Source organism: Aristolochia californica, unplaced genomic scaffold (assembly GCF_029961685.1).
Source record: "Aristolochia californica isolate CCGP_79_NKW_82.1479 unplaced genomic scaffold, dmAriCali1.0.hap1 SCAF_12, whole genome shotgun sequence".
In the NCBI taxonomy this organism is placed as follows: Eukaryota; Viridiplantae; Streptophyta; class Magnoliopsida; order Piperales; family Aristolochiaceae; genus Aristolochia; species Aristolochia californica.
Window position 1 is genome coordinate 487,282 of NW_027181793.1, and position 144,179 is coordinate 631,460.

The 144,179-nt window shown below is 36.7% G+C and overlaps 8 protein-coding genes and 1 long non-coding RNA gene across 13 annotated transcripts; 4 read left to right on the forward strand and 5 right to left on the reverse strand.

The window, feature by feature from the left end:
* Positions 1-8,776: 8,776 nt before the first annotated feature.
* On the reverse strand, positions 8,777-24,667 carry LOC137945244 (protein transport protein SEC23 C-like). Its single transcript, XM_068791026.1, has 13 exons — positions 23,789-24,667; positions 22,956-23,129; positions 20,441-20,602; positions 19,601-19,743; positions 14,974-15,049; positions 14,713-14,888; positions 14,514-14,595; positions 11,031-11,108; positions 10,730-10,891; positions 10,348-10,611; positions 9,811-9,915; positions 9,517-9,663; positions 8,777-9,133 (listed from the first exon to the last, which is right to left on the reverse strand). The coding sequence occupies exons 1-12, from the start codon at positions 24,509-24,511 to the stop codon at positions 9,520-9,522; spliced, it is 2,289 nt and encodes a 762-aa protein (XP_068647127.1). The 5' UTR covers positions 24,512-24,667; the 3' UTR covers positions 8,777-9,133; positions 9,517-9,519.
* Positions 24,668-30,737: 6,070 nt separating this feature from the next.
* Positions 30,738-32,869, reverse strand: LOC137945957 (pentatricopeptide repeat-containing protein At1g10270-like). The gene has a single exon (XM_068792071.1). It carries the CDS (start codon positions 32,703-32,705, stop codon positions 30,930-30,932), a length of 1,776 nt encoding a protein of 591 aa, XP_068648172.1. The 5' UTR covers positions 32,706-32,869; the 3' UTR covers positions 30,738-30,929.
* Positions 32,870-44,076: 11,207 nt separating this feature from the next.
* Positions 44,077-54,806, forward strand: LOC137945431 (eukaryotic translation initiation factor 3 subunit I-like). The gene is made up of 8 exons (XM_068791324.1): positions 44,077-44,469; positions 45,281-45,496; positions 45,691-45,818; positions 53,705-53,824; positions 53,906-53,995; positions 54,156-54,242; positions 54,329-54,408; positions 54,492-54,806. Exons 1-8 carry the CDS (start codon positions 44,286-44,288, stop codon positions 54,565-54,567), a joined length of 981 nt encoding a protein of 326 aa, XP_068647425.1. The 5' UTR covers positions 44,077-44,285; the 3' UTR covers positions 54,568-54,806.
* Positions 54,807-68,523: 13,717 nt separating this feature from the next.
* Positions 68,524-71,403, reverse strand: LOC137946098 (uncharacterized). Its single transcript, XR_011111044.1, has 2 exons — positions 70,686-71,403; positions 68,524-69,000 (listed from the first exon to the last, which is right to left on the reverse strand). It is a non-coding gene; the product is annotated as an uncharacterized lncRNA (long non-coding RNA).
* Positions 71,404-74,211: 2,808 nt separating this feature from the next.
* On the forward strand, positions 74,212-81,655 carry LOC137946063 (uncharacterized). Of its 3 annotated transcripts, none has more exons than XM_068792242.1 (7): positions 74,212-74,422; positions 74,652-74,707; positions 78,720-78,771; positions 79,339-79,409; positions 80,320-80,363; positions 80,936-81,081; positions 81,171-81,655. In XM_068792242.1, exons 3-7 carry the CDS (start codon positions 78,752-78,754, stop codon positions 81,388-81,390), a joined length of 501 nt encoding a protein of 166 aa, XP_068648343.1. In that variant the 5' UTR covers positions 74,212-74,422; positions 74,652-74,707; positions 78,720-78,751; the 3' UTR covers positions 81,391-81,655. The 3 variants fall into 3 exon arrangements, with proteins under 3 accessions (XP_068648343.1, XP_068648342.1, XP_068648341.1); XM_068792241.1 differs by having other exon boundaries at positions 74,649-74,707; positions 80,320-80,369; positions 81,171-81,653; XM_068792240.1 differs by having other exon boundaries at positions 80,320-80,369; positions 81,171-81,653.
* Positions 81,656-85,247: 3,592 nt separating this feature from the next.
* LOC137946084 (probable uridine nucleosidase 2) lies at positions 85,248-104,683 on the reverse strand. 2 transcript variants are annotated; one of them, XM_068792260.1, is made up of 9 exons: positions 104,455-104,681; positions 103,560-103,675; positions 103,311-103,370; positions 102,785-102,970; positions 102,599-102,703; positions 86,603-86,699; positions 86,111-86,218; positions 85,893-86,028; positions 85,249-85,722 (listed from the first exon to the last, which is right to left on the reverse strand). In XM_068792260.1, the coding sequence occupies exons 1-9, from the start codon at positions 104,498-104,500 to the stop codon at positions 85,614-85,616; spliced, it is 963 nt and encodes a 320-aa protein (XP_068648361.1). In that variant the 5' UTR covers positions 104,501-104,681; the 3' UTR covers positions 85,249-85,613. The 2 variants fall into 2 exon arrangements, with proteins under 2 accessions (XP_068648362.1, XP_068648361.1); XM_068792261.1 differs by lacking the exon at positions 103,311-103,370 and having other exon boundaries at positions 85,248-85,722; positions 104,455-104,683.
* Positions 104,684-122,669: 17,986 nt separating this feature from the next.
* Positions 122,670-126,966, forward strand: LOC137945179 (glycosyltransferase BC10). 2 transcript variants are annotated; one of them, XM_068790953.1, is made up of 4 exons: positions 122,670-122,881; positions 123,026-123,093; positions 123,579-124,266; positions 126,039-126,966. In XM_068790953.1, exons 3-4 carry the CDS (start codon positions 123,739-123,741, stop codon positions 126,681-126,683), a joined length of 1,173 nt encoding a protein of 390 aa, XP_068647054.1. In that variant the 5' UTR covers positions 122,670-122,881; positions 123,026-123,093; positions 123,579-123,738; the 3' UTR covers positions 126,684-126,966. The 2 variants fall into 2 exon arrangements, with proteins under 2 accessions (XP_068647054.1, XP_068647053.1); XM_068790952.1 differs by having other exon boundaries at positions 122,670-123,093.
* On the reverse strand, positions 126,875-132,416 carry LOC137945178 (protein FAR1-RELATED SEQUENCE 11-like). The gene is made up of 4 exons (XM_068790951.1): positions 132,096-132,416; positions 129,298-130,277; positions 128,245-128,688; positions 126,875-128,138 (listed from the first exon to the last, which is right to left on the reverse strand). The coding sequence occupies exons 2-4, from the start codon at positions 130,252-130,254 to the stop codon at positions 127,518-127,520; spliced, it is 2,022 nt and encodes a 673-aa protein (XP_068647052.1). The 5' UTR covers positions 130,255-130,277; positions 132,096-132,416; the 3' UTR covers positions 126,875-127,517.
* A 162-nt stretch (positions 132,417-132,578) lies between these two features.
* LOC137945180 (uncharacterized) lies at positions 132,579-135,936 on the forward strand. The gene is made up of 2 exons (XM_068790954.1): positions 132,579-133,934; positions 135,521-135,936. Exons 1-2 carry the CDS (start codon positions 132,972-132,974, stop codon positions 135,653-135,655), a joined length of 1,098 nt encoding a protein of 365 aa, XP_068647055.1. The 5' UTR covers positions 132,579-132,971; the 3' UTR covers positions 135,656-135,936.
* Positions 135,937-144,179: the final 8,243 nt, after the last annotated feature.

Genomic DNA, 144,179 nt, shown 5'->3' on the forward strand with positions numbered 1-144,179 from the left:
ACGACCAGAATTACGAATAACAGAGACAACCAAAACTGTGGAGTTTAGAATAGTTAAGAGGAGTGTCAAAAAAGTTTGGCATATGGTGAAAGAAGATTAAGCATGGGAGTAGGTAGACAGTTGATGAGATAGACAACAGTGGAGAAGGCATACCCCTCCTTTGATCAAAATAGAGTGTCAAACATATGTGATTTTCGTTTGAGAAGATAAAACCAGATATACTTTGTAAAGTGATTGACAAAAATAACATAATATTTAAAATCATCAATATAATAAATAGGAGATATCCAAATATCTTAGAATATATTGTCAAGAGAGGAAGAAGAGACAAGGGTGGAGTGTGAGAATGGTAACTTGTGACTTTTATTGAATTGACAAGAATTGCAATTAAAATTAAAATTTAGAGGGTGCGATAAATCTAACTGAAAGGTGAACATGATATGCCTGAGAATTGTAGACGATGCATGACCTATGCAATGATGCCACACAAGCGAAGTGGTCTTAACATTAGAGAAAGCTATTATTGGTGAAGACTGGACTAAGGATGATGGTCATTCGTATACACCATCCTTAATTTGATCCCTACAAAAGTGTTGCCCTTGTAAAAAGATCCTTCGCATGAAAATAAGTAGGTAAGAATTCAATAGAAGTATTGTTAGATTTACAGAACTGAGAAATAAAAATAAAATTCTTTTGCATGGTAGGAACGCAAAGAACATTATTTAAGGAAAATTTGTGTGAGGGTGTAGAGAGAGATTTGTAACTAGTATGAGTAATAAGAAGACTCGTGCCATCACCAATCATAATGTCGTCATTATCATCAAAAGGGGTGTGAATAGATAAATTACTCAAGTCGGTGGTAATATGGTGCGATGCTCCACAGTCCAGAAGCCAAGTAGAACCAGTAGGAGAGTTGGAATTTGCAAGATGTGCTCATGGTTTCCATGATGCCGAAGGGCGAGGTAGCCAGTGAGGAGGTTGGCGAGGAGCCTCGGGCGGTAACAGGAGCGGTGGCATCTGACAAAAGACATGGCATTGTGGTACTGTGTGTCCTTTTCCCCAGCACTACTAACAATGTCCAAGGTAGGGTCGAGGCAGAGATCGACCATCCGAAGTCACGGTGTTGGTGAGACCTGAGGCAGTAGCCGGCTGTGGGTCGTAGGAAAGCGCCCCATGTTTTTGGTGAATATTACCTGACTTAGTGGGCTTGATGGATACGTAATGAGAGTTCCTTATTGATGAGTTTTTCCTTGTCATGACCATTGATAACATCATCAAGTGGTTTTTAATCATCGTCAATAGGATGTAAGTTTGACAAAATTGTGGATGTTGAGCACTGTAAGAGGTTTGGTTGGGTCATGGGCATTGAGAATAGTGGTTTGAGTCTCTTCAGGAGCCATGAGTACAAACTCAGTTAGGGTTTCAAGAAACATATTTTTTTTCTTATTGTCACACGTGTTAGAGTCACACGTGAATCACATTTCTTCTTCCTAAACTCCTCTTTAATAAAAAAATTCAAATTAAACTGAAGATCAACAGCATGAAAACAGGAAGAAGAAGAGGGAAGAAAAATACCAGGCACTGACGGTGGGACAGTCCTCTGTGGCACGGCTCTGGAGACGACAACTTTCAGAGGCTCCGCCGAAGTTGGGGTGGTGGTGAAGGGCCAAGTGTTGCAGATGAGGAATGATGAAAGCTCTTTCACGGACATGATTCTTCCTGGGTGCATGATTCGCTCGATGAATATTGGATGTCTTGCACGATGCATGGGAACAAAGGCAAGTTCGAGAAATCGGAGGTCATGGATTTGGCATTGGAGGCTCTGTTGGCACAAAGGGGAATATTCAAAGGGGGTTGGCAAACGCTACGATGAGGAGCAAGAGAGCTTCAATCGAGTCTTCAGCGACGAGAAGGGATAGTCAATCGAGAGTTCTGATACCATATAGAAGAAGAAGAACGAAGAATAATTTATTATATATTTTATTGAACAGGCATACAGTATTTATAGGTTTACAACAAGTATCGTAGCGTGATCTACAATAGAACCGTAGAGTTTACAATTTTTCAACTACGTGACGTAGTTGGATATAAGCTACAGATTGAGACTATCTCGAATTCTATCAGCCCTTATCTTTTATATCTACCATCCTCTTCTCCCTTCTCTCTCCTCTCTCCTCTCTCCTCTCTCTTCTCTCTACTATAGGGTCTGGGCCGAGAACAAATCTTCTAGCTAGATTTTCACTATTTTGAGCTACTATTGGCTCTTGAGAACATGTTTTCCTGGTCTCAGATTTACGATTTGAATTTATTCATCAGGTCCTAAAAAAGAAGATGTGTCTCGAGTCCTTCTAATGGCTTTTTCTTTCTTCTTCATTTTCCCCGTCCTCTTGTGGGCTACCTAAACTACTCTCTCCGAAAGAGACATCTTCCGTGAAGGCAGCTTTCTATTAAATCCACCTTACGTTCTTGTTATTTATTTGTTGCAAGCAACTTACCACAGTGATGGCATATCTGTGCGGCTGCACAAGAGGCCTACCAACACCACTTCCCGTGTCTAGCAAAAATGATGTAATAGAAAAAAAATTGTTGTTAGGCAGGTGGCAGGTGAACAAGTCTGATTGCCCACAAGTCATTTGTGAATTTTCCACTCCAATGTTGCCTTCCTTCCCCTGGTGGAAGGTTCTACTGGTAATTTTGTTTCCAGAGGCAGCAGAACTGGACCACATTCTCTTGTGGAGAAATTTTTGAAATATAGTGATTCTGGGTTGTCATTATTGACAATCTTTTTGGTATAAAATTGGTTGATCGGAAGGAGGAACAAATACCATAGTATGGGAAGAGTAGCCCAAGAGTCCCTCACTCTTTCTACATGAAAACTAGCTAGGAGTGTTTTAGTGTTTCCATTATATTCACACAAAAATATATCAAAAAGAAGAATTCAATACGAAATACAACAAGGAAGAAAGGGAGGGAGAAAGGGCATGTTTTAAGTTGGTTTGTGTTTCGAAGTTGTGGTGGTACCAGGGTTTGTTGTTTCCCTATTATTACGAGCTACTGTTATGCTGAGTTGCTGAGTTGTTGAACTGAGTTGTAAAGCGTGTTGCTGAGTTGTTGAACTGAGTTGTAAAGCGTGTTGTTGAGTTGTCTTGAGTTGTAAGTTGTAATGGGTTGTAATGAGTTAATGCTGAGTTGTATGTGTGTTAAGTTAGCGAGTTAGGCAGTGCGCCGACTCATTTTCATTTTCTGTATATACAACTTACAGAGGAGCTTTGTCTCCTGATTTGGGAATTTTCCAGAGCAATTTTATCATGGTATCAGAGCTAGAGAAGATCTCGTCTCCAGTTCGTCAAATGGATTCTTCAAATCCGTATTATCTTCATCACGACGACAATCCGGGGAATGTTCTCGTTACTCAACTTCTCACCGGTGAAAACTTCAACACCTGGCGTCGCTCAATGATAATGGCGTTAACCGCCAAGAACAAGGTATGTTTCGTTGATGGATCTCTTCCGTCTCCTTCTGAAACATCCTCTATGTTTCATTTGTGGATTCGTTGCAACAATATGGTGCTCTAGTGGATCTTGAATTCACTTTCGCAGGAGATAGCTGCCAGCATCATTTACACTGATTTAGCTCAAGCGATGTGGTCCGAACTCAATGAGAGATTTTCGCAAGGTAATGGACTTCGCATTTATCAATTGTAGAAGTCCATTGCATCTCTCCTTCAAGATGATCTTTCCGTAAGTTCTTATTTTACAAAAATGAAAGGTCTCTGGGATGAATTGATGAATTACCGTCCATTACTTGTTTGTTCCTGTGGCTCATTGAAGTCGTTGATGGAAATGCAGCAACAAGACTATGTTCTGCGATTTTTAATGGGACTAAATGACTCATTTTTGCACATTAGAGGTCAGATCCTCCTTAATGATCCACTACCTTCCATTAACAAGGTCTATTCTCTGATAATTCAAGAAGAACGTCAACGAGAAATTGGAACTATAATGTTACCTGCCATACCTACTGCTGCCATTGCTGATGCTCAACCTGTTCGTCAGAACAAGTCTAACCATCGTAAACCTATATGCTCTCATTGTTCCATACCAGGACATACAGTGGAGAAATATTTTAAATTGCATGGATATCCTCCAGGATATAAGTTTAAAGGCAAGTCCAATTCTTCTAACTCTTCCAATTTTTCTGCTAATCATTCTGCCTCTGCTAACAATGTTATAGCAGAATCATCAAATAGTTCTTCATTACCTTTAACTCCAGAGCGATGTCAACAATTGTTGGCTTTACTCAATACTCAATCCTCAAATTTTTTGTCACACAATGCGAATATGGTAACATCTCTAGTTGAACATTTATCTAGTAAGGGTGATTCTACATCTTCACATTCTGCTTTTTCGTTTAATACTATTAAATCTAGGTTGACTCATAATGATGAATGGATCATTGACACTGGTGCTACGGATCATATGGTTCATTCCATATCTTTTTTTTATTCATATAAGCCTATTCATAATTCATTTGTAAAATTTCCAAATGGTTTTTCTGTGCCAGTTACACATATTGGATCCATTCATTTGTTTCTTCAACTCACATTATACAATGTTTTGTGTGTTCCTTCCTTCAATTTTAATCTAATTTCTGTTTGCAAGCTTACTCAATCTTCATCATGTTGTAACACATTCTTTCATCATTTTTGTTTTCTTCAAGACCCCATCCATTGGAGCATGATTGGGAAGGGTAAAGCTTGTGAAGGGCTTTATATACTGCAAAAACTAGATCCACCTGTGACCTCTCATAAAATTGTGCTTTCAAATTCTGTTTCTAGTTTTCATTCCAGAATTTCTGTTTTTGACATTTGGCATAAGAGATTGGGTCATCCATCTCCATCTCGCATGAAATTGTTATCGTCTTTTGTTCCACAAATTGCTGGTTCTAATTCAATGGTTTGTGATGTATGTCCTCTTGCTAAACACAAGAGATTACCTTTTTCTTTACACAGTCAAACAAAAACATGTTGTTCTTTTGAACTCATACATTGCGATATATGGGGACCATTTCAATCCTCTTCCTTGGATGGTTTTAAATACTTTTTAACAATAGTTGATGATTATACTCGTAGTACTTGGGTTTACTTGTTGAAATCAAAATCTAATGCTCAGATTCTTTTACAACATTTCATAGTTCTGGTTGACACTCAATTTCATACTAAAATCAAGTATGTGACAATTGATAATGGTAGTGAATTTGCCATGCCTTTATTATTTGCTAGCAAAGGTATAATTCATCAACTCTCTTATGTAGCCACTCCACAACAGAATTCAGTTGTAGAAAGGAAACATCAACACATTTTAAATGTGGCTCGAGCACTCATGTTTCAATCTCATTTACCTTTGCATTTCTGGTCTGATTCAATTCTTACTGTTCTTTATTTGATAAATAGAATACCTTCTCCATATTTGCAAGGTAAAAGTCCTCATGAGTTGCTTTTCAATAAGCCTCCTGTTTATGATCATTTGAAGGTTTTTGGATCCTTGTGTTATGCTTCTACTTTATCACGTAACAGATCTGAGTATGCTCCTAGAGCTCGTAGATGTATATTTCTTAGATATCCTCTTGCCATCAAGGGTTACAAATTATATGATCTTGATGATCATATTTTTTTGTTTCCCGAGATGTTACATTTCATGAACATGTATTTCCTTTTAAATCAATATCTCAGCATTTGAATTCATCTATTCCAGTTGTTCTTCCAAAACCATTGGTTGATTTTTTTTTCTCAGCATTCTGATATTGCATCTCCTTCAATTGATCATTCATCTCATATACCTCTTGAATTTGAACCTTATTTTCAAAATCAGCATTCTGACATAGATCACACATTACCTATCTCTAATGATCCTCCTCAAAGAAGATCTTCTCGAGCTCACAGGTTACCTGGATATCTGCATGATTTTCATTGCCATATGGCTTCTTCAACAGCTTTACCTCCAACATATTCTAATACGATGGCTAGTTCTAAAACAGGTACTTTGTATCCACTTTCCAATTTTGTTTCTTATTCTCGTCTTACATCTAAACATACAGCCTTTGTTGTTGTTATTTCAACATGTTTTGAGCCTAAAACATTCACTCAAGCTGTCAAAATTCCTCATTGGAGGACTGCCATGGCTGAAGAAATTACAGCTTTGCAAAACAAACAAAACATTGGTTTTAACAACTCTTCCTCCTGGTAAGGCTACAATTGGTTGCAAATGGGTCTATAAGGTGAAGCTTCGTTCTGATGGGACACTTGAACGGTATAAGGCTCGGTTAGTTGCTAAGGGGTTTACACAAAAGGAGGGTATTGATTATTTTGACACTTTTTGTCCTGGTGCTAAGATGGTGACAGTTAAATATCTTCTTTCCATTGCTGCTATTAAAGGTTGGCATCTTATTCAATTAGATGTCAACAATGTCTTTCTTCATGGGGATTTGCTTGAGGAAGTGTATATGGATTTACCTCCTGGTTTTGGTGATCAAGGCGATAAAAGAGTATGTCGGCTAACTAAGTCTTTGTATGGCTTAAAGCAAGCTTCACGCCAATGGTTTGAAAAATTTTCTTCAACCATAGTTTCTCTTGGTTTCCAAAGTTGATTATTCTCTTTTTTACCAAAACTCAAGGTTCCAGTTTCATGGTTTTATTAACATATGTTGATGACATATTGATAGCCAGTAATGATATGGCATTTGTAGACACCTTCAAAGTTTTTCTTCATCAGCAGTTCAAGCTTAAAGATCTTGGACCCTTGAAGTATTTTTTGGGACTTGAAGAAGCCCGTAATCAATCTGGGATATCCCTTTTTCAGCGCAAATATGCCTTAGATCTTTGTCTGATACTGGTTTTCTAGCTTCTAAACCTGCCAAAACACCTATGGCACAACATCTTAAGCTTTCAAAATCTGAAGGTACTCTTCTTGAGGACCCTAAGCTTTATCGAAGATTAGTTGGGAGGTTGCTTTATTTGACTATTACTAGACCAGATTTAACTTTTGTTGTGCATCAACTAAGTCAGTTCATGGCTGCTCCTCGGATGCCTCATCTCCAAGCAGCTCATTGTGTGTTGCAGTATATTAAGAATTCCCCTGGACAAGGTCTTCATTTTTCATCTTCCTCCACACTTAACTTGACTGCCTTTACAGATTCTGATTGGGCTGGTTTTCCGGATACTTCACGGTCTATTACTGGTTTTTGTATATTTCTTGGTAGCTCGCTTATTTCATGGAAATCCAAGAAGCAAACTGTGGTTTCTAGATCTTCTACTGAGGCTGAATATCGCGCTCTTGCAAACACTGTTGCTGAGTTGCTTTGGCTCATTTCCTTGTTGAAGGATTTTCAAATTTCTCATATTCATCATGTGGCTGTTTATTGTGATAACAAATCTATTGTTCACATTACCACCAATCCAATGTTTCACGAGAGTACAAAACACATCGAGATTGATTGTCATTTTGTGCGTGACAGAGTTCAAGATGGGTTTATTAAACTCTTCCACATCACCGCTTCTCATCAACTTGCTGATTGTTTTACTAAACCACTTGGCTTGCCATTATTTTCTGCTTTTTTTTTCCAAGCTTGGCATGCTTGACATTCATGCTCCAGCTTGAGAAGGGGGTATTACGAGTTACTGTTATGCTGAGTTGTAAAGCATGTTGCTGAGTTGTCCTGAGTTGTAAGTTGTAATGGGTTGTAATGAGTTAATGCCGAGTTGTATGTGTGTTAAGTTAACGAGTTAAATAGTGCACCGACTCATTTTCATTTTTTGTATATACGACTTACAGAAGCTACTGTAAGTTACTCTGTTTTTTCCGAAATAACAGAGGAGCTTTGTCTCCTGATTTGGGGATTTTCCAGAGCAATTTTATCACCTCTATTCCTGCTTTTATTTCAAGGCCCAAATTTTAACTAGTGGACAATTGAAACTTCTTACAGGTGATCTTTCCGAAGAATAGCTGCTCAAATTTTATGTAAAAACAAGTTATTGCTCATAAGCTTTGCTCCCTGAAAACAAGCCTGATAGACATTTAGTTCAGTGTACAGTAAACTTAGATGCTTTTGTGGTTTCCTTTTTTTAATTACTCATCTGATAAAAAATAGAGCAGCAAATTAGAGTAATAAGTGATTGCTTCCACATAAGTTATTTTTGGATTAAAAAAATAATCAGATAACTATAATAATGTATTAGATTGATTAGTAATTTTCATGTATTTTCTTCGAAAATTCATTAAAGGTCTGTTGAGAAACCACAAAAGAAAATAAAAGAAAAAAGGGAAGAAAGTTATTTTCTGTTGTTTGGCAGCAGAGAAATCATTGAGAGAGAGAAAAATAAGAGAGAAAATCACTTTCAAATACTTGCAAATAGTATTGATATTGTTATCTAGTTCAATCTCACAGACAAGAAGCTTCTGGTTTTTTTCTAGCAAAACTTGATCTCACCCATGATTTTTTTTTCTAAGTCATCTACTGATCAGTTCTAGCATGCATATAATTTACAAATGCATCAACATTGGGAGAGAGAATGAGCCAAGATATAATGGTTTCTCACTGGTTTTTCATATTTCAAAAGGGAAGATACAAAGAACCCACAGATCAAAATTCACCAAAACATTCTTATACTACTGCAACACAACAATATTAACTAAGGAAAAGCATATAAAAATTAATGACAGATACAATATCTGAAGCATAGCCAGGACACTGATGAATAGGAACTCTGAACTTTCATTGATGAGAGAAACTGAGAACTTTCTCTTTATTTCTTAATTGATATGAAATCTCATATATTATAGCTAAAATTCCCTGATGATTCTGGAACTCAACATATTCAAAATCAACAAAATGCCATACGCTAAGCAACTGCAGGTGATTACACAGTATTAAAATGCTCAATTAACATGTAACCAAAACATTCTCCCAGGGCCATCATAATCTGTTCGAATGTCAATCCTAATAGTGAATAATGCATATAGCGTTCAAACACCTCATCTCCAGAATGTACCCCCAGGATATCAGATCTGATACCAAATGGCCTCGGCATCTCTGTCGGAACTGATAATGCAATCCATATCGAGTGAAAGTACATCACCTAGCAGTCATCAGTTTATCACAATTTTATTAGTTCACGACTGTTTGGGCGCAAAGATTCATACAAGCGTTTGATGAATTCACCAGCACATTGGTGCACCACACTAACCAACCCTTCTACATGGTTCTGTTTCAATGTTGAATATGGATGCAAAAAACACGCATTTGGTAAGGAGTTTTTCTATAATAGCCCATGAATCAAAATATCCCATAATTGAGAAAGTACCACAAGAACTTACATCAGAGTACACAATAAGGAAACCAGTCTAATACTATGTCAACTAGTTGCTTGAGTATGGAGTTACAAATGCAATTTTCCTTACTGTACAAAAAACAGAAAAGGCTCTGAAAAAGAAAATTATACAAAATTGGTGCAGTTCGTACCAGTTATTGAACTGCCAGCCTCTGCAGATGATCCAAGAAGACCTGGAAGCTCACATCATCTGTGAATATGATATCTCCTCCTGGCACTGCTGGAGAATCAGAGTTGTAGGTTGCAGATGGATTCAGTTTTGCCAATAGAAACCGTGCCTGCAACGAATATTACATCCTTAATCAAGTCAACTCCTTTCAAACATTAGAAAACTACATACAAATGAAAAGAATATTCCTGGATTCTGGGATTCCATATATATGGGTTTTAAAAAATCTCAACACTACAATAACGAAAATGAAAACCTGTGAGCCATGTTGGTCGCAAATGACTAATCGAGGAACAGGAAACCGCTCCTTGATTATCACATCAGCATCCTCTCGAGGAGCCTGCAGTAGCTGAGCAAAAACCTGCAAAAACCAAGGCATTTTTAGAAGTTCAACAGAAACATTTTTAGTTGGCATTATGCCAACACCAGCTGCTAACAGTACATAAATAAATAACAGTAAACCTCTACACTGAACAGAAAAACAAAAACAAAAACAAAAGCCTTGGTTAAGCTTATGCTCAAAATATGATGTTTTATTGACTACAAGTCTGCAAATCCTCAGACAGTATTCAGTTATACAGGTAGACAGCCTTGTCATGCCAGATGAACTTAGGATCAACCTTTATTGATCAAAGTAATAGGCCTTTCACGAAGACAGTCTTTCCAAACACAAATTCTGGAGGTTCAGGGTGATCATATCCTCTTTTTCAATGTAATCAGGTTTCCTTATTAAACCAAAAACTGTTAACAGCTGAAAGACACCATCTACAATTTATGATCAGTTTTTTTTCACCTCATGCTCCGCTTGATTTTGATAACCAGCAATGCGCCACTGAGCAATTGTAGCTCCATGAAATACCACAACTGTAAAGTAAGAGTCCAAAAGAAGAATCCTATCTGCAGCAATGGCAGCTACGTCTAAGAGGACTGGTTCTGGAGCTGAATGGAATGAATAAGATATCAATGAAGGCTGAATCATCACTACTGAATTAGCTACATTCTCTCTATTCAGGATCATTCTAAAATATGCAGTTTCGTCAGGGCTGTTGTTGAAAACCTGCATAATGAACAATGTAACAACAAGAAGTATAAGAAATCTATGATCAAACTTGAAGTTGAACAGAAATATTTTTACTCTGGATCATTGAAGTCCCACAAAGACTGCAAGATCATACCTGCACAAACTGAGATCGACGTAAATGAAATATGAACTGTGGAAAAATTGAAAAACGAGGTGATAAGCTGAAAGATGAGGGACTATCTTTCTGGTAGTCTCCAAAACGAGAACATAAGCGTATTAGGGACCTATCAAGCCATCTGATGGGATCAAACTCAGCCTGCATAACAACCATGTCTTTCAGTAACCTTTTCACCCACAATAGCCAATAGCTAACAATCACAACCATAATAAGCACAAAGCAAACCATAAGCATGTTTTGTTCTTTAAGTCTAGTATTCAAACAACAAAGAGTTTACCTCTGTTTCCATTTTAAAAGAAACTAAGCGTGCCATAACCACAGCTGCTGCTTCTTGATCAAAACCAGCTACCAAATCCTGCATAATGAAGGTAGCCATGAGAAAAAAATGAAATAAAACCAACATTAAAAAAAATGAAATAAAACCACAGTTCTCTTTTATGTCAACGAGGGAAAGATCCCACTGAGAAAGCTCTTAAAGGGAGAGGAGTACGAGAGAGAAAACAAAACAAAAAGAAAAAGAAGGAACATTGCTTCAAGCAAATGCTTGTATGCACTTGCATGTACATGAACAGGAAAAGCAACAAACAAGTTCATCAGACCTGACCAGGAAGTCATGCGATACAACAATGATTGCAAGAAAAGAAAAGAACAGAAAAGACTAATTTGCAACCCCAAATGAAAGAAGAAATCCCCCCTGGAAATGGGATGTTTTGAACATAAATAAAACAAATGACAATGGCAAGATGATGGATCAAGGGCATGAACATATTGTAGGAATTCTCAGGAAAAGCTAACCGGAATTATCTAGTTTTAATTTGGACTCACACATAAAAAAGTGCAAGATCCGCTAAGGATGAATTTGCCAGCTCATAGGATAGCTTCTTCAAAGATAAGACTACTCTCAAAATTATATTTTCAGAACTACAAAAGCAGCTTTACTCTTCTCCAAAACCAAGAGGACTTTCTCTTATTGAGATCTATTAAAACACTTTCCAGATAGCTCATTCAGCCAGCATTAGCCAAGATGGATTTTGACGACCTAAAAGGCTAAAACAGGAAAGTAGAAAACAATGCAATTCTTCATCACCAAGAACCACATTTTTTTTTGAGAGAAGAGAAATTTTATTCTAAGGAAAAGAAAATACAAACCAAGAGCTAGAGGGGCTCTCCCATTAGAACAAGGGATTGGAGAGAGGGGCCTCTCTTAGCAATAGAATCAGCAAGGGAATTGACAGAACGAAGCACATGAGCCCAATTACAGTTAAGAAAAAGGTAAAATATCTAGAATTTGGTTTCAAAATATCACCAAGAAGCACATTAATCAAATCAAAATCACACTATATACATTATGGGTCTCTAAATCAAGCATGCTAATTAACAGAAAAAAGGATAAAAATTTGAAGCATGTTTTAACTCCAAACAGCCAGATCTTTCCTGAGTGCCTTAGTCAGGAGATCTTCCAAATCCAAAGATCTTCTGCATCTAGTAACCAACTTCCCATCAATCAACTTGTGAAAAGTTTTCCATGGAAGCTTTCCGAAGACCAAGAAAAAGCTATGCAGCCAGGCTACAAAGAGCACTGAATTTGAATCATAATTCACTAGTTATAGCAATGGAAAGCCTTAGAGGACAAGTCTTTCCAGAGTAAGTTGACACTTTAATGACTTAAATGGACTTAAATTGCTAATGTTAAGCTTGTAACTTGAGCTTCAGTAAAAAAAACTGTGGAATTCTTGTACTCCCTTTGAGTTTAGCAACTCCTCGATGCTGAGGAGACCAAGAATTTACCATTGTCATCAAGCATCCATATCATTTTGTCTTGCACATGCCTTCGGTTCTAACAGATCTAATGTCGCCAATTAGGTGGCGAGCAGCAAGGGCCTCTCCTTCATTTAGACCACGCCAAAAGCGCGGTAATGTTCAATAGGGAGTTATAGGAATCTTTTAGTGGCCCAATCCCGCTCCACCAGTCACTCCAGAATTTTATTTTTGATCCAACACCAACATAATAGCAGATCAGCGTCTCAAAAGGTGGGAAGAGGAAAAGAGATCTCCAAAGCGGGGTAATTTTTTGCGCCAATCTCCATTAGTCCACCAAGCGTCCTCCCATTGTAATTTAGCAGCAACAATAGGTCTCCACATGTTTGATGAGGAGTTGAATTTCCAAAGCCATTTGAGCAGGAGAGCCCAGTTCATATCTCTAGTGAGTTGAATTCCTAATCCTCCAAGGGATTTTGGCTTACATACGTCATTCCAACCCACAAGATGGTATTTAAACTCACTTCCAGTACCTCGCCAGAGGAAACGTCTTTTAATGACTTCAATGAGGTGGCAGTTTGGTCTAGTAGTATTCTTCTTACATTAGGTGCGACAGGTCGCAAGTTCGAGTCGCTCCACGCCTCTCTCAAAAAAAAAATGAGGTGGCAGATGGAAGTAGGGGACGGTATGAATGACAAAATATAATTTTGAAGACCAAAAAATGCATGAATTGAGAAGAACAAGCCGACCTGCTTTAGAAAGCAAAAGCCCTCTCCAATTCGTAAGACGCCTTTCAAACTTTTCAATCATTGGTGTCCATAGATTCTTTTGAGGCCGGCAGTCAAACAAAGGGAGACCAAGCTAGGTGATGGAAGGGGAAGCCAGAGATCATCGCAAGTAATCAGCCATGGAGCAAAGTTCTTCAGTACCAATACGATATCCCATTAAAGTAGTCTTATGCTAGTTTATCTTCTGCCCAGATGTACGCTCAAGTATCTAAGGTAAAGCATGTCTTTTTTCTTTTTCTGTTTTTTTGTTTTTACTTGAAAAAATGAGACTCCAAGAATTCTGAGAAGACTAACGAGCAAATTGCCTGAAAATGATCAGAATTTTGTCTAATCTTCACAAGAAATGATTGTCAATTGTGAGGTACTGAACTAAAATATTAGCTATTGCAACCTCTTGATAACTACTGGAATGCTTCTCTTTGGGCCAAACAGAATAGAGGCAACCACACAAACCATTTGAACTATAACAATAGGCGCGCAGCAATTTTAACTAATTAACCATCTCCATAAAATGGATGATGACATAAAGAAATCACAAAGCAGATATATGAACCTTAATCCATCAAAGGCTCCAATTTTAGCCCTTTGTTTTCTAGAGCAAGTAGGAAGAGGCTTATATTATGGAGAAGAGAATGAAGGGGCATAGAAATTGAAACTATAGTAAATGGAAAATGAAGAAGATAAAAGCAAACATGAAGAAAAAGGAAGAGAAAAATGCAACAAAGCTCACTCCTCGGTAATGTGAGGTGGAAGCAAATCACCAACAACTAGATGTTGGTGAGTCCCCCGATCTCACTAGAGAGTCCTCTAAATGATGAGCATCATTAGAGGTTGGATTCATGTGATGTCAACCTGCAAAGCAATATCTATCAAATCAAAGAATCAATGGAAGACCCAGTGGACAGAGAAGTGGTCTGAGGTTACCCCAATGCGAGAGCCTACAAACCCTGCTAAAATCTCAACCCTAGAAGAAGAGCCCACATCTCAGACTCAAGTAGAATCAGTGATTCCATGGCTTAGATATCCCCAAGTGAGAAAAATAAAAAAGAAAAAGGTGCACAAGATTTTGTTGAAAGCTATGGTTTTATCAGTGTGATGTTTTTTTTTCCAGACACTGATTACCCACTCAACAAGACTTAAGACCAAAAAATTGCTAATGTGTGATTGTTCCAAATGTTGACATCATACTGACTGAAGAGTAATAAGAATCTTGCCTGCAAACTGCCTGGACCCGCCACCCATCTTCTAGACAGTGTAGTACAACGAAGCCTCATTTGACCATCATTGTGCTGATAACTGAATCACAATAGCATCAAGTAATCAGATACTAGCTTGCGTATGAGGCATCAGTCTACCACCCCAGACTTCTTTTTTTATCATTGCAATTGATCAGTAAAATATCAGAAACCATACTAAGTCAAAAACTGGAAGTAAAATTGATTGCTCGTGGGTTGACCAACAGCATCTGTAGTCTCTTTTTTTGCGACCTCAAATACCAAACATAAAGTTGTTGACTTGTCCAGGCCACACATCTTCCAGGCACTTGTTGCACCCTGGCCCACTACTATTTCCGAACACAAAGGACCTTTCTGTGTAGACCAAAAACCAGACTCCAGATCAGTATAAATATTTAACTAAAAATTCAAATCAATTAGAAAAATACTAACAGGTAACCTTTTCAAGAGATGCACATGGCCCAATAACACCCTGAACTTTGACATCCTTTGAGCAGTTAATTTCAAATATGCCACTGCAAAACAAGATCAATTAGATTTAGAAGAAGACAAACACCATACATTTCACTTCCTACACGCAGACCAACATCCGTAGCCATGTTATTTCTTAAACCCAGATCAACATCTATACATATTGGATAATAGACAGAAGAAGAAAGTTACTTCAGCTTGAGAAAATCAAAGGCACAAGACATAAAAATTACTACAATTAATACCAAATAATTAAAAAACACTTTTTTTCTTTGTTCTTTGGAAAAGTGAAAATATTTTTTGTTGAAATAAAATAAATTAAAATACAACATATGGGATTAACTAGAGGAAAGGAATCTCCCAAAACCAAATCCAATTGAGCAACCCCAGCATGAGCCAACTGGTCCGTCATAGAATTAGCACCCTTAGGGGTATGAAGCCAAGAGATCTGATAACAACTAGCAACGTCACAGGTCTCATCAATGAAACGTAATAAACACCAAGGTGGATGTCCATCAGAGATGAACCAACTAATAATCACGACTGAACCACCCTCTCACCCTATAAAATGATCTAAAAAGGACAATTGAAACGTTCTAAAACCACAAAGTAAAGCATCGAGCACAGCCTCAGTAGAGCAACAAAGCTCAAAAGAGGCAGGAAATACACCAATAACATTACCTAAATGAGCTCTTAAAACCCCTCCTCCCATGGAGCTTGGATTCCTCTTGGGCTTCCATCAAAATTTAATTTTAACCAACCCTCACAAGGGGGACTCCATTGGGATAAAAGAACGCACCCGAAGGAGGAGAAAAAAGCCACTCTCCAATCCCAAGTCAAGACTGCTGTCAAAATGCTGGAAGCAGGATAATCGGCTGACCTGAAATTGCTAGCCAGCCGAGTTCCACAAAACATTCCCTAACTTTGCAAAGGCCTAATAAAGTGGGAAAAAAAATGTGTAGCCAATTTTTTGCAAAAAGGTACCCAAACAGCAAAAGCAAAAGGGCAATGTAGAAAATTATGATCCTCAAATTCAACACATGAGCTACAAAATTTACAATTTGCATTCTCAACAATTTGACCTCAATGCATTAGCTGATCAGTAGTAAGAATCTGCTGATCAGTAGGAAGAATCTTACTCTTAGAAGTACACAGGTCAAAATGTTTAACTTTAGGAGGAGCAGGAATTGACCAAGTAATAGACGATACATGGTGATTCAATACATTCAAAATCTAAAAAATATGACTAAAAATAAGATACCAAAAACTCTCAGAGAAATCCATTTACCAAATTAATTGATCATCACCAGAGGGAATAAATAGCACTGCACAAGGATAAAAAGAAGTTAACCTCATCCAACTCATGATCCCCAAATAGCTCTTCAGAAATTCAAGTCCCAACTCCCACCACAAAAAGAACAATAAATTAGAAGGTGATCCCTGACAATACTAAAAAGCGAAGGGAACTCAAGAGAAAGGGGCAATCAGAAATCCATTCATCCAAACACAATCAAACAGATTAACCATTACAGACATGAAATCTGAAACTAGAAGAAAAAGAAGCTTTTAAACGATAAATTGACTTCCACAAACCAGAGGCAAATCTAGGAGGATCTGGGGGGATCCAGCAATCTAGAGTAAAGTCATACTTGATGAAAATGAGATTTTACCAAGAGTCTCCTTTTTTACCCAAATCTCCAAAGCCTCGCTAAAAGAACTTGGTTCATAATCCTGAGATACTAATTCCCAAAACACCTTTTTTCCATAGGCAGACACCTCTTTCAAGCTTACTAAGTAATATCTGATTCTGTTAGATGCACATTTCCAAAGAAAACTTCAAATGATTGCCTCATTTTCACAGACAAAAATACTGGACAAGAAAGGAAAGACAAGTAATAGTTAAAAATTCCCACTAAAGTTGCTTTTATCATTGTCCATTCGCCAGAAAGTGTTAAAAACTCAACCTTCCAAGAAGCTAACCTATTCAGCAATCTCTCGTGAATAGGAATCCACAGGGCTTGTTAAATGTAATGGAAGGGTATTTTGGTCATTTCACAATATTCAGATTGTATCTAGAAGAGGGTCATTAGTTTCAGGAAGTTTAAAAGCGCCAATGATCCAATTTTCATAAAAAAATGGACTTTTATAGAAGGAGATATAAGGTGTTAAAAACTCAAACCTTCCAAGAAGCTAACCTATTCTGCAATCTCTCGTCAATAGGAATCCAAAGGTCTTGTTAAATTTACTGGAAGGGTATTTTGGTCATTTCATAATATTCAGATTGTATCTAGAAGAGGGTCATTAGTTTCAGGAAGTTTAGAAGCGCCAATGATCCAATTTTCATAATTTTTGGACTTTTATAGATGGAGATATAAGGTGTGTTAAAAATTCAAACCTTCCAAGAAGATAACCTATTCTGCAATCTCTCGTCAATAGGAATCCAAAGGTCTTGTTAAATTTACTGGAAGGGTATTTTGGTCATTTCATAATATTCAGATTGTATCTAGAAGAGGGTCATTAGTTTCAGGAAGTTTAGAAGAGCCAATGATCCCATTTTCATAATTTTTGGACTTATTTATATAAGGTGTGTATAGTAAATGGGTAGAGGAGTCTTTACCTCTACAACTCACTTAAGTTAATATAAAAGGGTTAGGGGGGCTCATGCCTCACCCTAGTCTAGTGCGTAAGCCTTCTCCAAAAAGGCTATCGCCTCCTCTTCTCTTCTTCTCCTCTCTCTAAACCCTATTTCTCTCAATATTTCACAGGTCATAAGGGCGAACAAGAAAAAAAGGAAGGCCTAAATAAAGCATAGAAAGGGAAGAAATACAACCCAAAAGCTCAGCAAATTGTGATTGAACGAAGGAAGAAAGGTTTGTCTCCCACAACAGATGACTTATACCATTTTACTTTTTTGTCAAGAACTAATATCATAAATATTGAATAAAGCTTTGATATTCAAAACTTGATCTAAGGAACCTTCACAAACAGGAGAGTGTTAAAATGAACTAGAGGTTGAGAATGAGGATGAATCCAACCGAAAGATTGGCTAGAACTAAAAATGGCAGACAGACCCTCCCAACTACAGTAACGAATTAATTCCTTCTAGGAACTCTAAATTTCATGTAATCCAATTAATAATGCATTAGATTTCATTCCTTCAGTAAAAATTTTTAGCTCTCAAAGTGGAAAGACTTGCAAGAATAAAACGTTCCAAAGATATCAGGTTCACATGATCACACATAAAGACATCTAATTGTATATCAAGTGGTGAAAACAAGTCATGTACAAACACAGACTGTAAAGTCATAAACCTTAAACTTATATATCATCTCCCGACTCAAGACAAAACAAATTCTTAAACAATTTCCAGTTAAGACAAAGCAGCATCTACTGAGCTAAATCATCCTTTTCTAAACAGAACCAACTAAAATGACGCAGCCCTTCAAATTAGTAAGAATGGGGGAAGAGTCCACTAAATTGAGTTTTTTCCTAATGTTGATAGCACATGCACACTACACCCCTTTCCCCTGTGAGACTTGAATACAAGACCTCACAAAAGAAACCTCTCATGCGGCTACTGAATCAAAAGCCATACATGACTACTGAAGATAATAGGTCATTTCTCAATCATTAAGTCAGCATCTTCCAAGCCCAAGCAGATGGGGTCCTATTGCCCTACAAAAACACTTTTCATGCTGAAAAAGCTAACCTGGGAGATGGAGCATATACATTACAACGATGGGAACTGTTGGAAAATCAGTTCAAGGGTATTTTGGTCACATGATCAGTTATTTTATATTGCAGTGTATCTTATTCTGCATATTTGGTTTAGTATATGTACCAATTTTTATATTCATAGGAAGTATCGAATGGAAGATATAAGGGTACAAGTGATTTCATGTAGGTAGGGGCATTTTTGTAATTTATCAAATCCAACTCAATAACACAGCTCATCCAAGAGCTCCTCTTCTTCTCTCGTTCTCTCTTTCTCTCTCTTCAAGTTTTTCAACTTTTTAAATAGCATCAGAGCAGTAGATTCTATCCCCCTACACTCTCCCATATCAAGGCCTAAATAAACAAACTGGCCCACAATATCAAGAACTAATATACCAGCCACAGATAACACAGGCATTGGGCCATAGAACATAAACATAGACCACAAACTGGATTGGATTAGCTCTAGCACCATGTTGAATTGACACTGGTTCAACCCAAAATCACAATCAAAATTAAGCAGCAGTTACTTAACTCCATGTGAAACTATGCACTACAACAATATCTCACACTCCAACAGTCAGCCTGAGATGTGAAGCACCTGTGCAGGCATCAAAATAGTGAGATTTTTTACCACCAGCTAAGTCATCCAAGATATGGGAAGATGAATAGTGTGTTTTACTGCCTCTGCTAGGTGCCTTGCTTTCCCTTCTCTCCTTTTTACACTTCGTAACTAATACAACATTTCTACTAAAGATAGATATGAACTAGCTCTACATTTAAAAGGAAAGAAGAAAAAGTTATTTGATGACATTTTGCATCAATTCATGAAAAGGCATAAAACATTATCCTGACCAGCTTGAAGTCAAACAAAATCTTACTTGAAAGACAACCCAAGGTCGTAGTCACTGGACTGGAAAACATGTTTAAGTGAATCTTTGAAAACTGAGTGACCAAAACTTTCTGTCAGCACAACCAGGCCCCCACTCCTTTCAACTGCAACTTTAAGTTCTGCAACACCCACCTATAACATGCAATTACCATATCCAGAAAAAAAGTTAAACCTCAATTTTTCTTGTTTAAGGAATACAGGTAAAATAAGCAATTGAGAACTAAACTTTAGAGCCATGTGCAAGAAAACCAATAAGAATATTTGTTTCTCAAAGAGATCTACAAATAATGCCAACACGTACAAGTGTGAGAGTTGATAACCAAGATAAAAGGAACAAAAATATCAGCTCATTGTCCAAGTGTAACTAACTCAGAAAATTCCAGCTCAAAACTTTGAAATGGCTGAACATTTAATATTGAAAAGCACTACCTTAAGAAGAACAAGCCAGAAGATATTTTTGAAACTTCCAAAAGTATATCTATAATGTGCAATTTCCATATTAAAAAACAAATAACTTCCAATCTGTAACATTTCAGAATGAGCAAGAAATTTAATAAGTATGACGATCTTTATTAAGAATCTAACAAATAATGCCAAAATAGAGATGTGAAAATCAAAGTCGAAAAATTGGAGTCATAAACAATAGAAGGAAAAAACGTAGCTATCTTAAACTGGAAAAACTTGAGGAATATTCAGAAACAAGTTATCCAAAAAACAAAAGAACAGAAAAACTCTGAACTCCCATTGGAGCAGGCAAATAACTGAAGCTTCATCTTTACAGATGACACAAGCTAAAGGAACTAATAATAAAATTTTAATTGAGAGGAACCTGGTCAAGAGCACATGCAAATACATCAAGAACATGCCCCTGATTCACGAGCTGCTTGGAGAGACCTTCGTAGGACTTAACAGCTTTATGATAATGAGGAGCAGAATCTTTGTCGAGGTCCTTGTGAGACCGAATTGGTTCTGACAAATTCTTTGACACAATCTGAAGACATTTAAGTTTCAAAAGTACAATTTAGAAAAAAATGTGCAACTGACCGCAAAGTAACTACAGAAGTACAAGAGTTAAAGATTACGAAGTAACTGACCTCTTAAAGATGAAATCTAATGAATAGCAACAAGATAAACTACATGAATATTGAAACAGGGAGAAGGTCAAACTTGGTAAAAAAACACTCTCATCATCATCATGTCTATAATTTGTCCCAACCATGTTTTAGTTGTTGCAAGAACCCTTTCCTTTATTCTGATATATCATTTGCTAATTAGGTAAACCCCCTTCTTAATTAAGCGGCTGTAACACCATGTAGTTTAGCCACATGTGTAACATATTCTTCAGCAATAGATTTTGCAGCGTATGAGTGCTTTTGGGCACAAAAATGGGCATACTTGCTCAATCTATCCATAACAACCAGAATTGTCGCCTTTGGACAGTGGTAGCCCTTCGATGGAATCCATAGACACATCCTCCCATATTCGTTCTAGAATGAGCAAGGGTTGCATGAGTCTTCTTGCAATGGTGGCGTTGTATTTGATTCATTGACATATATCACAGTTTGCCACATAAATTTTGACATCAATCTTAAGCCCTGGCAAAAAAAAAAAAAAGTGTGAAGTTGGATCCAAGACCCATCCCAAAATGACTAGCCAACTTAGGAAGCCTCTTTCCTAACTAATAAACTCAAGATTTTTGTACTCACTAATCCATGTGTGACTATTCCTTAACACTCCCCCTCACGTGTAGGCCCTCTTTTTGTGGCTCTATAAGTGGATAATTTGGGTGGAGGCCCACATATGAGTACCTAGCTCTGATACTATGTGAAGTTGGATCCAAGGCCCATCCCAAAATGACTAGCCAACTTAGAAAGCCTCTTCCCCAACTAATAAACTCAAGATTTTTGTACTCACTAATTCATGTGGAACTATCCCTTAACAAAAAGTTTCTCACCCTATGGTAGGTTTTGAAGAAACCTTCATGTCCGGCTATGGGGGAGTTGTGCCTCTCCTTCAAAACGGCCTATATCAAATCTTTTTTTAGAACTAAAACCACCATCCTATTATTGAAGAAGAGTAAAGAATTGACTTCTTTGTAGTTGGTCATGAAGGTAGGATCTTGGCGGGCCTTGCGCAATATTTCTAACAGTTGCTCTTTAGTACTGTTTGTTGACTTGATATCCTGTAAAAATAAAGGAAGAGGTAAAGTATGAAACACAAGGAGAGTATGGTCATATTGCCTTAAGAGACTATCAACAGTATTGTTCTCGCTCCCTATTTGTGAATAATGTCAAAGTCATAACCCATCAACTTGACCAACCATCTTTGCTACATGGGGGTGGTAATCCACTATTGAAGCAAAAAATTAAGAGAAGAATGGTCAATTCGAACAGTAAATTGTCTTCCGACCAAGTAGGTCTTCAATGTTGAATTGCTTGTACTAAAGCAAAGACCTCTTTTTGGAAGGTGGACCAAGAAAGCATTCTCCCTTTGAGAAGTAGGTGGAAATAGGCAATCATTGTTCTTCTTGCATCAAGACCATCCTAATACCTGACCTTGAGGCATCACATTCAATAATGAAAGTTTCAAAAAAGTTTGATAAAGCCAGGACGGTGGTATACACATTTACTCTTTAAGATCCTAAAAGGCTATGGTTCTTCCTCATTCCATAAAAAAACATCTTTTTCAGGTAAAGAGGTTAAAGGCCAAGCAATCGAAGCATAGTCTTTGACAAACCTCCTATAGTACCCAGTTAGCCCTAAGGATTCTCTTAATTGTTTCAGAATGGCAAGTTGGAGTGATATATATATATATCAGTCAGTACGTTTATTATACTGGAGTTCGTATCACTTTTTTTTTGAATGTGGATCCCCTTACCCTAGTAAGACTCGAACCCAAGAACCATTGAGCCAAAGACCTACCCACTATATAAATTTTAGTCTATGTTTTGCCTATTTCAGCTAGGCAATATAATCTAAACAAAAACATAGGGCTCTGCAGTCCTACTTTCACATATCTAAATTAGTTTCATTGTATTACAAGCTAACATAGATAATTTAGTCACCCTTAAAGGTATATTATATCTCAAAAGCTGCGTTCTCTCCAAATATGATTAAAGACAACAACATGAAAGGTACAAACAACTAAACATACTTCATGAAAGATCAAAACCAACAAAGAGAATTGGTAGGTAAAGATAAGAATTCAAGATAAAAAAAAGTAACAATTGATAAAAACCATTACATTTTACATCATACGAAGCCAACCAAACAACCAAACTTTATGTCGTTTCCCAGCATAAGTGAAACAAGACATACACCTTAACAATACATTAAGAAACTTACAGTGCCAGGCCCTTCCGTTGATGGCCCACCAAGGAAGGCCATGATTCTTGCTCCGGAACCAGGAACACATACACCTAATAAACAAGCAGCAATACTTAGTGCAGTACTAGTGCATCTTGTAGCTCTCTGGTCAGCTGGGACAGCCCAAGGATCTTTCTGAAGCTCCTCTAGGACCTAACTTGCGTGCACAAGACAAAGTAAATTTTAGCGTTCAAATAAGGTTACATTGCACAGCTAGCAGTACAATAACAAATTATTCTTCTCAAATAAGCTGGATAAGTGATCTAGTACAAGCAAACGATATAATGCTTTCAGTCACCAAAGCTCACGGTAAATGATACAAGATATTAATTAAAAGTTATTATGACAAGAAAGGAGAAAAGTATCACACACTACATCTAGTTATTTCAAGGTTACTTGGTATAAGAAAGGAAAAACAGTCAAAAAATACTACAGCAACAGGTGAATAACCACCATCAGTACTCGTAACAACAGCTTCTCAGGTTTCTCACTCAGTGACTTTTCCAATAATCAAGAACTACGTTATGCAATATAGAATAGAAAGAAAACAAAAAGTACTTGAATGTCCATTATAGATAAGTTGGCTTAAGAAAATGTTATACATCTTCACTGGAGAACCCAGGAAGGACCAACCATTCTTACCCTTGAATAATAAACAAGATGATGTAAAGCTTCACTGTTAGTGATAGAATCCTAAATGAATTCACTATCTACAGTGCGTTCATTTCAACAGCACTTTAAATCTACTCAAGCGTATATTCGTGAACTTCCCTATGGCTAGTGGAAAATATTTTATTAAATGAAAAACTTACAGAGTTCAATACGAATCCACAGTCGGAAGCAGGTAGAAGGAACCTGGAGATACTCTCGGCCAAAAGCCCATCTCGGGCACCAGCAATCACACCAACAGGTGGCCTCGGCTTCTTAACAAAGAAATTCATTTGCTCCAAAATCTGGTCTTTAGAAATCTCTTTGGACCCCTTAAACACATAAGACTTGGGAATCTGGCCAAAGCCCAACTCATGGACTTGAACATACGTACCAAAGGTGATCAACCCCACGAGCGACCTATCCGGCAGCAAATCGATGGCCTGCGACAAAGCCGACTTCAAGTAACCCAATTCCTCCTCAATTATGCAAGTGTCAACGACAAAAAGAAAAACAGGGGGCACCGGGCTCTTCTCGGCGGGGGATTCGTACTCAACAGTAGTGAACTGTGGGAAAAGCTCTCCGGGAAGATTTTGCTCGGTGATAGAGGCGTAGTGGGGAGGGAAGTGGTTGCGTTGGAAACAGAAAGGGCAGATCCAGATCTTGTTCGTAAAATCGACGATGGAGAATGGGTTGAGCACGGATCGGCAGGTGCGGCAGCGGAGAGGAGAGTAAGGGAGGACGGGCATGTTAGGGAATGGTTTAAGAGGAGTGTAGAGAGCGGCGGGCGGGATGACGCAATCCGAGGACTCCTTCTTCGTGCCCGGGATGACGTTCCATGGCATCCGCACCCCATCCTGGGCTTCTAGGTCCAAGAATTCCGCCATTCTTCAGCCTCTTACTATTCGCTCTTGCTAAATCGAATTGAGATGAATGCTGGATGTTCAAATTTCTTATTCTATCAGCTCGCTTACGAAGAGGACGAGACGGAATTGGTGGCAGCGTTGAATCCAGAGCTGTTAATTCGTCGCAGGGAATAACACCTCATGTACGAGTAGACAACCAACATACTTTACAGTTACACCCCCTGGTATTTCTTCCTACTCCCGAGTCCCTTCCTACATCCCTCAGGTATCGAGTGATCGTGTCGGGACCCTGAATTCGGATACGATACCTGAATATATTGGATCCATTGAAAGTTTATCAGTCAAAAATTCCAAAAGCCTAGATTAGGTGAGCTTAAGTAAGGTCAAAATAAATCAAAATAAAGAAGAATTTTAGGGTTTAGGGTTTAGGAGTGTGCTTTTAATTCAATTCTTGTTTAAAAATAAATTCTAATTTAAATTTTTATATATAGTATAATTATTACCTTGTCCTAGGTAGACCTTTTGGGCATTGAGTTTCTATCTTCTTGAGAGCAAAACTTCTCCATTGTTGTAAATCTTAACTATATTCTACTATGAGTGCATCATCTTATGTTGATAACAACATCTGCTCTATTCCTTTCATATCTCCCACAGGAAACCGACAAAGAACATTTTTTCTAACAAAGAATGAGAAAATTTGCAAGTGAACATATATATTGGAATTATTTCAAGGCTTATGAACCAAGTGTAATACCCTCTTGCACAACTCAAATCTCTCTTAAAGAGATCTTCTTAGAACTAAGTTATCTTTCAACTATTCTTGAGCTTTCTAGTTTGGCTTTCCAAGCTTTGCTTACTCAAACTGACACTAAAGCATGTAGGTTTTGCATGCGGGCTACGTACTATCCATTTACGTATTGTGAGTATATGATGAAGTCTAACAAGAAAAATGTGATTAGTTTGATATGTATTTTCAATATAATGTGCTTAATATTTAAAAAATAACATGTTTAATCAAATTCACTATACCTTATCTTATAGACGTCTCAAGCTAGTGCTAAGTGGCAACAAGAACCATATGAAACATGGACTCCTCATGATAGGAACTATGCCCACTATCTTGTGAGAGGAGGTCCACAAATGATCCAAATTAGGAAATGACCAATGGAGGAGTGAGGCCTAGAGTGCTGCTATATTTCAACAATAAAATGGAAAGAGAAAAGATAAAAGATAATGCTATTAATAAAAAAAATGGAAAAATAATATAGAAGGATGGTAGCATTGTTATCATGAAGTGGGTAGGCCTGGGACCATGAAATTAATGAATGGATGTGCCTACGCTTTAGGCCTCAAAGTTGGAGAAAATTTAGCAATGGGAAGTTTTGTTATTATAGAAGGAGGTGAAAGTGAAACAAACAAAGTGACAGAAGTTAGTCATAATTAGCAAGATGGAGTGCAAATAGGATATGATGGTATAATGGATTAGGGGCTCAACAAATGCCTTGATCAAGTGGTGGAGATGGCTCAATGTTAAATTCTAAGGTTTATTCCATAGGAATAGGTTTGAGATGAAGAAGAAGGGAGAAGAAGAAGGAAGGAAGAAGAGAAGAGAAGATAAAGAGAAGAGAGCTCATGAGAGGCACGAGTTGGAGTGAAGATAAGGGTTTAGAGAAGGGATCTATAATCGTCCTCCCCCTCACTATATTACTTATATAAATAGGCTTGAATGCCACATAAGCAAGTCAAAAATAACTCTCAACTTATAATTAATTATAACCTATACCACTCACTCTCTTAATTACTGATATACCACTTGAATGTCTTCAACACTCAACTAGTTGCCAAGGTTGTTGAACTCCTTTGTTGAGTAAGAGTAAACATCGAGCTCGAATAATGGGGGACGGGGACGAAGCAATGGCGGCTTGTATTGAACAACTTTCTACTGCAATTCAAAAATTAGTAGAAGTTGGAAATAATTCTTAAGCAAGTAGATGGATTGATGCTATTCAAAAAAAATCTGATTTAGACACAAATCTTTCCCACCACGCTCCTTTGTTGGATACAAATGAAAAGAAAGTATTATTTGTTTAATATGGTATTGGAAAAAGGGAGTTTCCATGAACAAAGTAGAAATAGGAGTATATCATGTTAATTTTGTTATATATGTGATTTTTCATGTTGGTTTTGATGAGTTCTTATTTTTTATGTGTTTGTGATATAGTTTAGTATTGGTATTTTATCATTATATATTTGTCAACATTACCATGATTATTACCAATGAGGGTGTTTCTATTGCTTTAGGAGCAATAACAACTCTCTAGTTATTGTATCAATTTATTTTGAAAATGTGTCTACACCTCAAAAAATTGGATTGCATGGAGGGTTTCATATATCCTTCATGTTGGAGCATAATGAACATCTCATTAGACGTGTTTATAGGATGATACCATCTGCTTTCACCAACCTTTGTAATTTGCTAAGTAGGAAACCTTTTGTGGACACCAAGAGCATTAGAGTTGAAGAACAAGTTGCTATATTCATGATTACCATAGGTCAGGGCCAAAGATATTCAATGTCAATAGAATGGTTCAAATGCTCGGTTTTGACTATTAGTACATATGTCAATAGACTACTAAAGGCAATACTCAAATTGAAAAATGATTACATGTGTCTCCCTTCAACTAAAAATGTTCATCCAAAAATAGTGGGTAATGATGAGTATTATCCGTATTTCTTGGTAGACAACTATTGTAACTATTATTTATGTGTTTAATTAAAAAAATAATTATATTAACTTTCAATGTGCAAATTTAAGAATTTCATTGGAACAACTGATGGAACTTACATAAAGGTTTATTGGCAAGTAATGCTCGTATTTTGATGCACACATTAGATGCTACTAACAGGGTTGTAGTCCCAAGAGGTAATATGCTTGATTCATTTATTTATTTTTCTACATATTTGCTTTATTCTTATTAAGCAGTATCATTATTTCATACTATAGGAAAGTAGTATGTTGGGTATACTAACTTGCCTAGTTTTTTGGCACCTTTTCGTTCAACTAGATATCATTAAAATGAATATGATGATAATTATTTCTCTCAAAATGCGGCAGAGTTATTCAGCCATTAACATTTATCATTAAGAAGTACAATTAAGAGGACTTTTAGTATGTGGAAACAACAATTTACAATTTTGAATTGAATAGTTTCATATCCATACAAGACTCGAGGGAATATTGTCATTGCATGTCGTATTATTCACAATTTTATACGGATATCATATCACAACAATGAAGGAATTGAAGAAGAGGAATCAATAGAAGTTATTGGGCAAGATGTAGAACTTGGACAAGATCAAGAAGAAGATGAAGATGATTTGGAGGAACTAATTAACCAACCTATAGTCACATAATTAGGGAGAACAAGGAGAAATGAACAAATTGAATTAGTTAATCAAGATTGTAACAATATAGTAGCTCAAATGTGGGACAATAGGTAGAGTAGAATAGTTGATTTAACATGACCAATTTGTTTTTAGATACAAAAAATTTTAAATTTTATATTTGAAATTTTTATTTTTATGAAAACTTATCAGATAAGTATGGTAATGTATGAGTCTGGTTAATAATTTCATTTATTTTCCTTCAAAAGGCACTGGGAGATCTTATAATAAAAATTTAAAAATTTCCATGTAGTTTCCTAATAAGACAAAAGTAGAATTTTAGACTTAAGGTTTCTTGGAAATGTACATCCCACGAAAAATATTTCTAGCTTTTCATGGGACATAAGTTTCCAACGAGAGGCACTAACAGGGCCTCAATGTTCTTAGAGGATTTTAACTGTTTTTTTTGTCCTAAATATCCTTAGTTGATTTGCATGATTCAACTAAATCACCTACTTCATCTCTCAAGGCTTTGAGTAATAGTCCCATTGTCATGACAATGTTATTCACTTTGCCAATATTTTTCTCATGCTAGTAACTTGATTTAGGAACTTGTTTAACATTCACTTTTTGTGATGGAAAATGGGATCCATTGCAAATGAATTTTCACATATCTATGCTTTTAAAATGAATGAAAACTTTCATTTTTATATTCCCAATATTGATATTACATTCCATCAAACATCAGAGAGGGCAATGGGGTCACGACCCTCCATAAATGTGATGCTCTCAACTACTACCATTCATAGACTCTTAGTGAAAGGAGCTAACCATGTTTCTAATCCAATCTTTACTTTAGGATCTTTTAGAGTCAATCTAGGACCAGACTTTAGAGTACACTCAATCTGATACTACTTGTTAGATCTACTAAGGAACACACCCAGAAGGGGGATAAACAACTTTGTTAATTTTACTCATAATGTTTTACTCATTTTTAGTTTTTCTGTTTATATTGGGTGGTTTAGAATATTTATTGCAGTTCAAAGTGAAAAATTAGTTTCACAACCATATGACCATACTGAAGAATTTAAACTACAAAGGATACAAAAGGTTTTCATAGTGGCTCACAATTGTATTTTTAGATTGTTGATCCACTCGAAAGGGCTTTTCGCCTCAAAATTAAAACATTCACTAAGTTTGGGTTATCAAGCGGCACTTATAATAAATTGTTGTTAAGGTCAATTACAATGCTACCCATGCAAGGACTTATACGACTTAATTAACCAAGAGATCTAATTTAAAAAAATGCACCCTTTGTTAGGAATATAGCAGCTCCCTTCTTCTAAGTTGGATATATATTATATAAAATCCAGGTAATAAAGTGGTGCGAAAAATTGATTATCCATATTCATTTTGTTTATAAACCAGGTGCTGGATAATTGGGTGAACTGACCCAAATTCATAAATGACTGAATATTTTGATTTTATATTTCTTAATAGTTAAACAAGTAAAACAAATTGGGTAATCGGGTAAAATTGCCACCCCTAATAGTAGCGGCTACGAGGGATTACAAAGGTCTTCACCATGGGTGTAGATGAAGAAGGGGAGGGTTCAACCCCCCTCTTCGATCCTCTCTCATCCTTCCTATTTGAGCAAGAAGAAGATCCCACCCGTAGTTTTTATTTTCTTTCACTTTTAAATTTTTTAATTTTAAAAACAAAATTTTAAAGAAAATCTTTGAAAATATTAAAAATAAAACAATGATTTATTTAAAATCTTATATTATGTTAAAATGTAATTTTAAATATACTTTAAAATAATTACATTGTAATAAAATTATACTAAATTACAAATTTTTTATTGCTTCTTTTACACCCTTATAGTTGGTAGAGAGCCTGACTTGTGCGACTAGAAAGACCCTAATGCAATATTAAAACTCACAAGCATAGATTTAAAAGGACTACTTCTAGCATTCAAAAGTGTGTTTAATTAGTTTTCTTTTTGAAAAATTAAAACTCGCCTCTTAAATAGGAGGAAACCTTTTTTTTCTTTTTTCAGGTAAAGACCGTTGAGTCTAGTTTCTTAATAAACATATCATTTGTGATTCTGAGCTATATTGTGGGAGATATTGATATTAGAATTACCAATGGTTAGGTCAACCGAAAATCTCATTATTCTATTTTCTGTCCTATTAGCGTGAATTGAGTTTTTTTCTCCTAAAATCCTAATTTTTTTAATAAAAAATTCTCTAATAACTAGTCATTTTTGGTTACTCTTAATCATTCCATGATGTGCTCATTCAAAGTGTCGGTATTGTCATCTACAAAAAATTGTGGTCCGCACTCTAAACTAATACATGGTCATATTTATTAAGTTCTACTACTACTTTTTTTTTTTTTAAAAGTCACATTCTCCATTTGTTTGGAAGTATTTGTTAGTGGATAGTTTGAACTAAAACAGAAACAAGGATGAGGAACGACAAGACGACCGAAAGAAGAAAGAGGAAAAGAGGAGTCTCAACGTCGAGCATCAAGTGAAAAATTCACTTTCACTCGTTTTTTCACTTAAACGAGTGAAAGTTAAGCATCCAACACAACGCACTAACACTTTTGGAGTCACTTTCCCTAGTGAAAGTGAATTACACAATGCAATAACAGGAAATGAACATTTACGTGGGTGCTTGACATTGATATGCCACTTTCAAAACCAATATAAGTGATCACAGAACTGAACAGGAGACATGGATGAGTAATTATAGTGCGAAAAACAAACATCAGTGTCAATCCATCTTAAAGCAGGAGTAACCTTTCTTACCAAAATCATATCTTTTATAAGTAATCAACAAAACAAACTGTGTTTCAATTAGAGAAGACTGGACTTAAAAAGTAGTGATGCAGCCGAGAAGGAAACATAACAATGCAACAACAACTAGTTGCTTTCGCTTCAAATATGAATGACCCCTCTTCATATCTGCTAAAAAAATGTCTTTTTTTTCCCGACCATACAGATACATAGGCACTATGAAGGTGGTGAGATGTAAATCTCTCAAAGATATCAAGCTGTTACTTGTTGAAATTGTGGAACATATGCAGAAGAATCAGAAGGGATATTGTCGATTTTTTGTTGAAGCATGCTTTCTACATCTCTCCAGCCTTCCTTACCAAAAGCATTCAAAACTGTCTCATGCAATTTTGGACTCAGAGTCACTTCATTCTTGGCCATCATTTCATCTAACAAAGTCCGGATTTGATCAAGTTGACCTGATTTGCAGAGTGCCATAATCAAGCAGTCGTAACTTGCAAGATCAGGCTTCACCTGTTTCTCTGCCATTCGTCTCAGAACCTCCTGTGCCTCCTGAAGCCGCTCTCTCTCAACAAATCCACTGATCACCTTGTTGTAAAAGCCTACACTGGCTTTCACCCCCTGCTCCTCTCTTGATGTCACGCTTGTACCAAAAATGCTTAAAGTAGGCTTAACTGTTTCCACAGGTGGGTTAACCATCTTGTTAAAGCACCGGATCGCAGCATCCATTTTGCCTTCTCTGAAGTAACCTTCAATCAAAAGCTCAAAGGTTTGTACATCAGGAGTCACTGACTTAGTGTACATTTCATCAAACAATTTCTCAGCCTCCTCAACCCAACCGTCCTCTGCACACAGCTTCCCGATTATGTTATTATAACCTCCAATATCCATTGTATATGGCTTTGGCCCCGTCTTCTTAAAAATAGCAATGGCCTCCTCAATCTTCCTCAACCGGAAATATTCATTAACCATCAAATTGTACGAATCCGTGTTAACTGCAATGAAACTCAGAGGTTTGTGTGCTGCAAGCATTTGATCGAACAGTGGCAAGGCATCGTTCATCTTCCCATATTTCATCAAAACCACCAGAAGGGTATTACAAGTTACCGCATTCATGTTAAATTGCCGACCAAGAAGATCTTTATACGAGTCCATAGCTTCATTCTCCATACCCTTTTGGAAGTAAGCCTCCATCAGAGTCGCATGAACCAGTCCATCGTAGACCAGACACCGTTCTTTTAACTCCTCGAAGAGTTCTAAAGCTTTCTTCATATTCCCAAGTTTAATGAAGCCATCCATAAGGGTGTTATAGACAAGAGAATCGGCACCGTGACCCTTGTTGAGCATCTCTCGAAGAAGGTCGATAGCCTCAGAAATTCGGTTAGCATCAACGAGACCCTTGATGAGATGGCGATAGGTGACAGTCGAGGGGCCGAACTGCTCGTTTTCCGATACGTAACGGTACGTATCGAGAGCAGTATCGACTCGGCCAGCGTCACAGAAGGTATTGATCAAAATGTTGTAAGAGACTACGTTGGGTATTATTTTGGCCTGCCGGAAGAAGAACTGGAAGTGCGCTATGCCATCATCAAATCGGCGGGCGCGGAACATGGAAGCCGTGACGGCGTTGCAAGTAAACACCGTGGGACGGGTGTTGGAGAAGACGGATTGGCGAGCCGTGGCGGAGGCCGAATCGAGGTCCCCTGATCGGATGAGCGACTGGACACGGTTGTGGAGATTGAGACGGCGACCCGTGAGAGCGGAAGTACTGTCTGGCATACGCGAGGCCTTGGGGTCGGGGGGCGGTCGCACGGCGTTGGGGTCCCGGAGTGTCCCGGGAGGTGGTTCGATTCTGAGGCGACGCTTCCGGCGGCGGCGCTCAGCAGCAGCCTCTTCAGCGGAGGAGAAGGCATAGGAGCGGGAAGCGCAGAGGGTAAAGGATGGAGGAGGGAGGGAATTATTAGGCCTTGTAGAGAATTTGGTGACTGAATGTTGGAGGGATCGGAGGATGAAGCGGGAGAACGACATCTTCCCCCGGGAACTAATCGAATCTCGCAGCCCCGACAGAGAAATGTAAAAACCCAAGCACAGGACACCGTAACCCTAACGAAGTGTGAACTCAGACGGTTCCGAATGTCGACAGCCCTCCAGATTCCGGTGTGTGAACTGATGGGTTTCGGCACTCAGCACTCGGCACTCAGCACTCGCCCCTTCCAACGGAGGGCAAAACAGATTAAATATAATCAGAAATTATATAGTTAAATTATATAATTAAACCGTAACAATCGATACGGTGACCGATCTGATGACGTAACTGTATCTAATGGAACCCGGTTCAATCTTGTTTAATTACCAAGTAAAATTGACCTTCATTTTAGTATAAATACGTTTCTAGAGACTATTAGTATTTTTTTAAATAAATATTATATATTTGTAGTAGAAATACGTTTCTAGGGACTATTAGTGCCTCATATTGTTTGGAAATATTTTTCTATTTGGAAATTATTATTAAAAATTATATAATTTTTTAAGTAAGATTTTCTTGCCAAGTTGGGGTAGAAAATTGTATAGAATTTTTTTGAATAAGTATTTGACAGTTAATGTTGTAATACTTTTAGCATGAGGTAATTTTTATAGCAATTTTGTGTTTGATATTTTATTTGATTAAAAATTTATCGATAAGTATAGTAATATATTAGAATGATTATTAATTTTTATTTATTTCCCTGGAAGAGGCAATAAGAGGTCCATTTAACTTTCCTAAAAAAATTTTAAAATATTTCTTATAATTTTCTAGTAAGTCACTAATAGTAATAGGGTTTCATTTAAAGGTTTTTCTTGGAAATATGTATCCTAGGAAAAATATTTCTAGTTTTTCCTAGAATATAAATTTTCAACCACGGGCACTAAGGAGGCCATAGTAAATATATGGCCAGATTCAAAATTAACAAAATAAGCTAGACAACATTTGGGGTAAAAAACTTAATATTGGTGCGTTCTAATCCATTATCGAGATTCAATCCCGAACCTCCCATATCATTATTTTTTTAAAATGTATGTATAATTTTATATATAATTTATTAGACATATATGTTATGCAGAGTATTAAATGAATGTTGAAGCTGGAACTTGGTTAAAATTATTAGACTCGAGCTTGATTACAATTTTAGGCTCGAGTCTAAGGTCGGCTCAAGCTCGAGTTCAAAATATTTAAATCAAATTCGGCTCGAACATAAGAAGGTTTGGGCTCAGCTCGATTAGATGCCACCCTTATGCCCAATTTTTTGTAAAATGTATGCATAATTTTAAATACAATTTATTTGACATATATTTTTTGAAACGTTTTAAATGTATGTTGGAGCTCGAACTCGAGACATGTATTTTTTTTTAAAAGTTTTAAATAAATGTTGAAGCTTGAGCTCAGCTTGAACTCAGTTAAAATTATTGGACTTCAACTCGATAACAATTTTAGGCTCGAGGCTAGGCTCGGCTCGAACATAGGCAGGTTCGGGCTCAGCTCGGCTCGATGTCACCCCTAGTCATGGAGGCACCGCCTGAGGTATTATCCAAATTTTAGGAAACTTAATTTCTTTCCATGAAATCTGTTGAATTTAGGATTTATTTTCCATGATCAAGAACAAGAGAAAGAAGAAAGAAAAACGAGTAAAGGGGAAGAAAGCTCTCAGAAGAGAAGAGAAAAAAGAAAAAAGAAAAAGGTGAGTTGCGCTAAACAAGGAGAGGGAGAAAGAGAACCAACTTGGGATTGAATATGTGACTTAATTAATTCCAAATTACAACTCCTCTATTTATAGTAGAGGAGGAGGTAGAGTCCTTATACAACTTGTCATTCAATCCTAATTACATTCCAACTCTAACTCTTCAATATAAGTAAGTCTATTCAAACTAAAACTCATAGAAGACTAATTGGAGTAGAACTAGGAGTCCTTTATTACCCACGAGATTATAAGGGATAAGGCAGCTTGTGGCCTTATCCTTGTGGGCCCCTCATGATCCTCCAGCTCACCTTGATAAGAGTGTCAACTCGTAAGATTTTTGTAGGTCCCACTTGATTTTCAAGTCTTCTAAATCAATTCAGCTTGTGCTTATTGATTCCTTGACTCGTGCTTGCTTTGGGAGAGGACTCTTCCTGGTGTCCCAAGTTCTCTAGGATTCTTCTTGATGACCTACATCCTCATGGTGGGTCCCACAAGCTCGAGCACCAAGGTGGGCCCCACATTGTAACAAAATCATTCTAGGAGTAGCAATATTAGCCCTTAGTAAATATGTTTCAATAATAACAGTTTTACTAAATTCTAGAATTTTTTTGCACTTTGGGTGCTAAGGTATTCATCAGCTTGAAATGGATTCTGATGATCATAGCAATGGTTTCTGATCTAGGTAAAAAGTTATATCCATGGGTCTGGAGCCTAAGATGTAATGCCTCCATTAAATTTATATCTTTAAAAGATAGAGTTAAATTAAGATGTAAATTAAATAAACCAGGCCTCAGCTGAGACTGGTTTCAATGACACCCATAAGAGAGGTTTCCAATCTAAATTTCTACCTTCTCTTAAAATTACTTGGAGGCAAGTATTCATGCCTAAGAGGGTCAGAGGCTTAAAAGCTACCCGAATACATCTTATATGCATTTTGTTGCATAACTTTGGTAATAAAAACATCTTTATACTAACGAAAATGGTTAAGTTTCTTACAATGAAGGTTTTGAAGTAATTATCTTCCTTGATCCGTGTTGGAAGTAAGAATTCCAACAAAGTGAATGAAAATGGATTGAATGAGGGTGTAAACATCATCCTCATTCTTCAAAAGGAACATGTTGTCCTTTATTATCAATCATCAATTGACCATGTTCATTGACAATAAGTTTATTTGCAACAAAAAATTCATTCTGATGAGCTGTGGTGAAGACATTATCCCACCAACCTTCCAAGATTCCAGAGAATCCTAAAGTAATCATTTGAGCAATTTGTGACTCAAGTTTGTATTTTGTTTGCAATTCTACTATACATGAGCATTGTGTGTATTGTCTCATATATCTGATATTCAAATAAGCCATCTATGTTTCATTCATAGATACTTCTTCCATAATAGGACTTTTTATTTGGTGGGCTAAATTTGGACTTCCAATCTCTATTATTCTTGAACCCATTCAGGAATTATATGGTCAATGACGGGCCATACATCTTGGTATCAAAATTTAGTTAAAGGATACGATACATTCATATTCTTTCTGGAATTTCCCCTTTCCTCGTTATGGAAATGGGATTTGAAAATTGTATTCAATAAATTACAACTACCAAATTTACAACGTAATTTCCATGTGCTTATGTGGAAAAAATTTGCCACTACAACCATGGAAGAAAATATTACAAAAATTAAGGTTGTAATCCTAAGTTATAAAAATTCAACTCCTCAATATGTGGAGCCTCCGAAAAACATATCACCCTTTGATATTATCAAAGCTCAATTAAATGGAAAATTTCCTAACATATATAAAGAAGAGTTATCACTCAATGCTCTTGATTCTATTAAAGAATCATTTTTATCTGAATTTAATAAAAATCCAAAAGATGATAATATGTCAATCTCTTCCTATGACTCTTCCAAGCAAGCAGTGAAGATGACAACCACGAAAACTAGGATGAAGAAGTGAGTTCAATTCCAGACTCACAACCAGAAGAAGATGATGCATCTCTTGGTGATTATTGGAATGCAATGATTCAAAAAGTTCAATCTAGAACTAGGAAGAAATAGTTTTTTTAGATGGATAAGAAGAACGGTTTTTAGATCACCAATCAGATGACCAATGCTTATATTAGTCTTGATAAATGAACAAGACAACTATTGTTGGATCCTGTGAAGCTTTTTAGAGAAGAACAAGAGAACAAACACAAGATGCATACAACATGACTCCCTAATCTTTTTATGAAAACAATAAACAAGGAATGAAATCAGCAAACTCACAATGGATGAATGCTACAAAAAAGCAATTGACAATTGGCCAATCATGGTCACAAAAGAAGCATCTTTTAATTTGAATGACAATGAAATTAAAATGTCATACAATCAAATTACATCAATTAAAAAGATCCACCGTCAAATTAATGACTTGAAAAAATTAAAACCCAAACTTGATGACAGACAAGTCACATCAACTATAGTGCCACATCGACATCAGTCGCCACCATAGTGTCTACAATAACAGAAGATACCAACAACTACCACAATGTTTGCAATAATAGATGGCATGCATCAATCTTTCTATGATAGATTTCAAATAAGTTGAAATCAATTTGATATTTTTCTAAAGTTCTAAGGTTCTATATACTATAAATAGGGAACCGGTCAATATGTTTAAGCATCACTTGGAAGAGGTCTAAAGTTGTCTCCAAAGTTGCTCATGTATGATGGTAAGTTTTTAAGTTGTCTTTGTAAATATATATATTGTGCATGTTTTGAAGTTTTAAAGTTGTTTTGCTTCTTGCTCTTTTGCTCAATCCTTTCCTTTATGGTATCATTGAGCTATGCTTAGTCATTAAGAATCTATTTTTGTCGATTCCTTGTGTCTTTGGGTGTGTGTCATTTGTGCATTGTTTGTTACCAACTCAGAATAAGTTGGACCCTAGAGTCATTAAGTGTATTGACTAACCCAAAAAGGACACAGAAGTTATGATCCTCATCAAAAGAAATTCTATATCTTGGCTGGTGTCACCTTCATAAAAAAAAACTCTACTCTAAAGTCAACATGAATACACTTTTGACCCACAAGATATTGGCTCTTCACCCCAGCTTGTTGTGGCCATTGATCATTGTAGCAGTCCATCTCTTACTTTATAGGTTTACACCAGAAGATCAAAAGTATTTTTCATAATACACAAATAAAATAGTTAAAGATAGGTTCTTTGCATAAATTCCTCTTATGTTTGATGTCCACCAATCCTCTTCAACAATTGGTCCTTAATGGCAGGCCCCTCTCAATTGAGATGGGGTAGAGTCTGTTTGAGGATTGGTGTGATCCTCTCATGATGTTCTTATATAGAGTTCAAAGGCCCATCAACTTATCTGACTCTAAAGAGGATTCCTCCTCTATCTCAAACTTTCCACTCAAACTCAAATTCTAGCTAGATGAAGCTTTCCCCGATAACTGAGTTTCATCCCAAATATGACACACAACAAGTGGGTCCATCGAATGCAATTCCTATAAAGTTTTAAATAAACATTTTAAAAATACTTTCAAAATTTTTATTTTTAGAACAATTTATGAGAATCCTAATATTTATAATTTTGAGTATAATCAATAATATCCTAGGTTTATTGATTTCTCTCAAAATTACAATTTTACTTTGGAATGTGTTTCTCTTGGAATAAAACTTCTCAACTACATAGAAAACATGAATTCTTCAAAGTGACAAGATGCACCAAACAAAGTTTTTACAATTGTTTCCACTCCAAAAGAATCACGTATCTCACAAAAAAAGCCAACCCAATTCCTATGATCAGGAGGTGATCGAGTTGATGGGCTCAAGGCCCAACTACCCAATCAAGTGGTCACTCGTCCTAAGTGTTATACATGCACAATATTGTGTGGTGATTTGGCATTAAGTGCAATATCCTATGCTTAACACTCCCGACCATCTAAACTTATAAAGGTAAGTAAACTACCCCAAATTTCACCATTATCAACCCAAATAAAATTTTGAGCATGAGGCTGCAGGATATAGTAGTGATACACACCCACCTCCCAAAGATCAACCACCAAAGAGATGAATTTCATGGAATCACTTAATGCATGCACAAATTGGTGGAAAAAATGTTATGAGTAGAGACACATAGCAAAAACATTAAAAAAACATTAATATAAAATACATTTGACAACACAAAAGGAAGATAATGCGAAGGACATGTATTCTTTGGCATGATCTAAATGAAATACTTTAATAGTAGACCAAATTGAGTGAATAATATTGAGTAAAATGACTGAAATTTTGAACACCATTTGAATCTTTTTTTAATGTAAATCCAGGTCATCCTAGAATAGTTGTCAATAAAGGTAGCAAAATACTGAGAATCAGAGATATGTTTTACAAGCATAGGTCCCAAATTTTTGAATGTACCAAAGAAGATGAACTTGAAGACCGTAACTCATCCTTCATAGGAAAGAACCCCTGGAAAGGTTTACCTAATTGACATGAGTCACTTTTGAAACTTAAAATTATGTTTAAAGATGGAATTTGATGCTGTAATGATTACCAGTCTGTATAGCCATTGCAATGGTGTAACTGCAACTATTCCGATTTTGGATAGATCAGCAGTTCAATAATATACACCACTATGTTTATAGCTGCTACCAATCACCTGGTTTGTTTACAAATCCTAAAAAAACACAATGACTAGTAGAGTAGGTGGTAGTGTTATGCATATGCTTAGTGATTTTATTAATAGATAGAAGACTAAGAGGAAACTGAGAAATATAAAGTACATATAACAAGGATAAAGTTGTTGTATTATAGATGGCCATGTGCCATGAATTTTAGTATGAGAACCACCGACTAATGTAACAAACATGTATTATTGAAGTTGATACGTAGAAAACAAATGTGATTGATTGGACATATGATAAGGAACACCCAAATTTATTATCTAAGAATGTGGGGAGGAAGAAGAAGAACCTCATACCCATTGATACCAATGTAGGACTTGAAGAAGAACTGAGAAACTAATTTTTCATCTTTTGAAACAATTCAAAAATAATTTGTTGAAAGCACAAAGTTCCCTTTTGAAAGTAACAATGAATTTTGTGTTGTTTCCAACAAAAAATTCTCTTCTTTTGGACCATTGGAGGGGATATCTATTGAAGTCTTTCATTTATATTAGATTTTTGTGACTTTTCAGATTTGTGCGATCATTGAATGGAGTTGTTTATGCTATTAAAAATGTCATTTGAGTGATCATGAATTTATTTAGGCTTAAGAAGTTACTTGTTCAGGTATTAGCAACTTTGATCTTATGTAAGTTTGACAATCCAAAGAGATGTGACAACATTTAAGTAGAGTGTTGATGTATTGCACGCTTAGTAATATTTCAACAGATTTGTGGCATAGTTCTATTTGTTGAAAGTTCAATGAAATATTTTGGTAGATTTTTTGGAATTTTTGGAACACAAAATTTATGCAATTTTGGTAGAGTTTTCTCCTACCTTAATTTGAGTAGAATGACATTCTCCTCTTCTAAACCTTGGGCCCAACAATTTTAGCAAAGTTTCTCCTCTTATAAAAGTCAACTCCAACATTTTTTTTAGTTTGTCCCATTTTGAAATACGACCCCGACAACTTTGTCAGAGTTTCTCCTCTTTGAAATTGGCCTCCCTTTCTTGAATATCTGGCTTTCATTTATAAGACAAAGGTGGATGATTTAACCAATTACCCTTTTCTCCTCCTTGTTCTTTACTTCACCTGACCTCATAGGAGTGTGCCAACTATCATCCCATAGAGTTGATAGAAAATATGTAGACCTTGTACTCCCCCATCCTATCTTATTTGTCCTCTCCCAATGGTGCCATGTGTTACTCTTTGATGAATCCACAAGTCGTCCCTTCAATTGTGATTCATGATTGATGAGTCTAGTTTCTTCAATTATGATTTGGGCCATTGGTTATTATCAAAGTTGTTATTTTAGTGTCCAATTTGTCTTCCTTTAGAATGTTCAACTTGTTTATAATATGGGTGAACCTAGAGTTTATGTCAGCTATTAATTCACCTATCTTCATTTTAAATTCGTTGTATTGGGTGACAAGCAAGCTAATCCTAGAGTCTTTGACTCGAGTAGCAACCTTCATGGGTCACCTCCAATTTGTCCTAAATTTCTTTGGTTGTTTCATAGGTGGAGACTTTATTGAACTCATTTGGGCCCAGAGCACATAGGAGAAAATTTATGGCCTTTGAGTTTGTCTCGAGTTGGTCTTTGTCTTCCTAGTCAAGTTCTCATACTCCTTGGAGATGAGATGACTATCAACCAACTTTTGTTGTTCAAATGGTCCATTTTGATGGCATGCCAAATGTCTCAATCCTTAGATTGAATGAAGAATTTCAATCTTACATTCCAATATCCATAATTTGTCAACATTAGGACACGATTGGTAGATTGTCCTTGTGAAGAAACATTCTACCGTGAGATGCCATTTGAAATCAGGTGTGAAAGTCAAGTAGGTTTTGACTTCAATGAATTGCCTACTCTAATGCCAATTGTGGGTCCAGGTGGCTTCTCAAGAGGCGGGGTGAATTGAGAATTTGTAATTAAAAATTGAGTACTTGTGAATGAAATTAAAATCAAGTAAAATAATCAACAAATACGCACCATAATTAGAGACAAAGAAGTTTTATTATTGGCATGCCCCTATTGGTTAGTCACCGCCCAAGAACCCTTGTTTGGAATTTTTTTACAAATAGCTCTATTAGCTAAAATTTTACTCAAAAGAGATTCAAATTCCTTTTAAGCCATGTATATGTTCAATAAATGACTACAAATTTGTCCTTGAGATTGATCAGTTAGATTCTAGCAAGCACTCTTATGTAGATTTCTTGATTCTAGATTAGCCTTAAGAAGAAACAATAAAAGAACAAAAATAAAGAAAAACTCACCCCCTTGAAATTTGGAGAGACAATGTTCTCCTTGAAATTTTCAAGTCTCCAGCCTTTGATGCACAAGGGAAAAAGTTTGTAGAGCTTGAATTACTAGTATGCACTGAGAATTTGAGAAAGCTAGGGAGTTTTTGCAACTTTGTAGCTTTTTTTTTCTCAAAATGGGTTTGTAAAGGAATTTCAAGTAAAAATGTGGTTGAATGCAATAAATTGCCAATAAATAGTCTGATTTCTCTTTGCAAGATGTTTGGAGTGGTATTTATGAGTTTCCCCATCAAATTAGGCATTTTTTTATCAATCACTAGAAACGTAATATCAATTAAACATGTATAATGGGTTTAATTTTGTGTTCCTTAGCTTATTGATCGATCAAACTATTGATTAGTCAAATTCTCAACTTATAAAATGGTCGATTGATCGATTAATCCAATTAGATTGATCAATCATGCTTCAGGGGTCTGGCTATGTTGTATTCTGGATGATCGATCATAGACAGGGTATGATCAATCATACTTTATAGCTCAATATGATAGTTCTCTATATGATCGATCAAGCCCATGTATGCTTTATGTCAGATTATTAAATTTTGATTTTAAGAATGATGATGATGTAGCTAAGGGGTTTTGTTAGTTTAAATCTTCTTAATGCGTCGATTAAACATGAATGTGAGAAATATGCCCTAAAGCTCCAAAGTCTCTTGTGTACCTCAAAATTGAAGTTTGGTGTTGTCTTTTTGACTTGGCTAGAGTTCTTGAGATATTTCTATGTAACCTATACTCTAATCTTCAAATCTTCATTTAGCTTATGGCTGCTTCTTTGCGTAGATCAGATCTTTATGTCTCTTGAAGGAGTTGCATATGAAATTCTTAATTACAAATATTAATATAAACATGGTTAAGGTTTGTTATCATGAAAATATAGATGGAGCTCAACTAAGGTCAACACAATAATGTTAGGAATTAAACGCCCTAATTCTAAACTAACGAGAACAATAATAATAATTGTGGAAGAAAGGAAAAGCAAACACGAAAACAAACAACAAATTTTTTACAGGTTCACCTCAAGGTGAGACTACGTCTAGTCTTCCGCCGTTGCAGTAATCTACTATGAAGATGAAATAGTTTACAAGAGAAATTGCACACTTACAGGTGTTTCTCTCTAACCTCTCAGGCTGTAACTTGAGATGCTCCTTAGATTAAGATCATCAAACCCTAATAGCGGTACCCTTCAATTATAATGAGAAAATTAGGGCAATTGCGATATAAGAGTAAAATTCCTAAACAACCCAATAAAATAGCTGTTAATATATGATGTTTGGATTGTTAATTTGTGGAGCCTAATTAATGCCTTACAAAGAGTCGGTACGCGGATCGGTTCAGAGATTCCATGATATATTGATTGTTGATTCATTAAGGGTAGTTTCGGTTATCCTAGTTTTCTCTTTATATTTGAGGGACGCCGCTAATAGGGTTATCATCCAGGATCTTGAGTTACTGTAGAGAGAGGCATGCGATTTCTCTTCTAACCTACTTCATCATCATAGTGAATTATTATAGCTGGGGAAGATAGAACGTAGTCTTACCTTGAGGTAAACTTGTATAAATCTTGTGTTTCTTGTGTTTGATTATTATTTATTCTTTTGCAATTATTATTGCTCTTGTTAGTATTGATTTAGAGTGTCTAATTCCTAACATGGAGGAGATTAATTTTCCCTTGATAGGTTTGTAGAAAATGAAGGTCACACACTATTGGGATTGTAATGGATCATGCCAAGGTTGGGTGTTGAAAAACCCAACCTTGCCTGGTTACGTATACCCTTCACCCCATCCCACCTTGCTCAGTCATGTGACAAAGTCGACAAAAGTAATCACATCTCCTCCCTCATAATCAATCATCTCATCCCTATCCCATCCCATCCCATCCCTCTCGAGAATGAGTTAGAGATGAAAAGAAAGGGGACCTTCCCCTTCATCGTTTTCTTTTTGTGGGGGCTTTCTACCTCTCTTGTTGTTAATCTTCAATAAGGGAAGTGAAATCTTTGTTAATCTTTGATGTTCTCACATCCTATGTTCATCAATTTTTCAAATCAATATCCCAGACCCTACAATCTGAGTAATATATGACCTTTCTTACGTAAGATATCATCTATTTCCTTCTAGACAATGAATTGAGAGTCGAAGATGTCAGTTGAAAATAAGAGTCTAGATCCACAAACAACAATGGCTAAAACATTTCATATTAGTTTTTTGCTAAGACGAGAATGACACACAGGGATGTCAAAAATATCATATTTTTTATATTATATTAGTTGGATGGATACTCAACAACATTAGCACATAATTTTTATAATGACACAACGATTCTCTTAGTTATTTGCATACCTTTTATGAGTCTGAATCTTGATTGGGTCCAAGGTCCTATCCCAAAATGACTAGTCACTAAGAAAACCTTTTCTGCCAACTAATAAATACAAGATCATTGTATTCACTAATCCATATGGGACTCGTTAGGTTTACTGATTTATCGAGTTGATTCGTGATTCTACCGAGTCAGATCAAATTTTGGACTGAGCAAACTGAGTTGAAAGGTGAGATTCGACTCCTGTTTGACTTGCCCTGATCCAGTCACCATGCCAGTGAGTTTCAGTCTAACTCGGGTGATATGACTCGGATCATGAGTCTAAATTGGATCCGTGTCCGAGTTTAAAAATCCTGTCCACGCTGGAAGGGACGTTCTGGGTCGGTTCGGCAGTCGTGTGTCCTTGTAGCGGCTGTAAATGAGAGATTAGGGTTTTTGCTGCTTCTGCCGAGGACCCAAGCTCTACATCGGTCAGCAGGGAAACGAAATTGAGGAATTTGATCGACTGCGGTAGAGTAAGAAACCGGAGCTCCGTATTTTTCCTAGTTTGCGATCTTGTATCCCGCGCTTGTTTCTGCTTTATTCGAGAGCAAAGATGAGGCCGATTTTAATGAAAGGGCACGAGAGGCCTCTTACTTTCTTGAAGTACAACAGAGAAGGAGATCTGCTGTTCTCCTGTGCGAAAGATCATACTCCGACACTGTGGTTTGCTGATAATGGGGAGCGCTTGGGGACATATAGAGGACACAATGGTGCCGTTTGGTGTTGCGACGTCTCCAGTGAGTGCTAAATATCATCTTTGTTATTATTTTATCTGTTTTTATATTAAAAGTTTTTTTTTTACTTATTTTCTTCTTAATATTTGGGAGGGTGGCTCGATCATCTATGCTACAATTTTGGTTAAATATATATGACCTCCGATGAATTTACTTTTTCTGGTGTTTGATATTACTTTTTGCCTTCAGTTATCTTCTGTCTATTTGTGCTCTATCGGTTTCTAGTTACCTAGCCAGATTTGCTCTTCTTTAGGTCTTTCCTCCCCCCCTCTGCCTGTGGCAGAGCCTCTATTTCTTCCCTGTCCTCTCAGCTAGCACCAACAAAACCTGTTCAACCGGTCACTATCGAACTATTTGATTAATTTTCATGGAAAACCAAATGTTACGCTTTTACATCTGGTGATCTGCTGCGTTATTTCACGTTTCTCAGTCTTCATTTCTTATTTCTCCGTTCTGATGCTCTGTCATGCATAAAATTCTTCGTTTCTTAAAATAGTAAGTGGACTAGCTAAAGCCATTTTAATGTATGGGCAGTATACCACATTAGTACTGAGAGTAAAATTATGAGGTATTGTTAATGTTTAGGGTCCTATTGGAGCCTCAGCTGAGACATAAACTTGAAGCAAGAGGAAATGAAAATATGTTATGTGGATGGGAGAGAAGGACAGGGTTGTGGTCTTGGTTGCAGATTGAATATGATGTATATCCCCATCTTTTTGAGGTCTTCCCTAGATAGTTTGAAACAAGGTTACGATTCCATATGTTGTTATATGCATAAAGTTATTAACTAATGCAAAATTTCTTTCACTTGCAGGGGATTCAATGCGCCTTATTACTGGAAGTGCCGATCAAAGTGTAAAGCTATGGAATGTTCAAACGGGTGCCCAGTTGTACTCTTTCAATTTTGATTCACCAGCCAGGTCTGTGGATTTCTCAATTGGAGATAAAATGGCTGTGATAACGACTGATCCTTTCATGGAACTGCCATCAGCAATTCATGTGAAGCACATTGCCAGAGATCCTAGTGAACGTATGATAGTTCAAGCTCTCTTAGGGTTTTTATTCTTATTCTTGTTATTGCTACTGTTATTACAGTTGGAATATATTTGGCCCTTGCTCTCCTTCCATGACCCAGTTGTACAACAGTTATATATGTAATATCTGCATATGAGTTTTCTTGTTTACACAAACCAACTTTTTACAGATCTTTTTATTATTTTGCAGAGTCTGGTGACTCTGTACTCGTTATCAAGGGACCACAAGGGAGAATCAACAGAGCTGTATGGGGACCTTTGAATAGAACTATAATCAGTGGTGGTGAAGATGCAGTTGTTCGTATTTGGGACACTGAGGTTGGTAACTGCATTTTTTATTCGTTTATGCTCTTGCAACATCATGATTTAGATGCAAAAAAAAAAAAGAGGGACGCTGGATGTTTGGATGCATATTTTTTTATGAATGACATCACTACTATAGCATTTTAGCATTTAAATATTTATCAATTTAAAATAATAGTCATTTTCTAGAAAATGATTGTGATTATTCATAAAACTAAGCTATTTATTTTCTGTAGTTCAACTGTTTTCAGAATTTTACAATTAATATCATTTTGGAGCTGTTCATACTCTGCTGGAACTTACGACACTAAAATCCAGAGAGGAATAATGCTAATATCATTATGTAGGAGTAACAGTATTGAACTTTGGAAATTGATGTGATTTGTAAGGGAGCATGTGAAGTCTGATTTATGTTTTCTCTCTTCGGCCCTGTCATTAATTGTGGCTTCTTATTAACAACTTGTGATTCTCATAATTGAGCTCAGTGGTACTAATCAACTCCTTGTGTAAACTAATCTTTTGAACTGGTTTGATGCTGTCCTTGGATGGTGTCTGTAGCTACATTTGTTCATCACTGCTGCTTATTATTGAAAGCATTTAAATGTCTTTGTGATTGTTTGAGTAACGCACGAAAGGAGCATCTAGATGTGGCGGTTGTTTCACTTGCAATCAGAAGTGAACTTGATGTGTAGTACTCCCAGCTTGAGTGCAAAGATTTTCTGATTCTTTTCTCAATACAGTTGCCATGGAAATTGAAATATGGAATGGTGTTTATTAATGCATGAATTTTATTTAACTTTGTACGAGGGCTTGTTGAGATATAAATTGAATTAGTTCATTTTGTTGTGTGAGGATTTTTTTTTTTTTTTCTGAAAGGAGAACTGTGAAGCTTCTATTTTTTGTTTTTTTGCATTGAAATGATTAGAAAATTTGAGATGATCGTCTAACATAGACATGCAGATTTCTTTGAACATGGCTTCATGTATAAGAATAAACATATTATGTAACTTGGCTATATAAGTGATCCCTATAATACATGTGTCATTGAGAATTCGTCACAAAAGCAAGGCAAATCCCCTCTTATTCAAATTCAAATGGTTCAAAACTCTATGTGCACTTATTTGTCTTAAACTATCCTATTCTAATCCTATTTGGGTAGGAGAAACTCAAATTTCGAATTTGAGTGAAAGTTGCCAGCCAGCCAGCCTACCAGCTAGCCAGTTGCTGGTTGTGTGCTGGGCTCGTGCTCTACATGCCCCGTGCGCCCCATGCATACTGTGCGCCCTGCCCCTCTCCCCGTGTGCACGCCCATGCACCCTGCAGCGTGCCCATGGGCATTAGCGAGCGCCCTGCTGCGTGCCCATCCGTGCATTGGCCTGGGCTGCAGTAGTAGTCTGCGTGTGCCCATGCGCTCCAGCTACTGCAGCCTTGGCTGTTTCATGCCGGGTTTGTGTTTTTGGGCCTTGTGAGGGTGCTGTTGACGCCAGTTGGTCTTTTTGAGGGCTTGGGGTTGTCGTACCAGTTTGCAAAACTCTATTTAATGGTAACTCCCGTGCACCCATATTTGGCCTAGCTGTGCATATGTTCGTTCATGGCACTTTTCTGACTGCGTATCATACTCCCACGGCCTTAACACGAACGGTCTTGTCGTGTTGATAGTTCAGCGTGTGCTTGCCATGTGGCTTCACTCTCTGGTAAGCCTTGCCATTTCACCAAATATTCCTTATAATGTGGCATGCCCTGATGTCGTACCTTTCGATCATCGATGATGTAGTCCACCTTGTGAGGAAAAGTGGTGGTCGCATCGATGGTAGCTCAAAGTCCAGTAGAACGTGAGGGATCAGAGAGATCTTCATTATAGGGTTTTAAGTTACTTATGTGAAGTATATTGTGGATGTGCAGGTGGGCAGGTAATTCTAGTCGACAAGCAACGTTCTGACCATTTTTTTGATAGGTCCTTCATACTTCTTGATCAAGCTTTCGTTCCTTGTTCGTAGCATACGAAATTGCTCAGCCCATTTGTCCTTGGTGTTGTAGCCTAGGCCTGCGTGCACGGATGGGTGGGGAGTTTGGCAGCAGGCCCGAGTTGCACAGAGCCCTGCATGCAGCCAGCAATTGGCTGGTTGAGTGGGAGTTTTAACTCAAATTTGAAATTTGAGTTTCTCCTACCTAAATGGGATTGATATAGCGTAGTTTGAGACAAATAAGGGCACATGGGAGTTTAACCCATTTGAATTTGAATAAGAGGGGATTTGCCTTGCTTATGTGGTGAATTATCATTGGCTCATGTATTATTGGGGATAATGGTGACTTATCCTTGATTTGCTTATAAATAAGCCTTGTAAACTTGATGTAGTTTTCTTGAAATTCGGGCAAAGAATACCTCATTTTTAGCAGAGCTCTGTTCTCTTCATTGTGGCTTGATTTTTCCTTGAAACAAAAGCTTATCAGTCTACTTTTCACTCAAAGTAAGTTAGGCCGCATGTCGAAGCTTTAGGATCGAATACTAGCCCGATATAGTGGTGTGACAACTAGTATTAGAGCAGAATTGTTTCAGCCATTGCTTCTTCAGAACCAATGTTGGAATTTTATTGCAAACAAAGCTAAGAAGAAAGTCTTCAAAGCCGAATCCCGTTTAACTTCTTTTGAATCTAGGCTTGAGAAGGTGGAATTCTAATGCTTGAGTCGGGAGGAGAGGATTCAAGAGGTGGTGGACATTCATCAACTTAGCCTTGAGGCGATTCAAGGGCTAGAAGATGTTTATAGTACCGTTGCTGTGCTAAAGGCGGACACGAGCACCAACCTTGACTAGATATAGTTGGAACTAGAAGAGATGCGGACGAGAATGCCGATTCTCGAACGAGCCGTTCTAAATGGAGGTGTTCTTTTGATGATGAAGATCAAAGTGCTCGGACTAAAACCGTACAGTGGCGTATGCGATCCAAAGGTGATCAAAAACTTCTAGTGGCAAGTGGAACAATACTACAAAGCTTTTAAACTCTCAAAAGAAGAAGTAAAGGTTGGTATTGCTTCCATGTTCCTTGTTGATGATGCTATTTTATGGTGAAGGAGGAGGATGGATGATACCGAGGATGGAGAAGACTCGGTGGACATTTGGAAGATTTCAAGCGTGAATTGAAGTGCCATTTCTTTCGGAAAGACGTCAACTACTTAGTGTGAAAGGAATTACGGGTGTTGCGACAAAAAGGAATTATCCTTGGGTACAACCAATCTCTTACTTCCTTGATGCTAAGTATTTCTGTTAAATTGATAGTATAAACCCAATGACACCCCACAATAGTTGCTCCTACATGTGGATGACATAGACACCATGCTCCCCGAGACACCAAAGCTCTCATCTCATCATGCATAGCTTGTTTCCATTTTGGAGAGCACAAGGCTTCCTGCATTGAACGAGGTATATGGGAAGTAGACAATGACATAGCAAAGGACTTGAAAGATGGGGACAAAAAATCAAGAGATACATATTTGGATATCAGATGATGAGATGAGTGCTTTGGTGTCTTGGGGAACGTGTACTTCGTACTGACAATGGTTTGGAATATCTTAACCATAAATTTTCAGTATTTTGCGTTTCTCATGGTATCAGAGCATGTACTCATATGTGGGCCTATACCTAAATTATCTACTTGTAGAGCCACAAAAGAGGGCCTAAACCTAAATTATCCACTTGTAGAACAACAAAAGAGGGCCTATACCTAAATATCTACGTGTATACCTAAATATCTACGTGTAGAGCCACAAAAAAAGGACCTACACGTGAGGGGGAGTGTTAAGGAATAGTCCCACATGGATTAGTGAGTACAAAGATCTTGAGTTTATTAGTTGGAAAAGAGACTTCCTAATTTGGCTAGTTATTTTTGGACGGGCCTTGGACCCAACTTAGCAATTTCTAATATGATCGATGAAGATTAGTTATTTTCATTTTTCACTGGATTTCGTCTATGGGCTGAGCAAGAATTGAGGGGTTGAGATGTGAAGATGCTTGCTATTGCTTTAGCCACCGTCGAAAAGCTAACGAATTTTGAGAGAATCCGATGAATGCACCTCTAAATCCAAGAATTTGATAAAAATAGGTATAAGGAGAATAGCAAGAAGAAGCCATCTTGGAACCAGAATTTCAAAACTGATAAGCGAAACTCCAAAAATGGAAAGAATAAGAACCTTACGAACAAATGTACTTCTAAAAAATTAAATGCTTTATTTGTGAATGCTGATCATATGGTGCGAGATTGTCCGAAAAAGAGGCAATTGAATGCCATCATAACGGATGAAGCTATTGAGCAACTGAGCAACGAAACTAGAATGGGTTCAATGATGTTACTTAACTCCATTCAAGCCCACATTGAGACTACAAAGTCGCCGGTAAAATCCAAGCAAGAACTCCTTTATTTAGATGTTTTGCTTAATAATATTAAAGCAAAAGCTATGATCGACACAGGAGCTACCCACAATTTTGTTTCGGTGGAAGAAGCAAAAGAGATTAATCCTACAATGGGAGCACGATGGTAGTCGTTTAAAAGTTGTCAATTCAACGGCCAATGCGGTGTTTGGCATGGCGAAATGCACCCAAATTTTCATCGAAAAGTGGGTAGGCTTTCTCGATTTTATTGTTCTTCACATTGATTGGGCACGGACTTTCTTTGTAATTGCAATTGTAATGCTCTATTTGGGAGTTGTATGGGTTATGGATGGGGTTGATCCTTGTATGATTTCGGAGAATGGGGATCATGTAAAGGGGAAAGTCGTAATGCTTTCAGCTCTCTAGCTTAAGAAGGGATAGGCGAGAAGAGTCTTACCTTCTTTATTGCTTTGACAGGAAATGAACAATGGATTGAGACTCAATCCATGCCGGCTGACTTTGAAAAAGTCTTAACGGAGTTCAAGAACTTGATGTTGGAGGAATTGCCGAAGAAGTTGCCTCCACGGAGGGAGGTGGACCACATGATCGAGCTTGAACTGGGTGCTAAACCACCAGCCAAAGCACCCTATCGCATGGCACCAAAAGAATTGGAAAAGCTTCAAAAACAACTTGGGGAGTTTGCTTGAAGCCAGGTTCATCCAGCCTTCCAAAGCTCTGTTTGGTGCACTTGTACTCTTCCAAACGAAGAAGGATAGGAGCACGAGGTCATGCATCGACTATCAGGCCTTGAACATGTATTTGATTAACCTCATTGTGGACTTGTTTGATCAACTCCATGCTTGTGTTTTTAGTAAGCTTGACTTGAGGTTGGGTTACAATCAAGTTCGAATCGTCGAAAGAGTTGAGAAGAAGACCACATGTGTAACAAGGTATGGTTAATTCAAGTTTCTAATCATGCCATTTGGTTTGACGAATGCACTGGCTACTTGTTGTACTCTTATGAACAAACTCTTTCAGCCTTTCTGAATCAATTTGTAGTTGTTTATTTGGAGGATATTGTGGTGTATAGTAGGGATATGGAGGAGTATGTGCATCACTTGAGGAAGGTGTTCGAGGTATTGCAAAAGAACTCTCTTTTCGTCAAAAGAGAGAAACGGTCATTTGCCCTATTAGAGGTGTCCTTTTTGGGACATTAGATAAGAGGAGGACAAATATAGATGGACGAGAAGAAGGTACAAGCAATTGTTGAATGACGCCTTCCAACCTAAGTATCGGAGTTGCGGAGCTTCCTTGGGCTCGTGGACTACTATCTGAGATTGATTAAGGGATTTCCAGCCTTAATGGCTCCCTTGATGGATCTTTTGAAGAAGCAAAAGCATTGGTTGAGCAAATGTCAAGAAGCGTATGTGTCCCTCAAAAATGCGGTCATGAAAGAACCAGTCTTGCAACTTGCTGATTTCAGTAAGCCTTTTGAGGTAGCCATTGATGCCTAACTTTGCAATTGGTGGTGTTGTAGAACAGGACAGACATCTGATTGCTTTCGAGAGTCGAAAGCTTAATGAGACGGAGCAACGTTATACAGTTCAAGGACGAGAGATGATGGCCATAGTGCATTGTTTTTGCACTTGGTGCCACTACTTGTTGTGGTCGAGGTTCGTAGTGAATATGGACAACGTAGCATCTAGCTACTTCCTCACGAAAAAGAAGCTTTGCCCAAAGCAAGCTCGGTGGCAAGATTTCATGACACCAAATGGGTTGAACATCCAGGACAAATGCGAACGATTGTTCTATATAAAGGCAATTACTATTGGTTTGGAATGGAGCAAAACGTGGAGAAGTATATTTGTACTTATCTTATTTGCTTGCAAGATAAGATAAAAAGGCAGAAACCAGGGGGTTTGCTCGAACCCCTATCTATTCTTGAAAGATCGTGGGAGTCCGTTTCTATGGACTTTATTTTTGGATTCAAAAAGCTGAAGGCCTTGGTTCCATTATAGTGCTAGTGGATCTATTCTCAAAGTATGGTACATTTGTAGCTGTATCGGGTAATTGTACAGCTGAGGAACTACCATTAACTTTTCTACATGTTTCCATCCTCAAACCGATTGGCAGACGGAGCAAATCAATGCCATCTTTGAGGAGTATTTACTGCATTTTGTAAATGCTAATGAAAAGAGTAGGCCATAACTACTTGATGTGGCCCAATTCTCATTCAACTTGCTGAAAAGTGAATTCACTGGTCGTAGCCCGTTTGAGTTGGCAACCCGATAACTACTGCTCAAGCCTTATAACATTCTTTTGAGCAAGTCTGGGAGGTGCCCAATAGCCTTGAAACTCGCCAAAAGATGGAAGGAACATATCGATCTTGCTCGTGCTTTCTTGTTTAAAGCAACAAAGCGCGGCTTGCTCAGCGTGTGAGAATTTCAATAAGAGGGGATTTACCTTGCTTATGTGGTGAATTCTCATTGGCTCATATATTATAGGGGATAAGGGTGGCTTATCCTTGTCTTAGGTAAGAATTAATTGATGGACCCTGAAACTTATCTGGTTGGTAAGCCTTGATTCACATGCCAAATGGCAGACTGTGAAAACACTTTGTCCAGAGCACGCTAAAGATCATTATCCAGGTAATGATTGATTAGATAGGTCACGTATCCCATGTTTATACCATAGATATGTCAATTTGAAAAAAAAAAGAATAGATATCTGGGAAAATGTGTGAACATAACAGGCAATCTTATCTTTATGGTGATAAGGAACCCTTGTCGTGCCTATGTGCATCAACTGATTGTCTTGTGGACAAATGATGCTCGTAATGTTTCCTTTCTTCACGTCATAATTATTTCTGTTCAGTTCATCTTAAAATTTTGATAGGGCATAGCCACCTACTTGTTTGCTAAGTGATTACCCACCTGATGAATGCATGTTATTAAGAACAACCATTACAGTAGCTAGGAACTGCATCTCGTGCTATTCAACTCTGCTGGATTTTCTGTCAGCAGATGGCTGATTCACTGGCATGGACCGGTATTTCTTAAAAATGGCTTGTTGTAGAAGTTATAATTTATTTGGCGGCCTTCAGTAATGCTTTTGCTTTTCATGATGTTTTCTAGTTTGTTTAACTTTTACTTTTTCGTTAAGGTATTTTTACTTTTCTTGTCTTTGTTTTTCTTTTAACTAGCTTTGTTTCCTCTGTCTGGGACGCCTTTGTGTCTTTATCTTTTCTATTTATGGATCATCCTCACCATCGTCAAAAGAAAAAAAAAAGCCTGCTAGTTCATATTGAAGTCAATAACAATCAACAAAAACATCAGCTTTAATGCTTGCCTCTTAAGAACACGTTTAATGGTTTTTTATTTAAGGACACCTGACGAAAGAAATAGTCACTATGTATTGTATTTCAGAGGTTTCTTCTTCTTCATTTTATGACTTATTCTCAGTTAGTTGGGCAAGCAGTTGGTTGTACTTTTGTGTTGATTTGCAACCTGAACAAGTTTTTACTCTATTTTCTTAACAGACCGGGAAGCTTCTAAAGGAATCTGACAAAGCAACTGGTCACCAGAAACCAATTACATCACTGTCAAAATCTTCAGATGGGTCACATTTTCTCTCAGGTTGCTTAGACAAATCTGCTAAGGTAACTCTCATCCATTGATGGAATGAGTCTTTTTCTTCTCTTCCCCGTCTATCATCTTATATATTTATTTTGCATTGTCAGCTGTGGGACATTAGAACCCTTACAGTTATCAAGACCTATGTGACAGAGCGGCCTGTCAATGCTGTTGCAATTTCACCACTTCTTGACCAGGTAAGTAATATGTTCTCTTACTCTGTATGGGTGAAGGTGATTTTTTCTTTATTAATCGTATATAGAGTTGAGGTGCTAGGGCCTTTAACAATAAAAAAAATTCGAATGTGCTTGTTTTTCTTCTTTTTGAAAATGAGGAATCCTATTATGTTTGTCTCAGGTGGTGATTGGAGGTGGTCAGGATGCATCCCATGTCACAACCACTGATCGTCGTGCTGGCAAGTTTGAGGCAAAATTCTTCCATAAGGTGAACTTTTGTTTTCTTTAAGAATTAGAGGGAGCAATTATAGACCTTGGGTGATCCATCATTGTTCTCTTTTCTATTGCTTTCAGATTCTGCAAGAGGAGATTGGTGGTGTGAAAGGACATTTTGGACCCATTAATGCGTTAGCATTCAATCCTGATGGAAGAAGGTATATGTTATTATTGTACAGACTTGGCTTCTTGAAACGACGATTTATTCTCAAGTGCTTATTTCTCCTCCCCTCTTGTACAGTTTCTCGAGTGGTGGTGAAGATGGTTATGTGAGGTTGCATCATTTCGACCCTGATTACTTTCATATCAAAATGTAGCTTAATGTTTCAACCTTTGGGTTCTCGTATTTTGGCAACAAAGACGAGAACCCAAAGTGACTTGGTGGTCAGTGGTCAGTCTGAAGGCTGTTGTTCTGTGACCGGTGGGTTCATCTCTCAAGTGGGGAATGGGCTCTCTTGGTTACAACGGCTCAAGTACTAATTAGGAATAGGAATATTCCGATTTATTTTTGTATCTGTCTATTCGGGTAAATAAGTGGATCAGCAAACTTTTCGTATGGGTAATTTCTAATTATTCAGTTTCTTAGGTTAAATATAATGATTTTATTTAAAAAAATTGAAAATATCCTCGATAAAATTTCTCAGGGATTTTTATTTTTATCTAAAAAAGTGTTTTTTTTTAAAAAATCCTTTCCTTTTTTACAGCAGTTCTATCTCCATATAATATCTTATTTCAATTCGAGGGGAGGGGACAATATTCTCTTACTTTTTTTCCTTCATTTTTTTAATCTTTCTTTTTATTTAAAGCATGCACAAATTAGGAAAAATCCCATTTAAAATTTTAATTCGGTTAAATAGGTTGATCGTAATATGTCTCTTTCCTCTATGCACTAGAGGTGCCAATCACTGTAGACTACTCCTTAACACTTAACGAACATAAGAATATGATCGATGTCTTGTGATTGAGGGAAACTTTAATTAATATATCTTTATAGGCCTTTTCTACTTCTATCCCTTTTAATTTTTATAGGGACAAATTGTTATGGTCCTAGGGTTAAGCACTTATGTCTTTCGCTCTTTACAGGCTGGTGTTTTGGGTAGTATTGGTTAGGTGCTTAATATTAGGTATCAGATCAGGCGTTATGTCAAGAGTTTGAATCCCTGCAGCGTGAGTCCTGAGCAGAGAGGGTGACCTAGCAGAAACTAGAGTGGGTAGTCGTTAGAGTGTGATCGTCGTAGTCGTCGGTTCGTGAAGGTGGGTGCGATGTTATAGTCTTGGGGTTAAGTACTTATGTCTTCCGTTCTTAACAAGCCAATCTTTTGGGTAGTATTGGCTAGGTGCTTAACACAAATAGTCTTTGTGTGGTGATCTCCAATTATCAACATTATATTCCTCATAGTAGGTGTTTTATTCTATACTTCCAATTGGTATAAATTGTTTATATAAAAAAATCATACATAAAAAAAAAGTTAGGAAGGAGGAAATTGATTGATGCGTGATACTTAACCTAGGACAAGGAATTAGGTATTCAATGTATACTTACTCTGATACCACTTGTTGGGTCCCCACAATGGATGAACCTAAAGGGAAGTAAATAGGTTTATTAGCTATAATACCTAATTTTTTAACTCTTTTCCCCAATATAATTCTTCAAACAATCAACTAAGCATAAAATAAAATGCAAGTTAAAAGGGTTGTAAACAACCCAAACTTAAGTTATTATTTCCACTCCTCAAGTGTTTTCTCACATTCGAATTCTAAACTATAGAACATATGGCATGACAATACTTCTTCCAAATGTTGCATCTTTTTATTGCATTCATCATTGCGACATTATACACCTACAACAATATCATACTCTCAAAGAACACTAATAAATCACATTAAAATATAAGATACATTGAAGGACCTATTATCAAATGTCCTTCCTTGTAACCTACATATTTATACACAACTCTTAAGTATCCTAAGGTACAATTTTTCAATTGCAATGAACATAAAATAGACCAAATAGACATTGTCCCTTATACTTACCCAAATCTCCTCTCCATATATGCTTCAGCCCGTGTGTGAAGCAAGTTACCTAGCTCCCCTATCCCTTTGAAAAGTATATCCACATAGTTAGGTGAGCTTTTGCTCAATAAGTCCTACTCACTATCATTTTAGGAATTAAAACAAAATAAAAAACCCAAAAAATCAGGGGAACTTAGGTTTGCAAGGTACAATACTCAATTTCAATTTGTAACTTAATCATACAGTTAAATTTATTGTTATTCTTACCATTAACAAAATCATTCATCGTAAGAACTAAAACCCGTTACTCGACATCCAAACAAGTAATTGATACTTGAGAATAGTAATCCATTCACAAGTAACGACTTGATACAATTACTTGTGATACCACATTTTCATTTCATAAGAGAAAGATCAATATAATAGTTGCCTTTACACACACATACCTTTGTTGGTCACCCAACAAGGTCTTTATTCCACATTACAAATGAGGCACGACACTTCCAATAACTTACATATTTAACTTGCTGTAACTACATTTTCATTTCATAAGACAAATATCAATGTTATAGTTGCCTTAAACAAGAGTTACTAATTATTCGTAATCCATAGCTCACTCCACATGGTATCAACCAAAATTTAACCTTTACCTCTATGCCAAAAGAAGGGAATATATTCCTGGTTTCTTAAGAATAAATAAGGTAATATATAATAGTGCTTCAATGCTCATTCGAACATAGACTTACACCATATTCACCTCATGTTCCAACTTTCTCTTTATGCATAGCCTTGGCAGGTTAAAGAACAAATTCTGCATATCCTCCTAATACAGGGTTTACAAGACCTATAGAATTAAAGTACAAAATTCCTTTATTGACCATAGATTGACTATCTTTTTGCTTTTGATGATAGTAAAAATCAATAGAGCTGACAATTTTCAAACTAAGTATTTCAGATATTTTGCCTTTAAGAGTCAATGCATCTCAAGGTTTAAAACTTCAGAATGATCAAACCTATTCAAGACCTCAAACAACATTGAAGGACAACTCTTGAAGAAGCACCCATGAAGAAGAAGACAACAAGAAGACTAAAGTTTTAAGTGTAAATGTCACATGTCAACACTTAGTCACAAATGTAAGAGAGATATCCAAACCCCCTTCTTAAAATAAATTAGTGTACATGGTGATTTAGGACATACATTGCATATAAACATGTTTAAGAACATTATATACATCCTTTAGAACATGTTAGAACACTTAGACTAAATCGTTCCCATGCTTTAAAAGTCAACTTAGTTGAACTGGCACTAGAATGATCGATCATCGTCTACCAATGATCAATCATCCAGGAGTATGCAAGAAAGACTATAAAGCATGATCGATCCTCCCATTTGGATTGACCGATTGGCCAGGCAAGTGAAATTTGCATGGAATGATCAATCATCCTACACAATTGATTGATTAGACAAAATCTTGCAAGTCAGAGACATAAAACAATGTCAGTCATAGGAAGTTCACTGTTCGATCATACTTGCATTGCACAACCGAAGGGAATTCTGATTGATCGATCATCCCCTGTAATGATCGATCAACTTAACTTTCCAAGACCAATGGTAACATATTGATCGATCATTTCATCAATCAATAAGTCACATCCTGACACAAAAAGAGCTGTTATGATTAATTGATTGATCAATCAACGGGGCAAAAAATGGCTAGTTTGACTTGGGAAAATTATAAATACCCACCAAACCATACACAGAGAAGTTAATGAGCATTTATTGGCAAATCTTTTGAGCTTTTACACTCTATCTTGAAAAACTTCTCAAAAGTGCTTTAGAGTAAAAGAGAGAGCTCAACATTGAAAAATCCTCTACTCTTTCCTCTTCCTTCCTTGAATTTTATATTGGACAAACTCACTCATTATACATTGGGTTGCAAAAGAAGTGTAAGCTTGGATTTTTCAAGGAGAAGGAACTCTCCAAGTTAAGGGTGTAAGTTTTTCTTTCTTTTATTTTCAAATTGTGAAAAGTTCATTTAGAACCCATTCAATCAAGATAGAAAAGGCCAACTAGAGCTAAAATCTAGCCAATCTCTTCGGGAGATTATAATTGTAAAAAATGTGTATTGAGTTACATGTGGCTTAAAGAAAGCCGAAATCTCTGTGTAAATTCCAACTATTAGAGTGTTGAAGATATGGACAAAACTGAGTGTAATTGATGCAATTATCCTTTGATCTTTTATCTCTTATTCCCTTCTACTAGGGTGAAGGATATACTTATAATATTTATACTTTTGGCATTTATAAATAGTGCTTAAGGGGAGGGTTAGGAAACAAGTCCACAGCCCTAATTCTCCATCACTTTTCTCTTCCTAACGTGATCTCTTCTTACCCTTCCTTCTCTTGGACCTCTCTTTTCTCTCCTCTCTCTTATTCTCCTCTCTTCTTCTCCCTTCTCTCTTTTACTAAAGATCGTAACTGATGGAATCCTGAAAATCACGCAGTATCAAAGCAGTGATTTCATGATTCCAATTATTTTTTTTGCTTGAATTATGAGTCATGAAGGTGTTGTTCGAATTTGAAGATTGCATAGGGTTGTTCAGTTTGAAGGAGTTGCATGAGTTGATTGAAAAAAAGAAAAGTTCTTCCCCTTGTTTTTTCTATCTTATATATCTTAACCAGTAGATATATCATGCTGCCCTTCAATATCTAGTTCATGCCTGAAATATTTGTTCTTCGGTATTATAACTGTTAAGGTGGGTGCTTCTTCATTTACGAAAAAAAATGAATCAGTAGGACAGATGTACTATGATCTTTGGTTGATGATCATGTTAAAACTATAATTGTTTGTTGCTGTTATGAATTGCTCTCGTATAGATTGCTTCTTTTGGCCTTGCATTATTTCTCTTTTACAAAGTCTTGTAGCTGGTATTGAAACAAAAAACCACAACAACATTACTTCACTTTTTGATATCTCCACTTTGACAATAACAACAACATTAATCTGGTGTTTTAGAAAGTCTCTTACCTTGATTATGTTAATTAGAAACTCATGGACTTGCCTTTTTCGATAAAGGAAGCATACCTGGCAAACATTCTTTGTTTAGAAAGTTATTATTCTTCCATTACCTCGTTCTTCCTTCTATTTTCTCCCCAACATGCCTTCTCTCCTTTTCTCCATTGTGTAATTCATGGAGTCTTGAAAATCAACATGGTATCAAAGGATTGATTTTCAAGACTTGTAGCTGTATTTTTTTAGAATTCCAAATTCATTGTTGCTCGGTTTGAAAAAGACTACCATATGTCGATTTCGGAAAGATAAGTTTTTTTTATTTCTCTATGAGACAATAAAGTTTTTTTTTTCTTTCATGGTGATATTTTGTGCAAGAGCAATGAAGAGGAGTCGTTTAGTGGCGATATGTGATTTTATTATACTTAAAAAGAAATCTCATTAGCTGTTATCTGTGGGGATAATCTTGGTATCTTAGTAATCTGGTATCTTTGGTATTTGCTATTCCGAAGAATGGTACGACAACTACATTGTCGACTATTCCGATATCATCACCATATCGCCGTTAATCTCTCTATTGCCGTTGTCTTTGCTGTCATCCAACTCATTACATGCCGACAGAAATCTTGTTTGGAAAATAATCCGTAGACTTTGAATTTAATCGCTTCCTCCACCGAGTTATTTGCAATTACTGGTTGTCAAAATCTTCTTGGTTCACCGTTGTTCTTCATCGGCCTTCTCTTCTATTCGTTGATTATTTCCCGAGCGCCAACTCAGTTGCTGGTTCTAGAGGACAAAGCATCAATTTGGTGATCTCTGGTTCTGATGACCAATTTGCTCTGTTGCGGAAACAGAAGGGACTATTTGATTTAATCCGCTCAAGTTAACCAAGGTGAACTCGGATGGGGCCAACTTAGACTCAGTCCACTAGCTTCCTACCTTTGTTATACGGGTTCGGGTCCCAAGTTATATACCGATTTCTCCTGCGACTCACACACATAGTCTAATACCTGACTCGGGTTGACTCAATCGTTTGCCTCAGTCTGACTCAGTCTATTGGCTCCGGTTCGATTATTATCTCGGATAATTGACAACTTATTACTCGATCAACATATCATTTAGTGCACAATTTTTTAATGGAGTCTCGACGAATTCTTTCATGTGTCCTTTTTTAAGGACTTTCATTATTTGGTACGTGTTATTTAGGCCCATAACCATTTCCACTGTTGCTATTGTGTGTCTCTGACTGAGACATTATTATTGAAGAAGTGTTGAATTTATGGAAAATAAAAAAACTTCATTGATTTGATGTAATCTAAGTACATGAACTCCTATTTATAATAGAGGAAAGTAATAAAGTCCAATTACAATTAAACTACCCTTGTCCCAATTACACCCAAACTCTAACGCTTAAGGATAAGTCCTAACATAATTAAATAACCCAACATAAATAGAAGACTAACATAACTAAAACACCTTTAAACTGAGACTTTTCTAAGAGACCACCTTTTGTGAGACTCTTGTAAGACTCCACCATATTAACTCTAGCTTTGTGAGACTGCATACTGTGAGAGTCATGTAAGAGGCTTTCATATCTTCTCTTCGACACTCCCCCTCAAGCAGAAGTTTATAATTTCAGCTTGCAATGAAAATGATTTTTGGTCTTCAAGTTTCTTTGCTGCGAAAATTTCATCTTAGATGCAAAAACTTCATCTTGTGTGCTCCCCCTTTTTTGAATATTTTTGTCACATAGAAATTACCACAACATAGAGAATAAAATACTTCTTTCTTGTACTTCTTCTTCTGCTTCTCCCTCCCTCAAGCTGGGAAGTAATGGTAGTGATCCCAGCTTGAACCAAATAATATAAATGTACTTATAAGCTCCTCCATCACGGTGTCCCAAGTATAAGTACGACACCAAGTACAAAGTCTCAAAGGGTAGAAATGGGTGATAAGTGAGTAATGTCTATCATTCACAAGACGACGATAAAAGACCCATGAATACATATAAAAAGTCTCAATGGACTTAAACGCCCGTATATATGTATGTGTGTGTGTGTACAAAGGTAATGGGTAATGGGTAAAAAGGAAGATAAGATGTTGATGCTACCATGTGTTTTATTTTTCTAAAAAATTCAAATTCCGTATCAAATGAACCAATGCCGATAACAGTCAGCAAATAATGAACTTAAGGCAACCAAGAAGTTCTTCTTCTGGAATAATGTCTCAATCAAAAAGACAAAATAGTAACACCAGAAATGGGTTAATGCCCAAATAATATGTACCAAATTTGCAGTAGTATAACACTAGATAACCAGTAAATAATGAAAGTCCTTAAGAGTAATAAGGACAATGAAATAATTTGTTGTGTGTCCATCAGTAAATAAGAAGTTGCACCAAATATTATGTTGGAACCGAGTAATAATCCAAGATAACAATCCAATCGGAGAAAAAGAACCGAGTTACACCAAGTCAAATAGTAAACCAATATAGCCAAGTCACGGAAGAAATATGTATAGAACTTGGGACCCAAACACGTACAACCAAGGAACAAAAATAAATGGGCCGAGTCAGGTTGACCTGGCCCGAGTTGACTTGATAATGAACAGAAGCAATAAACGGTCCTCGGGTCAGCAGGGTTGCTGGGTGAACTCGGCTGTATCTGGGTTGGGTCAGAATAGGTGCGACCCGGTGCGAGATTTAGAACCAACGCACATTTAATTTTCCTAACTAAGGCATTTTTATTTTACATCAGCTTCCTCCCCGCGGCGCCGAAAAGCTCAGGACAACAACGAACCAGAGAGGATAGCTGGCGATGAACCAGCGAGAACTAGAAACGGAAGATGGCAGATAGCTTGTGGAATCAGTGGTCGTCGTCTTCGGCCTCCCGAAGGGGAAATAGGGCTGCCGATGAAGAGAAGCAGTGTCGTCTTCTTCCTTGCTTCCGAACAGGGAAAACCAGAGAGCAGCTTCGGGTAAAAACTAGAAACCTCTCCTCCCAGTGAGCAAAAGCAGAAACATAGCTGAGTCGTCTTCCTCTGAAGTTGGCGATGAACTCGGTACGGAAAGGCCCGCGAATAACTTCCAGAATTCAGCAGTTAAGCAGTAACAATAATGGCCAATAACTTTTCCAAAATAAGAAACATACCTGGAATCTAATAGCAGCAAAGAGACGACCCGCCGAAGGAGGAGTTTCCGAATTATCTGTCATAATATTTCTAAAGATAGTTGGAAAATCCCGAAGAGGCAACAGCGGCAGTGATACGGATTTGCAGAGAATTCCTTTGTTAATGTCAGACTACTCAACGGTGATGAAGACGAACGAAGAGTTTCTAAAACCAGTAGTTGAAATATCTCTCAGAGAATCAACAATAAATCTTCCTGAACAAAGCAAATAGATTCTCGACAATCTTCCCAAAACAAACCAGCCGAAAGAGCGTAAGATGATAGCAGAGTCGTCCCGCAGCGCTGGATTCCGAATAGCACGGGCCAATAATAAATCAGAGATGGCAATCAGAGGTATATATTAGCTATCACCATTTTGACCGGAGTATGAACCTTTGACAAACTACTATGAGTGATTTTTCTTCTCTCACCGTTATATTGCCATTATATTGTGCTCACTGGGTCTTTCGGTAAAGAACAAAGAGAATACCATCTTGAAGGGGAGTGTTGGAAGATATGATTGAGGTGGAGTGCCATTTTATACGAGAAGATCCAATCTACTATTTACAACAAGTTAGACGTTTATGATGTTCTCTCACCCCTATATTGAGGGAGAGTGTTGGAAGATGGGCTCAAGCCCACACGACCAAAGAATACCCACACATCTGAGAGAGGTTGATGATGGGCTCAAGACGACATGACCAAGGAGGTGGCATGATGGTAAATAAAGAGTCATCTCATAAAGATGACATTGATGTAATTAGTTTAAGTTTATTGTCTCTTCTTCACTCTTCTAAGGTGAAAGACATAATTATAATATTATAGTTTTATTCATATATAAATAGAGCTTCAAGGGGAAAGTTAGGATACAGGTCCATAACTTCATTCTTCCTCTTATTTTTTCCCCAACATGCTTTCTTTCCTTTTCTCCATGGCATTATGCATGGAGTCCTGAAAATCAATAGTGTTTTTTTTTTGCAAAATTAAATATCATTTTAAAGCCTTTTGAGTATGGTTTCTTGCGCAATAAATCGTTTGTGATTCTAAGCTATAATTTTTTGAGATATCGAAAGTCAGTTCTTTCGAAAATCTCTCATTTTTCCTATTTTTTTCTCATTTTATCTCTCCATTGATGTGAATTAAGTTTCCTTTTCTTCTAAAATCTGAGTTTTTTTAGCCAAATTTACCTTCTAATAAGAGTGTTTTGGTTAGATTTAGGGTTTATGTTCTTCACCCAAAAGGTGATTTGTGTTTTAGTTACCCTTAAAAAGTGAGTAATCTATTTGTTAAGCCCTAAAGTTAGGTTGCCTTTTGGCCTTTAAAATTGAGTGGACTGTGTTTTAGACTATGTCCATTTTGATTGGTATATGGAGTTTTGTCGTACGACTAAAAGTGATTTTCTTCTCCTACATTTTGTTTTATCCAAGTTGGGTCTATATGTCTTTTTTATCCCAGCTTGAAGGGGAGAAGTAGATGAAGAAAGAAAAATGTATTTTGTCCCACATATTGTGGTAATTTTTTTGTGCCAAAATATTCAATAAAGGGGGAAAGCAAAAGATGAAGAATATGCATCTATGAAGATTTTTTTTTTTACCGTAGGTTGATTCCCATACTACTTTTGATGATAACAAAACTTAATTGAATAAACAACGTGCAAATCTAAAGTATTTCGGATACTTCACCTTCAAGAGCATCTCAAGGTCTAAAATATCAAAGCCAAAATCAAGACTTGAAGCATAATGGAAGAATATCTCTTGAAGAAGCACCCACAAGAAAGAAGACAACATGAAGAGTTGAGTTCAAGCATTATTGATAAACATCTCAACTTGATCAATTTTTGTACGACAACATTCCAAACTTCCCATTCCTTAAGTACATTTGTGAAATAGTAGTTTTAAGTTATAAATTATGTATAGACTTGTTTAAGATCATCATAAACATCATTTAGAAACATATTAAAACACTTAGTCAATTGGAATGATAATTGGAATGATCGATCATCCAAAACTGTGTAGGCTAGAAATATAAAGTATGATTGATCAACCTTAGTCAATTGATCGATCATCCAGGATATGACCATTTCATGCTATAATACATGATCAATCATCCCACTTGGATTGATCGATCATTATTGTCCACACAAGTTTTCATGGAATGATCGATTATCCCTCCAGATTGATCAGTCAGTCAAAACCTTGTCAGTAAGGGACATCAAACATGATCAATCAAAGGAAACTACATTGATCGATCATACTTGTATTGCACAACCAGAGGGAATCTCGATTGATCGACCAACCACTGGCAATGATCAATAAACTTGATATTTTTGGACCAACTGTAACATATGGATCTATTAATACATCGATCAATAAGTTACTATCTGACAGAAAAGTAGTTGTTATGATCGATTGATCAGTCTATCACTTACCAGTAATTACTGATTTTTATAAACGAGCAAATAACGATTAGTTTTAGTTAAGGAAACTATAATACCCCACCAAACCCGTGAGTAAAAGAGTGAATGAGCTTTTATGAGTGTATCTTCAAGCCACAATCTTTTATCTTGTAAATTCCCATAAAAATGCTTTATAGAGAAAGAGAAAGAGCCACAAAAGCTTGAAAATGGAATCTTGGTAGGAAAAGAATTTCGTGAGGTAACTAGGGAAGACAAGGAATAGCTCAAAACAAACTCCAAGGTCATAAACCTCTTGTTATGTACCTTAGGACCAAATGAATTCAATAGGGTCTCCACATGTAAGACCGGTAAATAAATTTGGGTAAAATTTGAGGTCACACATTGAAGAACCACTAGAGTTAAAAAATTTTAGAATCAATTTATTGATAGCCCAATATGATGAAATTAAAATGAAACTAGGTGAGTCAATTGTTAAGATGAACTCAAGGTTCACTCATATAATAAATGAGTTGAATATCTTAGGAGAAGAGATTCCTTGTATAAGCAAAACGATAAGTTTCTCAAGGCACTTCCTGTTAAGTGTCTAGCCAATACTGCCCAAAAGACCGGCCTGGTAAATAGCGGAAAGCCAAACACTTAAACTAGGACCATAACATCATACACCCCTTGGAAAAAAAGCTTGCCCTCAAGCTCTTCCATTATAAGCCGACGTCTACAACGACCCACTCTAGGGACACCGCTAGGTCGCCTCCTCTGGGATTCGAACTCGCAACGTAAGTAGTGGCTCTGATACCAAATGTTAAATACATATCCAATACTATCCAAAAGACCGGCCTAGTAAGTAGCAGAAAACCAAACACTTAACCCAAGAGCATAACACTTCCAAAGTCATGGGACATGAGGAAGGCAATCTTTCTTGAGAATGCTAACTTTAGAACTATAAACTCAGAAGAGCTATTAGGAATCTTCTCACATATGAGATGGAACCAAAAGATGTAGAAGAAGAGCAACCTAAGAAGAAGAACATTGCTCTTAAGGCCAAAACATATGCCGAAAGTAACTCTAGTGACGAGAGCACAGATGAAGTGAGTTTCATCACTAGACATCTTCAAAGAGTCTAATTGGAAAAAGAAAAACTTCAGAAAAGGCCAATTTTGAACTCAAAATGACAAATTTTAAAAGGAACAAATATCCTAAGTTAAAAGAAAGAACCCCATCCTCAAACAAAGATCCCAAGAACAAGAAGAAGAAAAATTTGATCACAACTCGGGATTCAATGGAGGAAGAGTGTAGCCAATTAGAAGAAGAACAAAGTGATGTTGGACTCATGGCTTTAGAAAACATTGATAACGAGTCTGCAACTTCAAAGAGGTAAGCGACTCAGACTATGAAAGTGAACTTGAATTACTTTTGGATAAATGCATTCAATCTAAATATGTACAAAGAAAAATGTAATGCTTAACTAAATGAGATTGCTAAGCTCAAGGAAGAGCTAATTGTCTTGAAGGAGGCAAATGAAAGCCACATAGCTAATGCCTCAAGAGAAGGTGTTTTCCTTTGTCTTTCTTGGGTTGCAATATCAGTGGAATATGTCTAACCTTGAAACCAACCAAAATATTCATAAAGATTGTCACCTTGCTTTGTCATATACATCTCCGAAAAAATATCATAAATATTTTGAAGACTGACAAGAGTGGAATATAATTTAGAATAGATGTCCCAAATCTCCTTGGTTGTATCCAAGTGAACAAACTTATTAGAAACTAGTTCATCCATGCTATTTATCAACCAGCTCATAATTGGAGTGTCATCCTTTGACCACTTTTGGTAGGAAAGGTTATCTTCATGGAGAAGGGGCAATGTTAAGTGTCCAACAAGATCTCTTGTAATTAGGAACATTTTTATTGATTCAGACTACGATGAAAATTTACTTAGGCCCGTGAGTGGAATAATAGTAATTTAAAAAAAAAAATCAAGTTTGCTGAATTCGGCATAGGAAGGAGACTTTTGTGAACTTTCGAGAGCTAAAAAACTAAAAAAAAACTATAGTGTTTCAAGAGATTCGACATTAATAAAATTTGACCTTATAATGTAGAAGAATTAACCACTCTCAATGAAGTAACAACAATGGCTAAAAATAACAACTTAGCACCACAAAATTCACCACATATGCATATCCAACATGCTTGAAAAAATTAGCAAACTATGAACTAGATTAGCTATTAAATCAAGCATAATATCCCCACAAAAATTCTAGAAACTTTAGATGAATTAAACACTTCAAAAAACAAACCTTTCATTCACCCATGAAAGATAAACCCTAACTTAGGGTTTGATGACTTAAAATTAATAAAATAAGTAGCAAATTCTAGTAATTCTAATCAGAAATAACTAGAGGGAATTTTTGAATTTGTAATATGGAATTGATGGCATCAATTTAATATAATTTTGAAACCATATTATCAACAACTAAAAAAACTAGTTTTCAGCCCTTATGTTGGTCTTTTTTTTGGAGAAACTTCAAACTCCAAATTGAAGGACACAAAAGGAAGCTTAAACACGGATTATTGAGAATTCAAAAACCCAATTAAAGATAGTTTAGGAACCTAAATGAAAACAAGAGATTTTCTAGAATTTTTCTAGAACAAATCACCTTCCGTGTTTGTTGAAGACATCCCTTTCGAAGCTTTCATCACTTCAATTTCACTTTGACTTTTTAAATTGACGCACTTAATTTTAATTTATAATAACTCAATTCACCCCCTCTTGAGAAGTCACCTGGGCTAACAAAGACGACTTTGTGGCTTGTAACTAGGCAGCTATTGATGTTGTGTGGATTGAAGTTTTTTTTGGATCATTTAAACTTGGGTTTTAATCAAATCATAAAATTTAATCTGTAATAACCAAACAATGGCAACTTTAAAAAATGGCAAAATAAACTCTTAAAGTTGAACACATTGAAATTCATCATTCAGGCAAAAGTGATGTAGGTAGACCTATTCAGAAGGCATGACTATAGATGCTTTTGTGAAGTAATGTCCACAATATGGGATTAAAAAGAGAGTAATGTCATATCTCTTAAAGCCACAGGTTACACGCCTAAGTGTGGAATGGGCATCTATAGACAAGCAAGGTCCAAAAGGACCACAAAGATAACTTTGAGGACCATATTTTATCTTCACAAAGAAAGGAAATTCAATTTTTTCACTTCTTTCTACATAAACTTCCTCCAAGAAAGAAAAACAAAGTGCTCTAACAAATAGCAAAATAGTGAGGAGAGAAAAAGAGCAATTCCTGACCTCATCAAAGGACCATGTGAGTGGATGCACGATCTCTCCGATCACTTTTCTTTTCTTTTCTTTTCTTTTCTTCTTTTCCGGGGCAGTATGAAAAGTATTTTTGGTTCAAGAAAGAAGAGAAATATACTCATTCCAGGTTTGATCTTGTGGTTTCTTATTTCATTATTTAGATTATTATTTGCCATTCAAGAAAATCCATGTAGACATATCCAACCATAACCTTACCTCATCTTGTCCTTGTTTCTTTCAAACAAAAAGATAGAGCAAATCTTCCTCTCTTTGAACAATTCATATGGACTGCACAAGAGCAATGGGTCCTATCCACTCCTCTTCATTGCAGAAAGAGTTTTACATCAAATGGAAAGTGTAATAAAAGGACGAAACACTTCATATTTTATTTTACATAAGCAACAATTTAGACACAAAGGGAAGCAATGAGTTTACTTTAGATGGAAATTAAGAAGAAAAATGGAAATCAATCCAAACTTGGTTTGATTTCCTGGAAGACTATTAATTTCACTTGTTCAACTTCTTTGGGCAAGTTTTTAAAATTTTATGCACAAAAACCCTCTTCATCATCTCTTTACTCTGGAAAATTGTGTTTGCACCCTGTCCCCATACCTGAATGCAGATATAACTCAGCTACTAGTGGGATTGAAAGCATTGAATTCACAGTCCTCAAGTTTGTCATGGGACAAATTTGTTTGCCATCTTGTCTTAACCTATTCTTCTTTCTCTATATATATAGGAACCTTGCAAATTTCCCTATGGGTTGCTCATAGCTCAGTGCTGGCATCAACTTTTGGACCACTGGCCCCTTTCACATACAGCAGGCAACTGCTGGCATCTGCAAAGAATGAGAACTAAATGAGATCTTGCCACAGCTGACGACTGAAAAAAGAAAGTTGTTGATGAACTGCACAAAGGAAGGCAAAAGTCGTAAAGTACATGATGCACTCTGAGCATATGAGAAGGAAAAGTGGTCACCAAAGTTGAAACTAAGAGACAGGAACTTTAGTCACTCTCCTAGCATACTCACGCACAACTCTTTTCAAGCTTGGCTTGTGGAAGGAAAGACATCCTCCAGCCAGGTTTCGACTTATAAGGAATTGGTATTCTCTACACTACATTCTGCTCTTCTGTCATGTCTGCATGGAATAGGATTTTTTTTTCTCTGCTCTGACCCTCTTAACTATTTACCTCCTCCGAATCTTCTCCTCTAAGCAAGATGTTGCCATACCATGTAAGCAACACGAGTAAGAATTTTGTATAGATCAGATCAGTAATGCAACTAGTGCACAATGATAGGAAGTATAGAAAATACAACACCTGCAAAAATTGTGCACCTGGGTATTCTATCACCAAGCAACTGATGTCTGTCTTTATGCCAACACGACGAGAACAGCAACGATAAATCACAGAATTAAAAAAAATCAATCCCATCCATAAAAAAAGACTTCGTAGTGAGAACATACAAACCATAAACTGGATTGGCTGTTGGCTCAATGCAATGGAAGCATGATATGTTCACCACAATACAGTAACTCCATTGCGGATTGTTCAAAAAATTCTTGTCTAATGAAAGCCCTCTCTTCAATTGAGAAAACCACCCACCAAATTATTAGAATATGAATAAATTAAAAGGCTTCCCACACTCAGATGTGCAACTGAAGATTTATCTTTCCCATCATTTTCAGAACCTCTGAGTGGACCATTGGTATGGGTAAAAGCCTTTCTTCTAGCATGACAGGAAAGTGTGGGTAAAAGTCTTTCTTCTAGCATGACAGGAAATTATCCAGAACAAGCTGAAGCTGTTAATGAGCATGAGTATCAAGAGACTAAAAACTTTCAGTCTTAAGAGGGATATGGCCCCCAACTATCCTAGTCCAGGAAGGCACCTCATCTGCTCTTGAACTAAACCAGGAAACAATCCCCAAAACCTCCCCGAAATTTTTCCAGGTGTCTTCTATTGATGAGCTTTTGGAAGAGAAGGAAACACCGGATCAGCAAGTGAAACAATCTCAAAACGATAGGATCAAACTAGAGAGAGCACTGAACAAATCAATCCATCGGGGCCTTTAAACCTAATTTTTAATGAAAGCTTTCTTAGTTCCATCACAGGACACACACAAACACCTACACCAGAAGGACCAACCGCCCCAAATGCATACATTTGTTTCTTATGATGAGATTGAGAGTAGAAACCAAAGATCCCTCAAACGCAGTTTCTAACCCAATTTCAGCTAATAAAATCGACCACTTTAAGAACCATAAATCGGAAACAGGAAGAAAACAATATTCTTATCGACTTTATATCATCGTAGACGAAACTTAATCAAAATCTAGAAATATAAGAAAGATGCATAACAGAGCAGGACAACATTCTGATGGTCACACCAAGTGGAGCCAATGTTCACAGATCTAACAAGCACCGGACAGTCGCAAGCAATATATCAAAGAAGAAAAAAATTATTTGTGAAACAGTTATAAAGTGGGCGACCATCTAAAACGTAAGGAGCAAACAAAGAGCACCTTACAAACCATAATCAGAGTGATTCTGATCCTACATATCTGACACGGTATCTTCACAAATTAAACCACAGCCGCATCGCGGACTCTCCTCGAAGTTGGACAAGGGGAAGGACGCGGAGAGCGGCCCTACGAAGAAATCCAAAGATCCACCACTTCTGATCACCTGTGAAATACCGAACCATACAAATAACACCTTCACATTCACTCCCTGCAATTCCTTCAACGATCCATAACTCACTTTCCCCATGATCTTTTTCGCGTAACTCAAAGAATAACCCCCTTCGAGATTAAATTTACAATCCCCATCAAGGAAAACCTCAAAACTCCCATCTTCATGCAAGACGTAGCTCCTCACACCCTCCGGAAGTATGCCCCTGGGAAAATTGAACTTCTCCAGCATCTCATAAGCGGATACCTGTTGTGTAGCCATTTTTGCAGCAGAAACGGTCGAGAGACACAAAATCAAACAAAAACCGATCAACATATCGTGGAGCCACATGATTGAGTATTGGGTTGTCAACTCAAGTTGGGAGTGATCCGGTGAGAGAACTTTCGGGAGATCTATCACCGCCGAGAAATACTGGGAAGGATATTCTCGGTCGGAGATTCAAAGAAGTGAGACGGACGCTTCGAAAAATGGGCCTTCTGTGAAATGGGGTCGCACAGGAACAGGCAAGAGACTGTAGAATTCTTCAATGAATTGCAGAGAAGAAGGGATTCTGCCTTCCGATGCTTTTATGAAATTTTAACTTGCACATGCGTCTGCTTTTTGTCTTTCGCAAATTAGGTTTGGGTGGCCCACATCGGGTTGGCCCGACCTGTGTTCGAGCCTAATAATTTTAATCGATTTCGAGCTCGAGATTTAGCAATCTACATCAGGTTTGGGTGGTATCGAGTTCACCCGACCTTCTAATCAAGTTTGAGCCCAATAATTTTAACCGAATTCGAGCTCGAACTGGAGTTAAGTTCGAACTCTAACCTACATTTAAAACTTTGCATAAAATATAAGTTAAATAAATTGTATATAAAATATATATTTAACATAAAATTGGGTATAACCTCTAATTAAAATTGGACATAAGCTATATTAATCCTGCATAAAATAATCTATACACTATGCATAAAATTAGTCATAAAAGCTACATAATTATATATAAACTTTATTCAATAATCAAACACAAAAATATTCTTAAGAAAAACAACGCTAGTTTTGTTCATTTGTACTCAATCAGATCATTCTGATTCAAGGACTAGAAAACCAGGTCATGGAGATAGAGAAAAAGTTTAAAAAAAATGGTTTTGGATGACTTAATCATATGCCCTTTTTCGTTTTTTCTTCGGAGCATAGATTCATACAACAGTAGTTCTAAAATGCTACCAATCTATTATTCTGAAAAATTTGAGTGGAGTTAGCATTAAGAGGGTACCTCAAACAATTTGAGTCTCTTCAAGAGTCATGAGGAAGAGATAGTCGTAGTTCAAGAAACAATTTTTTTTTCACGTACTTATGATTTCACACATGCGAAATCGCATAATGTTTTCGTCCTCGCTCCCACTCCCAATCCTAACTCCCAAACCCTCGTTAAGTTAATGAGTTGGCTCACGAGTTTTTGAACTGAATCATGGTTCGGTCGAGCTCGGCTCGTTAACTCAAACAACTCTTATCTGGATCTCGAACTTGGTTCAAGATCTAGATAAATTGAATCGAACCGAGCCGAGCTCGAGCCACTAAACACTCTAATAGAGCAAGGTCAAATCTACCTAAACACGATAAGAGCGGAATTGGAGTTGTTTATATTTTTTGGGACATTCGACCTTAAGATTCCAAGGGTTGATATCATTTTACCATATTTTTAATTGGTTTTCTTATTAAACTCAATTTTAGAGAAGTGACCAAGTCCAATTGAACTTGTTTCAAATAGATTTAATCACCAATTGAACCAATAATTATATCATCCAATACCATAATTAGATTAATATTTAAAAAAAAAATTAAGAAGAGTCTGTATCCCTCATTAGGGGGTAACTTGTATATAGACAAAACAAATTAAGGTTATTCTATATATCGTTCCGATTATCATTTTAATGTTACATATTTGTTCCGTCTGATTATTTTTAAAGGTATTTCGATCCCATTTATTTATTTGGTTACTGGCCAGGTTAATGGGTAAACAAGTAATTAATATAGATAAATATTTTAAAATAAAAAATTACAATATGTTCATAATATGTCTCTATTGTCTTAAAATAATGAAAAATCATATAATAACATGCATAATGAGGTCCTTCTCACATAGATATGTAAAAGATTACAATAATACCCTTAAAGAATCGTTAATAGGGTAAACGAGAATAGGTATTACCCAATAGTTCCATTTTATAAGGGGATAAATGAGTAAAATTACCCAATTATAAATATGGGTAAGATTTTTCTTTTCATATTTGTTAAAAGATACCCATGTGTGTAGGGTAGCATTATGGTGAATAGGATAACTCTTCAATAAAAGGCGGTGTGACTTTGTAATTATATAAGTCGGTATATATTCTTTTATGTCTTTCTTTTCTGAAGAGGTGTAACCCTTTCACTCGGGTTCAAGTTCAAGTAAAAGTGATTATATGGTTCATTCACTTAAACCCATTTGGGTTGGAGTTGAGTTCAAGTAGATGAACTAGTTTATTCATTTGAACCTACGCCTAAAGTAAATTGAGGATTCTCATCGAAATCCTGATTCATCCACTTGAAATCGTCGGGACCCAAAACATTTCTCCTAACCTCGCTCATTCTTCATTTTCTCCCTCTCCCTCTTGCACCCACTCTTGCTCTCTACAAAGGCCCTATTAGTGCACTCTTTCTTTATTTCATCCCTACATGGGTTTTTCGATGAAACTCATTCTCATTCCAATGGAGTAAATGAAAAACTCATCCTTGTTTTATGTTGGATCCATTGGATTGCCCTAATTGCAGAGGTGAAGCAGGCTGCTATTATTCATCCAGCTATGACATTTATCTCAAAATAAAATATCCAACATTGTAGTCCATGGTGTCGATGTTTTATTTTTGTTTAATTATTTTATTTTTATAATTAATTACAATAATGATTTTTTTTATAATTAATTATAGTAACAATTTTTTATTTTGTGGAAATATATTATTAATTTATACTACGTAAAAAATAATATATTTATTTATTATATTTATTTATGTTATTTTTTACTTATTTATTTATATTTTTTAATTAATTAGTGCACAATTAATTGTCACACATAATTATTGTATTAATTTACAATAAATTACAATCATTTATTAATTAAATAACTTATTCAATTAATTAGTATATTAATATTTTAATACTACATTTAATTACTAATCATGTTTGTTTTGGTTAATTACTATTTAGGTATATATTTAATTTAAATAAATTTTAAATTTATGTATTTTTAAATTATTTAAAAAATATTTTCTGTTTTAAGATATTTAAATTAAGAGTTATGATTGTAGGTCACTTTTAACGTCAGGAAAGTTTGAACCTTTCTCTCTCGCCCTAATTTGCTCCCACTTTCTCCCACGAACCATAGCCATTCCTCTCCTGATTCCGGACTGCCCTCTCTATCTCATCCCAACTTGTTCACTTTGTCCACTCCTCGACCCCCTCTAGCTTTCTTAGCTCGGTTGAAGCAGATTTCCTCATTGTGACGCCGACGGAGCTTTGAGCGATTCCGGTTCGTAGCCGAATTGGGTAAGCCGAGACCTTTTATCCCTTGTTCTTCATTCCTTCATCTCCTCCGGTTGTTCGGACTCCACCCTCCTCTTCACACTATCTCTTTCCTTTTTCTCATTATTTCTTCTGTTTCCGACCCTCCCACCCGAACCTGAAATCAGTGTAGGATGTGGGCTTGTGGTGTTGATTTCCGTCCGCTTGCCATTATTTCCCTCCTTTTCATTCAATATCTCTCACTTTTTAGCAGATTCTTGTGCTGCTGATGCTGGAGGAAGCTGAGTATCTGGTTTATCGTCGACTCTGGTAAGTTATTCAAAGTTTGGTCTTTCTTTATTGTCACTAAGTTCGGTCTTTCCTTGTTGTCGCTATCGAATGCGGTCCGAAAGATTACGTCTCCTGTCAACCATACAGCCAATTCGAAGGATCCCTCATGGCCCTATGATTTCTCCCATCTGCTAAGTTTACAGCACCTAGCTGAGGGCGCCAGTTGTATCCGCTGCCGTAGAACGATGAAATCAGTCTCAATTTTAGTATGTCTTAATGCTACATTTCTAATTCCGGGTTGGTGTCCCCCTATTAATGTTCCATAAGGGAAAAGATAGCTTAACAGCTCTTCTGCGTAAGTGAGAAAAAACTTGATCTTATCCATGTGAAATGCAAGGTTGATTATACTCCCTGTGCTTGTCCCATTTTTTGCTGCCATAATCTTCTTTTATGATGTAATTTCAGGCCATTGGTGGTAGATCTTAGACAGTAAAAGGGTATTTAGCTAAGCTTACTGGTAGGTGCTAAAGCTGTGAGCACTGTAGAATGCAGTGAAGTGACTTGATTTGACTTTTGAGCCCCTAGTAACCTAAAACCTGAGTGAATTACAACCAAGGGAAGGGATTGGTGATCCTTTAGCTATGTTAAAGCCATTATAACCTTGTTTTGATTTGTTATAACATTGGATAATACATCTCTGCACTAGTAGTAGAATGCAATAATTAGATTCAAAGATGTCAGAGATAAGGAGTTTTGCACTATAAAGACTGGTCTCTGGGCATCCCCAAATAAAATAAAGTTATAAAGGAGCATTATGTAACACTTTTCCATTTTTTAATGGAAAAAAATATGTAAGAAGTGACTCAAGTCCATGACTTCATGGATAATGTCATAAATAAAGTGACATTAAAAATTGGTAAGTCAAATATGCTAAAAGTTTCTTAATGAAAGTATTTGAGATAAATAGATATGCTTGATATGAAGTTACGGGATCCATAACAGAGGTATGCTCTCGTAGGGAAGACTTTTGTTGTCTCATAAAAAGTCTATTTGCAGATTTAGCTAAATTAGAGCCAGTTCCTTGAAGTTTAAAAACACCTAAAAAAAGTCTATATAATAGAAAAACGAACTAGTATTTTTGTATTAGCGACCTATTTGGGTTTTTGCAATTTCTGCATTTTTCGTAATTTTACATTGTTTTTGTTTTGATTTCAGTTTCTGCATAACTATTTAACTACTATTTGTTTTCAAAGTTCTTTCAAATTATTCCTTACTGTTATTATTATGTCACTTAATTGTGATCATCAGTGAGTATTCTTTTGCAATATCCTTTATTGCCACAAACTTTTTTTCTGTATTTTTCTCTTCTTACTGCAGGTCTCTCTGTTTCCGCAATCTCTGGTGATTATTTTTTTCATTGAAAAATTAATTATATTTTCCTCTTCTTTATTCATGTTCCTACTTTAGTTTGTCTGTACTATAGTTTACTTTTTGTTGCTGTTGGCTGCTATACTCTACAACATTATGAAACTTGATTAGTCAGAAGGACATAATAACTAAGGCATGCTCTATCTCTATGAACTTTGTTCTTACCCAAATTGTGATTTGTTTTGTACTCTTTGTTTCAAAATTTTAGTAACCTTCTACCAAAAAAGTTTGCCTTTTGACTTTGCAATAACAAGTTTCAGAATGCTTCTGGGTGGTATACATATTCTGAGATTGAACATTCACTCCCTTCTAAGATGAAGTCCAAACTCCAGCAAACATGATGGCATGAGAAATTACTAGCACTTATCTCCTTCCATAAATTGAAGACAGAAACATTCTTCTTCTTGCAGTTATTTCCATTACAGTGTGATTGCAGCTTGAACTGCTAATTGTAAAATCTGTCACAAACTGCTCTATGGGAAGTAAGGGAATTAAGTCAGATCTATGTATGGTTAGCATTCAAGCTTGTTAAAAAATAGTCCCACAAGGATTAGTGAGTGCAAAGATCTTGAGTTTATTAGTTGGGAAAGAGGTTTCCTAAGAAGACTAGTCATTTTGGGATAGGGCCTTGGACCCAATTTAACATGGTATCAGAGCTAGTACTTATATGTGGGCTTATACCTAAAAACTTGTAGAGTCACAAAAGAGGGCCTACACCTAAAAACTATCCATTTGTAGAGCCACAAAAGAGGGCCTACACCTAAATTATCCACTTGTAGAGCCACAAAAGATGGTCTACACGTGAGGGGGAGTGTTAAGGAATAGTCCCACAAGGATTAGTGAGTACAAAGATCTTGAGTTTATTAGTTGGGAAAGAGGTTTCCTAAGAAGACTAGTCATTTTAGGATAGGGCCTTGGACCCAATTTAACATGGTATCAGAGCACCCAAGTACATCAATTTTCCCATTATGAGTATACAGAAGACCTTTTCCAGGTGCACCCTTCAAGTACTTCAAAATCCTCTGAGCAGTTTCTAAATGGACTTTTTGAGGATTTTCCATGAATTGGCTCACAACTCCCACAACAAATGAAATATCCGGCCTGGTAACTGTAGCATAGATCAGTTTACCTACTAACCGTTGAGATTGAGTTTTATCCTTGAGTGTAGGACCCTGAGTGTCATGTAGACTATGATTAACTTCCATGGGGGTGTCTATAGGTTTAACACCTAATAAACCATACTCCTGTAATATATCCAATATATATTTTCTCTGAGAAAGAACAATACCTCACTTGCTACGAGCGACTTCAATGCCAAGGAAGTACTTGAGAGAGCCCAAATCCTTAGTGTGCAGGTTCGTAATCATCTTAACACGATTAAGGAAAATGTAAGCATTGGCCTTTTGTAAGCTAATATTACTTCCTCTAGCATTACTGTTTTGTCACAACTTTTTTCAAAACTTACCTTCGTACAGATCTTTGATAGATTTATCTTTGTACTGTTTTTACTATTTTTTTTCTTTAGATAGTTTATCTAAACTGAACATGCCAAACTTGTGCAATTATGTTGAGTCAATGATTTTTCAATGGGTTCTCAAGAACTATGATGCCAAAACTTTATAAGAAAAATTGTAGAGAAAAATTTGGAATTAGAAATTGATCTTGCACATTTAATGGGATCTTGTCCATTAAGGAGGTCCTCAATAACCTCTTTTTGAAAACGATATGGACGGGCTTTTGTACTAGTGTTGTTACAATTTACAGGTAGATTACTTACCCCTTTTTGCACAATGGAACCTGTTCTTGAAAAAACACTAAATCATGTGTGTTAAACTTGCCATTCACCATCCTAATCATCATTTACCAATCCGCTTGGGCCAAACCCTATTTTTCATCCAGTTGTCTCTTTTTTATTCTATTATTGAACAGTTTCTTTCTCAATCTCCATCTCACTTCGGAATCAGTGCTTCTTCTCCATTATTGTTCTCTTACTATCCTATTGTGCCTGCATTAGAATGAAATTTGTCATCTTCCCAATCTGTTTCATGGATAAGAGGATTTCCAAGAAAGCTTTTGCTCTCCATTTACTGCGTTCACATGCCAGTTAACATCGTTTAAGTGTGAAGTTTTCATTATCTACTTCCAATAATTTTCTGTATATTTCCGAGTCATACTCTTTTTTCTTTCCCCTGAAATTGTCTTGCTTGGCGTCTCTTATTTCTATTTGTTTTGGATGTTTTCTGGTCAGGCCAGTTTATGTTTTGGCTCTTTTGTTTGATTAATGACTACCACACTCTGAGCAGAGAAAAGAAATCATTGTGCTGAAGTTTGTACATAAATGTGCATAATTTCCATAAGCAAGTTTTCATTGTATTATTATGAATTACCACTATCACTACCTCAACTAAAGTATGAAATTATTCTTCAATCAGCACTTGAATCTTCTAAGCACTAATTCTCCAGAAAGTTTTGTAGAGTAGTAATCTGAACAATATTCCAAGGCAAAATAGCCCTGGGATTTTGTGTTCTGGAAATCTATACTTTAATAGTAGAATTTTGGCAGATATATGTCAGCAAGGCTATTCTGGATTCACCTATCCTCCGACTCTTTTATTCTGTGCAGTTGCTTCTGTTTGTGGTCAAGTGGTAGCTAAGATGGGACTGACTGGCTTGAGGTAAAGTTCCTGTCCTGTTTTTATTTATTTATTTTGGTGTGAAATTATTTTTTAAACAATATTTTTTTAAATTGCACTATCTATTTTATCTAACCAACGTTTTTGAGATATGACTGTTTTGAACTTCACAAGCTCCCTTAATATGCTAATCCACTGTCTTTGAGAATATTGGATGCTTGTGACTGTTGCGGAGAGGTTCATCTCACATACTTCTTTACAGGTTCCAAGTGTTCTTTATTGAAATCCACCATGTAAAGGCATTCCATGAAGTCTTCTTGAACCATTCAGTTGCTAGTCAACTGTCAATTGGAACCTAAGATGGTTACTCTCTTGCAAACAGTGAAAGTTTGGATCAGATGATAAGACACTTACCTTTAAAAAAATGATTAAACCCTTGCTTGGTCACTTTTAAACTTGTCATTTCTTTAGATGCTCACCAGTTTTTCCTGGAATTTACTATACTTATATATAGATACACAATTAAAATATGCCTAGTTATTGTTCACTGCATTATTGACTTCTCTATCTCATATGGTAGTGAGCTTCTCTGATGATTATCTATTTCAGGCCAAGTTCTTGTAATAAAGAAGTAATCAAAGGCAGAAGTAAATTTGAGAAGAAACTTGAGTTCTATTCAAGTAAGTGCAGATTCCTTATACTAGGCATCCATTTTTCACTATCTGCAAATTAAAGTTCTATGCATTCATCTAGTAGAGAAAACTGCTAGAGACTTCACTGGGCCTCTGCCTTGTCAGCTTAACTACAGATGTTACTGTTATAGATTTGCATAGCCACTGTATGTATTACATAAACTTGCAGTATCCAACGTAGATGGCTGGGATAATAGCTGTTTCAGGCTTGCAAGTCTACTGCAAGCACATAAAATTTGGAGTCGACTGATTAATTACCTCACATATAGTAACCCCTGTACTCATGTGTGTGACAGAGCATCCATAGTTTACTTGATAATCGGTTATAGGATTTCTGAATGAGCTTTCTGTGCCATATACTCTATTGAAGAACTGGCATAGGCATTGTCCACGTCCAACACTGTCTAACATTGTCTTTCTCCAATTTAACACTTTTAGCCATCTATGCCAACCATTTTAGTTTTTGGAAGTAATTTCAACATGGTGGAGAGTGATAACTATGTCTTGATTGGCTTGACCCCTGTCACCAGTGCGAGCATAGCTAGTCATTAGACTGGATAATATATTAATATGATTACTGTTTGATTTTTGTTGTTAAAAGTTCATGTGCCTAATAACCAAGGACTGGTGGTCAAAGTTAGAATTTCCTATATGTTGCAAACTTTGGTGTTCGGGTTCCTCTTTTGAGCAAGCTCCTTGATGCAATGGTGAGAAAACAAATTTTTAGTTGTGCTTATGGAATAATATGGTGCTCACTACATGCTGTTGTTGGTCTAAGAGCACTTTCCCCTTTATATATAGTTTGCTGTGAATTAGGAATGAGGGTAATTCTTGCCATGCAGTGCTATGCTTTTCTGTGGTAGTTACTAATGGAGTTGACTCTCATATGTTTATGCAGAAGTTAAAGAGACTGTTACATCTTTAGCTGTCAAAAAAGGAATCAGTAAGGTCATGCCCTTGAAATGATTTTCCAATTTTAACTTTCTTATTTGTGTCCAAAAGATGGTCATAGCATATGGCATGCAATTCTTTTCTGAGATCCATTGCAAGAGCATCTCTGAAAGCTGCTTGGCTTCTTTGAGTTTTTATAAAATAATTTTTTCTGTTGTTTAGTTGAACGATTTCCTGAATTCCTGTGCTATCTACGATTCTAAGAACAAAACAATTACTGCATTTCAATGCTCTCCCTCTTCATTTACGAGAAGGAGAAAATACTGAGCAAGTTTTATATCTTGGGTTTCAAAAACATCACCACCTCCTTGGAGATTTGGCTACTTTTGAAACCAATAGTTTATCAGATCAGCTAGCCAAAGAGGGCGGCTTGCCTTTGGGATCTTCCTTCCTCTGTAAACCAGGGCTTTTGCTCTTTTGTTAATGTCCTTCGTAGTGCTTTTTCCTCTCATGAATAAAAAGCGATCACCATGTTCCAAAAAAAAAAAAAAAATCGATATTCTTCCACTGTATTTGCAAAAGTCTTTCGAAGTCTTATCAACTAAAGAGACCCGTTTGTGCAGAAAAAAAAGCAACGTAGTCGGCAGAAAAAGTTGAAGGCATATGACTTCTCTACCTTATCAAAATTTCTTCCTGATTTGAAGCCAGTGCAAAGCCCTCTCAAGGATTCCAACTTGAAGCTAAACTGCAAATCTATGCGAGGGATACTGTAAGTTTTATACCATCTGGCTACGTTGTATAACATTTATTCCAATTTGTTTTATTCATTTGTTCATTAGCCATTTATCTTGGCCTCAGAAAGAAGGAGGGTGCTAAACTGAAAGCAGTTCTCAGCCATCCTGTTTTCCAGTCAGATCCTCTCTCGGCAATTCATCAACATCTCGAAAGCACACAACCTCCAACAATCAGTGGCAATCAAGTAAAAAGAACAGGAAAAGCTGATAGAAGAGTGGCCAAGAGGAAGCGCGGTAAGGCCTCATCTCTTCAGTCCATGGAAATGTGTCTGTCTCCGAGTTAGAAGGTTTTAGGAATTCGAGCTACAAATCTATTTCGAAGCTGCGGAATTTACAAGTTTTTTTTAAAATTTTTTTTATTATAGTTTCCTGATGAAGGCTTGACCTTCAGTGAGTGCCAAAAGTGTTTTATCTTTCTAATATAAAATAACATTTCCAAGTTCAATTCTATTACTTTGTAAGATAATGTCTCAAAAGTTTGTTTAGGTTTTTTCCTGTCTTTTCCCCCGTTATTTTGAATTCTTGAGTTTGAAGGGGATTACTGTACTTGTTCCTCCACCTGGGAGGGCCTCTCCTCCTTTAATAAACTAATCCAACCTGCAAAACATCTGGTTAAACCACCCATCAAGTACAGTATACATGGTTTACAAATCCACCGTAGGACCTACCAAACTAACACCTTATGTAATCTTATGATAGTGAATGACCCACAGATCAGGATAGCAAAGACCCATCCCTTGCTAGGATTTCCACTACCTTTCTTTTCTCTCCCCTACCTATGACCAAAACCCTTGGCAATAGAAGAGTTGAGAGTTTCTGAAAACAAAAAAAAATGTCAAACTTCTAAAACCTAAGTTGTAATTGGGTATGCAAAATAGAACCCTTTCATTCATATCTGTGAATTCCACTGGAATGAGTACATTTTTGTGTTTTAACACATCGGCAGCCCACACCCTATGGACCACGGTGAATGGTCCGTAGCATGTAAATCCCACACCCTATGGACCACTTATGCTTTATGTAATTTGTATATATGGTTAAGCTTACTCCCGTCTTTAAATCCTTCAGGTTGTTCAAGATAAAATTCTTTGTACGTACTCATTAAAAAATGCGTTTTTTTATATCTATTTGGTACAACTTGAATTTCATGTGGCAAACATAGGATAATAGGATTCAAATTGCCTCTAGTCTTGCCATGGGTGCATAGGTTTCTTAAAAATCTATACATTCTTCTTGGTTATACCTTTTGACAACTAATCTGGCTTTGTTTCTCTCTACTTGATTTTCTTTATTCGTTTTGTTTCTAAAGACCCGTTTTGTTCCAATGACTTGTTGATTTTTCGAGTCTGGGTATTAATGTCCAAAGTTTGTTTCTTTCAAATTGATTCAATTTTTCTTGCATTGCCATAATCTAAAAGTTATCTTTTTTAGCTTCGACAAGGCATTTGGGCTCTATTTGAGAAACAAATGCATTGTTTGCTGTGGTCTTATGAGTTGCTCTTCTAGTTGCAATTTTGCCTTGAAGGTCACTATCTTTCTCTCTAAAACACTTTTTGAAAGGGAATTTGTAGAGCTGCAATAGAGTTGGGTTTGCCGTGAAATTTCCTATATTCCCTTTTCATGTGTCTTGGGTTTTTGCAACGTTCAAACCCTTGTCTTTTCCTTTATTATTGTTCCTTTTCTTTCCTTCATTGAGCCCTTTCTCTTTATTACTTTGGTCATAATAGTCAAATATATACTTTCAAAATTTCCCATGCCCCTCCTATTCTATTATGCGCTTAGTTTGCATTAAGGGTTTTTAAGTCCCAACGAAGGCCATTCACTTCATAATTCAAAAAATAAGATTTTGGAAGGAATTTCAAAATAAAGTGTACACAGGACTAAACCTCAGTCAGAGTGGTTCCGTCCACTCTTATAGGCGTTTTCTGCACCTAACAGATCGTTCTTTTGGGTGTATTGGTTAGCCGCTGTCATGGTATCAGAGCTGGGCACACCACGTCCCGCGTTCGAATCCCGTGAGACGCGTTAAGAATAGGCAGGGTGGGTGTCAGAGTGGTTCTGTCCATTCATGTAGGCGGTAGCTTTTCGCACCTAACAGATCGGTCTTTTGGGTGTATTGGCTAGTCCAGACATGCAATTGCCATGGTCAATTACAGATGCACCTTCAACCATCTTTCCTTAACTTGATAGCTAAGTGGTTACTTCATAGTCCACATATGCTTTCAAAATTTTCTTTCAAACTAGAAAGCATATTTAAATCTCTATCAAAGTGCTCAGTTTCTAGTAGGGAGTTATCCATGAAACCTAACATAATGATCTTAGCTATCTTATTTGCCTTAACCTAAACTTAATGTTTCTTAACCATTTAATGATTATCAATGGAATAGGGCTTTTCAAGTTGGACTTTCTTTAGTTCATAACATAAGAAGTTATTCAAAAATATGATAACAATCATAAATGCATCTCTTGCCAAAAGTTTAAATCACTCCCACTACCAAGTGCAATATAACCTATCAATATGCTATTAAGTAAACTTCACAATCACAAAATTTTCATCTATCTCATACATGATTATATACATAAGATACTTAGAAGAAAACAACTAACTCTCATATGAGGGCAACTATCCAAGCAAGATTCAATAAAAGAGCATTTCCAATGAGAGTTGGAACCCTTCATTTAACTTACATGACATTCTTATGCCCACTAATAGTTTCTACATCAATTTAGAGTCTAAAGACATGTCCCACTACACATGCCTTAAATCAAACATTCATTACCTTTGGGTTACTACTTGATTCCTCAAAATACCTAAATTACTCTAGAATCAAGTGTTCATCCTTTGGGTTTCACACTCAACTCAGAATATTGAGTTGTTAAGCATCATTAATCACTCTTATTGCCATAGCTAAAAACATAATCCTTTGGGTCACTCACTACCTTTGATCATGACATAAGAAATTATTCAAAAATATGATAACAATTATATATGCATCTTTTGCCAAAAAGTTCAAATCACTCCAACCACCAACTGCAACAAAACCTATCAATATATTCTTAAGTACATTTCACATTCACAAAACTTCATTCCCCATACATGATTATATACATAACATACATAGATGAACACAAGATTTAATAAAAGTCCATTTTCAGTAAGGGTAGGAGCCCTTCAATCAATAATTCATGATTTTCTTTGCCCACCAACCATTGCTACTTCAGGATAGAGTCAAAGACCTATCACACTACATATGCCTTGAATCAAATAGTCATTACCTTTGGGTTAATTGTTGACCCCTCAAAAGAAATGAATTACTTTGAAATCAAGTGTTAATCCTTTGGTTATAAAACTCAACTTAAACTAATAAGTTGCTAAGCATCATAAATAACTCTTATCACCATAGCTTAAAACATAATCCTTCAGGCTTCTACCTTTGACCATGACACAAGAAATTGTTTAAAAATATGATATCAATCAATATATACATTGTTATCCCAAGTGGCTTCTCAAGAAGGGGCCAATTGAGTTTTTACTATTAAAAAAATTAAGTGTGAATAAATTGAAATTAATGCAAGCAAATGAAAAATGACCACATACCACATATAACACAAAATATCAATGTTCTCCTTTTGGTATTCATCGCCCAGGAATTCATGTTTAGAAATCTTAGCTCTATTAGTTGAAATTTTACATAAAAGAGATTTTGACTCTCTTTTAAGCCACATGTATGCTCAAATACATAATTACAAAAAATCTCCTCTAAAATTTGGCTAGATTCTAGCTCTAGCAAGTCTTTCTATCTAGATTCAAAGGTTTTAGATGAACTCATTTAAAAAATAATGAAAATACGAAAGAATAGAAAACTTACACCTTTTTTGAAGTTGGAGAGATAACCTTCTCCCTTGAATTGTCCAAGCATGCAACTTTGGGGTACAATTTGAAAGAATGAGGAGCTTAACTAATTGATTGCACAAGGAAAGATCAGAAATGAATGATTTTGCAAAGTATGGATCATTTTCTCTTCTCTTAAAAAATGGCTTAAGAAGGATTTTTAAGAATAAATATTGTGATTTTCAACAACAAGACAAAGGACTTGAAAGGGAAGGAAATGCAAGAAGAAGAAAGAAAAAAGAAAGTAGCTGAAGCATAAACATCTCTTCGTGTTTCTATCATGTCAACGCTCTAGTCTTCTTCTTTTCCTTACCAATGGCGCTCTGAGAGCAAAAGCATTGAATTTTAATGAGTAGGCCACAGTCCAGGACACGCACAAGTAGTTTTTACAGTATCCATTGACAAATACCCAAAATAAGCTACAGCTGTAGCCTTCAGTACCTTACTGATGTAACAATGGTGATTCAATTTTTCACCAGACGATTCTTTAACTTACAATCAAGACAGACCATAAATTCTGCAATAACCAGTTAACCATCTGATCCATCAGAATTTCTGTTACAGTAAGAGCAGTTGATACTTCAATGGAACATCTAATAACTTGGGCTTCCAATCTCAGGAGTTCATGAGTCGATCCATCAGTAGGTTGCGAACAGCAGCAGCATCAACAGTGACTGCTATCTTAGCACAGGGTTTATTGGTCCATTCTGTAATTTCACCAAACCTGAAAGGAAAGAAGCTCATTACTTATCTACTTTTCTTTTTCTTATCTTGAACTAGTATTGTTTGAATAATCTTTGAAGAATTCATAAATTTGTCCCCTTGCATTTTTTTTTCTAAAACGATCATTTTGCCCATAAAAATCCAAGTCATAAAATTTGGGAAAATAAAGACCTTTTCTTTGTGTTATTAAATATTGTGAGGCCCCTCGTGATGCCAGTTGTTTGTACCCTCACCACACCCTCAGCATATGTTAGAAGTGAAGGGTCGAGGGCTGCAACAAGACAAGTTGGATCATGAAGATAGACACCTGCAGCCAATAAAATTCATAACTCAGCACTTCAAGAAAACACAGAGAACCAATGGTTTCGATTTTTCCTCCAAGCACTGACCATCTGTCCCATATGCATCAAGGTGATATGAAAAGTAGATGTCTAAGATCTTGCACATGTACTGAGCGAGTTTCCCCTTGGACTGAGAAAGTTTTTCTCGGTCAGCAGCTGCAACAAACATTAAAAACATCAGATACTATACATAATCTTTCCCTACTCTGGTGAATAGCAGAAGCAGATCCTATTGAGTGACTTGAATTAAGGTCTCTGGTCATCTAGCAGCATGCCTATTCTAGAGATAACTCCCCAAACAACTATCACAGTAATACATTCAATGTTCATGATGTAGCCCAAAATTCTAATAAGACTTGACCCTCTGGACAAGTTATGTACATCCAAGAAGGTAAATTGGATAATGACCTCCCAGCAGGCAAGGTAAAAAACAGGTTTATTTCTGAAATAGAATAGTGTGTTTGCTTTTACAAGAACTACCTTTAGAGGAATAAAAACATCGGTAACTGGAAAAAGAGATTGTGAAACCTGCAATAATACCTGACAAAACAACTTGATGAGTAACATTTAATCCTACTGCCAAAACATCCGCTCCACTTGTAAAAACCATATCAGCAGCATCCGGATCACCAAAAATCTGGTCAGACCGATTCATAAATGAAGCAAAATCAACCAGCCTACAGAAAATAAAAGATGAACTTGCATTTGAAAGAATAACTGCAGACTGGTGCAAGTTTCTTCAATCCATTCATATTAAAAAGGGTAGTCTGCAAGCCCAAGGTAATGTTTTCCAAAAGAAGCATGCCTCTACACATTCCTTGGGTGTGAAAGCACTAGAGTTACCAGCAGGGCAAATAGAGTAACTTTTCTGAAACCTAAACGGCCTTTCTTCTTCTGTTTCGTGCATGCAATATGAAAGGCTTTATTACTAAAAAAATCCTTGTTGATAAAAAACATGTGTAGTTTCTCCTTTGCTCAATGTTTTCTTTTAAAGCATCATGTACGATATTAAGATTGCTAGGTCAATAGATGAAAGATGATGGTCGTTTTTGTTAGGTCCTACAAGGATAAACCTAGAAGGGGGAGAGTTGAATATGTTCATCAAATTTTAATGGCTAAATTTAGATTCTCAAACAGTCAAATCAAATAAGTCATGCAATAATCAGATAACCACATTGAACAGAGTAGATTCATAGTGGTTCACAACCTAAAATCAGGTTATGACATCTATTCCTAAGGTGTTTGCACCTCAAAAGTTGAATCCACTAATCGACAGTCACAAAACATCTACAGCAGCAAAACGGCCAATTAAATCACCCACCCAACACTAGGGACTTGTGGTCAACACCAACTAGGTACAGGCACCAAGAGCCTCAAGAGGAATTATCAGCAAAAACTACCAATCAGCTTATCCTAGTCTTGATTGGTTTACAACAAAAGGCATAATTGTTTTTATAATTGAATTCAAAGCCTCTAATTCAAGTAGGTATTACAATATCAAAGCACATAAAAATACACCCAGTCCTAGGTGATACTACCACAGCACTTTAGCAGCTCAATTCAATCTTGAACAAATAATTTCAAAGTATATGCACATTGAAATTTGAAACACTCAATAAACAGAGTTTGAAAAGTTGTGGAAAGGCCCCAAATTAAGTCTAATGAAGTAGTTTTACAATTGAAACTAAACTAAGCTCAGACCAATTTGACTTCAAATAAGCTCAATCAAGTTCAACACAATAAAAAACAAGCACACACTGAATTTAAAAATCACATGCCCAGATACTTAACTCTTTCAAGATACTTCTTTGTTCTAGAACCTTTGAATTGATTTTTTTTTTTTTTTTTAAGAAACATTTGAATTGATTTGAAAATCACTTAGCACTAAGGATGCACAGAGAGCTCGTTTTTCATTGTGGCTTGGTGAACAATGTGATACACGAAATTGTTTAAATACGCAATCAAACGGACTAAAAAATAGCCATCTAAGAGTTTTTTCTCCCAGAAAATGATACTTTGACATTTAGCAAAAATTGGCTAAATTTAATGCAATAAATCACACAAAATACTTAAAAACCACGATTTGAGCTACTAAAGATGGCAAATTACAAATTTGGTGACCTATGTTGGCCAAGTCAAATCTTTGAAATTTCACCTGCAGGAATTTTCGAGCTAGCTGAGCGGACGGCTATGGTCCGATCGAACGGCCTTCATATTCTTCCCATTTTTTTAGTCCGGTTGGACAGTGTGCAGAACAGGCACTGACAGTACATTTTCTTTCTCATGTGTGGTTGAATGACCTTCTTTGGCAGTCGGTGTTTTCTTCCTTTACCTTTTGCCCTCAGCTTGAATAGGCCAGTTAGACACTTGGGCAAATGGATGATAACACTACTGTTGAAAGACATATATAAGCTTGAGTGGTATTATTGTAATAATCTTAAGTTTTTTGTCTCCCCTTTACTCTCTCTAGGGTCAAGGGCATACTGTAATGTATGTACCTTTTTCATCTATAAATAAAGGATAAGGGGGAGGGTTGAGTATTCCACCACAACCATTCTTCTCCTCTCTCTCCCTAGCTCTCTCTCTTACTCTCTCATTCGTTATTCTCTCTCTCTCTTCATTCACCTCACGTCACCACTTCTCTTCACCTCACTTCTGCTCTCTTACACTCTATGTTGTTTATCTCAATATTATGGAATCCTGAAATCAACATGATATCAGAGCAGTGATTTCAGGATTCCAAATTTTTACTCGGGTCATGATTCATTCGGCATGAAGGAACTACATGACAAAGATAAGTTTTGGTTCTTCTTGTTCTTGAATCTGAAGCAGTTGATACTCCATGCTTCTCTTCAGTTTATAACTGCTCATTTCCGCTAATCCGCTGCTTGTTCATACATTGGATTACATGCTAATCTGTATCAGTATGCTTATCTTGTTGCTATACATTGCTGCCATAATCTTGGCATAATCTTGCCCAAGCTATTGCTGTCTTTTTTGCACCTCTGCACTCGGTATTGTTACAATTATACACAGAAGCTCCATGCCATCATACTGTACCAGACTACTGGTAAGGCGGACGTTAACCTCGGTTTTGTGAAGATTACTGATCTTAAGGAAGGGAATGTCATTTTCGGATCTGCCGTGCTGGGGTCTAAGCTTGATTACTTACATCAAAATGTGATAAGCAGAAGCTCCAGCTCGTTTTTTTTTTTCTTTCTTGACGTGGGAATTATTCACTGAGTGCCACTTGTTATTCACCCAGAAAGCACGTTGCTGATTTCTTCTGCACTACCCGTTGATACGCAGACAGCATGGTTCACTGATACACAGAAGGCACGTTGCTTCTGTTTCTTCTGCTGGTTTCTGCCGTCTGGTTTTGACGATCATTGATTTGAATCACCTTCCTGGACTCATGCTGGCATCTCACTTATCTCTGGAAGAATTTTTTTTGCTGCTCGAGTTGGCTGCTTATCATATCCTCTGAAACTGATATGTTACAGCTAAACATTGCCATGGGGATCCCAAACCAAGGTACATGGGGTGGGGTCCACATTTGCTACACCTACACTCCATTTAAAAGATGTCTTGTTTGTACCTGAGTTTTCATTAAACTCCTTATCCGTTAGTCAACTCACAAAAAGGTTTAATTGTTTCCTCACTTTTTCTCCTACTTCCTATGTCCTTCAGGATCTGAAGACAAAGCAGGTTATTAGTGGAAACCGTGAAAGAGGGGGGCTATACTATCTTGATTCATGAGCACTAACAGACACCACCAATGCTCAACATACAACTCTTCAGTGGCACAATAAGTTAGGACATCCATCTCTTCAGTCTCTCAAAGAGATTATTCCTATTTTACAGTCTGTTTCAAGTCTCAACTGCAAAGACTATCAAATGAGTAAGTGTTGCCCCATTTTCATTAGTTCACACTAATATATGGGGCCCAATGAACATTTCCAATGTTTCCCGATCAAAGTACTTTGTTACATTTGTGGATGACTTCTCTTGAGTAACATGGTTGTTCCTCTTAAAAGAGAGATCAGGAGTCTTACCTCTTTTTAAGTCCTTTTGTGCCATGGTGTCTACTCAGTTCAACATTGCCTTAAAGATTCTTCGTTCTGATAATGCCAAAGAATATTTGTGTACAGACTTCCAATCCTTTTGTCAAGAAAAAGGCATAATTCACCACAACAAAATGGTATTGCTGAAAGAAAACATAGATACCTTCTTGAGTTTGCCCGGGCCCTACTTCTTCATATGCATGTGCCTCACTTCCACTGGCCCCATGCTATCCTCACTGCCTGTTACATTATTAACGTTTTACCCTCTTCTATGATTAGTAACCTGACACCATATTCTTACCTTTTTCCTAGTGATAAACTATTTTCTCTCCCTTTGAGAATTTTTGGATGTACTTGTTTTGCCTATAACACTTCCCGACATACTACTAAATTGGATCCTAGGACAATTAAATGTATTTTCTGGGGTTCTCTTGGACTCAAAAAAGCCATGTCTATTACAATCCCCTTCTTCGGAAATTGTTTGTTTCTAGTGATGTCACATTCTTTGAGGACCAGCCATTTTATATATCCACCAGTGCCCCACCTAGTTTTTCTGCAGCTTATGAGATTCCTAAACCTATTGTGTCCATTGATAACTCTGCAATTCATGGCCGTCTTGATGTACCCATTGATGCATAGGCCGAAACTATACTTGTTTTTTTTTTTAAGGGAAACCAAAACTATACTTGTGGAGCCTCCAAAATCTTTTGAGGTAAGTTCTCTTTCTCCACCTCCTACATTTCTTCCTTCATTTGATACCCGGCCCATTGCTCTTCGGAAAGAGCCTCAAACTTACACCGGACCTTCTACCTCTCATCCCAGTGCTCAATTTTTATCTACCCATCGGTTATCCCCATCTTGCTATTAGTTTCTTGCCTCCATTTCTTCTGTTGCTATTCCTCAATCTTATCAGGAGGCTCTACAGAATCCAGGATGGAAAACAGCCATGGATAAAGAAATTGCATCTTTTTACAAGAATCAAACATGGCGCCTTGTTTCGTTACCAACTAGTAAAAAGCCGATAGGCTGTAAATGGGTCTTTACTGTCAAACAAAATCCGGCATGGTGGCTCACCTTAAAGCCTGACTTGTGGCTAAAGGCTATACCCAGTGTTATGGGATTGATTACGAGGAAACCTTTTTCCCCTATTGCCAAGCTCAACTCAGTGCGTCTCTTATTATCTTTGGCTGCTAATTCTCGATGGTCTGTCTTTCTGCTAGATGTAAAAATATTTTCCTCAATGACACGATATTAAGGAGGAAATTTATACGCAGCAACCACCTGGATATGGGGTTGAGGGGGAGTTGTTGTGCCGTCCTACAAAATCATTATATGGTCCGAAACTATCTCCGCAAGCCTGGTTTGACAAATTTAGTCAAGCAATGAATCGTTTTGGGTTCACAAGGTGCTTTGTGGACTATTCTATATTTGTCAAGCATACTGACAAAGGAGTTGTACTACTAGTTGTATCTGTGGATGGTATTATTCTGACAAGCAGTGTTCTTGATAGCATCTTTCAAATAAAAAAAGGATATGCAATGAGTTCAAGACGAAAGATTTGGGACTTCTCAAGTATTTTCTTGGTATTGAAGTTCTTCAGTCCAAGCATGGTATTATATTTTCGTAGAGAAATATGTCCTTGACTTGTTTGAAGAAACTGGAATAATGGGATGTCCTCCTGCTGACACCCCCATGGAGACAAATACAAAACTATGTGTTGACTCGGGAGAATAAGTTGATGTTGGCAAGTACTAGAGGCTAGTTGGTTAGCTTATCTATCTCAGTGTGACTAGACTAGATATTTCTTTTGCTATCAGTATGATCAACCAATATATGCATAAACCTCAGATGTCCCATTGGCAGGCATTGGAAAGGATTCTCACGTACTTGAAAAAGGCACTAGGACAAAGGCTCTTATATAAGTATTATAGCCATCTCAATATCAAAAGCTTTGCCGATGCAGATTGGGCTGAATATCCAGATGATAGAAAATCTACTTCAAGATATTGTACTCTAGTTGGAGGAAACCATGTTACATGGCGGAGTAAAAAACAAAATGTGGTTGCAAGGTCTTGTGACAGAAGCAGAATACAAAGCCATGGTACATGTGGCAAGTAAGCTTCTTTGGATTAAATCCCTTCTAGTTGAAGTAGGATTCCACAAAGAAGACCTTATGGAACTCTATTATCATAATCAAGTAGCAACCACATTGCCTCCAACCCAGTGTTTCATGAGAGAACTAAGCATATCAGGGTGGACTATCACTTTGTAAAAGAAAATCTACAAGCATGAATAATAAGCCTCAAACATGCATCAACTCATGGATAACTTGTTGATATGCTCACAAAGTCAATCAATTCTAGAATTCTCTCCACTGCATGTACCAAGCTGGGATTATACGCTGTTTTCTCACCAACAGCTTGAGAGGGAGTGTTGAAAGACATAAACAAGTTTGAGTGGCATGATTGTAATAATCTTAATTTTTTTGTCTCTCCTTCACTCTCTCTAGGGTGAAGGGCATACTTGTAATTAATGTACCTTTTTCATCTATAAATAAAGGATAAGGGGGAGGGTTGAGTATTCCACTACAACCATTATTCTCCTCTCTCTTACTCTCTCATTCGCTCTTCTATCTCTCTCTCTTCATTCACCTCATGTCACCACTTCTCCTATTCACCTCACGTCACCCCTTCTCCTCTTCACCTCACTTTGTCTCTCTTACACTCTTTAAGTTGTTGATCTCAATATTATAGAATCCTAAAATCAACAACTACCTTTTCTCTTCTATAACCAATCAAATGGATGCTAGCTGGTTAGATGGCCTTCAATAGAGTCACTTCTCTTCTTGCCTTCATACATTCGGGTTGCTTTGACGCTCAGATGGATGGACTGTAATAGTTCCTTGTCTCTCCTGGATGGTCGGTGGTCGGACGGACTTTTATATTCTTTTGATTTATGTTCTAGCTTTTCACATTGGCCAATCGAATGGATCTTTTGCCAGATTTGTTTCAAGGCCATATATTTTGAGAGATCTTTGCAGTGCTGCTTATACACAACTGTAGGGAATAATAGCCTTGGATAGGTCCTCGGGCTCATGACTAGCTTCTCCATCTCTGTCAGTCATAGACCTTCATGGAGGTTGACTTCCTCCATACAGATTTCCATAATTCTACTGCTGGCTTAAGAATTACAGCTAATTCCTTCCCTTTTTCTTCTTTTTCAGCCTCATTAGCAATCATCAAGAGCACTTGCTTAAGCTCCACTTGCTTTCTGGCTACTAGTGTTGCCAGATCTTCATCTTGTAACTTCCTGAAAATTCCTGAATTGCCTCCCCTCCTCTTTCTTCTGCCACTCCAAGATCAGTCAAAAGCTTGTCAATATTCTGATTCTCTTCTCAATATCTTCTCCACTCATGCACATGCATAGAAAATTTTAATAGTAGTTTGACTAACTAAAAATTCCTTCATATCATAGAATTCTTCAATCCCTGGTGATCTTGGAGATCCTTAAGTCTATGAGAGTCACAACAACTAAAGGTTTCTACATGGGTTTAACCTACATTCCTTGGTTGGATGGAGGAATTAAAAACTTTTTCGAAGTAGGTACAGGGAACCAATCACTCGTTGAAAGCTTACTAAATAGTCCCTCCTAGTCAAAATTTGAAATCATGGAAATGATGTTCTCATCCCTCTCTGCTATTTTTTCCTTGATTTTGCTCTTCATCATAACCCCAAACGAAGATTCAGGCTCCGCGGTGACTCACTTCTTCATTCTAACCATTTTGAAGATTTAGAGGTTAGATTGTTTGAAAGGGTTTAAGGCAAAAAGAGGGGTTTTGTAACTAATCAGTCGGACGAAAAGTTTGATTTTTTTTTTGGGTGCAAGCCTAAACCCCATAGCCCAACAGGATTTGGTTGATCAGACCAATCCAATCGTTTGAGTACAAGTTTGTATCTCTTCGTCTATGTTCATCTGACCTTCCATGCGTACGACCAAGTCGAATGACTGGTTATTTTTATGTTCAATATTAACTATTTCTCACAATTCATCCTACCATTCGGCTTGCTATGTTGGACGACTTATTTTTTATTCTCCACATTATACCATTAGACACTCTTGTCAGATCCTAAAACTTTTTATATGCATTGTTTAGAACAACATCTAGCCATTATTACAGAGTTTTAGCAGAAAAATTTCAACTTATCCAAATAACATGTTTACCAAGCCTAGTTAACTCCAAGGCTAGCACCCTGGATAATACAGCTTCTTAGGCAGTGGGCCTTATCTCGAGTTGGTTACATTCTGAGAAGGAGTTTGCTTCTCTATCAGGCGTTTCCCTTAGGAAAAATTGGGGTTTGATTGCGAATATGGCGGGCCCTTGTAGGAATCCGGTTATGGCCACTTGGGATCCTCCCCCTTACGACTGCATCAAACTCAATTTTGATGGCAGTGCTTTAGGCTGTCTTGGACTGGCTAGAGCTGGTGGTGTTTTAGAGACAGCAGTGGAAACCCTATTCTTCCTATGTTGGGCCGGTGGGTATTGCTGATTTAAATACTGCTAAAATGAGTGCTCTTCTATTCAGCCTCCAAATTTTTAAAGAGCGGCTTCATGGCAAACTACTTATCGAAGGAGACTCAAAGACTGTCATCAGCTGGTGTTCGAAAGATAGCTCCCCCCTTGGCGCCACTGGCCAATCACTGATTGTATTGCTGACATTGTATCATTCATTCATTGTAATTGGAACCTCGTTCCTAGATCAGCCAATTCTTTGGCAGATAAATTGGCAAAATTCGGAACCTCCCGGCAGTTGTTTGGGAAGGCTTCCCTTCTTGTAATCTGCTAGTTTGAGCTTTCTTAATAAAATTCAGCATCATTTAAAAAAAATAAAATTGTGAAGCTTTTTGAGATTTAGTGACGATGTCTGGTAGCTGATCGTTAGTTCCACAAATTCCATTTTAATAATCCTTCTGGACATAGTCTTTGAGGAAATGATGTTTGATTTTAATATGCTTAGTTCTACTATGTTGCACAAGATTGATGGATAAATTAATCGTAGAAGTATTATCATAGTAGACGGGGCTAAAATCAAACTCTTGTTCGTAATTCTGGAGTATTTGGTTCATCTATAGAACTTGTGTGCAGCAAAGAGAGGCTGACATGTACTCGACTTCAGTAGCGAAGAGTGCAAAACAATCTTAGAAAACCATGAAACCAAAGCACCTACGCAATCTAAGAAGTGGGGCCCACAACACCTACGCAGCTACTGTTTTTTGTATTGTTCTGGGGAGGTTTAAAGGTCATATTTTTGAAATATATGGCTGATATTAGTGAGGTTTTTACCCCTTCGAGGGACTTCGAGAACTCAAAGGAGAATAATACTATACATGATTACTTCTGAGAGATTGAATGGCCAAAACTACCTGAGTTGGTACGATTAGACAAATTATACTTGAAGGATAACAAGAAGTCAAAATTCATTAGGGATAACCCTCTTGTCCCATTGAATGATGATTGGGAAGTTGAGGATAGCTAGGTGATGACCTGGCTAATTAACAGTATGGATTCCAATTTAAGGAGTCAAGTTATGAATTATGACAAAGCTAAGGAGATGAGGAAGTCCTTAGAGTCTGTTTATGCTCAGGAGTGCAACTTGTCCCAAGTTTTCGAACTCTATGCTAGGGTGTTTAGCTTCAATAAAGGTCAGAGATCTGTCACTGAATACTACAGTGAACTAGTAGGTATATTATAGGAAATAAGTGTTTACTATCCATTTATTATGGATGAAAAGTAAACAAGAAAACAAAATGGGCAGGTACACATCGCAAATTTTCTAGATGGTTTGGGGCAAGAAAACACTATTAGGGCACAACTATTGGCCTTAGAAGATGTTAAATCATTACCCACAGATTATTGCAAAGAATTATGTGCAGAAAATGCTATTGTAGCCTAGGAAAAATTTGGAAAACCCACCTAGGCCAAATCCCTTGTTCATGAGAGCACTGATGTGTCTCTTCAACCTATTGCGAATGTAGTACCTAGTGCATCTGACGAAATGCAGCAGCTGGTTAAGCATATGGCACATTCGAATGTTGCCTCCTTCTCAACATCTATGACTCAGTTTTCCACTCCTTAAGCCTTATTGGCTAACTAAGGTATATTTGTCCTTCATGTACATCCATCCTCCACCTAGGTTCTTGACTCAGGAACTACTACGCACATGTCAAGTATGTCCACTTTGTTTTTTTATTAAAAAGATTCAACTACTATTAAACAAGTCATATTGACCGATGGATTCATTTCTCCAATACAAGGAATGTGTACGTTGGTTCCATGTACCTTAATGTTACCTCAGTCTATCCTCTTTGTTCCTAAATTCCCTCTCAATTTGCTATCAGTAAGTCAACTAACCAAATCAATGAATTGCTCCATAACCTTTTATCCTTCTCATTGTGTTTTTCAAGATCATACGACAAGGAAGATGATTGGTTCCACACATGAGAGCAAGATTATACTATGTGGAGAGCCACTCACCACACACTTCCCAGGCATTGCACTTTATGGTCTCACCTTTACAATGGCATCTACGATTAGGTCATCCTTCTCTTACAAAGTTGATTCAACTCTTTCCTGCATTTCCTTCAAGTATATCCTTTCAGTGTGACTTGTGTTTGTTGGGCAAGCATCACCAAACATCCTTTCCTCAACAGCAATCCTGATGCTATTGCCGGTTTCATATTATTCATTCTAATGTTTGGGGTCCTTGTCCAACACCTAGTATATTTGGTTATAAGTATTGTTGAATTTATGAAATAGAGAAAAACTTCATTGACTTATTGTAATTTGAGTACATGAGCCCCTATTATTAATAGAAGAAAATAGTAGAGTCCAATTACAATTAAACTACTTTTGTCCCAGTTACACCCAAAGTCTAACACTTATAGATAAGTCCTAGAATAATTAAACAATTAAACATTAATAGAAGAATAACATAACTAAAACACATTTTAACTGAAACTCTTCTGTGAGACCTCATTCCACAATAATTTTGGCTTTGTAAGACTTCTTGTTGTGAGAGTCATGTAAGACTCTTCCATATCTACTCTTCAACACACCCCCTTAAGTTGAAGTTTATAATTTCAACTTGCAATGAAAAGGATTCTTGGCCTTCAATTTGTAGTTTTTTGCTGAAAAAAATTCTTAACAGATGCAGTTCTTCATAGATACAAAATTTTTATCTTTTGTGCTCCTCTTTCTTGAATATTGTTAAGTTGAGTCCAAGGCCCATCCCAAACTGACTAACCAACTTAGAAAACCACTTTCCCAACTAATAAACTCAAGATCTTTGTACTCATTAATCCATGTGGGACTATTCCTTAACAGTCCCCTTCACGTGTAAGCCTATTTTATGGCTCTACAAGTGGATAATTTAGGTGTAGGCCCTCTTTTGTGGCTCTACAAGTGGATAATTTTAGGTATAGACCCTCTTTTGTTGCTATACAAGTAGATAGTTTAGGTGTAGGCCCTCTTTTGTGGCTCTACAAGTGAATAGTTTAGGTATAGGCCCCTCTTTTGTGGCTTTACAAGTGGATTATTTAGGTGTAGGCTCACATATGAGTACATGTGGAATAAAATACCTCTTTCTTCTACTTCTCCCCCTCAAACTGGAAGGTATCAGTGTAATCCCAGTTTGAAACAAAATCATAACTGTATTTATTATCTCCTCCATCAAGGTGTCCCGAGGATAAGAACTCGATCGGACACAAACTCTCAAAAAATAAGATGGGTAATGTATGTGTAAAAAAGGTCGAAACCAACCTCATAAGATTTCAAACAAAAGTAGTGATAATAATCACTAAAAAAGATAACGCTTGTCACTCAAAGGACGATGATAAAAACCCACTTAAGGGTACTCATAAAAAAGTCTCAATGGACTTAAAACACCCATATGTATATAAAAGGGAAATCAATCGAAGCAATGCACAAGAGGTTGACACAAAGAAGTATGCGAGAGTCAAAAAAAGGATGGTAGGAGAAAGGTAACAAAAGGGGTATGTGGGGAATATAACGAAGGAAAAATAACCACCTCAATAATAAGAAGGAGATTACAACGATAGAAAAATAACTTTAAAAATTTGACCAAGTATGACCTCAAGATAATTTCATGAGGGTGAGCAAAAATTTCCAGAGTTGACAATGCAGAAGATACACAACCAAGTAAAAAAAACACAAACTTGAAAAAAACATTGACTATGGAAACTCTGATAATTGCATAACTTAACTTACTAGTTTCTGTTTCCAAATTGATCAGTCCATATGAGAAAAATTTCTAATCAAATACTCAATGAATTCCTATCTGGAATACTTTCCAAATTCTACATAATCAAAACATAAACTTTCTAATGATAGACTTTCCTGAATTTGCAACACTTTCCTAAATTAGACTTTCCAAATATAAGAGATTTCTAGGATAAAAAAGGCTTAAAAAAAATAGTGTTGAAGTCAGACCAAAAATCTCTGATTAGGAGACAAATTTGGCTAAAAAACTCGGATTTTAGGAAAAAAGGAAACTCAATTCACGCCAATGCTTGGAGAGATAATAGGACATAAAATAGGGAAAAAAAGAGATTTTCGGCAAAACTGACATTTGGTACTTCTGACAACAATATTTCCAAAAATATAGCTTAGAATCACAAACGGTTTGTTGCTCAAGAAACTAGACTCGAAGAGCTTTAATTTGATTTGACTCAAAAAGATTCGCTCTTGAATCTTTTATGTCCTCTTGATTCTTTGTTCTCCTTAAATATAGATCAAATTGACATAAAATTTTCTCCTTTTGAAACTAGATTTCAATACCTTTCATCCAAAGAATTTGATAGATTTTGGACTCTATAATCTGGCTGAACGGAGTGCTCTTTCTTCTTTGGCCAGCATGACCATTGACCCTTGCGAAATTGATATTTCCCTGTAAAAAAACTCGGATGGAGAATTGGTTTGATAAGATAGAAAATAGACTTACAAATCTTTCTTTTGAAATATAAATCTCCATTAAAAGTCTCGTTCTAGATGGCATAAAACGGCTCATAAGTTGAAGCTTTCAATTGCTGCTTGAACCTCTCTTGCAATTTGACTTTTGCTGCTTCAAATATCAATTTCTCTTTGTAGAAAACTCTGATTGTCAAAATTCTTTTTGCATTGGAAAGTAGACTCAATGATCTTTTCGTCAATATATAATTTGAAATGTGAAAAGCTCAGTATGGTGGTGTGAATGCTAAAAAAACAATGGGTATTGCGATTGAAAAAGAGATAAAAAGATCGAATACGAACCTAACTTACTAGAGATGAGAGATTAGAAAAGGATCACATTATCTTTGTCGGTTGACCAAGTCAACTCACAGAACCTGCTCTGATACCATGTTGAATTTCTAGAAAAGAGAAAAACTCCATTGACTTATTGTAATCTGAGTACATGAGCCCCTATTTATAATAAAGGAAAGTAGTAGAGTCCAATTATAATTAAGCTACTTTTGTCCCAATTACACCCAAAGTCTAACACTTAAAGATAAGTCCTAGCATAATTAAACAACTGAACATAAATAGAAGACTAACATAACTAAAACACCTTTTAACTGAAACTCTTCTGTGAGACCTTCCATAATAATTCTGGCTCTGCAAAACTTCTTACTGTGAGAGTCATGTAGGACTCTTCCATATCTGCCCTTTAACAAGTATTTTCCTTTGTTTATTGATGATTTCAATAGATGTACTTGGGTGTATCTCCTATGGAAGAAATATGAAGTAGTTGATGTGTTCAAACCTTTTTATAATGAAATAAAGAATCAATTTGATACTTCTATTCATGTACTCCACACTGAAAATAGTTTGGAATTTATGAATCAAAAGTTTGACTTATTCTGTCAAGGTCATGGTATTATACACTAGTCGTGTGTTTTTACACTAGCAAAATGGCGTTGTTGAACGTAAAAATCGTCATTTTTAGAAGTAGACCATACTATGCTTTATAATATAAATGTACCAAAATCATATTGGAGTGATGTTGTCCTCATTGCTTGTTTTCTCATTAACCGTGCCTTCCAAAAATATGCACCCAAAAATCTGAGGAGACAAACGAAAATAAGGTGGCTGATGGTATTAGCACATGTATAGGAATTTTACCATTGGTCTCCACCCATTTCTATTCTTCAAGTTGTTGCCTCTACACCTGTGGAGGAGATTCCTAGTCCGATTCTTGATGCTACTGTAGACAAGCCGCTACAGGTATATCACAGAAGAAAAGTGACTAAAGTACAGTTGTTCCCTCTCTCACACCGGACAAAGAACCCTCTTTGTCTATTGATCCTGAGGTGAGTAATCTACACCTACCCATAGCCCTTCTCAAAGGTGTTAGAATCGTTATCCTTTGTCTCACTTTGTATAGTTAGGTTCACTCTCTAACGAGTACAAACAATTTGCTTTGTCTTTATCCTCCTATACTATTCCTTCGTCTGTGCAGGCTGCACTTTCTTCTCCCCAGTGGAAGACGATTATGGATGTGAAGATGGAGGCACTACTAGATAGGAGTACCTAGCAGTTGTGTGACGTGCCCACTGGTGCTACAGTTGTGAGTTGTAGATAGGTACAAACCATGATGTATAAGCCAGACGGATCTGTTGAATGGTATAGGGCTAGATTGGTAGCCAAGGGCTACACACAAACTTATGGAATTGATGTGTTTGAGACTTTTTCTATTGTTGCCAATCAAGCTTTGGTTCGGATTTTGGTGTCTGCCATAGTCAACCAGGGGTGGCCGTTCTATCAGTTTGATATTAAAAATGCCTTTCTCAGTGGCAGTTCGATTCTATGTGGGTGATGGCCATCATATCAGATTATGAGAAGATTGGTGGTTGGGTGATATGCCTTTATAGAATACCTTTCCTAGCCTCTTCAAAATTTCAAGATTGAGGAATAGTACCATTGCTGATGTCGCTGATAATGGGGGATGGAACATTCAGCCTCGTCGTGGCCTATCTGAGCTAGAAGGTCTTTAAGCCAGTCGCCTTTTGGACGCTTTGCAGCCAGCTAGAATTCAAGCTAACAAATCAGATAAATTAAACTGGTGGCCAGATAAAAGTGGCTCCTTCTCAGTCTCCTCCTCTTTTTTGTTATTTGAGGAGGGATGACTCGTGGTTCCAAGCATGCAATGCGCCCCCCCCCCCCCCCCCCCCCCCCCGAAAAAAAAAAAAAAAAATTTCATGTGGAGTGCCTACCGCAACAAGATTCTCTCTACTGACAACCTCATAATTCGTGAACAAGATTCTCTCTACTGACAACCTCAGAATTCGTGGCCAACTCGGAGTTGACCCCATCTGCCCTTTTTGCCATGCAAATGAAGAAACTGTTAGCCACCTGCTTCTTTTGTGCCCTTTCTCTTTGGGGATTTGGACGTCGATACTTAGCAAAATTGAGCTCCATCACTGCTTCCTTGAGAACTTGGCTGCCACCTGCCAAATGCTTGACGGGACTCCTATCCCCGGTCTTGGAAAACTGATGATCTCTGATTTATATGCATTCATCTCCTGGGGTCTCTGGCTGGAGCGCAATCAAAGAAGATTCAAAGCCAAATTCAGCAGTCAAGATAGAGTCATTGAAACCATCTCGGGCAATATTGTTACTTGGCTTCACTCTCGAAAAGCCTTCTCCCCTTTCTCGGGATCATCCATAAAAAATAATTGGAGGAGCCTAGCCTAGCTCCACATTTCTTCGTTGCCCCCCGTCATCTGCGAATGGACCCCACCTCCTGTTGGAGTCCTTAAGTTGAATTTTGACGGATCTTCTCTAGGTAATCCTGGCTTAGCCGGTTTCGGTGGTCGTGATTCTCTTGGGAACAAGATCGTCTCCTTCTCCGGGCCTCTCGGTATTGCAGACTCCACGAGGGCTGAGCTTCAAAGTCTTCTTAATGGGCTTCATGTTTTTCATGATCATTGCTCCAAGCCGATCCTTATTGCATCGATGCCATGTAAAAACTAGTAATTAAGGAGTTAAGAGGAGAGGAGTAAAGAATGGAGAGAATGAGAAGAATTGTCATGAGATGAGTCTTTAGGGGTTAAGCACGACCCTAATGAGGTTTTATATTCACTTAAGTGAAGAAAACTGAAAGGACAAAAATGCCCCTCGTGACATGCATCAGCTAAAGATTCCCAGAATAGACCAGCATACTAAGTTGAACTGAAGCCCTCTAAGGGAAGTAAGGGAGTGATTATATAAAAATTACAGAGATACCCTTGATACTCTCTTTTCTAACAGAACCTATGGCTGTTCAGCAAGGTATCATATTTTCACTGTTCTATTTTCTTCTTTTTTCCATCAAACACATTATCAATCATGACTATGAGTAGTACTAAACACTTAGATCCAATGACTAAATAAACAGCAGAATACCCACTACCAAGACTATGAAAACTCAGGATAACATACATTGGCCTCAGCTGCAGGATTAACATTTCCATTAATGGCAAAAGCACCCCCAAGAAGAACAATCTGCTGTATCTTTTTTGAAAATTCTGGATCAAGCTCAATAGCCTGTACAAACAACACACTTGTTAGGAGCAATAACCAAGTGGATTTCACCTAATATCTAGATCAGAGACTAGAACAACTGACCAAAGCAATGTTTGTGAGGGGGCCCAATGCAACCAAAGTAAGTTCTCCCGGGTATTGATTGGCTTGCTGAACAAGAAAATGAGGAGCTGATAACTCAATTGGCTTTCCTTTTGGTGGAGGAAAATTTTGGTTTCCAAGCCCATCAGTGCCATGGACAAAATCAGCAACACGAAGCTTTGTCCCTTTCTGTTCCACATTGCAAAAGGAAGAAGAATTCATGGAAAACATCATGACAAAGTACAGTATAAAATATGTTGCAAACGTGTGTGTGTGTGTGTGTGTGCATGTGTGTGAGTAAACCCATCGAGAGAGAACTCTTTTGACAACAACTCATCAAATTTTGACATTTTGACTAACTTTTCTGATCAATTGGAGCAACATCATAAAAGGCCAATTCCAGTATGACCATTGCTCCTGTAAGGCAAGCTTTTTAACTTGAACTTGAAAAATGCAACTAGTATATGCCAAAATTGAGGAACAGCTCATTGATTGATGAATCTCTAACGATTAGGAGGATAAATACTACCGTATATGTCACATGTGATCCCTCAGAAACTGGAATGTCAGATCTTCCGGCAACCTCCAACTATTAAAAACAATAATTTCATTTACATAGTTAGCAAAAGATTGCTATACTTTGTCATTCATGATTTCCTAGACATGCCATCATCCTGATACAGTCTCAGCAATGAAATTACAGTTTAATTGCCTACACAGACCCATAAGTTGAAAAATGAAAAATGAACATAAATTGTAGATAACTATAAAGCATTACCAAATGCAGAGCATTCCTTGTGGCCAGAGTTGTATAAACATTTCCATAGATCGTTGTAAGTCCAATTACATCCAATTCAGGTGACTGGAGTGCTAAAAAAATTGCCATGGCATCATCTGCGCTCACCAACAGAAAAACAAGCAGAAGAGCTCCTTATGAATAAAGACGATCAATTAAACTAGTCGATGAAGTTTTAGAAGAAGCTTTTTTTTCAACTCACCAGCATTATAATCACAAATTTACATTTGATTCCATTGCAATGAAGAGGATGTCAAGCACTAATCCTGGGGTCTCACTAGCTTATATGTAGACACAGGTCAACAATCAGTTGCATTTTTTAATAGTCTTTTACTCTTGTCAAACTTCAAAGTTTCAGTTGTACAAAACAGGAAAATAATTTCTTCTCCACCATTTGCATAACAACGTGCAACAGATAACCACCAGACTGAAAACGTAATGGAAACTTCACCAAATCAACTTGTACAACATACAAATTGATATGACTTGTACAATCGGGATAGATATACCCAAAAAGGAAGGAACAAAATATACAGGACCCTGATCCTCAGAAGATGCATTTTGAATTAGTTTAACAGCACAAATTTAGTACTCCAGTGACTGGGGAACCCTTCAAACTCCCACGTGACCAAGCCTGATATCAAAGGATGGTCTATGCGAGAAATAGATCTAGGAAGCCATTTATTAGTAATGACCTGTCCAAGAAAACGCTACATCTGTGAACTTGGATTTCATCTGCCACGGCGATTGCCCTGGCAAATGAACTAATCATGAGGTACTTACATTTTCAGGAGTGTCGACAACCGAAGAAAAGGAACTACCCTATAGAATTTTAGAATAGTTCATTTATTAAAACAAATAGAAGAGAAAATTTTACCAATTCCGGGATCCGTGTCGATGATGATCTTCTTTTTTTCTCCCATGTCGTGTCTGGTTCAAACGAGAGGAAGCTGGAGACGGTGAACAAGTATACAGAAAAAAATGCGTCACCTGACCATGGTCAATGGCTCGGTGTTCAGCACTTGCTCACACGGACAGTTGTCATCAATAGAAAAATAACCGTGCGATTCCGTTAGAGGTGTAATGAAAAATTTCTCCCGAATATGTCGATTTCTTATGCCAAGGGCTAGAAATCGAAATAAAATCAATACTAGAAATTCTTCGAGAGGATTTTATAACTCATCTAGAAGAATTAAAAGACAATTTTACCAAACCAATGGTATATGTCCTAAATGATCTACAAGTTTATATAGAACAAAAAATTAATAATTCCGAAATCATAGAACCAATTAGGGAATTAAAAGAAAAGGTTTTAACGAAAAAACCAACTAAAGAAGAAATTCAGGTTGTTATAATCAAAATAGTTGAAACTAAAAAACTTTAAAATATCAATAAGTCTCAATTGATGTCTAAAGTTGAAATAATAACTGACAAAGATGAACTTAGGGATCTTGTAGCACAATACACTACTCTTATGATCACTATTCACCTGTTGGAAAGACTAATAACAGTCTTATTCCAAAAACTAGAAGAATGTACAATTCCTAAAATTAGAGGTAGCTGAAAATGTGTGTTTAGTAAAATAGGAATTGAATGTACTTCTCTCCAAAATAGTATTTCCTAATTTAATGCAAGATGGGCAAAAATGGACAATCAGTATCCCTAGAATCATTGAAGTCTATAACAAAGATTGGATAGAATTCCAAAAGAAATCTTTTTATTTTTCAAAAGGAATTATCAGTAGAACTCCAAGATACTGATTCAGGTACTTTTTGTTACCAACTCCTATCAGAATTAGACTTAGCAAAACTAAGAAAATTCAAATATGTTCCTTATGGATTAGTTCAAATAGGGTTAGACCCTTCAATACGAATTCATCAAAACTTATTGTTGATCGCCGCAATAGTTATAAATTCAGTAAAAATACATTTCGAAAAATCTCTTCTCAAAGGAGTAAGAGCAAACTTAGGATTAGGTTCAATAGTTTTCACAACTTGGGCCAATCTCCAAATAGATCTTGAAGACAAGCATATCGAAGATACTTTGTCATTAAAATTTTATGCAAACAACTGGTTGAAAAATGGAATTCAACCAGGAAGAAGAATTATGCACATACTTGTATGCATAGTAGCAAGAGGAATCAACACAGGAAAAGTTCCTATAAAAAATTCCAAGAAAATTAAAGAACTATCCAGAAATATTGGATATTTAGAAGGAATAGTAAACCCCTGGCCAAATGCCTATGTTCCTCTACATATAGATGATGGAATATAGCGAAAACTAGTTCTCAAGAGCATTTTCTCCTGTCGAAAATAGTTACCTGTAGTCACTTATTCTCAACAAGCGTTAGAATCTTGTACCAAGATTTTAGCAAAAATGTATTGAAGTTATGGAAAAGATAAATACTTCAATGCCTTATTATAATCAGAGTACATGAACTTCTATTTATTATAGAGGAAGGTAGTAGAGTCTGATTACAATAAAACTATTTTTGTCCCAATTACACCCGAACTTTAATGCTTAAAGATAAGTCTTAGCATAATTAAATAACTCAATATAAATAGAAGACAAACATAACTCAAACTAGAACTCTTCTTTGAGGATGTAACCATAAGATAAAGATGCCAACTCGTGGCTATCTTTGTGAGTCTTTCTTGATCTTCCAACCGGCTTGTGGTTATCTTTGTGAGTCCTTCTTGATCTTCCAACTTATGTGATAAGGATGCCAACTCGTGGTAATCATGGTGGGTCCTACTTCTTCTGTGCTTGGGTCCATCTTACAATACTCTTAGATATGTGGCATTTCCTTGGTCGTGTGCCCCATCTTACAATACTCTTAGATATGTGGGCTCTTCCAACAAAATGGAAGTTGCAATACAACATATGCAAACCAAAACAAACTTCATGTATGATTCTAGCACACACGAAGAAATTTCAAAATGTCGAAAAAATCTAGACACAATTCTAGAAAAAAATAGATAAAGGAAGAGTCTTGTTATCTTTAAAGAACTAACAGAACTCAATCAGGGTTTAGAAAACCTAAATAAAGATAAAATACCTATGATCTTAAATGAAATCTTAGATATAAAAGAACATTTACATCCTGAAACAACAATTTCAAGGTATAAAAATCCTTTTACCCCTTGGATTTCGAAACATGAATGAGTTTTTTTACTTAATTGAGTTAGGAAACTCCATTACCCTTACATCTTCCTGACATAACAGCTTAAAAAACTCGTGTGTATAGCACCACAAAAAACATCTTCTGAAACATCAAATTACGTAATAGCGTTTAGTCAAACCAATCTATTATGTTCAAGAGGAAAAGCCATCCTCTAGCAAAGAAAAGAGTAAGCAACAAGAAAGTGATCTAGAGCCGTGGGACTCTGAAGACAATATTGCTAACGAAATTGCCAAAAAAAGACAAACTTGCAAATGACATTGGCAAAAAATTTAAAATGCTTCAAACAAACTCAAAAGTAGAATCTTCTAGAGAAAAAGACTTTGTTGTTGAGGAGAACATTCATAATCGATATTCTCATAACAAAAGTCTCCCTAAGAGGACAAAGATACTCAACAAAATACTCTTTTGTTGACCCGAATCATGCTATCAATGGGTATCACCCTATAGATAACATCAACTCTTTTGGATTTGATCTCAATTTAGATTTGCCAAAAGATGGAGAAAAAAACCCTAAAGATTGGGAAAGAAGCATGAGCAATGCTGCTAATATGAATGAATCATGGGACAAGGATTTAGCATATAATATATTTACCCATGATTTACAAGGTAATGTTGCCAATTGGTGGGATAATCTTCCCAAAGACAAAAAAAAGAAAAACTAGATGGAAGCACTTCTTTCTGCAATCTTAAAAAAATGTTGTAGCAAAAATTTTGAAAGAATTTTTAGGCATCCATCCTTCCCTCGAAGCAATAAATAAAAATCTCAAATCTAGAACAAGACTAGAGACAATGCATAAACTAAGGAAATTACAAATTTTTAATATTTGTTTCTATAAAAAATATTATTGTAAGTTTGCTAGTTATTTTTACAAACTCAAAATAGAAGATAAAAAACCTTATCGTTTTATCTTCTATTCAAAATTACCAGAACCGTTTGCTACACACTGTGAAAAGGAATATGTAGCAAAATATTAGCAAAATAACCCAAAATTTCTAGAAAATTCTATGGAAATCTTTCTAAGAACAGACACTCTTGGAAGAAGACAGATTTATGGCAAACAAGTTTGCAAATCTATGTGAAATGCAATGACTTCAAAAGAAAAGCAATCGTGCATACAAGCCCTTTGTTGTACACAACAAAATAAAATAGTAGGAGCATATAGTTGCAAGAATCATTCCTCCAAACAAAGAAAACCTCACAAAAAAGTTTTCTAAAAAGAAGTAAAAAATAAAAAGGAAGTTTTTAGAAAAAAATATTCTTCAAAAAAGAGATATTTTAGAAAGAAAACTTTCCAGAGAACAAATCCCTATTTCCCAAAAGGAAGACCTCCTACCAAATGCAAATGTTGGATTTGTCAAAAAGAAAGACATTTTGCACGAAATTTTCCCAATGAAAAACAAAAAAGGCAATGCAACACCTATATGGTACTTGTCGAAAATGAAGGATTAGAAATTTGTCATTACGATGACATCCAATCCGAAGATGAAGTTTATGAACTTCAATTAAAAATTGAATTTTTCGATTCCAAAAATTCAGAAAATATGTCTGATTCGTTTGGAATTAACGAATGAGTCTCAAAATTGAAGTTGAGCATGTTTCGTCAGGAAATTCTTATATCATTGTAGACTTAAAACTACTTGGATATAAAAAATTCCATATCCATGCTCTAGAAAATATAGGTAGTACATTTTGTCTAGCCTGACATACACTACTTCCAAAAAATCTATGGAAACCTCTCCTTGACCCACATCATGTAACTAAAAGCTTAGGAGAAATAATGCAACTTCAACATGAAGCATGCAAAATTCGCCTTGACATCGGAGGAGTTTTTTTTTTTCAATTCCCTCTTTATTAAGCCTCGAACACTGTAACCACAAGATCCGACTTAGTTTTAGGAAATTATTGGTTCATGTTCCATGCACCTGTTGAACAAACACTAGAATATTATCATCTAAAATGCCATACTAGACAAGAAATAAATGGAGACACGATATTTGCCTATAGCTGGCAATGCACATATTCTCCAACAACATTTGCAAAAGCGCAGCAAACGTGGTGAAATTCCACCTTTAGAACCACTAATCGTTGCACAAACTACTAACAAAGAAGTCCATAAACTTCTTGAAACCACTTGCTTTGATACACCTTTGGAATGGTGGATAAAACAAAAACCATTTGTCTGTATTGAACTTATTGATTCCAATAAGCTCATTCGATTAAAACCTATGGTTTGCACCCCTTTAGATGTTGAGGAATTCTCTCAACAAATAAACGATTACTTACACAAGGCCTTATACGAGTAAGTCACTCTCCACATACCTCCCTTGCATTTTTGGTCAAAAATCATGCAGAGATAAAATGCGAAAAAGCTAGGATGGTCATTAACTATAAAAAAAGTTAATGAAGCAAAAAAAAAAAAAATGGATGGCTATTATCTCTCTAAAAAGGAAAGATTAATTTCATCCATTCGAGGAAAACGATGGTTTTCCAAATTTGATTGCAAATTAGGATTTTGGAAAATTCGTCTTACTGAAAGCGCCATTCCTCTAACTGCATTCAGTTGTCCTTTCAGACATTATGAATGGTTTGTTATGCCCTTTGGGATCAAACAAGCTCCTAATATTTTGCAAAGAAGAATACATGATATTTTAAAACCATTCTTTTGATTCTATATAGTGTATGGTGAAGACATCTTAGTTTTTTTTCGAAACAAGAGAGCAACATACAAAATAGTTAATACAAGTCGTAGAAGCTTTAAAAACTATAGGAATTGCCCTAACTAAAAAGAAAAATGAAATGTTTTGTAATAAGATAGATTTCTTAGGATTAAATATTTTCTTAAGAGCAATAATTCTCCAAAATCATATTCTTGAAAAAAATTCTTCATTTCCAAATAACAATGAAGATATAAAACAACTTCAAAGGTTCTTAGGTTGTCTCACATATGCCATGCAATTTATCGAAAATCTTGCAGAAATTCAAAAACCTTTTCGATAGAAGTTAAAAAAGACTATTAAATGGGAATGGACAGCTGAAGACAGTAAAAGAATAATTTAGATAAAACAAATGTTAACAAAACTTCCAACATTAACATTACCAAATTCAGATGATTTTCTCATTTTAGAAACAGATCCTTCAGATGACACTTGGGCAATTGTATTAAAATGTAGGTAGCTGAATTAAATTATCATTCTTGTGAAAAAAGAGATTTTATCTATTAAAAATGGTATTAAAAAATTCCTCATATATCTTGCTCCTAAGGAATTTTTAGTACGTACCAATTGCAAAAAATTTGTAGGTTTAATGAAAAGAAACCTGGAAGTCACTTTGTCGAGGAAGATTATTCCAATGGCAATAATGGTTTTTTCAATTTTCCTTTATAGTTGAACATATTAAAGGAGAAAAGAATTATTTACCTGATACTTTGACTCGAGAATTGTCTTGTGTTTTAGACAGAAAAGATGGCAATTGATCCACTCAGTGATTGCCTACTTGATTTAGTGACAACAATCACTAACGGTATTGTTCTCCACCCTACAATCTTTATTCAACAATCTCCTAGTTCTTTCTGAAAAAGGAGATATTGATGAGAACTGTGCTCGATTAGAGTTTAATGTTGAACATTTAAAGCTCAAATTTAAGTATTTAATTTTTGAGTTACAAGAACTCAAAAAATTGATGTGAAAGTCCAAGTTCTTCTGGGACTTCTACCAGATCTCCATTGTGAGAAGAGGAAGCCATAACGACTGCTTTAACCAAGCAGATGGATGACTGTATTACTTAACTAAGTAAAGGCCAACCCATGAAACTCGAGTCTTCTTGCAAGATAGAGGAATTAAGGGCTTCTACCTACCAGTTTCAAGCTGGAAAGGAAATAGTAAAAACAGATTCTCTATCAGAGAAAGTGGAGATGCCTGCGAAAGAGAAATCTTTCAAAAAACATTTGGTTACTCCTGCTGAGTTCACTCGGTTGACAAGCTTGAGTAAACCAGTAAGTAGTGAGTCAGGTGAGTTTGATTTTCTTTGAAAAATAAAACCACTTAAACTTCCTGATATAATTTTTTAGGAAATTTCACTAAGGCCCAAGGTGCATACCAGTGCTAGTCCTCAAGAAACTATTGACCATCAAGCCCAGTTCCAAGTATGGAATCAGAGGATTGGTGAAGAGATTCATACTCCCTTTATGACTACTGACACCAATGAACTCCGGAATAGGATAGTCATATAACCTGAGACTGAATTTAATTATATTTGGATCCCATTCGAATACAGCTTCATCAGTCAAATTTTCTTACAAGTAAATGACTGGATGCCTTTAGAGTTGTTACCAAAGAAATTATTGATGCTTGTAAGGCATTCAGTACAATGGTAAAATGCAAGTCGGTTAAGTAAAAGTTCGTATTGGCAATTGTAGAAATCACTGGGCCCAATAAGTTCTTACCAAGTCTTTAGGTAATAACTTTGGAAGCCTTAGAGAAGGATGGTGAACTTCCACTATTCAACCCCAAAACAAAGCCAAAAATGAAGGAATGCCCCGAATCCTAAAAAATAAAGAGTTTGTCTACAAGACATATGTCCCTCTGACAATCGTATCAAAAAGCTTCAAGGAAACACTAGCTCATATGTTAAGTTGTGGAGCCTCATCAACGCCCTACGCTAAGTTGGTACTACTGTTTCATTAAGGATAGATTGGGGGTTTCATACTTGTAATCCAGTTGCCCTAATTTTCTCTTTATACTTGGGGGCACTGCTATTAGGGTATTATCCTCTGAGGAACTTCAATTGTGGCCGAGAGATGTTAGAGAAAAACAACACTTGTAAGTACGTGCGATCTCTCTTGTAAACTATTTCATCTTTATAGTGGATTACTGCAACGATGGAAGAAGGACGTAGTCTCACCTTGAAGCAAACCTGTATAAATCTGGTTATATTTTTTCTGTTCTTGATTTTCCTTTCTTCCACGATTATTATTATTGCTCTTGCTAGTTTGGAATTAGGGCATCTAATTCCTAACAAGTGATATCTGAGAGTTTTGGTTCATGATTGATAGTAATGGCTGGCGGAGAAGGATCAACACTAGGAATCAACAAGTTTGATTGTATGAATTTTGCATTCTAGAGGATGCAAATCGAAAACCATATGTACAGTAAAAAGTTGCACTCATCACTTCTGGATATGAAACCAGAAGGTATGAAAGATGATGAGTGGAATCTCCTTGAGAGATAGGTGTTGGGAGTAGTCTGGTTAACACTGTCGAAGAACATCGCTCACAATGTGGTGTCGGAGAAAACCACAACGAGGATGATGAAGATTTTGTTGGATATGTATGAGAATCCTTCCAAAAATAATAAGGTACATCTCATTAAAAAACTCTTCAATTTAAAGATGACAGAAAACAAATCAATGGCATTGCATTTGAATGAGTTTAGCACAATTGTCAATCAATTGGCCTTTCTTCAAATTAAATTTGATGATGAGGTATGTGCTTTAATTCTTTGGCATCTCTGCCAAATTATTGGGAGCCTATAAGGGTTGCGGTCAGCAACTCTGTAGGCAACGGGAAGTTGATTTTAATGATGTTCGAGATACCATTCCTGCAGAGGAAGTTTGTAGAAAGGAATCTGAAGAATCGTCGACATTTAATTCTGCCCTAAGTGTCAATACTTTGGGTAGGAACTTCGAGAGGGAAGTCAAGGAATGGTGAAAGCAAGTCCAAGTTCAGAAGGAATGTGGAGTGTTGGAATTGTAGCAAGTCTGGTCACATAAAGAAAAATTGTAGAGCACTAAAGACAGATGAAAAGAAAAACGATGTTGCAAATACGGTGACTGAAGAGGTATAAGATGCTTTACTCTTGTCGGTTGATAGCCCTATTGATTCTTGGGTGTTAGATTCAGAAACTTTTTTTCACACCACCGCACACCGTGAGTTCATGGAGAATTATGTAACTGGAGATCATGGGAAGGTGTATCTTGCTAATGGAGAACCTTTGGGTATTGTTATTATTGGTAATGTCAGTTTGAGGATGTCAAATGGGTTAGTGTGGAAAATTCACAAGGTGAGACATGTACCAAAATTGATGCGTAATTTGATCTTAGTAGGGCAATTTGATGCTGAAGGTCATAACTTTTAATGGGAATGAAAGTGTTTCAATCCAAAGGGAAGCTACCAGGGTTGAAAACTGTAAACAACAGTTTGTGTGAAGGCTATATTTTCAGCAAGCAGAAAAGGGTTAGCTTTTCTAAGGCTAGAAAAGAGCAAAAGACAACAAAATTAGAGTTGGTTCACAAAGATGTGTGGGGGCCTTCAACTGTTACCTTCCTTGGTGGTTCTAACTACTATGTGACATCTATTGATGATGTAAGCAAAAAGGTATGGTTTTATTTCCTAAAAAATAAATCTGATGTCTTTGATACATTCAAGAGATGGAGATCAATGGTTGAGAATGAGACAGATTTGAAGGTAAAGAGCTTGTAGTCAGATAATGGGGGATAATACATAATGGTGTTTGAAGTGGTATTGGGTTAATAATAGAATCAAGATGAAGAAGACCATTCCTTGAAAACCTCAATAGAATGGTGTAGTTGAGAGATCTTCCAGCTATTGAAATGGAGAATATTGCTTAGGAAGACCAGGAAAACATACTCCCATAAATAAATCAGAACATTCATGTGACTGAACTCAAGAGATTTGCTAGAACTACCAGACAACCATAGAGGTACTCCCCTATATTCCATTGACTGATAAAAGTGAATTAGACATATATGAGAAAGCCATGCAAGTTGATGAATATATCAAGTGGTCATTGGCCATGGGGGATCAGATGGATTCGCTATTATCCAATCAGATATTGCAATTGACCGAGTTACCAAAAGAGAAGAAGGCCTTGCAGAATAAATGGGTGTACCGAATAAAATTTGAACATGATGGTAGCAAGAGGCACAAGGCAAGATTGGTTGTAAAGTGCTTTCAACAAAAAGAAGGCATTGACTACACTCAGATTTTCTCTCCAGTAATAAAATTGACTACAATTAGAACAATGCTTGGACTAGTCGCAAATGAAGACTTGCACTTAGAGTAGTTGGATGTAAAGACAAATTTTCTTCATGGTGATTTGGAGAAATAAATTTACATTATGCAGCCACAGGGTTTCAAAGTACAAGGAAAAGAGAAAATGGTGTGCAAACTTCAAAAGGGCATGTTTGGTCTTAAACAATCTCCAAGACAATGGTATAATAAGTTTGACACCTTTATGAGTAGTAATGGTTTCTTGAGGTGCCAAGCGGATCATTGCTATTATGTGTTTGTGGAGCCTAACTAATGCCTTACACTGAGTTGGTCGCGGATATATTGATTGTTGTTTCATTAAGGGTAATTTGGGAAATTGACTCTTGTAATGTGGTTGCCCTAGCTTTGGCGCTACTATTAGGGTTTTATGATCTTAATCCGAGGAGCATCTCAAGTTGCAGTCCGAGAGGTTAAAGAGAAACATCTATAAGTGTGCGATTTCTCTTGTAAACTATTTCATCTTCATAGTGGATTACTGAAATGGCAGAAGACAGGACGTAATCTCACTTTGAGGCAAACCTGTATAAATCTTGTTGAACTTTTCCGTGCTTTCTTTTCCCTTCTTCCGCGTTTATTATTATTGCTCTCGTTAGTTTGGAATTAGGGCGTCTAATGCCTAACAATGTGAAGAACGTTAATGACTCCTACATCATTCTACTGCTATATGTTGATGACATGTTAATAGCAAGTGCTTGCAAACAGGAAATAGATAAGTTAAAAAGAGAGTTATCCAAGAAATTTGTAATGAAGGATTTGGGTGCTACAAAACATTGATGTCTTGAAACCATCACAAGAAGAATATGTGAAGAAGGTGTTGATCAAATTCAACATGAATTTTGCATAACCTGTGAGTACTCCTTTGGCTAGTCACTTTAGGCTATCTAAAGAGCAGTCACCTTCTATAGAGCAAGAGCGAGCCTACATGGCCAATGTGCCTTATGCTTCTACTATTGGCAGTCTCATGTATGCCATGATGTGTCCTAGACCAGGCAGAGCTCATGCAATTGGAGCTATGAGAAGATATATGAGTAATCTGGGTAAACAGCATTGGGAAGCAGTGAAGTGGATTCTCAGGTATTTGAGAGGCACTACAGACTCAACCTTATGTTTTGAGAAAGTCAGACATGGGATTACATGGTTATGTAGATGCTGACCTAGCTGGAGACATTGATGGCAGGAAGAGTACCAGTAGATATGTATACACATTGGGTGGCACAACAATTAATTGGGTCTCTAAGTTGTAGAAGATAGTTGATCTTTCCACTATTGAGGCAGAATATGTCATTGTGACCGAAGCCAACAAAGAGAAAGTATGGTTGTAGTCTTTCTGGGAAGAATTAGGTCTCAAGCATGGTAAGAATATATTGTATTGTGACAGTCAGAGTGCTATTTATTTAGCAAAGAACCATGTTTATCATGCCAGAACAAAGCACATATAGGTGTGTTATCACTTCATTAGATCAGCACTTGAAGATGGAGTATTAGCACTTGAGAAGATTCAAGAGAGTCAAAATCCGGCTGATATGTTGACAAAGACTATTACGATTGAGAAACTAAAGTTGTGTGCAACTTTAGTTGGACTTCTCTCTGAAGATTGACAAGTTATTGCCGCTACAGAGGAGATATTGATGATGGATTAGTCTCCAAGTGGGAGATTGTTAAGTTGTGGAGCCTAATCAACGCCCTATGTTGAGTCGGTAAGTGGATCGACCTTCGCAGTAAGATTGCCATGGGGGTTGGAAGGGGGTGGTAAGCCTCCTTCTCGGCGCCAAGTCCACAATATATTAACTGTTGTTTCATTAAGGGTTGTTTGGGAATTTCACTCTTGTAAATCGATTGCCCTAGTTTTCTCTTTATATTGGGGGGGCGCCGCTATTAGGGTTTTATGATTATCATCGAAGGAGCATCAGTTGCGGCCGAGAGAGGTTAGAGAAAAAAAAAACACTTGTAAGTATGTATGATCTCTCTTGTAAACTATTTTATCTTCATAGAGGATTACTACAGTGGTGGAAGACATGACGTAGTCTCACCTTGAGGCGAACCTGTATAAATTTTATTGTGTTTTTTTCATGTTTGTTTTTCCTTTCTTCCACGATTATTATTATTGCTCTCGCTAGTTTGGAATTAGGCCATCTAATTTCTAACATCCTATACCGAAAGCATTAGAAGAGGTCAAGAGTACAATGAGACTTCAAAAAAATTTCGGTACTAAAAGCACAAAAGAAAAGCGCTAAAAACCGTGAGGCAACACGATTGGGCTATAAAGAGAAAAGACCTTCTGCAATGCAGAATTAGGGTTGTGGTTTACAAGCTTTTAAATAATGACATAGGTTTAAAAACACAAACTCTTTTAAAAAATTGAGGGTTGTTACCTAAGTGTTCTAACGATAAATTATTTTTTTGGGATCATAAATCTCGTATCTATCTTTCTACTAAGTAGGTCTCTAGGGACTTTGAAATGAGTCTGACTCAAAAAAAAATTAAAATAGAGGAAGAATCAGATGAGGGATAAACAAAAGATCATGATAATCGACTCACAAATATCATTTTCTTACTACTAGATGCACCCAATGAGGCAAATAGATTATCTTTGACAAAGATGAAGAGAAAGTAGTGTAGCTAATGAAATTCTTACAAAACCGAAGAGACGAAAATTCAAACTAAAGATGATAAGAATTACCAAATCAAAATTTAAACTAAGATAATAGATACATACAAATAGGATAACCAAAATCAAAATTGTACCAAACAGATTCCAAGTTCATAATTTCAAACTAACAAAGGCTTAGAACTCTTCTGATTACTTCTTTCCCAACTGTTGTTGGCCTTGGAACTCCTCAATATTATCTTCTTAAGTTAGTTATTTATAGTTTCATATTCTCCCTTATGTTACCTACTCAATTTATGCTTCTATTTTGCTTCTCTAGGTTTCAGGTTTTACTATGTTTTGTTCTTGTATTTTTATAAGAAAAATCCAATAGCAAAGAAGAGTTGAACAATATCTAATGAACCATATTTCTTATTACATTGAATGTCCATTGTCTCTTTATCTATTCCCAAATAAGTGTAATCTATGTTCATATAAAAGTTCAATACTCTATTTAAAAAATAAAGATTTTTTGTTGTCATGTTGCTTGTCTTTCTATTCATTTTTGTGTTTTTTATGTTCAAGGTCTCAAGAGGCAACTTTTCCAATTTTACCTCTCTCAGGTTAGTGTTCTTCATGTCTTTTCTGTTTGGGTGTGTATTCTTTATTTAGGTTGATGATCTCATAAGACAACTTTTTGGCTTTAACTCTCTCACAACTTAGTGTTTGTTAAGGAAAATCAAGTGCCTAAAAAAAATTTGTGTAAAGCCAAAATAAGTCACTTTCAAACATATAAGAAAACATCTGGTGGACAACCACAAAAAACCAATCTAAGTGAAACAAATCAGCTAAGAAATGGGTACCAAACACAATTCATCAGAGACAATTCCATGTAGAAAACCCCCCCATGTAGAGGAAATAACCACAGGACAACTTCTAATAATTCTTTCACTATGTAATAATGGGCTTACAATTTTTTTTTCTTCTCAAGTTTGCCCAAACTTAAAATTACTAACACAAATAGAAAAAAATTATCTACTTTGAGGAAAATACAATATTTCCACTCAAATTCAGAAATGTTTACAAAATAACATCAAGTCGTCAAACAAAGCATTCCAATGAGGTTGGAGATCACCATATTTCAAGCTTTTAGCAATAGTAGGTGTAGGAGAGCTTGAGAGACCCAATAAAGGAAGTTTAAAAATATTACTTGTACTTGAAATGTGAAATTTCCTTTCCCCATTTTTTCTCATCTACTACCCAAAAGGGATTTTCCTTTATGATTTTCACTTAATTCCCCTTCTCTCACATGAGAGAACAAGAGAGAGGAGTAAGTGGTGTACATCAAATCAATGTGATTTGTCCTACAATGGTAGGTAACATTCTTACTCAAGTCTAATGCACTTTGACTATCATAGTGAATCATATACTTCTTTTGTTTGAAAACTAACTCACCAATAAACCTCTTTAACCAGGATTTTTTTTAATGGCCTTAGTTGCTACAATATGCTTTGCCTCCGTTGTAGAAAGAGCAATATATTTTTGTAGATTACATTATCAAGAAATAGTTCCCTTTGCACAAGTAAATGAGTACCTTAAGGTGGACTTTCTCCCACCTAGGTCACCTACCCAATCAACATCGATAAAATTTTGCAATATAGGTTTTGAGTCCCCAAAATACAAACATAACCCAGTAGATTCTTTGAGGCACCTAAGGATCTACTTAACTGTAGCCCAATGTTTTTTGCTTGGATTTGCAAGAAATCTACTAATAATACCAAGTACAAAGACTATTGGATCTACTAAAAACCATTACATACATTAACTTCCTACTACTAAGGCATAGTAGACTTCATTGACTTTATTTTTCAATTGTCTTAGTCTGTTGATCAATCATACTTTGGCATTGATCAATCAATCAGCTCTAACGACTTTTATTTTTTGAAATTCTTTAGCTTATTTATCAATCACTCATGTGGACATGATCGATTTATAATTTTTGTCAACAACATTCTAGTTGATTCAAATCAATTTGGTTTGATCAATTGTACATTTAAAACTTTAACTTCTACATTCTGATTGCTCAATCATTCCCATAAAAGGCTAATCAATTATACATTGTACAAGAAACCTTGTTGCTCTCTAATTGATTGATCATACATGTAGCCAAGATTGATCACTCAATTTGGGAATGTTTCATAATGAAATTTCAAGCATGAAAAGGCTACAAACATATTTCTAAAACATTTGAATTATGAGTTAAAACATGGTTTTATGTTTTAGAAAACAACATGACGTCCTAAAGGTCCAAATGCTTTTACCAAGTGATGGAATTTTGTTGGCTATTCTCTTACAGTGCTAGAGTTCAATCACTGGACTTTAGACTTAGATTCATTTTTCAAAATCTTCAAGCTTGAGTCTTGTCAGGTACTTCTTCTTCAATGACTTAACCTCCCTATAGTGCTTGAGATCTTCTTGTGCTGATTTTGTCAGTTCTTCCTCATGGATTTTGAATGGTGTCTCTTGAAGGTAAGTGCATTTCCCTTTCCTAAAATGCTTGGTATCCCTTCATTCACTAACTTAGTTTTGTTATCATCAAAACTAGAGTGAGGGTCAACCTAAGTCAATACCACAGAGTTTCTTCAAATGCACACATCTTCTTAGTGGGGCGGACAAACTAAGTTAGATCTTTTTTTCAGTCCACATCTCATTACCTTTAATTTCCACATCCAAAGTTCCTTCTATTGATGAATTTAAACATCTAATGCACTCTCTCTACCAAGTCTTGTTGTTAAAGTTTTGAGCTCAAAAACCTTCAAGATCATCCCAAACCGATCAAATTCTCTAGAAACCTAGGTTTCAAGTTTTGAGTTCCCATCTTGGATTCAATTCATTGTGATTGAGCTTTAGAGTTAGATCCATCAAACAATTTCAAAATACTCTTAAATTTGAAAGAGGCAATATGTTGCTCAAAGAAGATGACTCTTTCAAGCACACTCTTTAGTGGTCTTCATTGAATAAGGTTGATCCCATTTTGTTGGTCTTTTTTTTCAAAAAGATAAGGCCAATAATAAAGTTTACATAGTACGGGAAGAGTGTTAAGTGTCATTAGACATCCTTCTTATGTCAACTCTTAACTTTGGGTCATATGTTTACCATAGCTTGTTGTCAATTCTTGGAGGCTCGGTGCTAAACAAAGGAAGGTTATGTCAAAACATTTCCAACAATGTTGTGGTCAAATTTGGCTACAAAATTCTTACTAGTTTTTTTTTTTTTTTTGTCTTGATTGCTTACTTGATGCCTCTCTTTTTTATGTCATATTACCATTCACTTTGGTCATGGATTAGACATATCTCTTGCACATGTCTCCCTTGTTGGGGTGTCAAACTATTCAATATCTTTCTTCAGTAATGGAACATGTTCTAATTTGTGTAAGCAGTCGAACATCTCGTATTTCTTCAATTTATTAATTTTTGTTTTCAACACTTCAAACCCACTAACTAGAAAGAACAAGAGTGCGTCCAACATCCAACTTTAGTCAAACTTTTTATGTTGTCATCCAAGTGCGATTGTCTAAGATACCGTTAAAATAATGAATAGACCATTTTCAATGCCCTAAAGTTGGGCTTGTTTGCCTTTAAAATTAAGCGGAGTTTGTTTTAAACTTAGACTATTTTGACTAGTGTATAAAGTCTTTTTGTGTGCCTAGGAGTGTTGTTTTTGCCTCATATTTGTTTTGTATAAACTAGGCCTCTTGGGATAAGAAAGAATGGTCCCTCGCTTGAGGGGAGAAGCAAAAGAAGTACAAAAGAATACTCCTTGAACAACCACAATGAAAAATTCCACAAGTTATGGTAAAAAAAAATTTTATGTGACCAAAACATCCATGTAAGGTGGAGAATGAAAGATGAAAAATTTGCATCTTTGCAAGAAGATTTAAGATTGAAGACCAAGAAATTTTTCTTTGCAAATGGAAGTCAGCAACTCCAACTTAAGGGGGATGTTGAAGAAAAAATAAATATAGAGGAGTCTTATGTGATTCTCATGGTAAAAGAATCTCACAATGAAAGAACTAATATGATGGAGTCTTATATGAGTCTCATGGAAAGAAGTCTCATATAAGTGGTCTTTTAATTCTATCAGTTCTCTATTAATTTTTAATAATTGTTGACTTTGCTTATTTTCATATTAGGAGTTCTACTTTAGGTGTAACTGGATAGTTTAATTTTACCTTTATGCTAGTTATTTTCTCTATTATAAATAGAGCACCAATGTACTTTGTTTACATCAATAAAAATTACAAGTTCCACCCTATAATTTCAGCAAGCCACAATTCTTTGATATAATTATAGAATTCAATCATTGTATTATCCCCTTATTTAAAATTATTTAGTTCATTCTTAAGATGAAATATTATGGCATTAGCCTAAATAGAGGAGTTCTCTAATGTTTCCCATAACTCGTATACATTGAGCACCTATTGCACTTGTGTTAAAATTTCAAGAGAAAATGTGGCTTTAATCCAAGTAATTGCCTTCATGTCTCAAATCTACCAGGCTTTATACTTTGGGCTTTGCTCTGATGTCATGTGTAAAAATCAAAATCAACTTTCTTTTTAAAGACATCAACGATAGTCCCATCAATGTGTCCTTAAACATCCTTATTTATAAAATATGATAAAATTAATTTTTTCCACAACAAGTAATTTCTAAAATATAAGTTCATAGTAACCAAATTGTTCCTTTTTGGACTCATATAGAAAAATGAGTAAAAATTTTGGACTCATTTTGAAAAACAAATAAAGGAAGAAACACCTATTGTTGCGGAAGTTCATTCTTTGCATGCAATTTGATAGACTTTTAGTGTCAAATAGTAGCTTGATGCAAAGTTTGTTAGGTCGTATGTGGAACAAGCCTAGAGGAGGGGAGCAAGGATATGTTTATGAAGTTTGCTTTTCCCTTGGAACAAACCTACTTAACCCTTTTCTAGGAACAAACATGTTAAACCTTTTACCTTTTCACTGTCAGAGTGGTTTCGTCCATTCTTGTAGGCGGTAGCTTTCCGTACCGAACAGATCGTTCTTTTGGGTGTATTGGCTAGCCGTTGTCATGGTATTAGAGCTGGGCACGCCACATCCCACATTCGAATCCCATGAGAAGCGGTCAAGAATGGGCGGGGTGGGTGTCAGAGTGGTTCTGTCCACTCTTGTAGGCGGTAGTTTTCCGCACCTAAAAGACCAATCTATTAAATGCGGAAAACCAAGTACCAAACCCAAGTGGACCAGGGGTGGACGGAACCTAACCCAAATGGATCGAAACCACCTAGCTCTGACATTCACTTGGGCTCAATATGCTCTATACTTTTGTGCGAAGTATTATTTACAATTTGGTTTCAACTTATCATCTTATTCAAATACAATCAATCCCATAATGAACATACTCGATTTATAGTAGGTTGACAACCTAAACTCAAGTTACTATATCCATGTTTGCACCTTGTAGTTGAATCCACTATGACACAACCAAATGGCATCTACACATAAGCCTCATAGGCCAAATTCAATTCATGCCTATATAGGGACTTACGCCACTCAAATGGCCACATTAACCATTTTGCTTCACTTGCCTACACAAGGGATTTTCAACAACAAACTTGGCTTGAAATTCAAGAGCCATAGTCAATAGAGTTTTTATCTTTTAAAGAACTTCAACATGGTATCAGAAATGTGATCCTTTTCTGATCTATCATCTCTAGTAGTTTAGATTAATGTTCTATCTTTTTTCTTTCTTTACAGTTTTAGTATCCGTTGTTTTCTTGGCGTTTGCACATCCATGTGGAACTTTTCATATTACAAATTATATATTGACAGAAAGACCTTCGATTCTACTTTCCAACACAAAAGTAAGTTTATCAATCAGAGTTTTTCAACAAAAAGAATTTTTTTATTTGAAATAGCAAAGGTCGGATTCCATCCTGCCTCTATTTAAACCCATGCCGAAATTTTCAAAAGTAATCCAAAAGGAAAAAAAAAAAAAAGAGATGTTTTTTCACCACTCGATCTGATGAGAACTATCTTGACCGTCAATCTCGTGGCCCCACAATTCGTGAGTCTTTATCCAAAAATGTTATCGTTTGTGAACCAGACCGGCCGTTTTGGTTGGATTTGGTCACGGACGACGGGGTCGTCTCTTTCACGATATATATATATTAAGCTATCGGCGGCTTGGGCCTGCCACAACGGAAAGCGCATATTAGCATCATCGAGGCTGATTTTTCAACCGTACGCCGACCAAGAGCCTCCACGTGAGCCTCTCTCCGTCCGGGAAACTGTTGAGAGCTCTTTAACTGCTGCCGCCCAAACTTTGATTGCCAGAGCAACGGAGACGATACGTCCTTCTGATTGTCTCCGTTACGTTCAATTCTATCGATTATTCCAACAGAAGAAAAAAAATAAAAAAAACAAGAAGTGAGTCTTCTCAAGGCATGATCAGTTTGCCTTCCGTCTCCTGTGATACTCATTATATCTCCTCGAGTTCTCACCATCAAATTTCGCCCGATTCGTCAGCAGATTGTGCGAGAAACCCTATTAACCAAAAAGTTTTTTCTGTAGGTTCAGTTCTTAAACCCGGGGTTCGGTTGGAGCCGGCGAAGTTAGCGGCGATTTCGGTGTTGTGGAAGGTTAGAATCTTGTTTCAACATGATTTCTTTTGCTGGTGTAGATTGTCTATTCGAGGAATTTATTATCCTTGTTTTAGATTAGTTTGATCTCTATTCTTTTTCCTTTTTGTTTTCCAAAGTTTGTGCTTATTGGACGAGCAACATTCATATCGGGACAAACTGGCGACTTTGCATCTACTTGGCAATAGACCTTGATCTGCCCTTTTTGGATACGCTTTTGTGTTTGATCTCGATCGATTTTTGAAGAATCTGTTCTTTCCTCTTCTGAATCGGCATCGTGTGCTAGAATCTTATTTTGAAGTTTTGTTTGAGTTTTCTGCTTTATTGCATCCTTTTATCTCTTTGTTGGATGGCAAAACATGCTTCAAGCATTCTGAAATTTTTGCTTTTGCTTAGATATTTCTTCTGGCGATTCATGTGCTTGATTCTGGTGTCCTTAAGAGTAGAATCTGAAATTCTTGCTGATCATTAGTTTAACTTTGCAGATGGGGCTTTCATTTTTAAGAGTCGAGTTCTGAAGAGCTTTTATGAATAAAAAAATGGCTACGTTTGTTCTACCCGGAGTTGTGGTGATGCAAATTCTCAGACAAATTGCAGTGCTAATGTAAGAAATGATTCGATTCAGAGTCTTTCAAGGGAACCAAGATGAAGCCCTCGCCTATAACTAGAGCAGATGAAGAAGTAGTGAGCAAACTTAGTGGCTCTGGAAGCAAAGACTGCTCCCATGGACTAATAAAGGTAGTTACGTTTTTGGTAATCTTCATAGCAGGTGTGGTCCTGGGATTGTCAGCTAGCATGCATGTTACTCAACGCTACGGCTCAACCACTGAGCTGTTCTTCCCTCTACCTCACTATACGGCAGTTTTTAAGGAGGAAGATTGTTTAAGTATAGGTAAATTTATCAATCCCAGCGAGTTAACACACCAAATGACAGATGAAGAACTTTTCTGGAGAGCTTCAATGGTCCCTCAAAAAACAAACTTTCCATACAAGAGAGTGCCTAAGGTGGCTTTCCTCTTTCTGACAAGGGGACCATTACCATTTCTGCCTTTGTGGGAAAGCTTTTTCCATGGCCATCAAGATCAATACTCTATATATGTTCACACGCCTCCAGGATACAAGCTCAATGTCTCCCAAACTTCTGCTTTCTATGGACGCCAAATACCCAGCCAGGTATGACTCTCTCCCTTGCCTTCTGGACCCCTTTGTTAGACCTCTGTGTAATTGAGAAAACTTAAGATCAATAAGACTGGCTTGTCTTTGAGTAAAAATAAAAGCAGCAATAAGGAAGGCAGATGTGAATTTCATTTGCTTTTTTTCTTTTGCTTTGCTTTGATTCAAGTGAAGACCTTTCCATTTTGGTCTAACATGTTCAGGATCTTCAAACTAGTTCCCACTGGAGAGAAACTCTATTCCTTTAGCTACAGCTTTTTCAAAGGTTTCTTCTTCTAATGCTTGATGTCATGGTAGGCATAAGATGAAAAACCAAGCTACTCAGATAGTGAAAAATTTGATGGGACCACATAGTGGTCACCGGAGAATTGTTTTTTCTGTTTTCCAGGCTGTGAACTTAACAAGCTTGGTCATATGATTTGGTAGAAACATGATGGATTTTGTAAAACAAGAACCAGAAGAGAAAACATGGATGAATAGGAACATCTTCTCTTTGTCAGCTGAACATGAGCTTCAATAATGAAGTATGCAAAGAAGCATCTATCCTGCAAATGGATGACAATTCCTATATTCAAATGGATTCTTGGGGATTCTTCATTCATAAAATTAAATTTTTTTATAGTCCTTGGTGTCAATTTTGTATTATCATTTTTTTGTGTATGACCATGTTTTATTTTTTGTCTTATTTAAACTCTCATAGAAGAACAAGAACAATGACCACTACAAGAAATTTGTGAAAATAATAATGATCTTAATAATGTTAGCAGATCAACGTTTAAAAAATAAAAAGCTATAGGAATACTGATAACACTAACAATATTAACAACAACTATATTGTGGTTGTTATTAAAGTATTATTGTTTTAAAAATTAAAGGCAGAGATCTGTTGTTGAAAAATGCTTTATTAATTAAATTTATCTTGCTAAACTGAGTTATTTGATTTTTTCTTTCAAACTCACCGAATTCTAAATATGAGAAGGAGTGTATTAAACAATCAATGAAGCACTAGTGTTTTCAGCTGGTTTAACAAGGTCAACACTTGTATAGACATGAGGGATGTTTTAGTCTACGGTACTTGAATGCTTTCAAAAAATTTGATGAAATTGTAGTCTTGGTTAAATATTATGTGAACGTTCATTTTCATCAGTTTCACAACTTATCCTTTTGCAATTGAGGCTGCCTCATATAGTCTCCTGTTGTTTGGCCATGCTTCTCAACCAGAACTTTCAGATTCCGTCAATTTTTTTCAATTTTAACTGCCAATTTATTCTAAGGTTTTGTTTTTTCTTGCCTAACAACAGTTTCAAACAGTACATTTCATCCATGTTATGTAGGGTTCGGTCCATTCTGCTTCTGTTCTTTAGACTACTCTGTAGGCAATAACCAATGTCCATAACCACGTGTGCATCAATAGATTCTCCTTGTTTATCAAAGTTATCATGGTTGTCTATTAAGCTGCCACTATGATTATCTTCCAACCTTTTTGTGCTATGAAGCCTTTAAATTAAGTTTTTAAGTTTTTATTTATTGAACCTGGTGCAATGAAGCATGGCTTTCTAAACCCAGTTGTTATCTGTCTGACTTTTTCTAAGCTTACTTGTAGAACGACTGTCCTAGGCTCAACTGCTCTTATTTAATGTCTAATTGAAACATTTCTAGTGGAAGGCATGTCTAATTCAACTTTTATTATCATTTTACTATCAAATTACTGAAGAATTGTATCTTTCTCTCTTAATTGCCTTCCCAATATTCATCCACTACTTTTGATGCAGAATGTTCGATGGGGGTCGCCCCAACTGACAGATGCAGAGAAACGTCTCTTAGCCAATGCCCTCCTTGACTTCTCCAACGAGCGATTTGTTCTCATCTCTGAAAGCTGTATCCCTGTCTACAATTTCCCCACTGTTTATAAATATCTCATTGGTTCCACTCAGAGCTTTGTGGATTCCTATGATGACCCATCTCGTTATGGTCGTGGTCGTTATAGCCGCAACATGCTGCCGCACATCAAACTCGCCGATTGGCGCAAAGGATCTCAATGGTTTGAACTTAACCGTGTCCTGGCAGTAAATATTGTTGCAGATACCAAGTACTATGACATCTTTAGAAAATATTGTAGGCCTTCTTGTTATCCTGACGAGCACTACATCCAGACTTACACCAATATGTTCTTTGGACAACTGAATTCCAACCGGAGTGTTACTTGGGTTGATTGGTCAAGAGGGGGTCCTCACCCTGCAACATTTGGAGCTGTCGATATTACTGAAGATTTCATACGGGATATACGTGACAGTAATGGCACTACATGCAAGTATAATTCAAAGGAGACAACTATCTGTTACCTCTTTGCCCGGAAGTTCGCTCCTAGTGCATTGGAACCCCTGATGAACCTCACCTCCAAACTGATGAAGTTTTGACACAATTTTTTACATGTTAAAAAGAAATAAAAATGAAATAGTAGCTCCTCATTCCTTTGTCGTTTTTCCCGTTCTGTTTTTGCTATTCTTTTTCTTTTGTGAGCACATCCCACTTCCATGTTGCCCTGCCACAGCCCCAATGGTTGCAATGAACAGTTGAATACGATTTTGTTGATTGAGATTTTTCCCTTATGGTTTTGCTATTCTTCTTCTTCTGTGAGCACATCCCACTTCCAAGTTGCCCTGCCACTGCCCCAATGTTGCAAGGAACAGTTCAAATACAATTGTGTGGATTGAGATTATAGTTTGTAAGTAGGTTCAGGTTTCAAAACAGGGATCTTGAATTTTAAGGGTCAAAACCTCGGTTGTTATCATCTGAAATGCTCAATAACTTGGAAGGTCTCTCGTTCTCCTTTTTATTCTTCTCGCTTCATATTCTAAGCTCACAGGACAAGCTTAGAATATAAAAAAAATTGATAAAATCATGGACTGGAATATGGACAACTCGGTATCATTTCCAAAGCAATGCTACAATGCTACAAGAATGTATAACGGTCCTCAACATCTCTTGGCGCTATCCTAAAATATACATCATTTCCCTGCAGTACATCGAATTAGTTCATTCTCATAAATAAAATGGCTTCTTCTCCTATTTCTTTTTTCTTTTCCTTTTTTGTTTTTACTATTAGAATGACATCAGTGGTAATGCCAAGCTCCTGCAAGCAACATATACGTATATGTTGGCATTTCCCTTCATGCAAGGCTGACTAAGTGGGTCCGGGCTCAGAGGCAAAGGGAATACCTGTACAAATAACTCCTGTTGCGGTAAAAAAACTAATGACCCTTGTGGTGAACTGCCTCTCTAGTTGTACCTTGCATGGGAATGGGGCACTCCCTAATCCTCGACAGGAGGATTGACACTTGCTCTGCTGCAATATCAAGCCGCTCCTTCGACTTAGCAGACTCTGAAACGAGGGAAGAAACCATAGATTGCAAAGCTTGAATTTTCTCAGCATGCTCGCTTGGACTAGATGAGATTAGTTTGGTCGGCAACGCATGGACCCTGCGCCACCTGATGGGTAGATACTGGTCTGGAATTTGGAAGCAGTTGACGGTGGACAGGACACGAAGAGCATGCCTGCATAGGATCCCCGAGAACTCAAACTCATGGCAACTACAAGTAAGAAGCTCATCTCGAGGAATCCAAATTACTTTGTGTGCCCCATCCAATTTGGTATGGTGTCTCACATGAAAGCAGCCTTCTTCTATTTGAAATGAAGCATAATGTGCCGCCATGACCAGCTCGTCTTGAAGTTTACAGAAGGCATAAGGAGTGAGAACAGTAGCAGCATGTGACTCCATTGGTGCCCCCGTCTTAAGTGAAATATTTTGGAGATTCTGTTGCATTGTCTGTTGTTCCCCTGCTTGATCTTTAAAATCAACTGCAACGGCTACCTAGAAAGAACGAGATAAAGTGAATAAGCTTATGAACAGAGTACATTACATATGAGTAAGGTATGTATATAGAAAAGATGAGAGAGAGAGAGAGAGAGAGAGAGACCTGTTCAACAAAATGTGCAAGTCGTGTCTGTGCACTTAGAAAACGTTGAATAAAAGCATTTATTGACTTTGATTGGCCTGTTGTAGTCAACCCAGCAAAGAAATGACTTCGTAAGTATGGCAATGCCCAAAGTTCCCTTAACTGAGACAAAGTGGAAATGTGTCTATTAGTGTGCAGTCCAAATGCGCTAACCATTTCCCTCCATCCCAGTTCAAATTCCTGCACAGTCTCCAAGTTATATATTCTATAAAACTCTGTTTTCCATTCATTGTACCGCTCACCAAGCACAGCGTTAAACCAAGATGGGAACTTTGCTACAATCAACCAAATACAAAGTGCATGCTTTGTATTAGGCATTTCCATGGCTATTGCCTCTTTCAAGCACATGTTTTGGTCGGTCAAAATCGTTTGTGGAGCTTTCCCATTCATAAAGTTCAAGAATGCCTGACACAAGATTGAAACTAGGTTATTCAAAATTTCTTGGTTAATTTACAAGTTCTTTTATACAGAAAATTATCCAGAAATGGCATGACAGCAGCATCTCTACTGGAATACTTGCATACACAAGAAATCAACCCACTGAACGTCTAAAGGCAGGTGGGTTGGGACTTTGGCTCAATGGCCATAATGGGGAGTTTCTAGAGACACGTCTTGAGTTCAAGTCTCACTAAGCTATGGGGTCTAGTATTTAAAAAAATAAATAGAAATAAAAATAAAAAGTCCTACAGCAGATGGCCATACAAATCTAACTCATCAAACATGTTTGGCATTTCCCAAAATGTTTTATTTTACGCAATTAGGACAGGTAATACTTAGAATGTCCCATTCCCAGTTATTAGCAACCCCCCTATGTTGGCCATAACATTCCCAATAACCCCCCATATATTGGCAATAACGCCCCCATATATTCACTGGTTGAGGATGACGGTATGTAAAATCTTGTTGTTTTCCCCACAAGGAGACTATTATGAATTGCCAAAAAATTCAAAACTAGCTTTGCCAGAGATGCAAAGATCCAATAAGGAGCACCTACAGGAGTAAGAAAAATATTACCTTCAGTGCCCAAGAGAAAGAGCGCATATTTTCTTCCCTCAGGAGTGCACAACCAAAAAAGCAAGGCATCCCGTAATTGTTCACACCAACCCATATTCCAAGCGGCATGTCAAAGGCAGTCAACCGATGTGTTGTGTCAAAAACAACTGCATCACCAAATAGTTCATATGCCTGGATTGATGAAGCATAGGACCATGCAATATTTTCCAGCTTATTGTTTGTGTCAACGATAAACTCATATCTGAAATTTGGGTCCTTGTCCTTGATGTTCTTGCACATTCTAAGAAGGTCAATGCTATCATCTTCGTGTTCAACCTTCCTAAATGATTGTAAGAGGTTCCTTACATCCTTCTCTGTGAAAGGTAAATACCCAGGCTCCACACATTTTTCAAGCTCCAACAATCGCATCATTTGTTGCACTGATATACCTGTCTTTGCATACATAAATATTTTATTTTTGTCAGATTCTGATATAGTTCGGTATGCAGGAAGAAACCGCACTTGGTTTGGTTCCAATAATTCATGGTTATGGTGGTTTGCAAAGCCCGTGACCCGCCATTCTGGAACCCCCATATCCATGGTTTTGCTGATGCGCAAGTAAGCTTGACACCCACAACGAGAAGATTTTCTATTTCTCTGTGGTTTGCTATCATTGGATGCCTTGACTGGTGTATTGCCTGCCCTATGGCAGACGAAGTACCTCCTTGTGAGCCCCTTTCCAACCCCATCTTTTCCTTCAGTTCGATGACGACGGATTGAAAAACCACATCGTTTCGCAAACTCACTATAAAATTCATAGGCTGCATCATGAGTGGCAAATCTTTGACCAATGTAAGGGATTGCATCATTTGACGTTTCTAAAGAGAGTCTTGTGTCCTCAGGTGATTCTTCTGCACTGCTCGTGTCATCCAAAGACAATGACCTTTGGTCAGAGGGATCCTCATACGCTTCTAACATTGGCCTGTCCACTAAAAAGATTGCTGTAGAGGCCATGGAAGATGCAAAAATCAGAACTTTACTCAAGCATAAATGGCACAAAATAAATAGATGATCGAGCTCTAGAAAAAATACAGTCAAAAGAAAATTAGAATGCAACAAAGTAGTACTTTATCCACATAAGTTTTACGATATAGGTTAGTCAATATGCAATACAAGGCTAGCCTAAAGAGCTTACATGTTTTAAAGGAGAAAACAATGCACACAACTGATCAACATCAAAATTCTCTTGAACAGTCAAATCCTACAGGTCAATCTCTTAACTTGGTGTCTTCATGTAATGATGTTTTCTCATGCAAGATAAGCTCACTTATGACAGTTAAAGTAGGAATCTCAAGGATGTGTAAAATAAATCAGAAGCCAGGGAATCTGTAGGCATCGACGCATTGTTAATCCTCAAAATTAATTGTTTTCATTATCCAGTAAGTATTACTGTTTTTTAAATCCTGAATGGGTTTAATTTTTCATGTTCAATAACTAAACTTAGTGTTCTTAATCAGTGAAGAACACCTTTCTTATGAGAACTCATATAATCTTAGCTCAGTACTACTCCAGAACAAAAGAAAAGGACTACTTTGTTAGACTCATAGAAGATCATTACTGACTATGCAAATTAACATTCACAAGAACGATAGTTCTTAGAGACGAAAGTGACCACAAATGGGGCTAACTTGATAAACTAAAAAACGACACCAACCAATAAAAACCTGGAAAATATCCACACAGTAGATGGAGAAATAATACACAAAAGAAGTCTGAACCGTTGGAAGCTCAAGCAGAATAGAAGGCAACAACCCAGTAAAACCAGACAACAAGTTAGGCCTAAACTGTCCAGCATGATAACATAAACATCTTGCTGCATCCTCGCTGGACTTGGACCAATTTCCTCCCTAGAATTGGAATGACAACTCCAATGTTCTAAAAACTTAAACAGCATATGAGAAATTTTCTCCATACTGAGAAGTTTTTAGACACATTGTTGTGTTGCAAGATATTTTTTATAGAACAGTATTAGAATTAACTGCACCAAGGTCCTATAGAAAAATTTCTGTTCTTAGATAATTTTTCTCAAGTACATGAGCAAAAGTAAATAGCAGCTGTGAATGGATACTACAGAACAATAAGCCACATGCTCAGAATTCACAATTAATGAAAACATTAACTGCAGAATATTTTTGGATTTCGAGCACGTTTGACAATCAAATCATACTGAGTAATGTATATGAAAGGAGCTTGGAGGAGTAAGGTTAGTTTCGTTCTTTCAGCAGGTCTAGGGTCCATCCTATGTTCTTAGGGCTGCTATTGAATTCCTTCTATGTTTTTGGGGTTTTATCCTGCCAAGTTACAAGAAATCAACATGAAGAAAGCAACATTAATTTAGTCTTAAATCAATAGAAAAGAGGTCTACGTGTCTTCAAAAGTTTGACAGTGATCGAGTTGGAGTTTTTTTGTTTGATTGAACGTCCCTTCTTCTACGTTGAAGATGCCAATGTCTAAGAATGCCGAATTTTGTTAAATAATTTCATTATTTTTAGTGCATTCTTTTCCTTTACCAAGCAATACAAAAGTAAAGTCCAAAACTGAATAAACTTCCACAAACTGACCAATCTCATATATGGGTATACAGACCTCTGAAAGAGCCAACTAACAGAAAACCTAGCTGACAATCAAGAAACAATGGAGACACTGGAATGATAACAAGAGAAATGCCCAATACAATAGTGTTTGAAGTAGTAGGATAGGATACAACTTTTTTCAAATTTGGGAACCTTTATATTTTATGTTTCTGAAAGAAAACATACCGTATATCTCCCCAGCAGATCCTCAATCCTCCAAGAGACCCTCACCTACTTGCACAACTTGATAGGGCTTTTTTTTGTTGCCGTAGCCGAATAACAATAGGACCGCTACAGAACACACTCGAAATCACCATATGGATAAAATGTCCGGAACTCTTCTAGGGAAACTGGAAATGCATCAACTGACATTCGTAAAAAAAGAAAAAAAAATAGAAAGAAGGATTGAAAAAGAAGAAAGGAAAGAGATTAGAGAGAGAGTGAGAGATGAACAAGAGATGGAGAAAGTCTCCCCCGCCAGTTGCAGGAAGTCATGCTTGGGCGTCCGAACTCGACGCCTAACCTGTTTTATTGTTAATTTAAGTGAAAAACAGTAAACTTCCAGGAATACCCCAATCATCACTTATATTTACCATTTTTTAGGGGTTTATGCTTGACGGCAAATTTAATAATTTTAAGCGAGAGTGGGGAGAGTTCGTGGAGATATCAAGTCGTATCTCAGATTTTGAAGACCATCTTCGAGATTTCGAGCCGCAGCCTCAATTTATTGCGGCGATAATATCGGGCTATTTTATCGTCTGGATGAAATAGTGGATATTTTTATCCCTATCGCATTGACACTTGTTGCCTCTTCCCACTTCTTCTCCTCGTCTCCATTTTGCTCTGTCTGCAAGGAAACAGATGGTGGAACAGAAGAACTTTGATCACTTTTTACGATTTGTCCAATACATAAACTGAAAGAAGAAAGCTAAAGACAACTCAAGTTTGCCCTTCTTTCCTCTGTTTTGCCCTTTTCTTTTTGTTCTTTGTTTGTTTTTCAAGCAATTTCCTCTTTTCCGTTTCTTTCTTTTATTTCTTCTTTGGAAAAGCAATAGCAGAGCCATGGAAGAAACAGGCACTACCGAATTCAACGACTGGGAACTGCTCCAGACGCCCGATGCGGCCGTCATCTCCGCTTCGGAACCGGCGTTCAATTCTAGAGATTTTGAGGGAATCGACGGGGATTCTGAAGGTGTCATCCAGTCTGATTACTTTGCTCTGGATTCCGAAAAGCGATACGAGAGAAAGATCCAGGATGGAGATGGAGAAGAGGGTCAGGTCGATTCGGACAATCCTAGCTGGGTTGATCCTGCGTCCGAGTCACGCTTCGAGGATTATGGCAAAACGGTCGTGGGTCTGGGTGGGGTAGAACTTCCCCGCAGAAACTCCAACGGATTTTGGTCAGATTCTTCCAATGAAGGATCCCCTGCACGGAAATTTAGGGATTTTGGGGACAATATGGATGATTTCGGGAATAAGAATTTGGGTGAGGTTTTGTCGGATTCCGGCGGCTATGGATCTCCTGGAACCAAATTCGATACCATCAAACAAAAAGAAGAGTTGCGGTATGCAATAACGCAACTAAGCCCTCATGAAAGTGATGTCGAGCGTATCAATTGCGCAGGTTATTGGTCAGATTCTAGTAGCACCGAATCCTTATCGCGACAATATCATGCTGCCGATGGAGAAGGTGGACAGGGCGTTGGCGACCTTTTGAAAGCCGAGGACAGGGATGCGTCGGCAGGTAATTCAGGAGATGGATCCCAAGTGGGTGGCACTTCTCTGGCTGGAGTAGAGAATTTATCCGCTCCGGGAGAGTTAAGATCGATTGAAGAAGGGAAAAAGAGGATGGCTTGGTGGAAGCTTCCTCTTGAGCTTCTCAAATTCTGCGCTTTTCGTGTTAGTCCTGTTTGGTCTTTCTCCTTAGCCGCAGCCATGTTGGGGCTTGTTATTCTGGGGAAGAGATTGTACAAGATGAAGCGTAAGACCCGTAGCGTTCCTTTCAGGATTAGCATGGACGACAAGGTGACGACCCATTCACCCCTTCTCACAGCTTTCACTTCTTCAGAAATTTATAACCTACCTCATATACTTATGAGAAGTAAGGAGATTTTGGGTACCTGACCGCTGATTTCCCGTTAATTTACTTCTTTCCAATCTGATTGAGTGCATTAAACTATTCTTTGTTTAACCGACTAGAAACTGCATTCACCCCGCACTCGGTAAAGGATAAAAGATGCATATGGGCAAATATGCTCGCATTTAAAGCAAAAAAGCGATCAAGACCCAGAAGTGGCATTGCTTGTTTCTATCATTTTGCTTTCTCTACTTCTAGTTCTGTGCTCTATGTAAACCTAAACCTGTTTCCTTGCTGTTTCTTGCGAACTGCTCCAACAATTTAGCTGTTGCTGTTGACATTTTGCCATCTCCTGTTGCACTTTGGTGGCTACAAGAATGTAATTTGAATCTTCCCTTGCTGTTAAAAGTTTATATGTCGGGTTTGGGGCTAGTGGTTTATCCTAGACCTTGTTTTTGTTCTGCCATAGTAGACAAGTTCTGTGGTTTATCCTCCGTTTTGCTTGTATTCTGCCATAGTAGAGAAGTTCTGTTTTTGGAGCTTGTCTTTCTTTAGTCTGAGCTAGTTAATATTGGCTCAATGTTGATGGGATTCTTGACTCTATAAGTATGATAAATGTCAAAATCATTGGTCTTGAGCTTCATTTTCTTCTGAAGCTTGATGTGCTTCTTGCCATAACATCCTCCTGTCACTTTGACAAATACTATTTCTTGTGAAGCAAAACTCTGTTTTAATCCTTTGGCCATTGTCTCTTTGCCCAACTGAAATTTTAAAGAAGTTAAGTGGGTGGGACACTGCACCACCCTTAGTTGCAGACCACAACTTCAATCTCTTAATATTTAGTGAGGAGATTTATTGGAATTTTGTCTAAAGGGATTGTAGAAGATGAAAGTCGAATTCAAAGGGTGTCCCAGTTAAGTTATTTGAATTTGAATCAAACGAATTGGAGCAATGCTTTGTTGGTGATGATCATGATTAAGTGATATTGGTTTACAAATGAATGGTTGTTCAATAGGAATGGACTAATTTAGTTGCTCATATTGGCTATGTTTCTGTCATAGGGTTCAAACCACAGTGGGCCACTGGAGAGAAACTTATGTCCCTTATGATATGTTTTTATTGGCTACTGTTTTCATATAAAGCATAATGAGATTATATGCAAGAAACCTACTCCATTTGCTTGACATATCTCGGCTTGAGATTCTCATCGTTTCCCATTACACGCTTGTTATCCCGGCCTCTGAGAATTATTAGCTTCTTTTATTTAAGTTGTTCTTTGCTGCATCTTGGTCGTAGTGGAGGCAGTCTTTGATTGTGTAGAAGCCCCCTTTTGAGCTTCTCCAAACTCTAAACAGCACCTTGTTGGATTTGCTGGGAACTGGCCTGTGATTTTACTGATTGAAACCCCTTATATATATATAACAATGATTGAAAAGGGTACTTGGTTTCTTTTAGCAAAAAATCAAACCAAAAGGTTTGATTTTTCCTGTGTTTTTCTTGTTTTAACTTTTCGATATGAATGCCAAATATGCAGAAGGTGTCACAGTTCATGATCCGTGCGGCACGCCTCAATGAAGCATTTTCAGTTGTGAGGCGAGTACCCATTGTCAGGGCCTCCCTTCCGGCGACCCGAGGGGTGAACCAATGGCCTGCAATAAGCCTCAGATGAGTTGTTGCATCATGAGAAAGTTTCAACAGGGCTGGCAAGCTACTTCTGGAGCACACTTCATCTTCACAGATATTCCCACATCTTCTTTTTTTATGTTATATATGTGTGAAGCTTGTAGCAAACAACTATGAACAACTATTTCAGACTTTGTGCTGTGTGGAATCTTACGGATCTGCTTTGGGTGATATACTCTGTTATCAAACAATATGAAATTTGTGGAAACAGATCAGAGTGTACTTATTGGCTGGGCAAGTAAGAACATCGGATTTGATTTGTAGCGATTTTGTTTCAATCAGTATTAGACACATCTTTTAGCTCCAACGCCTTCTCTCTAAGTTCAATTTATAGATTAATCAAACTTTAATATTATAATTATGCTCATAGAACTTAACTTAATTACATCAATGTTATTTCTATGAGATAACTCTTTATTTACCGTCCTGTCATCACTATGTGGGTCTATGGGCCTTCTCCTTGGTCTACGGGCTTTGAACCTATTTTTCACATCTCTTGGATGTGTGGGTATTCTTTGGTTGTATGGGTTTGAACCCATCTTCTAACACACTTGGATGTTTGGTTCTTCTATGTTGTGTGAGTTTAGACCCATCTTCCAACACTTATAATACAATTAGTTGTTAATGGTTGGTAAAAATATTTAATTAAAAAATACAATAACTTCAGTATTGTTGAATTTACGATTCTATGGTGGAAGGCCTCGATCATGATGGTGGAGAAAGAGAGGAGGAAGAAGAGAAGAAAAGTGAGAAGAGAGGAGAGAGAGAGGGATGGCTGGTAGAGAAAGAGGGAGAGAGCTCTTGGGAAAAGAAAGAATAGGGTAGGGATGAATTATGAGAAGAGGAGATGTTTAATTCTCTACCCCATGCCTTGAGACTCTTATTTATAGTTGTGGAAGGAGGTTTATAATGACTACAATGCCCTTAGGGCTACAAACTTTATGAAATAAAATACATAAGTGGACATATATCTTCTTACATTATTACTCCCTTATGTCATCCTTACGAAGATAAATTTATTTACCCCCTTTGCCATCTCTAGACGTGGGGGAGGAGTTCTCTATCTTTTTACCCTTTGTGCCACCCTTCATGGGTACCTTCTAACACCCCCCTGTCAAGCTGGTGATGAGAAGACATCATATAACTCCAACTTGGTGCTCATAGTCGAGAGAACTTTCAACTTAACTGAATTTGTAAGTACATCCGCAAGTTGGTTGTGAGATGAGACATGTTTGAGACTTATAATGCTTGCTTGTAACTTCTCTCTGACAAAATGACAGTCAACTTCGATATGCTTAGTTCTTTCATGAAAGACCAACCCAATCTGCATCGGCAAAGCTTTCAACGTTGACATGATCGTAGTACTTATATAAAAGCCCTTGTCTTGGGGTTTTCTTCTAGTACCTGAGGATTCTTTCTTGGTCTAGCCAGTGAGAGACTTGAGGTTTGTGCATGTATTGGTTGACAACACTAACTTCAAATCAGATCTCTGGTCTAGTCGGTGTAAGATAAATTAGTTTTTCGACCAACCATAGGCATTTGCCCACATCAACATCTTCACCAAACCTTGCACACAATTTTACATTTGTATCTATTGGAGTGTCAACAAGGCAACTGTTAGGAATTAGACGCCTTAATTCCAAATTAATGAAAGCAATAATAATAAACATAGAAGAAGGAAAAAGAAAGCACAAAAAAATACAACAAGATTTATACAGGTTCGCCTCAAAGTGAAACTATGTCCTATCTTCTGCCACTACAATAATCCACTATGAAGATGAAATAGTTTACAAGAGAGACTGTACCATTTACAGGTGTTATTTTTGTCTAAGCTCTCTCAGCCGCAACTGATGCTCCTCGGATCGGCGCCCCCCCAATATAAAGAGAAAACTAAGGCACTCACTTTACAAAAGTAAAATTACCAAACTACCCTTAATAAAACAACAATTAATATATCGTGGGCTTGGCGAGGGCTCCCCCCAATCTGCATCAGCAAAGCTTTCAACGTTGAGATGATCGTAGTACTAATATAAAAGCCCTTGTCTTGGGGTTTTCTTCTAGTACCTGAGGATTCTTTCTTAGGCTAGCCAGTGAGAGACTTGAGGTTTGTGCATGTATTGGTTGACAACACTAACTTCAAATCAGATCTCTGGTCTAGTCGGTGTAAGATAAATTAGTTTTTCGACCAACCATAGGCATTTGCCCACATCAACATCTTCACCAAACCTTGCACACAATTTTACATTTGTATCTATTGGAGTGTCAACAGGGCAACTGTTAGGAATTAGACGCCCTAATTCCAAATTAATGAAAGCAATAATAATAAACATAAAAGAAGGAAAAAGAAAGCACAAAAGAATACAACAAGATTTATACAGGTTCGCCTCAAAGTGAAACTATGTCCTATCTTCTGCCACTACAATAATCCACTATGAAGATGAAATAGTTTACAAGAGAGATTGTACCATTTACAGGTGTTATTTTTGTCTAAGCTCTCTCAGCCGCAACTGATGCTCCTCGAATCAGGGCCCCCCCAATATAAAGAGAAAACTAAGGCAATCACTTTATAAAAGTAAAATTACCAAACTACCCTTAATAAAACAACAATTAATATATCGTGGACTTAGCGAGGGCTCCCCCCAATCTGCATCAGCAAAGCTTTCAACGTTGAGATGATCGTAGTACTAATATAAAAGCCCTTGTCTTGGGGTTTTCTTCTAGTACCTGAGGATTCTTTCTTAGGCTAGCCAGTGAGAGACTTGAGGTTTGTGCATGTATTGGTTGACAACACTAACTTCAAATCAGATCTCTGGTCTAGTCAGTGTAAGATAAATTAATTTTTCGACCAACCATAGGCATTTGCCTACATCAACATCTTCACCAAACCTTGCACACAATTTTACATTTGTATCCATTGGAGTGTCAACAGGGTGACTGTTAGGAATTAGACGCCCTAATTCCAAATTAATGAGAACAATAATAATAAACACAGAAGAAGGAAAAAAAAAAGCACAAAAAATACAACAAGATTTATACAGGTTTGCCTCAAAGTGAAACTACGTCCTATCTTCCGCTACTACAATAATCCACTATGAAGATGAAATAGTTTACAAGAGAGATTGTACCATTTATAGGTGTTATTTTTGTCTAAGCTCTCTCAGCCGCAACTGATGCTCCCAATATAAAAAGAAAACTAAGGCAATCACTTTAACCCCCCCCCCCCCCCCCGCACACACACACACACTAAAACCCTATGTAATTCTACTTTAATAGAATGATATGTTTACAAGTTTATGTAATTATTAAATTTCAGTGCAAAATACACAAGGAACATTCCAATTTTTATAGTAGTTCATAATCTTAACTTAGGTTATTTATCCACTCCCAAAGTGTTTGTACCTTAGACTTTAATATTTTCCAAATGTCATTTACATGAAAATAACCTCAAGGTTCAAATTATAATGTGTGCCCTTCCAAGGACATTAACCACTTAAACGCTTGTGATTTTCATTGCAATAGAAAGGGCACTCTAGCCTAGACCCGTAAAGAGATTTTTTTAGTAGCGAACCAAATACTCTAGCCAAGTGCTCCAAAAAAAAAAAAAAAGAACTTTAGTAGCCAACTAGACTTGAATAGACCCATACTCGGAATTTCAAAACCCAATTACAGCTTTAACATCTTTCTCAAGATATTGAGTAAAGGGAAGGTCTTGCCTTTCCACATAAGGCTTGGCCAAAACAAAGCAAGGATTACTTGCTTACAATTTGGTTCATATACAATGCGTCTCAAAGTTAATTTCATAACACAATCACATATAAAATTCTTCCCTCTTATCTCATTTCTTTTCTTCATTTTTCCCTTATCATGACATTTTTCCTTCATTTAGTCTTGCCAGTTCTCAATCCAACATTTTTATTATACATTTGATCTTATAGGGATTCAAATTGGCATTGATATGTGATATGTATTTTATATGTTTTATTTATTTTGCCTCAACCAAAAGACGGCATATGGTTTAAATTTTTGGTTTTTTCCCTAACCCGAGATTTCTTCATTCTAAAATCTTGTTTGAATTCCTAGAGTTATTTTTCTGTAAACAAATCTCTCTTCACATATCTTGTCATTGGATGAAATTTATGTTGTTTTTATTTTATTTATTGAAAGATGTGCATTTTTTATCCTTCGGTACTCTTTGATTTTCTCTCTCTTGGTTGTAATTTTGTATACTAACAGACAGGGTTGAAAAATTTTGTATATTTGAACGTTGGATTTCTTGATTACTTTTATTCGCTTGTTGTACTTGTTAGTCATTTGTCCCCTTAGCTTTAGCAAACTGAAAATTCACATATTCAAATCAATTATTCATACGCAAAATATGAAAAGAGACACTAAATTGTGTTTTTTTTCATAATGAAAACGAATAAAAATATCAAAGACCTTTATCTTGTTCTTTAACAAGTATACCCTGTTATGATATGTTAAAATGTATATTAGATGTAATTTATGTTCATAATTGTTGTATAATTTGGGTTATGTATATAGGGTTATTAGATTAGGTTTAATGGGATAGGTGGTATTGTATTAGGCCCATGTGCCATTTTGTAAAAGGAAAACCTAAAGCTTAAATACATAATGAAAGGGGGAAAAACCCCAATGGAAACATTTTTCCATCGTCGCTCGTGTTTTGGTGATCGTCGTGAAACAAGAGAGCTCAACGCTCTCTCTCGTTGGTGTTTTGGACTATTTTGTCAGTCCCGTGAGGTAATTGTGGTTTCGTCCAACACCGTGAGCTCAATGTGTCGTCGTTGTGCCGTCAGCCGTTGAGTTTCATCGGATCGTTCATTTGACATGGTATCAGAGCTGGATTCGTCCAAAGATTGACAAAGCATTTCCGTACGAAGGTTTTTCGCCCGAAGTATCCTGTCTGACGACTCTGTTTTCGGCAGTGATTTCGGGGGTTATCGAAAAATCTTGTTGGAGCTCGGAATAGTTGTGGGACATTGTGGCTTACCCTCCTACTATTCGACCTCCTGGAAGTAAGTAGGTCTTCTTTATCAAACTGCGTTCAGATGGATCGTTGGATCGGGACAAAGCCCGCCTTGTGGCCATGAGGAATATGCAGGAATATGGGATTGATTATGAGGAAACTTTTGCAACAGTTACCAAGATGACCACATTCCGTACTATCTTAGCCATTGCAACATCTCAATCCTAGCCACTGCATCAGATGGATGTGAAGAATGCATTTCTTCACGGTGATCTGCAGGAAGATGTCTACATAAAGCTTCCCTCATGTATGTCTACATCCTCTCTTGATCTTGTCTGCAAGCTACGTCGTCATTTGTATGGGCTTAAACAAGTATACCCATAATACTCAATTGAAATCATCAACAAAAATCATAAAAGTACTAACATCCAGAAATAAGTGAAATTTGACATGGACCCCATACATTAGAATGAATTAAATAAAATGGAGAATAACTCCTACAATCAACTTTCCCAAAATAAGAAGAACGATGATATTTTCCAACTAACATGATTCACACTCGAACGACAAGATGATGGAAGGAAAAAGTTTATGAATCTTCTTTGTAGATAGATACTCTAGCCACAGGTGCCTATTATAAGCAAAGGGAGAACTAGCGAGAGCAATAAGACAACCACATGGATGTACATCAAGGTAGTAAAGTCCACACAACTCATAACCCGTACCAATCGTCTTCTTTGATAGCAAACCCTGAAAGACACATAAGAAGAAAAAAGGTGATAGGGCAATTCAATTGAGGTGTGAGTTTACTAATAGACAACAAACTCATAGGAAAATTAGGAATATAATAAACAAATGATAATGAAGTAGAAGGAGAAGAATGATCAACACCTTCTCCAGTTACCTCAAACTAACACTCATCACAAAAACTACAAAGATAATTAATGAGGAATGACAAAAAGAAGGGAAGATGGATTAATTATCTATCATATAGTTGAGGCGCATGAAACTAGGAGCCAACTAGGGAAAGGAGTAACATGAAAGATGATAGTACCTGTATGGACAAAAGTCGTATGTGTGGTAGATGATGTGTTTAATTGTGATGAAAGACCAACTACCTTTGAGGTAGAGGTCCCACTTCCATTTTCCAACAAGTTTCAACACTCATCAACAAAGTTATGTTCATCATGAGAATTCATCGACCCTGATGCTACACTATTGTTAGCCAAAGCCTACTTACCACAATGACGAAATGTGACTAATCTCACCATAGGTATAACATGTCATTATCACGATTATCTCTACTACTACCTCTACCTCTACCTCGACCCCTATTGCGACCACCATTTCCTCTTTCTTGAGAAGATTCTTGTCAACCAGCTATACTTGAAGAAGAATATAAAACACTATTATCTTGAGAAGGAACCAAAGAGATAGAAGCACCAATCTATGTAAATGTACTCTTAGCTCAAATAACTTGTGCATAAGCACTAGAGAGTGTGAGTAGATTTTCTTTTGATAATATTTGAGCATGAACACTCTCATACTGTGGGGGCAAACCATGTAAAAGCATTGCCTCATCAAGCACTATATGTTGTTTTCTCAATTGAGCACATTAGTAGTATGAGGATGACAAACTTGAAGTTCCTTTAATAAACTATTCAAATTCACCAAGATAATCACACTTTGTTTGGTCCTATTGATAGTAGACAATTTGGACTAAATATCACAAATCTAAGACAAATTATTTTCATCAGAATAGATCGTCTTCAACACATCCCAAATCTCCTTAGCAGTAATAGAATAAAAGACTTGATTTTGAATAGTGAAGGTCATATACTGTTCAGGGGGGTTAGTCCCCCAAATGGATTTTTGAAGTTCAAGTTCATATCCGACATGAAGATCATGTCAATCATGTACATGAAGATCATCATACCTAAGGGCGGGTTAGTCAACAAATTGGAAATTTGATCTTCATCTTCATCTTCATCTTATGCATCTACATGATCTTCATCTTCGAAATAGGTGTTAGTGTGGACAAGTTCATCTTCGAAATCTTCGAAATAAGGTGTTAGTGTGGACAAGTTCATCTTCCTCTTCATCTTCGAAATTTAAAACCATTGATTTTATTAATTATAAAAATAAGTTAATTAAACCAAGTGTTTGAGTTAACAATATTTTAATTACCACTATTAAATCACTAATACAATAGAGTAAATAAAAAAAATATATGATTAATGAATAAAAAAGTATTATACTAATAACATAAGATAGATTTTTTACATGGTATTACCATCATTTATCGTTCCACATGGAAGTCGATATGGCATCTCGAAATTGTGCGGCTCTTGTGGATTCTAATGCACTCTACCTCCAAAAGCATGTTACTTGGTTACCCACATCCTCAAGACCATCGTAATCGTCGTTGTCTGTATACATTTTACATAAAATTGGATATGACCTCTACATAAAATTAGGCATAACCTATATATATAATACATGTATAAGATTGTGCATAACCTTTTCTTAAAATTGAGCATAATCTATGTATATAATACCTGTATAAAATTTGGCATAACCACTACTTGAAATTGGGCATAATCAATATACATAATACCTGCATAAACACTCCATAAAATTGTCTACACATTCCATAAACACTCCATGGAATTGTTTATATACACTCCATAAAATAGTCTAAACACTCCATACACTGCATAACATTATAAATAAACTCCACACAATAATCAAACATAACAAAATTAAATGAAATATCACTATCAATTTACAATCGCCCAAATAAAAACTATAAATCCATTATAAATTTACAAACTATAATTGTTTCTCTTCATGCTAGTTGTTCCCCTTATGAACTGATCTCCAAATCTTCCGCTTGATTGATCTTTCTCTTGTAGAGGAGGCAACTCCTTCAATACTGCAATTGTTACATCATCCGCATTGCCCTGACATGCAAGTAAGAACATCCAGAATAAATTTGTGATTATGGTAAAAAAAAAAAAAGAGCCAATTCTTTACTAGTTTACTTTTAACAATCTAAAAATTCTGAATAGTGATATAAATATTGCCCTGATGAGACATTCTCAAGCAGGCCTCCGGACTCAAAAGTCTCCTACTCCAAAAAAATAAGATTGGAAAACAAAATCTTAGAACAATGGTTGAAATGGCATTGGTCAACAAGTTTTCAACAATATCAAAAGTAGGATATATCAATCACAAGTAGTTGTCTATAAGGCAAATCAAATACAACACTAAATTAATAAAAAAATAGAGTTTAGACTTACCTTATGAAATTTGAGAAAAATCAAAACCGAAGGGTTAAATCGAAACCACAAAAAAAAAAACCATGTGGTGGATATGTATAACACCCGAATCTCCTCACCACATAGCAAAAACATTCCATAGCACTTCAAAAATCCTCAACAACATTCTAAAACATTTAAAAATTAATTAAACTATTTTCACTACTGCATATACACTAAACAATGAGAAAACACACACATCA

What these genes read in the sequence shown, in the direction of transcription:
- LOC137945244 (XM_068791026.1), bottom strand. Translation starts at nt 24,511, where the DNA reads ATGGCGGAATTCTTGGACCTAGAAGCCCAGGATGGGGTGCGGATGCCA. An exon ending in TTGCATGTGCTCTTGACCAG is followed by an intron (nt 19,744 to 20,440) that starts GTTCCTCTCAAT and finishes TGCATGTTATAG; the next exon opens with GTGGGTGTTGCAGAACTTAA. An exon ending in CTTTTAAAATGGAAACAGAG is followed by an intron (nt 10,892 to 11,030) that starts GTAAACTCTTTG and finishes GTTGTTATGCAG; the next exon opens with GCTGAGTTTGATCCCATCAG.
- LOC137945957 (XM_068792071.1), bottom strand. Translation starts at nt 32,705, where the DNA reads ATGTCGTTCTCCCGCTTCATCCTCCGATCCCTCCAACATTCAGTCACC.
- LOC137945431 (XM_068791324.1), top strand. Translation starts at nt 44,286, where the DNA reads ATGAGGCCGATTTTAATGAAAGGGCACGAGAGGCCTCTTACTTTCTTG. An exon ending in TTGGTGTTGCGACGTCTCCA is followed by an intron (nt 44,470 to 45,280) that starts GTGAGTGCTAAA and finishes TTTCACTTGCAG; the next exon opens with GGGATTCAATGCGCCTTATT. An exon ending in AGGCAAAATTCTTCCATAAG is followed by an intron (nt 54,243 to 54,328) that starts GTGAACTTTTGT and finishes TATTGCTTTCAG; the next exon opens with ATTCTGCAAGAGGAGATTGG.
- LOC137946063 (XM_068792241.1), top strand. Translation starts at nt 78,752, where the DNA reads ATGGGACTGACTGGCTTGAG. An exon ending in GAAACTTGAGTTCTATTCAA is followed by an intron (nt 79,410 to 80,319) that starts GTAAGTGCAGAT and finishes ATGTTTATGCAG; the next exon opens with AAGTTAAAGAGACTGTTACA. An exon ending in TCAAAAAAGGAATCAGTAAG is followed by an intron (nt 80,370 to 80,935) that starts GTCATGCCCTTG and finishes CCGTTTGTGCAG; the next exon opens with AAAAAAAAGCAACGTAGTCG.
- LOC137946084 (XM_068792260.1), bottom strand. Translation starts at nt 104,500, where the DNA reads ATGGGAGAAAAAAAGAAGATCATCATCGACACGGATCCCGGAATTG. An exon ending in CGACACGGATCCCGGAATTG is followed by an intron (nt 103,676 to 104,454) that starts GTAAAATTTTCT and finishes TGGTGAGCGCAG; the next exon opens with ATGATGCCATGGCAATTTTT. An exon ending in TGATGCATATGGGACAGATG is followed by an intron (nt 86,029 to 86,110) that starts GTCAGTGCTTGG and finishes TATTGGCTGCAG; the next exon opens with GTGTCTATCTTCATGATCCA.
- LOC137945179 (XM_068790952.1), top strand. Translation starts at nt 123,739, where the DNA reads ATGAAGCCCTCGCCTATAACTAGAGCAGATGAAGAAGTAGTGAGCAAA. An exon ending in GACGCCAAATACCCAGCCAG is followed by an intron (nt 124,267 to 126,038) that starts GTATGACTCTCT and finishes CTTTTGATGCAG; the next exon opens with AATGTTCGATGGGGGTCGCC.
- LOC137945178 (XM_068790951.1), bottom strand. Translation starts at nt 130,254, where the DNA reads ATGTTAGAAGCGTATGAGGATCCCTCTGACCAAAGGTCATTGTCTTTG. An exon ending in CTTTCTCTTGGGCACTGAAG is followed by an intron (nt 128,689 to 129,297) that starts GTAATATTTTTC and finishes ATCTTGTGTCAG; the next exon opens with GCATTCTTGAACTTTATGAA. An exon ending in TTGCACATTTTGTTGAACAG is followed by an intron (nt 128,139 to 128,244) that starts GTCTCTCTCTCT and finishes CGTTCTTTCTAG; the next exon opens with GTAGCCGTTGCAGTTGATTT.
- LOC137945180 (XM_068790954.1), top strand. Translation starts at nt 132,972, where the DNA reads ATGGAAGAAACAGGCACTACCGAATTCAACGACTGGGAACTGCTCCAG. An exon ending in GGATTAGCATGGACGACAAG is followed by an intron (nt 133,935 to 135,520) that starts GTGACGACCCAT and finishes CCAAATATGCAG; the next exon opens with AAGGTGTCACAGTTCATGAT.